This window comes from Meleagris gallopavo, chromosome 6 (genome assembly GCF_905368555.1).
Source record: "Meleagris gallopavo chromosome 6, MGAL_WU_HG_1.1, whole genome shotgun sequence".
In the NCBI taxonomy this organism is placed as follows: Eukaryota; Metazoa; Chordata; class Aves; order Galliformes; family Phasianidae; genus Meleagris; species Meleagris gallopavo.
The window spans coordinates 31,952,517-32,096,695 of record NC_139409.1 but is presented as its reverse complement, the minus strand read 5'-3'; the positions used below and the strand labels follow the sequence as shown (position 1 = coordinate 32,096,695).

The 144,179-nt window shown below is 37.3% G+C and overlaps 1 protein-coding gene across 1 annotated transcript; it reads left to right on the top strand.

Annotated features, from left to right (window-relative positions):
- Positions 1-26,411: 26,411 nt before the first annotated feature.
- Positions 26,412-143,058, top strand: SKAP2 (src kinase associated phosphoprotein 2). The gene is made up of 13 exons (XM_085226235.1): positions 26,412-26,719; positions 37,242-37,347; positions 39,553-39,581; positions 49,334-49,438; positions 99,193-99,270; positions 100,018-100,101; positions 107,602-107,726; positions 108,653-108,716; positions 109,073-109,174; positions 127,339-127,407; positions 133,255-133,367; positions 142,420-142,521; positions 142,924-143,058. Exons 1-12 carry the CDS (start codon positions 26,674-26,676, stop codon positions 142,510-142,512), a joined length of 1,014 nt encoding a protein of 337 aa, XP_085082361.1. The 5' UTR covers positions 26,412-26,673; the 3' UTR covers positions 142,513-142,521; positions 142,924-143,058.
- Positions 143,059-144,179: the final 1,121 nt, after the last annotated feature.

The following is a 144,179-nucleotide window of genomic DNA, read 5'->3' as shown; positions in this document are numbered from 1 at the left end:
TCTAATCTGAGAGATTTTTGTCTACAAAAAAAGAGATTTTTAACTGGCTGAGAAAACCCAAAAAATCTCAGCATCATCTACAAATGAAGTCCAGAAACATGCTAAGCAAAGTTTGCCTTTAAAAAAAAAAACAAACTTCCACAGCAAGTTTGATTTTAAATTCATGTTGGGAAAATGTGTAAGAATTCTCATGCAAATGAAAAGAAATGATTCTCAGGACTGTTTTCTTTCTTTTCTTTTTCTTCTTTCTTTTTCTTCTTCTTCTTCTTTTTTTTTTTTTTTCTGAGTAAGTAGCATCTCTATAAGCTTTGAAAGGGAAATTTATCTGGAGAAAAAATTATTTTTGCCAAAATGATTAAGTATATGCGGAGATTACTGTCAAAACACAAGAACTGCAAACTTTCTTGGTTAAAATCTGTATTGATTAAGTTTCTGTGAAAATATTAATAGGACAAAGCCATAAACACATTTTCTATTCCACAATGCAATAAAAAAATAAATCAAATATATCAACATAACATTATGGGTAACTGTAAATTTCAGTCAGATCTGATGACACAATAAATTTCTTGCAGAAGAGAAAAATGAGGATATTATATTTAGCAAGCATGTACTTCCTAATGTTGCATTTTGTGTTCACTCTAAAGAATTTATTTTCTGAGGGGATTCAGAAGTATTTTGTGGAAATGTAAATTAGGCATAAAATGGTGAAACGTCTTTTTTTTTTAGGGCCTTTCTGAGCAGCTGTGTATGTGCCACAAAGCATAAGACGTGTTGCCCTCCATTAAGAGTGAAAGCAGAACAAAGCAGAGAACAAGAGATGCAAAGGGAAGGAGGTATATAAAAGATTTGTCATTGCTGCTGGTGTAAAATAACAAAGCCAGCTCTTCCATCAGATGAACAGCAGCATAAACTTCCCCTTCCCCTGCAAGTCAGGATCTTTGTGCATAGTCCAACTTCCCAACAAAACCAAATGGTGCTTTGTTCCTCCTTTTAAGAACCACCATTTAAATGAATTATCAGAATTATTACAGAATCAACGACTTCAATCAAACCTTTAGGCACCCGCTGATTTGTGTAAGAATGTGTATTTGACCCACATGAAATGCAGAGATGTGCCACTGTGTTTGTACTTCTACTCTGAATCATACAGCTTTTATCTGATTGGAATCAATGAATTGAAAATATGTTATTCATCTGAGTTACTACTTAACATGGTAGTTTGTAGCAGAATCAACAGCCTTATCACTGTTTGTACTGGTGTGTAAACATTCAGGGACTGTATCTCTTGAGCACTACTACAGAATGTGATAGTGAAGTGCCTGTTATTTAGATATCATTTTTTAATCATGTTACATGGAAAGGCTGCTCACAGCTCAGCAAGCGAGTGCCTTTTTCATTAGGAAGGTTTTGTTTGATTTGCAGCCCTTCTGAGTACAGCTTCCCAAGGCAGGTTGTGGATCACAATCACTTGTGAGATGGTTTACCCTTCTTTCATCTCAGGAAACTGCCTAACATAGTGGACAACCAATAATTTGAACATGAGAAATTAAAGTACTTGAAACATTTAGATCTTGGGGGAGATGATAAAGCTCCATGTCTCCTTCACATTTTTATCTGATTTAGAAGAGAGGAACAGTTGCGATGCTGGGAAGAGGAATATTTATTTCAATTAAGTTTCAGCTCAGCTCAGTGTAATAATGAATTCGGCACAGGATAAAGACAATTTGTCTACATATTAACAAAGGAAAGGTGCATCCACTACACCCTGGCTGCTGTAATCATATCTTATTTGTAAAGGTAGGCTGAGCAGTTTTTAGAAGAATTTAACTACTGGCATTCAAGAAACAAGGGCATTTCTCCAAAATCGTGTTCAGCTCAGACCCATTGTTCCACTGAAAAACTGCTCCTTCTCTGGGACTGAAAAAACACTGAAGACCTAAATGCCATTATAACTCTCTTTCAGTAGAGCATGTAAACATAACTGCATGGCACAGAAGGCTGTGGGCAAGAGGCTGTCTCCAGCCCTCTGTGCTCACTAGTGGCAGACAAGGACATGCACTTTGGTCCTCCCTGGGGCTGTGCCTCTCGGGGGGTGCTGGGCACAGTTCTATGTCTTGGTTTAGCCATCCGGTGAGACATCATGACAAATGGGAATCGCCAATATCTCAGACTGAAAATACGCAGAGTTAGTCAATCAGAAGAAAAAAAAGAGGTTGCATTGTTGCCCATTATTTCAGCACACGTTAACTAATATTAAATAATTCCTTTAATAGTTCCTTTCAGATAAAAAAGCAGTTTTCATAGAATCAGAGAATTGTATAACCAATAAGATTGGAAAAGATCATTAAGATGACCTAGTCCAACCATCCACCTATCACCAGTATTGCCCTTTAAATCATGTCCCTCAGTGTCACATCTACATGTTTCCTGAACACCTCTATGGACAGACCACAGTGCTCTACAACTCTTTTGGAGAACTTTTTCCTATACCCAAACTTCTTGCAGACTAAACATAACCAGCTTTTCATTAGTGTGTTGATGATTAAAAAGAAAACAAACAGCTTTCAGCACCATTGATACTCTAGAAGCAAACATTTATTGAGCTGAAATGTTCTTCACGTAGAACGTATTTACGGAAGAAACACATACTTAGTTGTTTGTGCTCAGTTCGTTGGAAACAGTGTTCAGAAACAATTTGTTCTAAAAATATTACCAAACTACATTGGCAAAAGTTACTGGAAAGCTGGATTATTTGCCTCAAGAGCTGAGGTATTCAAACTGAACTTACCAGGAGCAGTATAAATCTTAAATGCTGAGTTATTCAGAGCACTTTCGATATCTCTTCTCCAGAATTTTTCTGCCTCTGAATTGTGCTGTTTGCTTTCTGCCATCCTGAAATGTCTCTCTGGATTGTGTAGTCTGTGACTGCACAAATACACCCAACAGAAACTTGTATTTATAAAGGAGACTGCAATGTGCTCTGGGAGATGCAAAGGATGGGAGATTAAAGAATGAACTGTATTCATACTTTAATTCCTTTGAAGGAATTGGACAATTGAGAGCCCAACTGCGTTATTTTTAAAAGATAATTCTAAATTCAACAGGGAAAAAGAGATTTCCTACAGCACTGTAGGAAAAGCACTTCTAAAAGCAAAAATTAGGATTGAGGTGATATTAAGACCAAAAAAAAAAAAATTATGCAGCTGTGATTGTGGACAAATCTTGCTCTGATTCTGTCAGTACACTAGCATTTTGCTAGGTGCACCCTGATTAGGTGCTGTTGTAAGAAAATAAAAATAAAGAAATCATTAAAAATGTGTTGTATCCGTTCAAATCAAGGCCTCAGTAATCAACTTCAGATCCCCAAGGTCACTTGGTCAGCTTGTGATTACAGCAGCAACTTCAGTGCTTGGTATTGTCCTGCGGCTGTGGCAGGTCAATGGAAAAATGTTCTTTAAACACCATAAGCATCTGATTGTGCAATACCTAAATCAGTGTCATTGATTATTCACAGTGCTGGACTGCTCAAAGCTGGGGAAGTAATTAGGGCTTTTTGTGTGGATTATCCACTGAGAAAAGGTCAAATAACTACAAACAGTGCCAGAAAACAGGAGTCACCAAGGACCTCAGCCTCCGTGATCAGTTAAGAAATGCTAAAGCAGGGTTTGATAATGATGTGCTTATGCCAGATTCTACAGAATTTGATCATTCTGTCATAGAAATCCAATGAAGAATGAGTGATGGCTACTTTTTCCTTCAAAGCTTGCTTTGGGTCCCTGATGCCCGTCAAACAAGTTTGTCAGTAAAACTTGACTGAGAAGAATTTAAAAGGCAGTTTTTGTTCCAAGGGGAAATGCGTATATATATATATACACATATGTCTGTGTATGTGTGTAAGTAAATCACTGCCTACTCATTTTAGACACATAATTTTTAATTCAGATCCAAATACTTATTTTGTTCTATTTTTTATCCTTCCTGCTGAAACATCTGCCTTCACTGACGGGCCATGCTGTACTCACTCACAGATCCCTTACTGGAATATCTTCCTTCCTTCCCAAATGGAGAGTCTGTACAAAGAACAGCCTTCTCCTAATGACTTTTCCCCTATTGAAATGTGAGAAGCAATAAAAGAAGTCCTCAGTTTTGTAACAGCATCTCCAACGTTTGCTGAGTTTACAGGGATGCTGCTACTTAGCAACACCTTGTAAATTTAATTGCCAAACCACGGTGTACAAAGCATTCCAGTTCCATATGGGAGCCATTCCTTACAGACCTCCATCCCTGGGAGCTCCTCATGTTGTAAATCTCTCTCCCTCCTTCCGACTCTGAATTGCACTAACACTTCGGATGATTAGGGCTGTGGTAGTGATCAACGTTTTCTCCCAGTCATTCCTTTCCATTGATCATTTAAATGAGGGATTATTCTGTTTTCCCATTTTAGCCCAGGGATCAATTGCTGAAAACAATAGGTGGAATTTTGTTCAGAAAATTGGTGCATCACAAGGAATGCATAAAGACTGTTGTTGTCTGTGTGCAGGGGAAAATAACTTCAAGTTTCTCAGTTCAGTGGAGAAAGTCAGTGAAAGAGGACATGCAGAAAAATAAAAAGTGAAAAAAAGAAACAGTGACTGTCAACAGTCTGTAGATTTGACCATGTAAAGGCAAGGTCATATAATTCCTGCAGTGAAAACACAGGAAGGGAAAGCAGGACAGAAGTATTCAGATGGAAGTGTCAGGGCATTTCATAACCCTCTTGCTTTGCTGTGGATGAGTGTTTGAACATGCAATGAACCTTTGGAGTCTTTATTTTTAATGGAAATCTTATAGAGTTGAAAAGGGAAGACTCACAAGCCTGGGACAGGCTGAGCAGTTGGGTCACCTTGTAGGATGCGGTGGACAAAGAGAAATGAATAGTTCCCTTTGCTCTCCAAGCATCTAAGGATAGGCCTTTGGGCAGTTAGTGGGTTTTAATCCTTAGACTTATGGCTTTGGCAAAAAAAAAAAGAGAACTTGTCCTGTTACAGGCAGCATTCTTAAAGCTAGTAGAGTGGTCCATCTTCATTAAAATGTCTGCTTAAATATTGCTTTCTGGAAAATCTCCATGTCACTTTCATCTAAGGATCCCCACTGAACTCAAACATCAATGATATAGAATAAACATTTCATTGCCACGAATGAAGTTAGGCCCAGCACTGTCAGCTAGAACTGCCACTCAATTATCGCACATGTATAATAAATTTCCCAGTGCAACTCATTTGCCTTTACTGATCTTAAAATTTTTTACAGTTCTATCTTCATCACAGATCAGAGTTTGCAGGTACTCATCTGCACAGAGCTGCATGAGGACAGATGGAGGCAGGCTGGAGGGCCGAAGGCATAGCAGAGGCCCCGTCCCATGTTAATCCACACATGTGGCAGAGACCTGTGGCCCCCCAGAATGAATTTAGAATATACTTTGTTCTATAGGCAGTTCTTGCTGGCATTAGCAGCCTTTTGTCTATTTTACATGTTACACGGATAGGGAGCTTTTAGTATGGCCATTTTGTCATCCATGCACAACAAAAGGGATTATAATTCTGCAGTTGCTGTTATTTTAGTTAGTAAAATTAGAAGTATTCCTTAACACTTTCATCAGATTTTTAAATTTTATTTCTCACAATGGTTATACAGTAAAACATTATTGTAATATAGTGTCAGTTAAGATATATATCTTTCCTATCAACAGCTGCATTCTGATTAGTAGACCAGTAAGCTTTCTTGCTGTGGATTTCATGAGTTCAGTTGTGTTGAGGTGTAATATATCACCGTAACATTTTTAAATTTGGAGCAATAACGTGTTCAATTAGGTTGGAAATAAAACATCTAGTTTTTCTTACAATAAATCTTTTACTAACCCCGCTGTATCACATGTTCAGCAAGGAAATAATACATGTCATTCAGACTAAGGGTTATTGTCGACTGCTGAGGGAGACATGGAGTTCTGGAGGTTTCATCAGTCCTGTGAAATTCTGCAACAAGGTAAGTGTACAAATTAGAAAAGGATGTAATATGTAGCTAATGACACCTCTTGGGATAGTCTTTGAGCCCATATTTACTGTTATGATCAGTAGTTTCATTTAAGCTGCAGGAGTTGAAAAGTTATACTAAAGTAGAGTGAAAACACCTCTGAGTTCATTAGATGTGGTTGTAATTTAAGCTCAGAAGGCATTTCTTTTCTTCTCTGTCATTCTTCATATTACTGAAAATATAGTGCCAGAGTTCCCAATAAAAGCATTATACAATGATCACATACCTACAGTCCCTGCAAAACACGTTTACACCTCAACATCTGTAGCAGGGCCACAGTCTGAGCAGCACCCTAATTCACCCCAGATGTCTCTTTAAAGGAAATACTGTAGTAGGGCTACTGCTCGTCATACTTTCTGGGCATTGCCTTTATTACTTTGAAAGCCTTTGATTTTTCAAGTGTCACAGACATCTGCCGTCTTTCTTTTCTTTCTTTCTTTTTTTTCTTTCTCTGTGGAGAGAAAGCCTATATCATGTGTTTAAATATGAATAGAGATTTTGGTGATATTAATCTCTGGAAATGCCAATTGTTGACTATACATCAGCCCCTATCCATCAGCTGCATTGCATAACAAGGATTTCATTACAGGCAGGCTCAGTGAAGCAGAGGGCTGAGCAGCAGCACATATTCTCAAGCTGGTGTTGTACTGACTATTGCTAAGAATGCTCTCATAGAATGCCAGAGCTCTTTATCCACTTCGGCCAGAGTTTAACTCGTTCAGAAGTGTGCCAGATGACTTGCAGTGTTTGATGATGCTCACTTCACAGCCAGGACTGTGATGAATGAGACTTTTTTAGTAGATCCCCAAACATCTCTCCCTTGCCTATAGGATGGCGTGGAAAAGAGTTCAGCAGCCTTCCCAGTATTACTGGACATGGGAGATGAGCCAAACAGATCTGTAGGGATCTATAGGACTGTAAGTGGGAGAAGGGCTGAAAACAAAGCATGTTCCTTGAGAAGAGATTTCCCAGGATCAGAACTTTAAAGACATGTAGGCTTAACCAGCCATATTTACATCTACACAGATCTGACTCATTATAATTACTTTAGAGTCCTATCCCACAGTCCATAGGGACCATGGTCAACATCAGGCTACCTCAAAATCACAGAATGGTTGAAGTTGAGAGAGATCTGGAGTCTGGAGATCATCTAATCCAATCCTCTTGTTCAGAACTGGGTCAGGTGGAGTAGGTTCCTCACAGAATCACAGAATTGTAGGGGTTGGAAGGGACCTCAGGATATCACCTTGTTCAACCCCCCTGCCAAAGCAGATTCCCTGCAGCAGATTATACAGGAAATCTTCCAGGCAGGTTTTGAATATCTCCAGAGGAGACTCCACAACATCTCTGGGCAGCTTGTTCCAGTGTTCTGTCACACTCACAGTAAAGAAGTTTTTTCTATTGTTCGTATGTAACTTCCTGTGTTCCAGTTTGTATCTATTGCTCCTTGTTCTGTTGCTGGGCACCACTGAAAAGAACATGGCCCCATTCGCTTGACACTTGCCCTTTAGATATTTATAAGCAATGGTAAGATTCCACCTCAGTCTTCTTTTCTCCGGGTAGAACAGACCCAGGTCTCTCAGCCTTTCCTCGTAATGGAGATGTTCTAGGTTCCTCATAATCTCTGTGGTCCTCCGCTGGACCCTCTCCAGAAGTCCCCCATCTTTCTTGAACTGGGGAGCCCAGAAATGGACACAGTATTTCAGATGTTGGTTTACCAGGTCAGAGTAGAGGGGGAGGATCGCTTCCCTCAACCTGCTGGCCACTCTTCTTTTGATGCATCCCAGAATACCATTGGCCTTCTGAGACACAAAAGCATGCTGCTGGTTCACAGTCAACCTGTTGACCACCAGGACAAAGAAGTCCTTTTCTGCAGAACTCCTCTCCAGCAGGTCAGCCGCCAGCATGTACTGATGCATGAGGTTATTCTTCTCCAGGTGTAGGACTCCACACTTGCCCAGTCCAGGAGTGGACACACCAATCCAGGTGTGGTCTTACCAGTGTTGAGTAGAGAGGAAGGATCTCCTCACTTGTCCTGCTGGCAGTGGTCTTCCTAATGCAACCCAGGATGCTGTTGGTCCGAGTGTACATTTCTGGCTCATTTTCAGCTTGGTGTCCTCTGAGACCTGAGGTCCTTCTCAGCAAAGCTGCTTTGTGGCTGGTTGGCCCTCAGTGTGTACAGGTGTGTGGGGTTATTGGTGCAGGAATTGCACTTCCTCTGGCAGAATTGCAGGACTTTGTACTTCCCCTCCAAACGCGTCCTTCTAAGCCTAACAGTTCAGGGTTTCCAATCCACTTCATGGCTCACTTCTCTAGTCTGTACTTCATCAGTTTGTGGTTCTTGCAAACATATTTCTCTGATACTAAGGCAATATTTAAGATGTGTGTTACATAAATGCACTCATCTGTGTTCTGTGCATGCTATAGCATTTGGCCATCTCAAAGAACAACAGTAATATTTTAATTAATAGATGATATATGTGAAATATACATAGAATTAGGCACTGTGTGAATGTGAAACCTGTGACCTCTTTGGGACAAAGAACATGCAAAGCTACAATATGTATTTAAAACATGTAGATTTTTAAAAAATCTTTCCAGCCTCATTTTTAACTGTCTTCTTCCACAGAGAACAGAGAAGTAATCTATGCAAGGCATTAGCAAAAGCAGTGCATTAGGTAATTTTATGTACAATTTAAAAGTTGTATAAAATTTCACAGCATTATTCACAGTTCACTTTTTAATTTGAAAAATCACAGATGCTAAAATCAAATTTAAACTCCCATTTAGGAATACCAAACTGAAAACTGTAATAGTGGATGAAAGAATGAATGCAATGATTGTACCAAAATACCATGGAGGAACTTCTTTCTTTCCAGTGTAACACCTCTCTGTGGGGTATTTCTAAAGGCTCATGGTTTGAATTTCACGGAATACAACAAGGGAGAAGACAAGGGGAGGAAACAATCAGGGAAAGAGGCTGAGCTGACAGTGCAGTTTCTTTGCAGTGACAACCACATGTATTCATAAATATTTTACAAGTGCAGCTTTCATACTAGTAAATTCAACTGCCACATTAATGCAGCCTGCGAGTTTATAACCTGGACATTTGCATGTTGTGCGTGTCCAGTATTCTGCAGATGATGATAAGTAAAAGGTTTGTATTTTGAAGGTTTCCCTCCCGTAGAGTCCTTTCTAACTGTAAGACAGTGTTATATGGCAGCTGTTCTTCTTGTATAATACTACGAGTCATCAATTACTAATTCTGCTGAAAGATGTCATATATATACACTTGATGACATATTCCATGCTGTCCAAGAATGGGGCAGAATATTTTCATATCCAAGAACACCATAGAATCATCTCAGGAGAGCAGCAGAAAAAGCTGCATGTTTTTTACATTTGTTATGTTTTGCTATTAACACTACACAGCTTCTAAAATGAAAATGATGAAAATAAATGTCCTAATCAGAGCCAATTATGACCAATATGACTGCTGCTAACAATCAGAAATATTATCAAGATTACAAATGACACTGTTCAGCATTAAGATTGCTTTCTACAAGTCAACATTAAAATTAGTGGTCATTTGGAAAGCTCAGATATTTCAGCAATGGATCTTTCCACTTATTTGGATAAAACAGAGAAAGAATGACAAGTAGCATTCTGAAAAGAAGATAACATTGCTTAAGGGCAGACCAGAGCTGAAAAAATGTACATGATCTGGAAATACACGATGTCCATCCGACTAGACTGGACTTGGGGAGGGCAAATGCCATGATCACTCTATAGAGCAGAGGTGCTTTGTATTGAATTCCTTCATCTACCTTCTGGACTCTGACATTATAATGACAGAAATGAGGAAAAAGTCAAGGGGAAAGCAATAAAATTTCTAAGCTGCTGTGAAATCTGATTTGCCCTGTTCCTATATTGAAACTTCTTTTAATCTTTCTCATGAATTACATCTTTGGCTGCAAAACCAGCCCCATCTCACTTGCTGTCAAGTCAAGAGAGCACTAAGCCAGAGGCAGAGGATGTTGTTTGATTAAGTTTGTCTTACCAGCAGCCTCTGCTGATGGCAATTTAAAAAACTTCTGAGAAGTTCTGAGAAGTTTTCCATCTCTAACATATTCCTCAAGCAAAGTCAATGAGTACAATACAAGTCCCTATATGCACGTCTCTCTACAAGCCAAAGGGAATTTATCCTCATGGACAAATGCTTCTAAAAACCAATCTCCCAGCAAGGCTAACAGCTGGCTCCTTGACTGTTTTCTTCTAGAATCCAATCCAACAGATATGCACCAGTCTGATCAGTCCTACAGCAAGTGTTGAGGTGGTGCTTGTTAGGTGAAATCACATTTTTCAGCTAAACAAGCTACATATAACAAAATTCTTCTTTTTCACTTTTGTACACACAAACCACATTTCTCTGCAGGCAAATACAACCAAAATCACTTTGGATTTGCTCGTATAGATGACTTTCATCTGAAGAGTAAGATCCAACAAATTGCAGATCCTTCTTTCAATTGTTTCTAACAAGAGGAATAGAAGCAGTCAGGTGTTTGCTGTAAGTAAACGTAACTCAGGGAAATTGCTTCAAAACTGATTGAATCAATTTCCCTTTATCTTGTTACCTCCAACCTGAGCAATTTTAAAGAATTCTAGACAAGAAACTGCAATCCATGACTGACATTACATCCACACATTGCTCTCTTTCTTTCTGTTCCCAAAGTTTTGTAGCATGTCCTGCAGGGCTGAACCTAACAAGACGGGGATGGGACCGCAGAGAGGGCATCCCTGCATGCAGGAATGTGAATTTCAGCAGTTTCCTGTAAGAGCTCTAGTTTCATTGTCCACTTCGCACTGCATGTATCTCTGTTTAATTGCTTGTCTTCTAGGTGTAAGAACAAAAGATTGTAAAACATATTTAGTGCCTGCTATTTTACAAATGCAATTAGATACAGCTGTTAGGAGGTAGTGAGCAATCCACAGGTCTTCCATTAACACATGCTTATGTAAAATACTCTTAAGTGTGCTGATGAGTTAAAAAACAGAATAGTAAAAAAATATGTAGCATGTTCTTGATCCACCTTGTCTTCTGTGCCTACACTTTCAAAAATTGGACTTCTTAGCACACAGGACACATTCAGTAATATATTTCTGTGTTATTTAAATGACCATAAAAATATTGCATTAGTGCTCTACTGTCATTCTCCAGTTTAAAGAACGTCTCCAAATATTCCAGGAGGGGAGGAGAAGCGTTGTAACTGAATGGCCTTCCCAATCCCCCTAGAATATCCTCCCGCTCCATATTTTTTTTCTAAAACCTCTTAGAAAACCTTTCTGGATTTGATTTATTTTTCATCCCAGTCACAGATAGATACAGGCAATAAGCAATATGCCCTCTGCTTGCTCCTTTCCAATCTTGTATGCAGAGTTATTAATCTTCATAATGTTTCTCAGACAGGTCTTTGTTCCCTAATGACTCCAGGCACACCTTTGGGCATATTGGTAGGCAAAAACCCTGGTGTTTCTCAGGACAGACTTCCCATAGTTTAGTTTATGAACCAAGTTCTGAATGTTTACGTAGGCACCAATTCAAATTTGGACCTAAATGTTTAAAAGTAGCAGGCAGCCACTGCCTTCAGTGTTGCATTGTTTTAGATGTGTTTTAGGCACTTAAGATCTTAAGTTCTGCTATAATTCAATGTCACTAAAGTTGCTTAAGTCCATTTTTAAAGTTGAACTCAGTCATGCCAATCATTTATACTAAAGATGTACATGAATCTATGCTAAATCCTTTTTAAAATTGTACAGATATAAGTACAGGCCATGCTGCCAATCTCCAGGCTCTACTGATTTTGTTTTTCAGAAAAATACCTTCCAAATGTGTCATTGCATTATAAATAAGCCATATACTTTACAATAACATATGTCTCTAAGATCTAACGCATCATCGCATCAGATTGGCCATTACACAAGGTCAGCTAGTTGTTTGTATGAATTTACAAGGTTTCTGTTCCTGCTCTGAAGTACAAATATTGGTCTCTGACAAAGAAGAAGCAAAATGTGCCTGGGTAGTAAAGATGGTTCAAAATAATGTGAATAGTTCAGTGTTACCCAAGGAGCTTATGATGTCCATTTAAAGAAGATCAAATGACTGCAGAATGATTGTATATAAGCTTTGTTTCAAAACAATGATTTTGCATCTAGAAGTATAAGTTATGCTAAATGAAATGCAGACTTGGAGAAGATTTTAAAACAGATAACATTGAAACATAGGTTCTGCTTACTCTATTTAAACTGTAATTTGACATGAAGAATTATCAGCAATGCAATGTAAGAAAAAAACTTTGGTCTTTGAATTTATGAAAGGAAAAGCATAAAATTAAAATTTCACCTTCTAAGAATACTTTGAAGTTATATTGTCTATTTTCTTTCGTATTAACCAATGATCACAGAGCAAGCAGGGGAAAACAACACAGAAATGTTATTTTCATGTGGACAACTAATTACATTTAAAGACAAATTTGTAAACAACATTTTTAATGTAGTTTTTAATTTTTCTAAATTATTAATTTGTCATATCATCTCATTATGGCAATTGGAATGGAAAAACTATTTTCCTTGCCATGGGCACATTAGAACGTGGTCAGGCAGGAGCTATGACAAAAACAGGTGGCAAATTTATTAAAATTACAGATAATATGTTCAACTTCAAACATGGAACCGGAGAACAATTCCTGCAGGCAGCTACTATCCACAGCTTTCTGCAGTGGCGTCACTTCAGCAGGACCACATGACAACATGGTGTTGTTGGTGCTATGCGTTTTTATCTATGTAGGTAGACAATACTTTATAATTTGAACCTTTTTGGTTTCAACCTTACTTGAACTGAGTAAATGTTTTTCAGATACTTATATTCTTGAAGATCTCATGAAAATATGAAGACGAGTAGGGGTAGATCTTGCTGAACACAGCAAGATCTTTCATACATGCTCAGAGCTCATAGCCAACCACAAGACAAGAATCTGCTGGTTTCAGTAGTTCAAGTGCTCAAAAATTAAATATTTAGAAAGCACAGTAATAGATTCTGTAAAAGAATAGAGTATATCTAAGTAACTACGTGCCCTCCCATATCCTTTCAAGATCCACATGATGCAGAGTCCATTGCTCGGGAGCCTCTCCAGCCCAGTCAGGTCACCAGGCTGCCAGCACTTCCCATTTGCCTCTGAGCAGGTTTACTGTTTGGCAGCCAATACCCAGTCACAGAGATATTCCTTACCATGAAAGCAAATCAACATCTTTTTCCCTCAACTTTCCTCAACAGATCACCTTAAAAAAAGAGACAAGCTTGTATATACAGAATTTTTAATTTATCACTGGTTACAATTTATTGCCCTTAAAATTCTACAATGACAGTCTCTTAACACATAATAGTTGGAGATTTCCTTTCATCAAGAAAGAAAAATGACCATAAATGGTTCTGTTTCTTTAAAACTACTGTGGTATTTGACTGTTGCATTTCACAGGCATGAAGAAGCATATTTTAAACAAAAATAATAATATACTCTGATGGAATATTTCCATGTCTGTGTGTTTAAAGTCTGTGACATGAACTCAGTGATCTGCAAGACCTTGCACAGGAGATCACAGATTCACCACTACTTTACTGTTTGACACTACTGTTCTTTCTCAAATGCTAAAATGCAGCAGTCCCTGTCTGGATTATTATTTAGAGTACTTTAAGTCAAGAACTAATCCATGCAACAGAAATGTCATCACGATTTGTTTTATTTGGGATGATCATAACGCCAAAAGATAAAACTTCTACATAAGTATATATATCGCATTTTAGAAGTAGATCTTTGAGTGCATTATGAAAATGTGTGGTTGGTACCCACAGGAGAAGGAACTTAATAATTAAAAAAAAAGCTTAGCTGAAAACATGGAAATCCTTTAATTAACTTCTATGATATAACGTACCTCTTAGCTGCCTTTCAACTCTTCAGCTGGAATTAGGTGCAGAATCCCGCAGGTAACGGGCGACTCTGCCAATGTTTTAAGTCCCCTTTGTGAGGGTGATCAAAAGTAAGAAAGATTGCAATTAAGATCTCATCATGTGATCTGAAGATATGTGAGACTGTCTTTAGAACACCAATTTTGCAAAGCTGCCAGATGCCTCTGTTCCTAGGTGTTCATGATCATCTTTGTGGTTCCAGCATCACAGTAGGGTGAGTGCTGTAGATAAGATTGCAAGTACATGAGGTATTGCTAATTATATGCACACTGTGTTGTCTTATTACAGGTGCATATAACTTCTTACTAAGCCAGGGGAAAAGAAAATCCACCATTACTCCTTAGTCCTACTAATTAGTATTAGAGTATGAATTAGTTATATTTATTATATTCTGAACCTCTGCAAGAAGTGTGCTTAATATGAACATAATTAATGGGACAGTATATTAAGCAAATTAATATTTGGAGATAATTTTATAATTTTCAGTACATATTTCAAGTGAACTCTCACAGCTCTCATCTTCGTCAACAGTGTGATGTCCTTGGCTGAAGCAAAGAAACAGTTGCTCAGTTTACTTTATTTTAGAATTAATGATTAACTTTTACCTCCCTACTCTTGTTCCCAGAGGTGGAATAACACTTTCCCTAGAATTTTGCAGTGTTTATCTTATTGCTTAGGATAGTTAAAATGAAAATGCCTTTTTTTCTTGTGAGTTCAAGATCACAGTCAGCTGGCCAGGTTGGTTCAAGCCAGACTATATTTCATGCAACAAAATCTGTGGGACCAAAATCAATGTTTAAGGATTGCTGTAAATATTTAGCTATCATTCATACCTGTATTAATTACTTCTCCCTATTCATTACATTTGAAGGAAATGACCACATTTGAATATATTTCCTTGCTCCACTCTCATCTGTTTGCCATATCTCTGCAACTTTGCAGCCGTGGCAGCAGGGCGAGGACAGGAATCCTGCCAAGGATCTCTAGGATAATTAGAAGTACTGAAAGGGAGAAGGAAGGTTGCACCGTGTCCAAGTCATGCTGCTTCCTCCTTTCCATCTTCATTGCTCAATATACTTTTCTGCTTACTGGTTTGTAAAGGAGAGTATCTCCTCATGAACCAAGTTTTCATGTGGAAAGCTACACCAAGCAATTTCTTGAGATTCAGACTTCATTTCATTTATAGAAATGCCAAGATTCCTATTGCATCAATACTTCTCAGTAGTTCACTTTATTAGGCCCCACCTGCTAAATGGAAAGGAATAAGATTATTGAAGAAAGCTTGCTCTAACTTGACAGGTTTTCAAGTAACAGATCTAATTATGATGCCATAAACTGACAATTTCATGGGATAATCCTCTGATAAATACTGTGTAAAAGCCAACACATTTCTCATTATGGCAATTGGAATGGAAAAAGTACTTTCCTTGCCATGGGCACATTAGAACGTGGTCAGGCAGGAGCTATGACAAAAACAGGTGGCAAATTTATTAAAATTACAGATAATATGTTCAACTTCAAACATGGAACCGGAGAACAATTCCTGCAGGCAGCTACTATCCACAGCTTTCTGCAGCGGCGTCACTTCAGCAGGACCACATGACAACATGGTGTTGTTGGTGCTATGCGTTTTTATCTATGTAGGTAGACAATACCTTATAATTTGAACCTTTTTGGTTTCAACCTTACTTGAACTGAGTAAATGTTTTTCAGATACTTATATTCTTGAAGATCTCATGAAAATATGAAGACGAGTAGGGGTAGATCTTGCTGAACACAGCAAGATCTTTCGTACATGCTCAGAGCTCATAGCCAACCACAAGACAAGAATCTGCTGGTTTCAGTAGTTCAAGTGCTCAAAAATTAAATATTAAGAAAGCACAGTAATAGATTCTATAAAAGAATAGAGTAAATCTAAGTAACTACGTGCCCTCCCATGTCCTTTCAAGATCCACATGATGTAGAGTCCATTGCTCGGGAGCCTCTCCAGCCCAGTCAGGTCACCAGGCTGCCAGCACTTCCCATTTGCCTCTGAGCAGGTTTTCTGTTTGGCAGCCAATACCCAGTCACAGAGATATTCCTTACCATGAAAGCAAATCATCATCTTTTTCCCTCAACTTTCTTCTTTGACTTAGGAGTATCTGGAACTAAATGTCCAGCTTGTTTCCATTATTTACTGTCTTTTCTAGAAAGCTGGCAATACACATGAATTGTGTGATGAAAGCACTGTGCTTATTGGCACTCCATTCTCACCATGTATAGACAAACATGTCACAGGAATTCCCCATGATAAAAATGTGTGTATCTGGTTCTTCTCCTACAGCCTTGCTTTCAGAAAAGCCATCTACTAAAGCTTTTACTTTGTTAATGTCAAGAAATAAAAAAAACAAAAACAAAAACAAAAACAAAAAAACACATAGAGGAGACAGATATTGATAGAAAAAGGGCAATATCCTGGGTGATATAACCTAAGAACTGCAGGATGCCATAACACAGGAAACAAAAGTTTTGCCACAGACTTCCTGAATCTTCTTGAATGCTGATTCCAACACCCCCTAGTATTTGTATGATATGGAGCTTTTTAAATGAAACGTTAGCAATGTTTTAAAGGACTATGTGTGAACATGGTCTCCTCTCTCATTATTGCTGTCCAGTTGCGCTGCTTTTGTTGAAGAAGCTCAAGAAGGACCTGGCCACACAGGTTTTAACCTGAAGGTGTAGGCTGTTGAGCAGGACTGTGCTGTGAAACACTGATAAACTGTATATATTTAAAACTGTAATACTATTCTAGTTCTGAAGTATCTTTGACCCTCAGTCTGTTTACTTTTGGATACATCACTTGTGGTTTCTCTGTGAAACAATATATTTGCCTGTGAATTGATATTATTAATACGTAACTGACAATGGTATGTTAGTTTAATTATATTATTGTTGGTGAGCAAAGATTTATTGGGCAATTTGAGAAAGCATCAATACCTTTTTAACCACACAGCACTCATATAAGTCAATTTTTATATTCAGAGCCATGTCCCATCAGGACAAGAATGTGAAAATGAATTCAGATGTCATGCTGTTGGTATGGTTCAAATGAGGAGTGTTCTAACATCTCACAAAGCCAGCTGGATAACTGCAAGGTGCAGGTGTTTCCAAGAATACCTGCCATGGCTTATGAACACCGGACTATTTAGCCTCAGGCTTCCTGACCAAAATAGTCTACTAACACTATGTCAAGATGAGAAACACATCAACTCATAGAATAATTCTTAAATGTTACTATGTCAGACTGCGGCAACTTCTTGAAGAACCTACTGATAACTATAGGGGAGAAAGAAAAATACCAAGAGAAGGTTACTGTATATATGCATGTCAAGTGTCAATCTTATGTACATAAGACATTCCTTTGGATCATTTCTTTACAGCAAGTTGGCAGTGCTTCTGGACTGAGGACTGTGTTTTCCTGTTGCTAGCAGTTGCCATGAATTTACTGGAAGCACTGACTCATGCTCAATTAGTGGTGCCTCGGGTTACTTTTATACTGTTTTTTTTTATGCATTTGTAGCATATGCTGTTTTTAAGGCACATAAAATTCTTCCAAATATGTCATTGTAATACTGCATAATGATTTTTAAGATTTTGAAATTCGAAGAAAATATCTTTTCAATACCTTTTTTTGACTTAATTCCAAGCAGACAAATCTATGGATGATAAGCTTTCTTCATATAAGTCAGTTAATCAAGTAATGGATTGGCTATTATCTAATACATGGATTTGGCTCCACACCTAAATTTCTCAGAGATGATGAAATGATACCTACTAATATGACTGCACAGCTCTTTGTACTGAAAAAGAAAGCAATATTTTTTTTCCATCTGAAGGGAGAGCAGGAAAGTGTTAATGTCTTAAATCCATGACAAATCTCAGTGGAAAACATCTTTGCTTGTAGTGTTTGTTCACCACATGGTGCACGCCTCAGAGGGTGTTAAATCAGCAAAACTGCTGAATTTGAAATATAGGGAACATTTATCTGCCTCTGAATTCAGTTATGCTATGTGTAAAGATCCTGAATAGAATCTGATAGTGTAACAGCAATGTGGAATTGCATATTAAACATACCTAACCTGTCATTAAAAACCTCTAATTACAGCCATCAGATGAGTCCCTGTGCTGCTACTTGTCATGTTACTTGTATATATCATTTTAATGGAAGAAGATAGTATTTCTGCTTATGTCGCTTAATGTACAATATATGAAAGTTATGGGCCTGAACCTGTTCCCATGGAGGTCAATGACAGTTTTGCCATTGTCTTCAATTAGAGCAGGATGTGGCTTTATGACACTAGAGTTTCATTTGCATTAATTAATTTACTTAGTAGGTAATGAAAAACTTGAAAAAAACCAGCCCTCTGGCTCATGACTCTGGCATTGTGCTTAATACCTTCATTAGGAATAATTGCACTGATAAACTTTTAAGCAGAAACAGTTAAGATGGATCAGTGCATGGGGCAAAACCAAGCTTATCAGCAGTTGACTGAGCCTGCCTTCTACGTTCCATGCTCGTTTGCTTTTATTCTTCTCTGACTGGGGTGTAGAATTTTCATTGCTTAGTAGTGTAGATGAAAGTGTGATATTTTCAAACTTTAGGGATTTATATACTTTATATATCATGAAGGTATTGGCTCAGCAAATGCCATAGAACTGGCAGATGAGTTTTTGCATCTGAAAACTCACTGGAGAAGGCAAGGACAGATAGGTAATGAGGTTCAGTGGTTCTTTCACATCGTGGTTGAAGCTGAAGCTACGTATGTGGGAAAATCCATATAGATATTGCTAAATGCAAACTGCTCTTTGGAACTAAGCTCCTATAGCGTGCTTTGATTTCTAAAATTAAAAATAATACATCAGTCTCCCAAGTTTTTATTTTTTAAGCTGCTAACAGTATCTGTTATGCTAGCAGCAGGCTTATGTCTGAGAAAAATAAGAGGCTGTGAAAATGATGATGGAGCCAAACTATCAGGGATGCACTATGACAACTAGTCAGCCATAGGGGTTGTATGTTAGTTTTAAAATATGTCTGGGACTGAAGAACTAGAAGGAATCCATACGTACCACCTTGCACAGAAAGGTTAGGAATCAAATGATCTTCCAGTGAGCTAGTACTGACCAGAGGACTTCACTGTCGCTTGCTGAAGGAGTGGGATGTGGGTTTCTGTGAACTGGTTGAGTTCAGCATTCTGCCACACAATTCCTGTGTCACCTTGGCAAAATGACTTCTACTTCTGGGTACTATTTCTACAGCCTGGGGACAATGACTCTTCTTTACCTTGTAAGGTTTTTGGTTGCGTTGGTTTTGTAAGGTATTTGGCTATCCATGTGTTGAGAACCATAAAGTACCCAGATCAATTGAAAACCCATCAATCAGACTTGAAAATGCATCAGTCTCTGTATTTAGAGCTTTTTATTAAATTAAGGAAAAAAAAAAAAAGTGAGACAATATTAGCTTGAGGTCTGCTTGCCTCCTTTAGCATATTGCTGTGACTACCTTGGAATATTTTTAGCCAGGCACACTGTAGTTCATGGACATTATTGTAGAAATACTTGCTGAGAAAAGCTGTTTTATTAATTGGGTAGTCTCACTGTAAACCATGTGATATCCCAGAAGACACTTTATAAATAAAGTATATTTGCATCAGGAGTTTTTCAAGGTTCTCTATCTTACAAAATAATAATTCACAGCATAAACTAAATCCATCATGGTGAAGTTTATCAGTTGAGCACTTTAATAAAACAAGAATAAATGCAGTTTCCAGACGAGACAACAAATGCTTCTTATTTGGCATGATACTTTACATATCTACGTATCACTTTAAATAAAGTAATTGATGATGTTCCTCTTCTACAAAAAAGGAGTTTGCATGGCAGGAAATGAGCCTATACATCTGCCTAACTTTGATCAGCCCTGAAGATGATTTTCATCTATGTTTCCCAGAAACAGTGATGAATTCAGACTGCAGGAACAGCTATTTCATTTGAAATTTTATGATATTTTCCTGATTTGTTGCTGCTTGTGGCAACCCCATAAGAGTAGAAAAAAGAAAGGCAAAAAAACCCAACCAACCAAACAAACAAAAAACCACAACACCTAAGAGTGTAGCAAGGAAAAATGCTGAGTTAAGCGCACTCAGGTAAAAGTTTGTTCATGCTGTTTAAAAACCAAAGATAGAAAGCTAATGCCTATGCATATGACAAAATAATACTTGTTAGCTAGACCACAGTTTGTCAGATATTCATTTTTTTAGGCTGATGGAAGCACTCTGAGAGTATATTTAACATTTAAAAATAAAAAATAACACAGTAGCACCTTTTAAGTTTTTAAACTCAGCTGACTACCTCACCAGCATTTAGTGGAAGGCTCTCAGCTCTTCGAGTGATTTTTAACAGTGTATCTCTTCGGGAAATCCCACTTGTTTACGAAATTCTATGCCCTTGTTTCAGTTAAAAGACAGACAATTCAGAGGCTGACTGTCATAATTCTGCAGCTTCTTACAGGAATTTTATTTAGATTGTACCCTGATTTTGTTTCAGTTCAGTTTTAAACCAAAGTAACTTTTATTTCCCCTGCGATGGGAAATTTAGCATTACAGAAAGGTTTTGCAACTCTTTGGAAATTCCTTTTTTCCAGAAAATGTGTTACTGCTACTTCTACAATCTACAGATGAAGGAACTTCAAGACGGGGATTGCCCTGCTGTTCACAAAACACGTGTTATCAGCAGAGAGGAACACTTAAGCTGGCTTAAGGCTTCTGCCAATTACTGTCCATTTTACTCTGAGCCTCCAAAGGAACAAGTTTTGCTTGATTACCCAAGGGAACATATCCTGCTATTTTCTCCCTAAAATCTAATTGCTAATATCAAACAAATCTGATATAGAGATAGAGCCTTCTGATATCAAATTCTTAAAAACTTCTTGAAAAGCAGATGCTGGATGAAACACAGAGTCAAGATAATGATGCCATCAAGAGGACTGCCACATAGGCTGAGGAAGTAACTATTCAGTCTGGGCTGCAGGCTGGACAACCAGCAGAGGTGTGTTGCCAGTCCAAACAGCACAGCAATTCCTCCAAATTAACCATAGAAAATGCTGCTTCCTCCTTGTTGAAGGAATAAGAAGCCTGGAAGGAAAAAAAGAAGTAGGGGCTCAGATGTTGCTGGGCATCTCATGGCACAGGGGGCTCAACAGGTATTATTGAAGTAGGAAAGTGGTAAAGGATATTAATAAAGAAATTAAAGGAAAAGTACGTTGCATTAATATAGTTACTGATGGTATAACTTGTTTAAAGCATGAGTGGATGCATTATATCATAGTAAGAGGGCAAAAGAACTAGGAAGAACACTGAAAGTTACTATCCTGATTACCTAAATTTTCTTCCACCTAATTTTCGAAGAATGAGGGAAAAAACTGCTTTTACTTTTGGAGACTATAATAGGACATGTTTACTCACCTCTGATTTATTAAGACTCTTACTTACTCCAAAATATTCATTTGTTATCATGGTTTTAAAGGGGAAAAAGAAAGTTTATGTTAAACATTTACTATTATGTCAAACAGGATTTTTTCCTCTCCTTTCTTCTTAAAATCATGCTCAGCTGTAAAAGATCCAAGAGGCCATCTCTACACATCTTGGAGAAGAGAAATGGGGAGAGGAAGACTCTTCTTTTTTTGACATTTCTTTTTAAGACATCTAAGAACAAGGGGCTAGATACAAATAGGAACAAATGAATTTAGTAGGAGCTGAAATCTTGCAATTCTTATTCAGCTAGATATCTCTGTACTTCATTGGAGTTATTTGCACAATGAACAGTGGTGGTCTTTTTTTGTGATGCTTGGGGAGTTATCTCTGGCTCACTTTCATAGGCTTTAGCAAGAAAAAGTGTCCACTGAAATCTTATCCTTGTGCCAAAACCAACTTTCAGGATGTTCAGTTTGAACCAACTCAGATAGAAGGTCACCTCAAAACAGGATCTTAGTGAAACTCTGTACACGGTGCTATAAAAACTAAAGGGTGCTCAGGTAAAAAGAAATGCTTATGCAAAAATGTTCCCTACAACACGACATGTTTAGAAAACATCACTCGAAGATATATTTACTATCCCACAGTTTTGATTGCATAAACACCAGTCTTTCTTTCCATAGATAATTCTTAGTTAAGCAAAATTAGACACTGCTGAAATATCTCAGAGTACAAATAATGATGAATTATGCCTTCGTTAGTCCTTATTTGAAATTACTTAGACTTCAGCATTAAGAAAACCACAAACAGTAGCGAATAACCAGCAACAAAAAAACAATAGTCCTGAAGCTTGAGCACTTAGTCATAGATGTGTTCCCATCCAGGGAAATCAGTCCCATTCTTTTCCATATCAGTACCCATCTGTGATCTTCAAGCTAGGAAAATATGAAAAGGGAAGGGAACGACTTGTGTTTCTTGACATGTGCTCTAAACCTGTTGGAAAGTGCTGTCCTCATGCTGAGGTCCCAAATCATTTCAGATTTAAAGGAAGTAACACTGAGAGCAACACAGCATGAACTTGGGAAGTAACTGATCACAGTGCAGATCACATTCACATGAGAAGTACATCAGTTTTGTAACCGAACATATACAATGGTAGCACCAAGGCCTTCAAACTATGTAGAAAAAAAGGTTGTTGTAGCTATTTTCATCATAAAACCAATATATAAACAAACCTTTGGTATTCAAAACTTCTATCATTTTTTCCACAACTGAACAAAATACAGTCAATGCAACCCAACTGTGTGCATAACACTTGAAAGCTTCAAAGATTTCCTAAATAAGACGCCAGTAAAAGGACAGCAAAGTACGAAACCTTCATGAAGATGGATGGTGAGTAGAGGAGTTGTTACCCCAAGGATTAGCTCTTATTATGCCTCAAAGTTAATTTAGAAACTTATTCTTCAAACAACTGCTGGGATATCCTGAATATATCTCTGACTGTGAGTAAATCATTTTAACTGGAGCAGTAGTAGTAGTAAATCCTAACAAAACATTAATTATGTTTTGCTAGAGGGCAAAGGGTACAAAATATGTTTTTCCTCTGTTAGAGACACCACAGCTTTTCTTAAGTGCAGTGACCGCAGCCAAAATGCATAGAGTTGCCATATTTAGTGCATTGTCTTTCAATAGCATAGTTTTCTGTGTTTTTTTTTTTTTTTTTTTTTTTTTTAAAGCCAGAAGTTTCTGAGTTTCTTTGTAAGGAAAGTGCTTCTGTAAAGATAGTCTGTTCTCCTTGCATTTGACAACTAGATACCCATGCCAGAAATCTTTGCCAGACACTGCTTAATGTGATTAAATAATTAAAAAATATAAATATTCCAATTATTGACTAGCTATTTTGTTTCAAAACTGCTAAAAGAAGACTGACAAGCAACGAGGGATGAACAGATAAAAATACAGCATAGCCTCAACAAGCCTGCTGCCTGCCTTGAGATAGTGCAGGGAGCATGCACTGCAATCCAATTATTTTCTACTAAAGGACATGTATAAAACTAGCAGCAGCTGCACATAGGTTTTGTCTGCTGCTTACTCTGGAATCTAAGTTTTAAAAGCATGCCTGCAGAGAAGTGGAACCTTTTGTAGAAAAATGCTGGATTTCCCAGTACACTGAATGTGCCAAATTTCTTTATGGAGGCAAGGGGTGTTGATGTTGCTCTGGAATCAGAAACTTTATTATTTCTGCAGCTGCATTAGTACAGGCTCTCTGCAGATTCAGGTAGGCTTCTCATCACGAACTCCCTGTTTTCATAGCTCTCCCCAAAAGGAAAGACAATAAATCCATGTGCATTCCCTGCGGCTCTGCTACCCAAGCATCAAGAATCCCTGATCTATGAGCTTGATTAGGCAAGACAGTAGGTCTGGTTTAGATGAGATATAAGCTGTGGAATTCTCAGAAAACAGGCTGAAATGGCTGTGAAGCCAGACATGTTTCAATGAAGGAGTCTGTTTTGAATTATGCCTCCTATTAGCGGTAGATTTAAAAATTAGGGAACTAAGGGCAAACCTGGAACTTAGCAAGGCTTAAAATAGGCCTGAGTCACAAATCTCACCAACTGTGTGATGGGCTGGTCTTCATTGCAACAAGGGGGACTTTAAGGAAAAAAAAAAAGTAGAACCTCCCCCCTCTCCCCATAGAATAGGGAGGATGGAAAATAATAAAGATAAGTTATTCTTCTCATTTTATTTTCTGGAACCCCAGGAAAGCTCATACAAATGGTAAACATATGGAAAAAATTATCAGGAAAAGCAATCTCAAAACAAAGACTACAACAGAGTTCAGGTGAAACCTTTGACTTACTTCGGGAACAGAAATGGATGGAGCAATAAAGTCAACATAAGAAAGCAGGATTAAGATTAACCTGGAAAAGGGCAAACAAATTAAACTGGAAGCCATTTTCCTGTTCCTCATGGCAACTTCCCAAGACTGCATGTATGAAATGTGTAATTTAACATTTACATAATGTAATTTTAACATTAACAAGCCTGAGGAGCTGTTGTTGCTAACTAAAGGAAATGAATCAAACATATTCTTGAAATAGATGAGTAGTGGGTATTTATACAAACAAAAAGGCAAGATATAGATATACACATAAGAACCCAGATTCACATTCACGTTTATTTTGAAATTAGAGAAGTAACGTAGAAATAATGTGCAACATTATACAGGTCAGTTAGTTAATTGCTTCACTTTTAGTCAAGATGGCCATAAAATCAGGTAATAAAGCTGCAATGCTTTGAAAACCCAGATGTATTTGAAAAGAGTTGTGCTATATAATTAAAAGGGATGTAAGAGGTCAGGAGAACCATACAATCTAACACTAGGTCTACAGTGCAGACTTCTGTGGGCACAGCTACATTGACCAAAGAAAGGAACTGCTTAATATCAGACTGATACAGATGTACTGCCAGCTGGGATTAATATAGGTGTACTGGTGCAAAGGAGACATTTTATAAATAGTACTTTTTTTCCCATGCTTTTTTTTTTTTTTTTTTCCTCTACACTGGTAGGATATACAGATGTGCTCCAACACAAACATTTTCTTTATTAACAACACAGATATAGCCAAAACCATCAAGGTCACAGAAGCACATGCTAGGAGTTTACTCGAGCCATTACTACACTAAACACATGACATCACTGATGCATTCCAATACAGATGACTAGTGATTTGCTGGCAAAATATAGCACAGCTGTCCCTGTGAACAAAACAACCTTTCTACAAAGTTGGCTCTAATTCAAAGCTGGTCCAGCTGCGTTGCTCTATGATCACACCTCTGCCCATCACCAAGAGATCTATCCCAAGCACTTTCCATTTCTCTATGTGTGCATGTCATTTCCTCTCCTCAGGTTACCTGGCTTTACTGTGCCAGCTGCAGCTGTTGGGACACCGGCAGAGCTGAGGCAGGGTTGTGATTTGCTCTCTACAACGACCTGAAAGGAGGTTGTAGCAAGTTGAGTGTTAGCCTCTTTTTGCAGATAATAGCTTTAAGTTGGACCAGGAGAGTTTCAGGTTGGATATTAGGGAAAAAATTATTCTCTGACAGAATGGTGATGCATTGGCACAGGCTGCCCAGGGAGGTGGCAGAGTCAGTGTCCTTGGAGGTGTTCAAGAACCGTGTAGATATGGCACTGAGGAACGTGGTTAGTGGGCATGGTGGGGATGAGCTGGTGGTCAGACTATGCTCTTTTCCAATCTTAATAACTCCGTGATCTGCTATCCTTTGCCCTGATGCTGGCAGCAGGCCAGAAAGGAATTGGATAACCTGCAGTGCAGAGGTCAACACCCTCTGCCTTGTTCCCTCAGCAGTGCTATCCCACCTGCCCGCAAGCAAGCTGAAGCCTGCATTGTGCTTTAAGCGAGGATTAAAGACATTTAGAAGTAGCGGTGCCAACCTTTACCGCCCTTCACACCCACCAGCCAAGTTACTGGCATCGCTCAGCCCACTGCCGGCTCCTGCCCATTCCTGTTCGTAGAGCCGGAGGGAGCCCGCTCTCAGCTAAGGAAGCACGGGACAACAAATGGACCAATCAGAGAGCGACTTCCGGGCCTCTCGTCCAATAGTCAACCTCTTGCGTGCCGCGGGGCGGAGACGAGCGGACGATCACGGCTAAGCGCCATGCTCGGTTCTGGCAAGTGGGGAGCGTCCGCGCGGCGTCCTCACGCAACACGACTTCCGGCACAAGTCACATGGACGGCGATCCCTCGTGGCGGGGCGTTGCTACTGGGGACACCCAGCAGCGGCTGTAAACATAGGGATGGCGGAGGCGCACGCGCGATTCCGGGGGGCGGTGCGCGACGGTGCGCGGCGGGCGAGCGAAGCCCCGCTCCCCCGATACGAAGTCCCACCTCGTAGCGCGAAACCCCGCCTTTTTGCTCGAAGCCCCGCCCCGGGGGCTCTAGACCGTGCCGTTGTGGCCGCGGGGTGGGGTTGCCGCTTCCTCCCCGGCGGGGCCGAGGCCGGGGCACGGCCCAGGCGAGTCGCCCGCGGGGTGCGCCCGCCGCCCGCAGCATGCACAGCGCCGCTATTCCCGAGGACGTCCGTGGCCTCCTGGCAGGTACGGCAGGCGGAGGGAGGGCAGGAAGGAGGGGGGGAGGGCTTCCCGGGGGGCGGGCGATGGGGGGCGGGCTGTGACTGGCCGGTGCGGGCTGGGGCAGCCTCCGGCGCTTGGTAGCGCCCGTTCCGTGCTCCAAGGGCGGCTTCCTCCTTCTTCCGGGCCGTCGCGGGCGCTGCTGCCCCGCAGCCGGAGCGGTGCGGAAGGCCCGGGTGCCGCCTCGTTCCATGCCTGTCGGCGACGGCGGGAGCGGCGTCCCTCGCTCAGCCCGGTCGGTAGAAGAGCCAGTACTCGGTCGAAAAGCCCCGCAGTTCCCCGCTGGAGGCCGGCGGCGTCGTGGGGCGCCGAGCTGTTAGTCGGTGTGCCCGAGCTCAGGGCCGGGCTCGCGGCGTGGCCGTGCGGCTGCGGTGTGTCTGAGCGCCGCCAGGAGAGGAGAGGTGCTCGTCGCCCCGGCAGTGCCTTAGGAGGCGCTTCGAAGGCGTCAGAATTCCCCTGTGAGTGGGAGAATCTCTCTTTTGAGAACTTCTCCTTCTGGCACAGGAACTTGCGCAGTTCTATCAAAGCCGTTCGAGTTAGCCGTGCTTCTGAAATGCTTGTCTCTGGAAAGAGTGCTCGGCTACGAGGCGGGGCACCCGCTGGAACTTGGTGCAGCTCCTCGCCTTTGGGCACAGTTCAGTTCTTAAACGCATTGGTGGTAAGAGTTGGCGCTGAACTGCTTTGCTCTTATCTTGCATTCTTATCTTGTAAGTACCTCTGCCAGCTCTCCTGAGGGGCTCTAGTAATCACTGACCATAAGTATGTTATTTGGAGTTTATGTTCTCTCTGTAGTAAAACCAACATGAAGTGCCACTGGAAGAAAAGGAGAGCTGCTGACTTCTTATCGTGAACTGGATTCCTAATTAATAACAATGAAAAGGTTAGCCTTAGAGGCTTTTACCTGGCCCTTGTAGTTTCCATGGTGTTTGTGTATTTCCAACCTGTGGCCATGTGAAGTGTTTGTTTGTATAAGAGCTACTTTCACTTGGTGAAGTTGCTCTCAGAAACTTCTGGAGGAGTATGATATCGTGAAGATGATAATTACATGGTAACTCCAAACTGCAGCTTAAATTTTGTCACTGTGCCTCCCCTGTACACCTGGCCCTTCGCTCAGCTTCATCCAGTCTGCTGGGGAAAGTGCGATAAAGAAGTTGGTGTTTCGAAGTGGAGGTGGCAACACCTGCTTTCCCTCAAGAGAGGGTGTGCATAAACTCATTGCAATCAATGGCCCAGGTTATACATGGGTATCCCGTGGTTGTGTAATGGGTGCAGCTTTTCTGGCAAATTAAGACGATTTCATCAGTACTGTCTATAATACTGAAGTCAATAGAGTGAGATGATTTACCAGTGGTCTTTAAATCTTTTTCATTATTACAGTATCGTAAGCACTACATAGTAAGTACCTATAACTGTAACAGTATTTTTCACTTAATTTATATTCACAAGCAATTTTGTTTTGGGACTCCATGCAAAGCAGAAACCTAACAGAGTGGAGATAGTGAGGAACGAATAATGGTTTGTAACTTTAAATCCTTGCTTGCAGAATTATCAAGGGGGAACCAAATGTAAGAACAACTGTGGTTATGCAATGTAAAAATTCAATTCTGTTTTCAAAGAATAAAAGTTTACTTCATACAGTTAGTGCGTTAGCCTCTCTTGGTTTTTTTTAATGTTACAAGAAAAGTTGTGTGGTAGTTAGAAATTAGAGTAGTTCAGTCTCTACTACACTAAGGTTCTGGTAATCCTTAGTTATACAGTGCCCTGCTTCTTCTAGCCCGAACTATTAATGTACTGAAGATTTATTGTAATGGAGGGAGGAAGAGAGCTGTGTAATATCTTTATTATTCATTAAGCAACTCCTGTACAAAACAAAGTCTGCAGTGAATAGATATTCATTTCTGCATGCTTGTCTTCAAGCATGCTTCTTAATGTATTACTTTAATGGCTAACAGATATTGATTCAACGCCTCTTTGATATGAGAGAATATTGTTTTCCAGTCGCTAAAATTAGTGTAATAAACAAGATGTGATCTGAGGTCACAAAAATAATCAATGGTGGAACAAAACTGGAATTGAAATTCACCTCCTCCATGCTGCTCTGGCTTCTCTAGAAAGTAACACTGGTCAGATGTCTCTATTCAGTGGCCATTAGAAGTGCCTGGCACTTCTTCATATCTGTCGAGAACATGCAGTCAGTGCACCATCTTTTAGCCCAATGTTCACATGGCAGCAAGGCAGTTGCAGATTCAAAATCTCTTGAATATTGTACTGTTTCTCCTGTCCTCAGTCTTTTTGCCTGCTTTTTCCAACTGCAGCAGCAAGCAGAGCAGTGGTCATATGGACTTCTTTATCCCTGCTTAGCCTTGATTGATCGTTGGAGCAGGGTCCCCCCCCATGCTGAACAAGTAGGGGTCCTACTGGAAAACATGCTAAGTGCTCCTGGAGTTAAACATGGCGATAATGGGAATAAACACACCAGGGGATGAATTAGAGTTGCACAGGAAGCTTTCTGACTTGTGAGTGCTTTACTTTGAACCCAAACAATATTATATCTTTAATGCGAAAACAAATTCTGTCACACATGCTGGCAGGGTCACTGTGGCTGCATGTCAGTGGCGCTGAAATGTTCCAGGCAGAAGCACAGCTTGAACTCAGGGCTAACCACATCACTTGGAAGAGGAGGAAGCTGTTTCTGTGAAGTTGAAGGGGGAAGGTCAGTGAGGCAATGAGCTTATTGCAGAGGTTGTTGGGATTTCACAATCCCGAGCTCTCCCCTCTGGCTTGCTTAAGTACTGGGAGGGAAAAACTGGTGGCAGAATCAGGGTCCTCTGGTTGTGGGTTGAACTTTGGGTGAAGGGAGAAAGTCATTTTGCAGCTTGCTTATCTCCTGCTTCACACTGAGAGATGTGAGGTAGTGTGTGTGATCTCCTCATTTCCTTCCATGTCTCTGTACCTTCCAGATGATGCCCAAGTCTTCACGATTCAGTGAGGGAGGCCTACTGCGCCTCTTCTTTTGAAAAGGTGCTTTCACCTTCAGTTGTTTGTTCAGAGTCTTTCCGTGGGTGTTTGGCAGAGTGGGATGTTGCTAATTCTGTTTCTTTCTTGCAGCCCAATTATTATTGGTTATGTAGATTGTTGAAAGCCTGCTTGTTTTCATTTTTCCTTGCTACTTGTTGCACTCAATAAGCTTTGGCTTTCCTTAGCTGAGAGAGACTTCAGAGGCTTCTTTCTTCACCAGAAGCTTATTTTTTTTTCTTTCCGTAATGGAAATCAGACTGGTTCCTTCAGTCATCTTGATTGGGATGTTGTGGAGATTGAGTTGAAGGAGTTGAGAATATTGTTTAAAAGCTTTTGATATTGTTATGATCTTTGTATATATTTATAGCATTTACATCTTTTACATCTTTTTCTCTAACCTTTGTAACATCTGTAACTATACTACAGGTTTTTCTTTCAGTTCTCCTTTCACGTTTCACAAAGTTTCTAGTTTTAATCTTCTGTTTTCGTATACGAAAAGATTTTTTTAAACTAGGAAAATGGAACAAAACTTTCTTTAGCCCATATAGAGTTGGGATATAAGGTTCCAGATGTGTGTTTTCTTTTTCAAAAAAAACCCCCCAACAACCCAAAGCTGAACAAAAACCTCTCTTCTTGCTGTAGAGACTGTTTCCACCCAGACATCATTCAGTTTTTTTAAATACATAGTTGTATTGTCCGGATTGCCTTATTTCACTGTGATCTCTCTAAATTTGTGCTCATATTAGTATTTTTTACCTGGTTGTTTAGTTATACCCTGAAAACAGAGTGCAGAACTGAGCAAGGTGAGAAAGCTATGAGATGGTGGATCCAGCGCATAACTTGAGAAAGTTATGCTTCCCTTTCATTACTGTGCGCTACACTAGTCCTGTTTACCTCTGATGCTCAGAAGAAACTAACAGTCCTTTTTGACCTCCTAGTGAGCTGTTGCTGGACTTGCTCCTAATACTCCCATGGTAAGAACAATCACCTATGTGCACTGTAGCTCTTCTTCATTGGCTGGCTCTCTCTCTTTTTTTTTTTTTTTTAAAAAAAAAGGATGGTCTTGTTTAAAACTCATCACTTCTATGGTTTAAAGTATCCTTTTCACATTTCCTTGGCTTTCATGAATGCCTGTTCTTGCTGAAGAATCTGACTTTGCAAGATAAACCAGAGTGATTATAGTAGACATCTTCTAAGTAGACAGGTATTTACAGCTCTGGTAATATATTTGTATTCGAATAGTAATGGAGTAAGAATAGAAACAGCGAGGTGAAAAACTGCGCAGAGGCATTCCTGGTAAGAAATAACCTCCAGTGATTTGAAACATAGTTCAATTGTCTCTGCCATAAATTTGAGAGTAAGTGTCATATATGGGTGATAAAAATGGCATAGGCTATTTTTTATATACTCATTATTCACTTAGTTTGTCTTTTTCAATTAACGTGGAGTCTATCTTTCTCATCTGACTGGGTTTACGTTTCTTTCATAATCATATGTCAACAAACCACAATAGATGCAGCATAATGTAACATACAGTGTAAATCTTTGGGTTAATCCTTAACATTTTTTATTATAGTTCATTTGGAATCACTTTGTAACTTGATCATGATTTGTACTGGTGTGGTTTTTTCAGGATAAGCTTAATGTGTTACAGCTTGGTCTTTTCTCACCTCTTTAATGGAGAGAGATGATGTTCAACTACTTGGTCAATGAGATTATAGTCAATGATGATAATTTTATTTAACTTCTTTTAAGAGCTATCTTGTTTTTACTTTTATGTTTACTTCATTTGAGGAGTCTTAGCAGCTTAGGTGTACTTTTGCTTTCTGAATCACTAACAGAAATTGTTGAGTGTCAGTGTTTATCAATGTATTCAGTGTTTGTGCTTTTGGGGATCAAAGGTACAGCAGTTTCCAGAGGCATTCCTTTCCAGGACTTTGTGCTCCAATGGATCAATGTGATTATTTTTAAATATCCTGGAGTCAGTCACTTTTATTTTACGTTTGTTCCTGTACATGTTGCATGGGGCTGCTGAATCACAGCCTGAACCTCTGATTGATCACCTGAGGCAAGTGCTGAGTCAGCCACGGGAGCACAGGTGAAGGCGATTCACCTGTGCTGCAGGAAGGGGTGGAGCCTGGCTGCACCTCTCCTAGACCCATTTAAGAGCCGACTGCCAGTGGGGAAGGATCTCTTCTGGAGATCCACTCCACTGGAGTTTCCCATGCGAGCTCAGGTTACGGGTGAGTGTACCTATCACTTCTGTTTCCTGCTTTGGTGTAATAACATCGTAGCCAAGCTCTGTGTTATACCTTAACATCTGTATATTCATCAGTTATACGCTGCAATACCATATCATCGGTATATTCATTAATTGTACACTTGTATATGTATATATCTATTTATATTTATGTATAGATAGCTAATTTAGCAAGCTCAAGAGAGAGATGTTTGAATATAGAGGAGAGGGCAAAAGCAAGGTCCTCAAATGTTTCTTCTCAAGGAGCCAGATTTATGTGCAAGGGGACAGGCAGTCACAGGTATTGCTTGATAATTTATCTCTGGGCCTGCTCCATATTGATGACTTGTACAAGAAGCTTGAAATCCGATAAATTAATTGCTATCTAATGCTAGACTCTGTAAAGCTGGAAGATAAGTGGCAGTCTGTTTGATGTTGCAACTGAGAACTGTGTGTGCACAAATGTGCCTAGTTTGCAGCTACCTTTGGAAATAACTGTCCTGCCTTCCAAAATTCCCTGGCTTGTGGCCAGCTCCTGGCTCTCCCCATCCTTAACATGGAGGAGGGGGATTAGAGGAGTCTGGCTCTGTGCATTGTTCTGCTGACCCGCAGATCCCTCCTGGTGTGACTGGGAGTACATCTGCCAGGTGACCCCATACAGCTGTCCCTCATTGCATAGCACACGTATGTCCAGCCCTGAAGCATGAGGCCATGTTTGCACCAGGTCACCTGAAGGTGTGTGCACTCCCTGTCATGTGAGTGGAAGCACATCTGTCAGAGGTATGAGCTCATCAGGTGGTGAAGGGATGACTTCATTCTGGTAATGTCTCACATTCTGGTAATGTGATGGACAGTGTTTTGGTTATCTGCAGAAGCTCGGGAGAAAGGAAGATCCAGGCCATGGTCTGTGAGAGCCTGTTTGGACTACCTTGACACAAAGGTTCTGTGCTAAGGATGAGTGTTCATTAAGTACAACTGATGATCCCTGTGTTAAGAATGGTAAACAACAAAATGCTAGGATTTATGATTAGTGCTCTTAAATGCAGTGCTTGCTTTGGACTGAAAGTCCACAGTGTTCTTTTGAAGATGTCTGATTTCTGCTTTTATTAAAGGAAATAGCCCTAAAGACTTGAAATGTGAAAAACTTGCAGTGTTGTCTCTTTGTAATCATTGAAGCAAGGCGAAGCACCAAGTTGTTTAACAATGGAAATAAAAACAATCTAAAACTTTTTCCTCGTAAGAGGAATCTGCTGAAAACAAGATGAAAAAGACCTTTCAGCTTTTATTGGTTGTATGAAGAGGCCATTGAGTCTTGAACTACATGAGGCCATGTAAACTTCTAGAGAACAAAACTTTGCTGTTCTCATTCCTGTTTGCAACCTGTATTGGCAGAGCAATTTGTGAGAGGATCTTATCAATTAGATCTTTCAGTTCTGTATCTGCTGTTCATTTCTGTAGGCAAATAATTTCTCTGGGATGTGGTTCAGATGAAGTTGAAATAATGAGCTTTCTGAAACAGATTGTTAAGTACTAGATTCAGGCCATTTAACAGTTTGACACGCAGGCTTAGAAACTTTTAGAAATACTGAGCAGGTTTCAAGATGTATTTCTCTTTGAAACTCTGTTATTTTCAATGGAAACAGTTAACTGAGCAGCCTGGTCTCTGGTGGTAGGATGCCCTCTGCAATGTGTACTGTTACTAAATAACTGCTAAGTTTGGTAGAAACAGTGAATGGGGATGCATCATTTTTTTTCATTCATTGCCTGGAAAGGATGAGCAAAACTGCTTTTAAATCAGGAACCTGTTCAAAGAGGGGTGGTTTTCTTTTTTTTTTTTTTTTTTTCTTTTCTTTTTTTTTGTGTGTGTTTATCATTTAAAAAAAAATTGTCAATGAGTCTACTGGGACAGAAAGGAACTGCATTTACGCTCAGGTTCTAATGATTAGTGGCTTAAACTTTCATTTTTTTTGCACAACTTTAAACTAGTTTAGAGGGCAGAGAGAGTTTTTGATCATCCTAAAGAAGAAAGAGCAAATTAGTGACTAGAACAGCATTGAGAAATGGACACATTTTGCTACTTCTGTATGATATTGTGTCTGAAGCTCACCATATGAGACTTGCATCTATCACACTGAAGTCCGGAGTTCTGTTCTTATTCTAAGGTGAATCACTTTGAAGAATGCTGTAGGCAATAAGTGAACAGTCTTCTATGTGAAGCCAGTGATGAAGAATTCTCTGACAGCTGGAACTGTTTCTTGTATACTCAGGGAGGTCTACAGGTACAGGTGGTAAAGTAACGATCATAACTTAGATTTTCTTGTTTCTTGTCCAGAGAGGTTACGATAAGCGACTCATCTCATGTGCATCTGGCACATCAGGAATAGATTTACAATGCTAGATCAGGAGGTGGCTTGAGCAAGATGTGCATCATTCTGTGTAATTGTCAGTAGGTAGGAAAATGTGTGATATGATAATGTGGTATTTTCAAGTATATTGCTGCTTAGGCGTACTGTTACAGATATATGCATGTCAGGTCTGTCTTCATATTTTGGGGATGTGATGAATCAGGTTATATTTATGCCTTTTCTGAACACACCTAAGTGATGGCATTCCATGGTGACTATGGTGTATTCTGTCTGGGGCCATGTAAACTTCTAGAACTTGTTTTGCAGTCTCACAGGACAGGGAAGTCGTTGGCATCCCAGGGATGTCTTATCTGTAAATGCTGCTGCTGCTTCTGAGGAGCTTGTGCATGATTGCTGTCCTTCTGTTCATCTCCCTCTCCTCCAACTTACTATCTTCTTTTACTGGAATATGTGAAGATCTACTTTTGCCCTGTACCTCTGTGGCTGAAAATTCTGCAGTATTTCTGCTTTTGAAGTCTAGCTTTTCCAAAAGAAAAGAGGCGATGTGATCAATCCTCAGGATTTTTATCTCTGCAATGCATGTAAGCTAGAACTGGTAATTCTTCTTTATGACAATCAGACTTGGTTCTTTTCCGTTCCTTGCCCCTTAATTTTCTCAACATTAGTGGTTATAGGAAGCTCTGATGATCAGTCAGAACCTGAGATGGTGGAGTTCTCAGCCAGTTCTCAGTTTTGAGCTTTTCCATGAAATTGCAAAGCCCACTGAATTTCAATGGAGACTTCAGAGGCAAAGTTTGGTGATCAGTCCGTGTCTGAAGATTGCTGTGTAAGCATCGCTCCTTATGTATAAACCCAAATAATTGCTTGAAACTTTCACGTGTTGCTGAAATAGAACTTAGAAGCAGCTGTCAGATTTTTGAAATAAATATGTAAAATAGGAAGGAACCAATATTTAATGAGAATGTCCCTTCCAGAGAGAAAGGTTTGTCTGTACTGAAAAATCTTGTTGGGTTTCACTGAACAAAACCTCTTAGCAGTTTTGGTTTCTGCTCTCAATAGCAAAAGTATCAGGCCTTTTCACCTAAAGAGGGTTTTCTGGCTGGCCAGGGTTTTGTGACTGTATGGGCCTTTACTTGCTCCCTTGATCAGAAATTAGAATCCTTGGAATTTATGAAGATGTGTAGATTTTCTGTGTTAGAGCAAAATGTTTCCATGCATGCTTGGCTTATGGCATAGAGGCTGCTGAGGGATGAGTCTGGAGGATTCATTAATAGACACTCCAAATGCCTTTCCTTCTGGCCTCTTGCAGAAGCTGTGACACAGAACTGAGATTTTCTTTTGTCTTTGGATCTGCTTTGGAAAACGTGTCGGGGAAGCTTCTCTTTCTGTCGTGCAAGGAGTGGGAACGTACTGTTGTTCAGAACTCTGAAAACATTAAAAAATGAAGTTATTGCCACATCTTGTGAAGACAGTGAGTCCATCTAAGTAATAATACTGTGGTAAATTATTTATAAAGTGTGAAATCTTTGTAATGGCTATGCTAGTGTTTTCAAAAGGTAACTTGACTTTCTTGCAACTTGAAAGAAAAAGTGACTTGTTTCTGCTGAACTTCTGATCTATATAGAGAGAAAAGCAGGCGATTCAAGCTTTCAGTTAGGAAATCTGCAGTAAATATTAACTTAATGTTTTTAAAATGGGATTTGTTGAGTGTGTGAACAATTGAGTGCTTAATTGTTTTTGTATTCTCATTGTGAAACATCTCATCTGATTTGAGAAGTTACAGAACTAAAATAGAACTAGCCATATCTGCTTGTATGTACACAGACTATGCCAAAGTGCGTATGTGGGGGAAGTGTCTCGATGGAGGCGTTTGTGACATACACTTGTTTCTACTTCTTGAATGAATAGGTGTTAACCATACGGCTGAGAAGCTGAAATTAATAAGCAAGTTTTTTTGTTGTTGTTGTTGCAGTAGTAGTAGTTCTGCTTTTCAATTTCCAGGTAGCCATATCTTGATTGGTAACTACATAAGGTTATTACAGTAAATAAATGTGGGCAATGATTTTTGCTAATCAGGAAAACATACTACTGGAAGACTTAGACTCATAAGAATTCTCAGTCAGTGCACTATTTTTGTCCTGTGCAATGGGTGTTTACTATATTATGATGAGCCACAGTAACTTTAATGGGATACTTTGATTCTGCATGCCTATATAAGACATTTTCTGCATTAGAATAAAACAAATGCAGTGCAGGTTAGAGTTCTGTGATTCTGGAAGCATGCTTGAAGTTGAGCACGTATGTTTGTCTTGACTGTATTTCAGTTTGGTTATTATCATTCTTACTTAACTGGTTGCCATGTTAAAACTTTGGATATGAACCTTAGTCATGCAGGAGCTGAGAGGCAGTGAGATCATTTGGAAATACTGGAACCAAAAAGTGACCTATATTAGTGGCTGGATGGGCATTACTGCTGAAAGAGTGAATTACTCAACCGTTTTTGTAACGTGATCTTCTGAAATAACATGGCAGTAATATGTGCATAAAGGTTATTTCCATGTTTTAGCTTTATCCCCTACTTTAGGTGATGGAAAGTAATTGTTATAGCACTGCAATTTATTAGGGCTTACTTGGCGTAATTAAGTGAGCAAGAATCAAATGTCACCATAGGATTTGCTGTGCTAAGCATAAGTAGATCAGAGAACAAATTGTATCTCATTTAGAATAGAAAAAGCCTGTTAACTGTGCTGGGTGTAGGCCTGAAAATAATTTTCTTAGTTTCTTCATAGTAGTGGCTAGGCAAACTCATTACAGCACTGTGTGTCCTTACTGAGGTGTGCATCTTTTTCTTCATTTTCTGATTTAGATGTCGACACGTTTATTTCTCGGACCCTAAAAGGAGAAAATTTGTCCAAGAAAGCAAAAGAAAAAAGGGATATCCTTCTTAAGAAGATAAAAGATGTTAAGGCAAGGTAAGTAAGCTTTGTGGGTTTCATGTGTTACGAAGTAACTTACGTGTAACATAGATTTTTTTTTTTAATAACCTTTTAATAATCACTAGCAATATTATCTGTTTAGGTCTTAGTTTGTCAAATAATTTGTTTGGGTTTAAGTCTTTCTATCTTGATGAATCTGCTAGGATTCAGTAAGAATCAGGAAGGTAAGGATTCGTCACATTTGAATTGCGGTTGGGCTCAGGACGCTTCAGCGAGCTTGTTACTTAGAGCTTACCTTCACCTCTGCTTTGGTGAAGTTCATTAAAATACGGGAAATATAATGCATACAAAGTAGAAATGAGCTTCCTTTTGCCATCCTCAGCTGGTGTAAAGCAGCACTACTGGATGCTGACTTAGTGTTAATGCATAGGCTGTTGTTCAGCTCTAATAGGAAGTTGAAACAAAACTGGAAGCTGTTTGTAGGTGGTAAGTTTGTTTCAACAATGTTGAGATATTTAACTACTGTGACAGACCAAACAATGACTTCTTTGGTTTGTTTTTAAATTTAGTATGATTTCAGACTTAGTTATGTTGTAACTGGTAAAAATTGGTAAAAACAATTTGAAGAGATTTGGCTATAGTTTATGTGCTACAAAAATATCTTTGCAAGATCTTTTTCCAACTCAGATCTACTCGGAGATAATTTAGTGCTTGCTGTTCTTTTTTTGGTTGCTGTTCCCTGAGTGTTTTCCTACAAGTCACTCCTGTTGGGTGCCTACTAAGCCATACTTTGACATGCTCCTGCATCTGTGGCCGCTTGGTTACAGTTTCAAATACAGCACAACCATCTGGCAAGTGTTCTTGGTGTCGTACAAACTGTGGGAAGACATGATATGTGCCTCAGCATTTTGTAGCTGAAAATGTTTGTGCATTTGATTTGGGCTGTAAATGCTTATTGGAAGTACTTTCTCAATTTTTTTTTTTTTTAAGGAAGCAGGATTTTGTCTCTGTCTCTTTGTGCTTTCTCTTTGGATTATTGAGCTGACTGGGACTGTGCAGATGACTTGCAGATATAGCACTGCTGACTTGTTTTCTTCCATCTTATGAGTCAGTCTTTTTTTTTTTTTTATGATGATGAAGTATCAAAGGTGGGAACCTGCAGTTAGGAGCTCAGCTGCCAATGAGTTCTTTCCTACTTATTTATATGATCCTGTGATTTCACATCTAATTTATCCCTGGTCTCCTCTAATAGTGAGTACTATTAGCACACTCTTAGCAGTATTTTGCTGTTCATGCAGGATACAAAATGTGTGTGTTGTCACAGTCTCTGATTTTTACATCCCACATATTGTGCTGTGCCCAAGTACTGCTGCTACTTGCTATGCGGGATTTCTTAGATTGGGTCTTTTATTTCTGTTTGTATTCTGTCTCTTATCTGCAGACTGTTCCCTTTCTCTCCTTCTAATTCCTTGTAAGCATCATCTTTCTGACTAGCCTGATAAAAGCACTACTGCTTATTGTCCATAAAGATGGTCTTGGCAGCTGTATTTTATTTGCTGATCACTTCTGGTGAAATCTTCCACACAAGTACATGCTGCTCGAGTTGCCTTCTTACATAACTTTGCTGTGATTGTTTATCCTTATCCAAGATCATTTTTGTTTCTGAAGAAACAGTATTCCTATGGGATGATAGATACTTTCGTAGGCATTATACAGATGTCTTTGCATTTTAAAATGATATTACATTTAAGTATGCATCAGCTTTTCATTTATGGTCATTTATTAATACTTTTCTTTGGATTTGATAGAATACTGCAACTAAAACTACACTTTGTATATTTTTTTTCTTGCTGACCTAGTGTGTTATTTTTAGGATAGGCATAGTGAGTTTTACTTAGAAATTTTTGAAATAATTTCAGAAGTCTTTCCAGTGAAAGAGATGCTTTTGTTTGTTTATATGATAGGATATCTGAGTAGATGTGTATACCTAGAATAGGCTGCCTTATCAGATTTTGGCTTTGTTTGACTTCCTTAAAATGACTAAGCATTCTCTCTACTGCAAAGGTAAAAGGAGGATTAATTTTAAATATAAAAAATTTTTCCAAGAATAAAACTATGGAAAAGTTTCAGCACTGTTTCAACCACAGAAGTTGCAGAAAACTAGGAATCATTTTATAATGTTTATATTACAGTGCATTTGCTAGTATGTATTGCATTATGTCGTTTCTTCTTCTTTTGCAGTTACCCTCAAGAATTCCTCCAGGATAAAGGTAAATCTCATGCATTTCTTCCCACTGTAGTATATTTTTGCTCCATGACAGACTGACATACTGGTTATTAAACACTCAAGTTTGCGTTGCTTGGCCGAGGCTGCTAGCTCCACCTGCTGAGGGAAACAGCAAAGAGCTCCCAAGTTTTAGTTCTTGCTGAGCCATCACTGGGCTGGGTTCGTTTCCTTTCTTAAATGCATCTGAGAATGCTTAGAAAAGAGTGAAGGTTAGAAAAAATACCTCAGAATTTAATATAAATGGAGCTTGTTACATCCGATTTAATTAGAGCTTAGCATTGCATGTGACTGTGTGAAGCAGGTTTTTCCTTTTTTTTTTTTTTTTTTTTTTTTTCCCCTCCAGAGAATGCATATACAAAGTAATCTGCTTGGGAGAGAAAATGTTAACACAGATAATTTATTTCAGCTTCTTTTCTTAACAGTGATTGCAAAAGTCTTCAACTCCATAGTGGTATCTCTTTAACCTTTTAATAGGCTCAGCTAGTGGCAGTATGATATTGGCTTTCGATCCACAGTGAATGGATGTTTTCACAGTATAGCAGGATCCCAGATCTTTAGTTGGAGAGGAGACGATTTAGTGTGCTGGTAATGAAAACTGAAGTGTGGGTTATCTATTATCTTCTAGTGGAGTTAAGACAAAGCTGCAGAGCTCAGTTTAGAAAAGACTTAGGATTTTGTTGCTGCAGAGTTCTATTCTGTAACTAAACCTGGAAGGGCTCTTATTTCCATGATGCTAATTCTTGAGGTCGTGACCTATAGCCTGTGGATGCTGGTATGAGGGTCATACTGTGAGGTCAAAAAAGCCTGTGCAAAGCTCCACATCTTGCACTGGCTGGGGAACTTTCTGTTTTGGAACCGGGAGGTTCAATGTGTGGACTACTTTCTGCCTCCTGATAAAGTGAAAATACATAAAGTCATATTCAGGCAAGTCATGTTATAACAAGGCACAAGAGGTCCATACATCTCGTACTGCTTTTTAAGTCAAGTTGTAAAGGTCTGACAGTTCAACTGAAGGAGAAAATGCAACTTCCCAAAGTTTGCCAAGATTTTTTAAGTTCAATCCGTGATTCTTTAAAAAATTATGTTAATATTGTTGCTATTTTTCGTATGTTGCACCTGAGCACCCTTACAGAAGTTTCTCTCTTCCCTTTACTGCCCAGCAGAATTAAGGGTGGAAAAATGAAATGTTAATTTATGAAGAAAATGACTAACGTGAAAATAGGTGAATGGTTGTTTAATTACAATGCACTTGACTTTTTGGAAAACATTCTTTTCAGAAGTTGATAGAGAGTCACAGACTTGGATATCAATTAAAAGTAGAATTGTCTACAGAGAACAGAGTTGTTTTTTATAAGTTCAAGTAATTCCTAATATATTTACTTTCTTCATTGATAACTTGATTCAGAATTTCTTCTGCAATTCAAAAAATGATTATAGAAGATAAAGTTTTGTTATCTCCAGTAAAATGTGTGATTGAATTGATATAGTTTGTAACTGTTACTATAAAGATTGCTCTGATTTCTGTGGAAATTGTATTCAACTTATTGTTTTTATTAGACTGTATTTGCTTCTGAAAAAGGGTATAATGCTGTTTTAATTTAACTTTCATAAGGTATCTTTTAGGTTCAGATGCTGTAACTGTGTACAGATGGCGAAGCTTGTAAATGCTGACATGTTAGATTTTGTTCGGTGTTTGTTAATTAAATGAGAAGACTCTAAAGTTACACCATTGTTTTCTGCAAACAAGGATAAATTTCTTCAAATTCTTGCGCATTTGTGTGCATGAATATGAAAAATTCATGGGAAGTGTGAGCCTGCTCTTATTTGCAAAATATTTGAGAGAATGTGATTGAGTGGCATGAGTTGTCAGTGTAATCTCTGGAGATCAGGAAGTATATACTAAACTTTATTTGATAGTGTCATTCTTACTTAAGGCCTGTGCAAATTAAGCATGACTCAGGTAGGTGTAGAACAAAGCACTCATTGCACAGAGGTGAGCAATTGGATTCTGTGCCAGCTACTGAAGTAACAAAGCAGCAGCAGCTGAACGAGGTCAACTTTTGTGCACATTCCATACCTATGTGCGCACCTCTATATTAGAAAAATGGAAAATAGAAGATTTAAAACTGAGATGGCTGGTCATCTTCCCATTTCTTCCCTGCTTCCAGGGAAAGAAGAAATACTCTCAAAATATAAAGTGAAAAGGAAATGGTGGATGAAGCAGAAATGGGGTCATTGTACTGAAAGGAAATATGAAGGGGAAAAAAGCCACCAAAACGACTCACTATGATGCACAGTTAAAACTCATATTTGCTGTTCATTGTAGCAGATTACTCCATTTCTTAATGCAAATAATAGTCTTTTTTTTCCTAGCTAAAAGGAAGGGTGAGGAACGATTCATACCATGTAGTGTCATCGCTGTGTATTAGTTATCTTATTATACTGATTGTTTTCAAAAATTTTGTGAGTTGTGATCTGTCATCATTCCAGAGTCATTCAGAAGAGTTTTTTGATGGCTGAAAGAAGTGGACTAACATTTTCGGTATTCTTATATTTCCCATAAAATATTATGAAATGGAGCTCTAGTCTCTCAAACAGCAGCTCCATCAGCTTGTAAGTTGTTCCACAAACATGCTCTGTGGACATTGGCTTGTCAATCCACTTTCTTTCATTGTTACTTGTTCTCTAAGTTCCACTGGCTTTGTGCATAGTGTTTGTTCAAGGTATTTTGTGTGAGCTCTTGTTGTATAGGCTTTTGCCACTAACATACAGAATCTCACTTTCAGAAAGATAACGCAAGAATATTTAAAATAAAAATTAAAAAAGTAGAAATAGAAATAGAAGAGCCTGTGTGAGTAAGTAGAACCAGGCTTCTTAAAACTGAAATCATCCTCTTGCAAATCTTAGCCTTTCAGAAAGGGCATCTACTTCCTTACAACCAAATCAATGGAATGGAGCACTTTCTTGCATCCTATTAAAAGTAAGTTGTTTTTTTAATGTTACCGCCTGTTTGGTTATTAAGTAGACTAGCTTATCTTAATACTTAAATACATCTTCAGTACCCACATACTAAAAAAAGAGAAGCTCTTTAGGGGATGTGAATGCTTATGAAAATATAAGATGTTAAATTCATAACACAAGAAAATAGGTAACATTTCACAAAATTCAATCATATGTTGAAGTTTACAGTTAAGCAGAATGCTGATTTGCGTTTTCAGTTTCTTCGCATCACCAATTGTATGGTATCAAAAACACAAATATTTCCAAAAATCTATTTATTACGTTGTTAAGTATTTTATTCTTAAGTTAAGAAACTTAATTGAAGGTTCTTTTACTCTTACCCCAGTGTATTTTTTTTTCTTTTTGAATTTGAAGTATTTGACTCTTCATCTAAGCAGTTTAAGCTAAACCAAAAAGCTGCAGTCGCTCTTAAGATGACCTGTTCTTGATCGTAGAGGTGAGAAGGAACTTGGAAACTGAGGCAATTTTTATAGGATTTGGATTCATTCTTAATAAGACTAATATTCCACTAAGGATATGGAAATCTGGGCTTTGTCAAAGATTCTGAGTTAATACAGTTTTTGGCATTTCTCTGTTTTGAGATTAATTGTATCAATACCATGGCTGCCAAAATGTTTAGTTAAAAGAACCTTGTTTTCAGCTTACGCTAAAAATAGTGCTAATGTTGGCAGAAGCATTCTTGAGCCCTAGAAGCTGTACTTGTGTTTGAGGTTCACTTGCCATCTGTTCTTTACATTTATTTTAGTAATACATATTTTTAAAATAACTTTTCACACACAAAAAAATATTATCACTCTGTTTGAAGTGAGACACCAAAAGCACTAGCCAAATCCAGTCATAATATGGCAATTTACAGAACAAGTTCCCCCCATAAAGCTTGCAGTGCTACTCATATCTGATCTGCAACACATGACTTTGGCAGTATTTATACAGAAAAGTATGATCTGACGTTTGCTGAATTACTGCTTTTAAGTCTAATGAAGGTCCACCCTTTCATTTTCATTTTGCTTTACTTTAATGGAAATTAAACTTATGCCTCTAGAGCATCAGTGAGTTCCGCATGTGATTTTGGAGCACCTACAGGAAGCCTTTAAATGATTCAGATGCTTTTGTGGCTCCTGGCAGGACAGGGAGTGTCTGGAGGCTGAAACACCTGCTCCCGGGAGATAGGCAGGCTGAAAGAGTAGTGCTGTATACAGAGACTTTGCGTTTTCTGTTTTGTGTGGAAGTGATCATTCCATTTCTGACATTGTACTCTGTTTTTCAGGAAATAGCAGCAGAATTCTAGGAGTCATTTTGGAGTTGAGAAAGGGAAGCAGTAGCTTGTGGTGATCAGAGCAGTGGTGGATGAGAGTTCTGTATTTTAACACAGTTGAGTTTTTCAGTCAGGAGCATAAATACATCATTAGTAGCTAACCATAAATGGGAGAGAGATGGCTTAGTTGTTATGCAGTCCTTTGAGGATCATCATGATATATTTCTAGAGAGACTATCAGATGCAGTAAAAATGTGCCAAATATCCCTTTATCCTGGAAGTCTGGAGTGTCTCACAGTAGGCAGGTCACTGCGTTGTCCCTTTCAGCTACACACAGCTGTTATCTGGGAAGTGTCCATGCCAAGTGCAATTTCCAGCAGCACAAGGAACATCCACCAGTGCAGCATAGGATGGTTTTATCAGAAGGTCAGGCAGCCTCACTGGATACTCAGCAAGTAAAACTTATATTGCTTTTTTTTTTTTTGGTGCATATTTGCTTACAAACCAAAGATTGTTCCAGTATTGTTTAGCTGCTAGAAGATTCCTACTTGACCTTTACAAAACAAGCCATTAAAAACTATCTTGGTAACATCAGAATCTAGAAGACAGGAATGAGTGTCAGAGCAGATTGCATGGCAAAGAATACATTGAGTAAGTGGCTGTCACCAGTTATTTTGCAGAAATGGGTTCTTAGGGGTTGAGATGGTAGCATCCTAAAAAAAATTTTTTTTAAAATTAAAAATCTGCTTCAGTTATCAAGGGGCTGAAGCTGGCTTGTGCCCATTTGAAAGCAACTTTGTCCAGTTATTTTTGTGCAAAGCTGCGTAAGTGAGAACCTTGCATTTATTTGCTTGGTGGCTTTGTGGAGCCCTTTGCTCAGCAGGCTCTTACTGCAGCAAAGGCTGGACAGAAGGCAGTTGTTGCAGCCTGCTGTGATGTGGGAGCTCGTGAATTGGTAGGAGGCAGGATGTTTTGCCCTGCATGTCTCTTTATTTTCGTGAGTTGCTTTATTTGAGCAATTTCTATGTATCACTTTATATGAACTCTTTAGAAATAAAATGAGTTTTTAGTGATCTGAGAACCTCTAATGAGCAACAATGTCTTTCTTAGGCATTGGCTGAAGCATCCTGTTTGCCTTTTGTTAGATTTAGCAGCTTAAGTAGTATCTTTAAGGCTTATTGTAATCAGACTATTGCAGATGAAAATGAATTCCTGAGGGATTTTTTTTTAAAGCTGAATCCTTCTATAAACAATATAGTCCTGCTCATTATATTCAGCTTGTACCAACTAAACCTGTTGAAAATATTCAGAATAGGAAACGGATTAAAGTGCAGCCCTTGTTATAATTAGGAGAAGTTTTACCCAGTTCTACAGTCTTAATGTGGTATAACTTAACCTCTTGTGTACATTGTTTCCTAAATTAGTTAAGGAGCTGTAATTGAAAAGGTAGCATTTACAAGGAAAGACTTTTTTTTTCTTACAGATAGCATAAAATATTGATTCTGCTATCAAACCTGTAAGAGGTTAGTTTAAATTGCAGAATCTAGAGAAGAAGATCAGTTCACATATTTTAGTTATCTATTAAGTAACTATTTATTGTAACTATTAAGTATCTACTGTTAATTAAACTTTTTTTTTTTTCAAGTTCCAGATAAGTCATACAGTATTCTGGGGAAACAAGAAACTACTGATGGGCATCAGCTCCTTAACTATCCTTGTGACTACATAACAGGGACACATTCATGTCATTTCTTTGTGCAATAACTTTTGCAAAGAAGTATTTTTAAACTGATCATTAATTTTATGACCACAGAAATGAGATGCAAAATTTATGCTGTTGTCATTGGCACAAGTTCAAGGCACTACTGACATTATGTGTGATTGTAATGGAATGGCTGCCAACTAATGAGTCTATAGACATTTCATTTGGGCATGCTTTGCTTTTAGAAGTCTGATTAGGCAGTAATGCTTTCAATTATGCCAGCAAATTGCATTGGATACATTTACCTGATGCCCATTCTTGCTTTGTAGTTCAGTTTTCTATTACATAAATGCAAGTCGAATGCTTCTCTTTAATTTATTGGTGCTTTTGGGGTGTATTTTTAGGTACTTGGCACCTGAAGAGAGGAATAGTGGCGTGTGCTGCTCAACACTGACTCCTCTGACTGTTTAAGGAGTAGCACTGATAGTTTCAAACGCAGTTCTATCTAGCTTTCTTTGGAAGGTGAGGTATAAACTGCAGTGCAGCACCTTAATAGAGGAGAATGTGGAGAAAAGGCAGAGATTACTCTGAGTGGGAATGCAAGGGACCCCACAGAATCAGCAGGAAGCCTCTCTGTAAACTGTCAGGAGCAATATCCTCGTGTATTAATAGCATATGCTCCTAAGGTGTCTTTTAACCCTGCCAAAACCCAAAGCTGATAGCCTGTAGTCATTGTTTCGCATGAGCACAAAAGCTCTGTGAAACACTGTCTGTTAAAGCTGCAGAGCACGTTGAGTCAGCTCTCCATCAACACAAATGCAGCTCATGATAGATGAGTTAAGGCTTACATTTCAGTGCATAATATAGACTTAAAATACTTCTGTTTAATCTAAAACAAACAAACAAAAATTAAGGAAGTCTTTGGCTTAATTTAGTCCTGTGTGACTGCAGGTTACTTCTGATTCTTTTAGTGCCTGTGACCTCTTCTCCATGTTTTTGATATACAAAAAGTTGGGGTACCTAACTATATGACTGCATGACATGGGATCTGTATATTTGTCCTGATTATCTTTCATCTTTTTTCATTGTCTTCAAAGTCCTCAAGCCTTTGTTTACAATTTAACATCTAGTGAATACTTTTATGATCTTAAAATCTTTAAGGTCATTGTGTGTACTTTTTTTCTTCACAGTAGTTCTTGTGTTGTTTAAGGATTATTTTGAATTTGGATATATGGACTTGGATATTTGTCTTATAATAAATCTGCGTTTAATGTGCACCTGATTTTTGTTCTTTCAGATACAGTATATACCTGGGAATGTACACGGGGTGCTCTAGATATGTATGTTTATATAGAAAAGCTTGTATTCTTTTAGATAATCTGGGGATTATATCAATGCTAAACACAAAGGTTTACTGACTGCAAAACCCTTACTATAATTAGAAAATGCTAATTACGTAGCCTGGTGAAGGAATGGGCTAAGCGTGCACTTATGGGAGCTTGTACAAAGAAATCACAACTTCTCTGAAAGAGTGCATTGCTGGGAAGGGTAAAACCCTATGAAGATGATTCCTTTCTATGTGTACTTCCCTGTAAGTCATCCAGAATGGCTACACATTCAGATATAGTGAGGTGTACTCTTACTGTTCAATCTGTGGCTTTTGATTGCTGGAATTTGTTGTTTGTGGAAGTGTTTTAACCTAAAAACACAAAAACACAGCTTAATATTTTAAATTTATTCTGGCACCAAATGGGAATATAAGTGGTAAAAGGGCATTTTCGACTGATAAACCAGAGATTTGAAGGTGGTTGTTCATATACACTTAGATTTTTTGCATTCTAGTGCCAGTAAAAATTTAGGGCAGAAAAAGAATGGAACAACTCCTGAGAGGATATAGGCTGTGATTATAATGTCCGCTCTTTTAATACAGAGTCTATTTTGTAATTTGTGTATATTTAATATGTGTATATATGCACAGAGAGTGAGAGGCAACTGGTCTCTTGCATGTAAGGGTGAAAGATGATCAGGTTGTAAATATGGCATAATCTTGTTCTGTTTGCATGCTCTCTTCTCTGTGGCATTCTGTTTAGATGAAGGAGTGAATCCTGGAGACGGATAATTTACTTCTGATTGGTTTGACAGGTGTGATGAAATGCAAATATTTTGATCAGATTAACACGGTAGCTGGAGTACTACCGGAAGTTGACTGTGTCAAAAATAGATTGGAATCAGGTTCACATTCTAAGCAGTACTTGTGTGGCACTGGGACTTGAAAGGAAACTTTGCTCAGGAAAGTATACGAAATTAATGAAAAGAAAACCCAATTTGATGTTCAGCAATTTTGGGCTACAAAAAGTCCAGTAAAGCAAAAAATTTTTTTTTCTGAAAAGAAAACATGTTCCTTTTTCTGCTAAGAAAAGAGTATAGACTGAATTTTTATATTATTAAATAGAAAATAAAGGAAGAAAACTCTCAGCCATAGCTAGGCAGCCCAACTGGTTTCTATGGATGCAGAGAATAATTTCACTGTGGATGGGGATTTATTTGGGAGTTTATAAATTAGCTGTGTAGTACAGTGCTCCAAAAGAGAATATATGAATAGAGATGCATGTCTGGAGAGCTCTGGAAAGCTTTTGCGTGTGAATATAACAAAAGGAAGTGCTTAAGCAATTTTTTCTCTATATACTTTTTAAGAAAATAGAGGGCTGTTTGATCTGTTGGAGCATCAGAGTTACGATTTTGGTTTAGTGACAGTGTCAGCTTTAATTATTGGATATTTCTTATTTTCCAAGGCTGTTTCTTTAAAAACAAACAAACAAAAAAATCATGTGATTGAGGTTATGGTTTCTTTTTAATTTTCACTTTTTTCCTCCCTATATTTCCAGTATTTTTTTTTTTCCCCTCTGCTTCTTTACCTAGTTGCTATGAAAGCAAACAACCAAACTCAGAAAATACGCTGTATTTCGAGAGGGCCAAATTAAATTTTGTCTTATTAAACAAAAGCCTCAACTGTAGCAATTTCTCTTTATTTCCCAACATTTAATACACTCTGGTCAGCATCATGTGCTGTTCAGCTAATAATGCAACTTTTGTTTGTTTATGTTATGGTAAGGCTCTCAGTTGTTTGATAAATTCATTGCTGGAGTGCTGAATTAAGGAACCCCTTTGGACTGGTTGCTCTCAGAAGGTGATCCCGTTTCTAGCTTCGTGGGAAGGGTACAGCACACACTACATTTGCAGAGTGCCCCTAGAAAGAAGATGAAGAAAAAGGAAAGTGGGCAGAGGAGGACAAAGTGTTGCCAGAAGTAGTTGGGCGGGCCTCTGGAAGGAAGTTGCTGCCTATCTCAGATCCTCTCTACACTTAGAAATGAAAGACTTCTGGTGTTGACACTGCCCATTTCTCTTCCTGACAGCGTTTGCTCTTTCCCATCTCTTTGCTGTGTTTTCTTGCTTTCTTTTTTTTCCCCACCCCTTCAGCTAAGCAGCACTGATAGTAGGTTCATTACAGGACAGTGTTTAAGAAAACCACTGCAACAAAATGCACTTGGCCCAGTTAGCGTGTTGCTCCAGAACAGCAACACTGAAATACAAGGTGCATGAGGAATGGACGCTTTTGAGTTTGAGGTAACAGTTAATATCCTCCTTATCAGTGAGATTCAATTATTCAGTTAGAATGAAAATAGTTGCCTTTGGATTCTGTTTGCATGACAGACTATATTAGCTAGTAATGTGGGTTTTTTTTTTTTTGACTTTACAGAATTGGAAGATGAGGAAGAGTCAGAGAGCTCCTTTTCTTCACCTCCTGACAGTGCCTCAATAGCATCTGACCGCTGTGATAAAGAGGATGAAGCACATTCTGATGGTATGTGACACTGTTTATCTTAGAATGTACTAGATTTGCCAGTTTGCTACAAACTCATGTAATGGGAGCCTCATGATGAGAATGTTAGTGTTGGAAATCAGATAAACAGATAAGCATCACAGCTGGACAGTTTTCGTACCTTTAGAAGAACCTTTAAAGGAACGGAAGAGCTCTCTCTAGTGGTCCTAGAGCATAGTGAAGCTGTCACAAATCTGCATGTTTTTTTTTTTCAAACCCATGCTTTCTGATAACAAAACATCTTCTGTAGATGCGTATGTTTTTATAGAGAGATCATGGCTAAAGCAGTGTGAATATTTGTGCTAACATTGTTTGTTAATTCAACATTATCAGATTCTTGCTTAATTTTATTGTGCTACTTAATGGCTTACTGTATTATTTATTGTATAAATAATGAAACGGTTTATGTGATTGATATTTTTCTGCAAACTCCATGCAGAATAGGTTCATAAAATATTAAATTAATTATTCCTACAATGTTTCCTTGCATTGAGGTAGTCTTTTGTAGAATGTTTTTGTTGTATACATTTTAAATTTGAGTTTGCGTAAAAAGGAAAATCTAAGATCCATAGCTGTTTTCCATGTTGTTTTAGGTTGTATTCATTAAATTTAATGCTAAATGTGGCTGTTCTGAAGACATGAACGATTGAATATTTCAGTAGCTAACAAGCTTCTTTAGCATAGTATCCACATTTTTGAGGTTCATTTATTGTATAAATAATATTAAAAACCTTCTATGGATAATACAAGGCGGCAAATTAAGTATATGTACAAATAAATTAACGATGTATATTAATTTGTGGCACTGGAAGTTAGACCTGCTAGTGAATGATGTTTTCTGACATGATATGATGATCAAACTGTGCAGCTCATTCTCGAAATACAATTGCTGAATGAAAATATGCTTCCCGCAACATAGCACTCCACATTTTATGTTATCCAGATTATTCCCTTTGGAAACATAAATTGCTTTTATGAGGTATAAAATTATGTCTATTGCAGAACAGGGATAAGTCAAGTACATGCATAAGTGATAAACCTTCTAACCACTGATTCAGAATAACAGTTTTTTTTTTTTATATTCAGAACTCTGTATAAAACGTGTAGCAATAATAATCACACTTCTTTTTATATTGAGCTTGTTGCGTTTCAGCAATGTGACCTTCTAGAAAAAATAATAAAAACAAGCCTTTTTGCTTTCTTGTTGAAATGTAATTATCAGTCAAATTGAATATGGCTTTTAGAAAAGCCAAGCTAATTTTCCAAACTACAGATGAATGCAACTTTCCATTTATTTATTTTTGCTTACAAACATAATCTCAACATTATTTCTAATTGTAACTTAATAACATGGTACTGATTGCATAAAGGGTTTCTGACAAAATTGTATGACTGTTTAATCGGAGATATGATTATATATTTGTTTCAAAACAAGTTAATCAAGAAAAAAGTGATAACGTTCATAAAACTAAATGAATAGCTGAAGAATGCTGATACCAGAGTATATAAATTACTATACGATTTTGTGCAGATGAATAATTAATTTTTAGTTCACTCTGGAAGTTATAATTATGAGACTAGGTCTAGTACCCGCCTGTTGGTATCTCTGTTAATTTGTTAACATTTTGAGTGGCAACATGGTGGGTATGATTCTGTTACATTTAAGGTGATGTTACCTCATTATTCCTTCTACATTTTTGGAGAAATTCTCCTTGGTTATCTAGTGGAAGCTCAGAATGAGGGAAAGGTGGCAAATTTTGGTCTGTAAATACTTACATTTAATTAGGAATTTTCTTCCTCTTTTATGTCCAGTGTGCCATTTTGAGTGTTTTGATTTTAACATATATAGACCACCATTCAAACGTAGCCACGTAGACTATGTATGAAAATCCATGTTAAGAGAACCTTATAAGAGGTGAATTGATCCTCAGAGGTGCAATTTGTTTCATAGGCATGATTAGGTTTGTTGAAGCTTGATACTTAATTTTTATTTTTTAGCAGTCTCTTAGTGCTCAATATTTAAGCCTAGTGAAGCAGCTGAATCCATAGGGCAGACATTCGGTCTTATGCAGTTACCGGTTTAGTTCAGCAGGGCTGTGCATTGGTGTAAAACCTCATTTGTATAGAATCAAGGCTCTCAGCATTAACAGAGGGGCATAACTGTAGGTTATGAAATGGAGAAGCATTCTGTATTTGAGTGTATTTGTATTATTTTATATAAACGTTTGAAGCATGTTTGCTGTTTGAAAAACAAAAATTTATATATATGTATTTTTACCTTTATATATACTTGAATTAAAGGCTTCAAGATTTGTCTGACTTCTGAAAGCACTGCTACTTGGCTTTGCTGTGTTACTGTCAAAATATAATTTGTGAAGGCACCCGCTTGGTAACAGATAAAGAATTAGTGTATTACGTGTACATTATAGTCATTGTAAAATCCTGGAGTTTTTGTGTGACCTTTGTCTAATGGTGTATTAATTACACGAGAGATAATCCATTTAACAATAAGTATGGGATAACTAAATTAGCACAGGTCACCTAAAGGCCTTTTGTCAAATCTGATTGTTATGTTGTCCTTTTGACTTTTACCTTATGGTAGGCACTAACAAAGTATCTAAACTTTGATGGATTATAAACTCTAAACATGATATGTATTTTTCATAATGCTAATGTAATTTTCTAGGTACTGAAAAGGTCAAACCCACACGTCTCTGTGTGCATTCTAAGTCTGTCTTTCCTTTTAATATTTCTTTTTCTCTGTTCTTCTGGTTCAAAAGTTCACTCCGTTCCCAAATGGCCACCTAATTTTCCAGTTATTCCCTCAAGCCATATGTGTTTTGGTTTCTTTATGGTTTATTAGGTACTGTAGGAAAGTAGCATAAGTTATATCTTCTAATGAAATTCAAGCACACTTCAGTGATGCTTTGACTTGATTGCTGGCAGCAATTAAATCACAACGAAGGAGAATGATGCATAGGCTTACATGTCCAGACACCCTACAGAAATTGGAAGAGGGATAAAACACAACAAAACCCCAAATAAAATAACAAACTCAAACCCAAGACAGACAAAACAAAACAGCACTGCCAGGCACTCAGTTCTTAACTTGATTTTTTTTTTTATTGGCTAACAGCCTGATTGATAGCAAAATCATAACTTGCTGTATGCTAACAGGCAGAGTTCACTTGTAGGTTATTGTGAGCTGATAAAGGGTTAGATGGAGTTTTGATTTTCGCATTGGTCCTTGGTGCACCAGATTAATGGAATTTCAATGAGAGACTGGAGTAGTCACAGCTTTGTCAGAAAAACAGATGGAGATTCTATAGCTATGTCTGCTCATTAATACCAGTTGCCTGAAAGGTGTACTACTTCTCTATACAAAAGACTCAACATAATTGATTTTTGAGTGGTGTCTTTTTTCACTTATTGATGACTAGGTTTCTTGCAACTTAAACGACAGGTTTTTGTATAGTACATTGTATTACAATGTTATGCCTTGTAATTTCTTACTCCTCTTCCATCTGTATGTTAAAGAATGTAAGTAATGGAAAATACATCGCTAGATTCATTAGAAAGCAAAGCATACTGAAATACATAAAAAGTGAAAAAGGAAGACTTTATTTAAAGTTGCTCGCAAACTTATTTTTAGTTGAGGTGTTAATTAATAATGAATTTGTCATATTAATGGGGAAAACGGGAAAAAGAAAGTTACTGTCTTTAATTTAATTTTCAGGTTCCTTAGGTTGATGTGAAATCTAGGTTTAACGCCATGCTGAAACTTTCTTAGACTTTAACAGTATAACCTTCTTTTATGTTCCCCATTGTTTTGGTTTTTTTTTTTTTTGACTGTGAAACCTTTGGTTGATGGTATAGAAACTTGATTCCATGCTAGGTAATGCTATTACTATTAAGGAGTACAACTTCTGTCATTTTTGTAACTATTGTGAGTGAACTTGTGAGTTAACCTACCACTTATGAAGAAGATATGTCTGGTTAGCTCTGCAGGGAGTGTGATTTAGTAATTACTGGATTTAAAAAGATCATAGTGAATGCTATTAAAATAATATAGGTCACATTCGTTTCTATGGATAATCTAGAAATGTTGCCTTGAGCATGTGAAGATGAAGGAAGTACTAAAAATGTGTCTGAGGACTTCTATGGTCTTCAAATTATCCTATTTGACTATGGCGTATGAATAAAATATGCTTTTTTAGTAGAAAATTCTTAAATGGAGTAAGAATGTCAGGGGATTAGGTAGGCTGAGACACTTATGGACGATTCGTAAATCTGCAGCCTTCAGTGTGTTATAGGAAGGAGCGTTTTGAACCTTGTCATCCAGAATAAAATCTTTGCAGGTTGGTGGAATCACAGTGAAAAGCAACGCATACTAAAGAGCAGCCTGAAACGTGAAGAATATTTTGCAAACTCAGCTTATGATTGAAATCCACATCTCTTCTTTTAATCTCGCTTCCCAAGTTAAATGGGATACATGTGGGAACGGGCGTGTATAAATTCCCAGGTTCAAATCTGTTTATAGAAGAGAGCATTAACCTTGTTGAAATAATAGTCAGAAGATGTAAAGTTCAGCTCCTTTTTGGTTGGGAGAGACGTTATAGTCAAGCAAATACATTATCCTTACTGTACCTGAAATGATTTTCGGCAGTCACCTGTCTCATCTTTCCTGAAAATCTCTAATATTGCAACTTCACTATCTTTCCCAGGCAGTTTGTCCCAGTGCAGCACTGCACATGCTATTAGCAGATACGTGTCCTAAATGTTTCATATCACACTATTGACATTTCGCTCCCTTTTGTCCATAAAGGACACACAGTAGTTTCTTTCCTTTCTTTTCCTTTTTCACGTATATATTCAAAGATTGAAAAGAGGCTTTGTACCTCTCTAAACTTAACTGCTGCTGAAAAAGTCAAGCAACTGATCTGCTCGTTTGTTTGTTTGTTTAAAGGATCCATAGCAGTGAACATTGCAGTAATTACTTATTTTGGAAACGAAAGATGTCTTTTTTTTTTAAAAAAAAAACCATTTGAAATATGGAAAGCTAATCTGATCAATTTTGGTTTAAACAATTTGCATAAAACAGAAGGGATTAATTTCTGTAAGGAAACAGAAGTTTCAAGTGCACTTCTGGTCCTGTTAAAGTCGATGGTAAAGTTAAAAATGATACTGGGTAGGTTAACAGTGTGTACAAATTGATGATACTAAAATGGTTGAACTTCTAATTATCATGATGAAAAACTTCCTATTAAACAATAAACCCCTGTGTTCTTTTAACATTTACCTTTCTCCCATGGGAGAAATGACATGGTTTGTTGCTCATTTTATTTCATCTATGTTGCTTCAGTGACTGAGCAATAACAAAACAGCCATGTATGCTCCACCACTGGACAGGACAATATCCAAATAAAAACAATAACTTTGACCCATTCTTTTTCATATTATATCATAGTTTTGTTCAAAATATCTAACTATTGTAAAAAAGAACAGAAAGTTGAAGTGCACTAGATTTTTTTCTATTTATTTCATGTTGCTAGTTTCGCTAATGCTTTTCTAGGTCAGTTCTTTTACATCATGAGTAGTTGAAATAAAAAGAAAGAGAAGCTTTTCCTTCAGCTTCCTTTATATAGGATAGGATGTTCAATTACAGGTTTAGGACCTTATTAACTCTTTCCTTAGCTATATAAATTTCTACTTTGTGATTTCCTTTTACTTCCTCATTCTTCCTGTTAAGAAATAGTGTCAGTTATCATTCTTCTCCTTACTCCATCCCTCACAGGACTGGGCAGATGAGTTAAATGAGAGTGCTGCTTCATATTACCTCAGTGGCACCTTGAGGTGGGTGATAATTCATTAGCCAAGCAAGTCCAACAGGTTGTTGTTGCTGAGTTTGTAGGCAAGAGGCTTCTTTTTTTTTTTTATTTTTTTATTTTGTCTACCAAGTAAGTCAGGGTGATGGGTCAGCCTTCAGCATACACTACACAGTATCATTTGGTTCAGGCTTTTCTTTTCCTCAGAATTGACTGTTGGCTATTTGTGCCTGTATTTAATTCAGTGTATGCATGAAAGTGTATAACAACACTAAGTAAAAGATTTTCCCCACATTTGTTTTTGTGCTTTAACTGATGAGTGCTTTCAGTGGAGGTGCAAAGTACATTTGTAGAGCTTAAGCAAGAAGAAAAATGACCTGTAAACTCTCAAGTATCATGCAATCCAGGCATTAATGTAATGGATTTGTTTGTTTCTTTTTATGAAAGAAGGAGGTTGCAATGGTTTAATATTTATAAATTTTGAGATTAAATTTGAATGGAAAACTAAAATCTATGTCATTAAGAAGCTTATTAAAGTGCTGTGTGAAAAAGAAAAACATTGCAAATGAAATCTTTCTGATCCCATAGTGCGGACAAGTTCATTATTGCTATTCTAAGAAAATGACTTATAGACATTGTTCACTGCTTAAAAAATTGCAGCGGGAGCTATACTTCCTGCAGACGTTTGTCACTAGACAGTATTGGTTTGATAGTTTGCTCTCAAATTCTTTGTAGATATTCAGTTGAATTACTTTCAAGAGTGAGATTAAGAGTAGAGCACGAGATCAAAATATTGAATGTTGACTTCTCTCCAAACTAAAATTATTACTACTGTTTCTTAATATTATCAAGAACCTGTTCACCACTATCACAACAATGAAAGGTATTGTCACCTGGATGTTAACTCTGTCTTTGCTGCTAGTTATATCGACAAAAATACTTTGGGGACTCATTTTGTGCAAGGAGTTGTGGATGATCTTGTACTGTGAAATGGGCTAAAACCTATTCTGTTCTAAACAAGATTTTCATGGCCTCTTCCTTGAATATTCTCTCTGCCTATCTGAATGCACATTACTTATTTAATGGGAACTGCATCATAGTCTGATACTAACTTTCCAGAGGTATCCCATCTTCGTAGAACACACCTTTCTCCTTCAACAGTCAAATTTTGTATTTCTGTATAAATCGGTAATATGTAAAATATTCACAATGCATATTCAATAATGCAATTAATTTATGTGCCTCACGTATCTGCTATTGTGCCTTGCCACCTTGTATTGAAGAGGCAAGGGGAATGATAAATGTGGAATGCATGTGATTGGCCCCAGAAGGATGTTTGTAGTGTGCTATAAAATGAGGATTTGGAGACAAGTTAAGTAATGGTGGCCCAAGTCTTCCTTGATAGATAACAGGTGAATTGTTCCTTCCCAAGAACAGGTACAGAACATGGGGACATGGACCTTAATATTACAGTTGCCTGAGGAAAAAATGAATGGAAATGATGTAATTGAATTCAAATTAAAAAGCAAATCAAATGAACAAACCAATCCCTCTCCAAAATAAACAAACGGCCTCCCTCCTCCCCCCAAAAAACACCAAAACAACAAATAACTAAAAAAATACTGCTTTTTATGATTCTGTCTTTTTTGTGCTCAGCAATTTGAGTTTGTATTTCTGTGAGAGAGGCAGGATTAAAAAATTGTCTTTACATGAAATTAAGAATGGGGTGCTTTTTCTCCCTCATTGGCTTCTTCAGAAACTGACTTGAGTACTATATTTTAACAGGAAAAGAATTGGTGAGATTATGACCAAGTTTGATCAAAGATTTTTTTGGTATATTTTAGCAAAGTGGTTATTCTGTATTTGTGTTGTACACCTGTGAGTTAAGAGTTAAAAATATACAAAAGAATGTAGTCATAATGCTGACAAATACAGAGATTTCTTCTGTAACCTGTATACGCAGATTTGGGTTATAAAGCAGTAAATCAGTCCTGCAAAATAAAAACATTTTGTTTTTTATTTGGCAATATTAGGGACTATGCCATGCAGCTGGTGGAGGCATGCTTTAGTATGCACTGCTTTTTTTTGCATACAAAATGTGGCATACATTTTTCTTCTCTCTCAGATCTCTGGAATCTTCCAGTGTCCTCTTTTGTTTGAGTGATATTTAGAATTTGGTATAAAAATAATGTGAAAATGCCATAGTGAGCTGGTGATAATTGATTTAGTCCATCACACTGAAATACCCCTTGTTTCCCTCTTCCTCCTCCCTTGGGCAATAATCATGGGATCAAGCTGCCAGTCTGTAGATATAATTTTTCCAGCAGTGCCATCTGGCTACTTGGCACTAGAAGTTGTACTGGCTTCTTAGCTGTTTCCACTGATTTTTGTCAAATAGAATTCAGTTGAGGAGATGTCTTCTCCTAGTGGATGTTGATTTTTTTTCAGTTTTTTTTTTCCCTATAGTGAATATTGTTTTTTGTTGAAGTTTGTACAGAGCTGCTTATGTTTGTTTTTTTCTTTTTCTTTTTTTAGAAAAAAATATGGATTTGTGTAGAAATTGGCTTCTTTTACTTATCTTAAAAATAGAAGTAATAGCATGTTACCTCAGTTTATTGTAGAGAGCTTCAACAGTTAGATAGAATTTTCTTTTTTCATTCTTGGGAACTTTCACTTTTTAAAGAAATTATGGATGAACTATTAGAATTCTAATATAATAGATCCTATTCTAATGGGTCTGTGTGAGATAAGTGACAGGCCTTATGTTTTGGAAGACTTAACCAAGTCCCTTTGTTAAATTTTATATGTATATATTTTATTACAAAATATAAACCTCTAGAAATTGATTGCTCAGCAGAACAAACACATCTGAGTTTTTTCTATTCAAGTCTTAGAAGTGTTTCGCTGCCATACAGTATGATGAGTAAGAAGACAGTGCTTTGTAAATACTGTTTTAATGGACAAATGAAGCGGGAAGAGAATCATCTTGATTAATTTATTTTGTTATTATTATTCACTGTTTAATTTACTTTTTATTCTTTGTTCATATATGTACATATAAAACCCTAAGTACCCTGGCACAATAGGAATAATAGCATTTCAGATAACATGTTTTTATTTACTTAAAACAAACAAACAAAAAAAACAAGCTTTGAATATTTTGGGTGAAATTAAAAAAAAAAAAAAATCCAAAGAGTTCTCTGTTATGTATACTCCTGTCAGGACGAAACTGTGTTTTTAAATTCCTTCATTTCATTTGAGAATGTTTTTATTTTAGCCATGTCAAGTGCCATGTCTCAGATAAATGAATTATAGTCATCTTTGGTAGGAAATCTGATTTTTCTGTAGAATACTTTTTAAATTTTTGGAAGCTATCTTAAAATTGTTCAAGGTAACCTTGTGGACTCTCAAACAGGAACAGCTGTGTTTAGTGGCCTGTTGGAATATTTTTATATTATTAACCCTAAAAGTAGAAAATAGCAAGTGTTATCTATTTATCATAGTTGTACTATTACCCTAATGTCTGTGTTAATAAAATACAATTTGATTTTTCTTTAAATCAATATTATTGTTATTTCCCGGCACTGGAGAAATTGCCCAGTACTGGAAATGATAGGGCTAAAAATCTTAAACAGGACAAAGAAGGCCTTGGTGAGATTTTTATAGCAGTTGATTTAAATTAAATTCCAAGGATCTCTCAGTATCTCTTCACAGTTGACTTTTAACGAAAAAGAGGAAAGGCAAGGGGTCTGAGCATGGGTCTCCTTATCAGTAACCTGACTCTGATGCAAAGTGGGTATTTTTAACATATGAGTTCAGTTGAAAGAGTCTTCAGCGACAGCTATAAAGCAATGATGGCAAGTATAGCTAAATATGCATGATCTATTATAATAGCAGAAGTGTAAGTCTTTAGCTTTGGAAAATGTGTTCTCTCATGAACGATTTTAAGGGGACTGGTATATTGTGATTTTCAAAAATAGCTTCAAACCTTCTTTTTGTTCATAACTGCAAATGCAAAGATAAAATGCTGCCGCTAATCAATTGGCTGGGATGCCACCTCATTAAGATTTACACGATCATCAAAAATGCCCAGAATTGTTTGTTGGCGATATCCTAACTCAAATATATAAAAGGGATACTACAGCATTTTTCTTTAGAATCATGGGGAGTTCAGTGACCTTTTGTGGCAAATTATGTAGAAAGAAAATATTTATATTCATTTAAAATAACCTCCATGAAGAAATAGTCTCATTACGCTGTTTGATCAATTTCTTGTAGCCTGAACTGCAGCATGCTGCTATTGCCATCGGTTGATGGAATACACTGAGAAGTGGCTAATGGTGATGGTGCTCATCAGGACAGGGTTCAGCCAGCGGTCAGCAACAAATAATTCAAGACTGTTTCTAAGTTTGTGGCTGGTGGAATTTGCTTCTTGCCCCAAGCCAGCAGCATTGCTGAGCTGGGCTATTTGATTAGAAGAGGAGCATATTTGCTTCTTAGCAACTGCACATTTGCACAACACACAGACCTATACTGCCTCCAAAGGTTTTCCTTTTGTGATGGTGGAATAATACTTCCCTGTTGATTGACAGACAAAAGGAATCTTTGCAATGCAGAAGAGTTTACAACCAATTTTTCCTTTGTCTTTTGTATACTTCTTAATTTAGTGTTGCTTGATACAAATCTGTATATGCAGCAAGGCAGTCCACAATTTGAACTCCTGCATTTAAGCTATTGCTGCTATGCATATTTAAGAGACAGATGCACACTTAGGTTTAATCATTGGCATGTGCAGCTTTTTCCCCAGCATATCTACTTAGTGGAAATTATTTTCTACTGTATTTTGAAATGGCTTCTTGGAGATATATATATATATTTATTTTTTTATATTATATATATATATTTATTTTTTACCATCTCCTATGCAAGAGTGACATTCCTTTTACAGAAGGTGATGATAAGAATGAAAGCTGTTTCATTCTTGTTTTTAGTGTGTTTTTAAATATATTAACAGAAATGTAGCAGTGATTGCAATTTTCATGCTCTCTGTGTGTGTACTTCTCAATGTAACATTTCCTACAGGAAGTGAATCTACAGAAAAAATTGTCTAGTCAGGGGAAGGTGAAGGTATTTATAATACTGGTAATCCTTAAGACAATTCAGGAAAAAGAAAGCCTGAGATTTACAGTCCTAGGAGGGCAGGGCAAGAAAAAAGCAAACTTTTTTTTTTTATGGCTTTACAGCTCTTTTCGCTCCTGGCCAGTGTTTTATTGTGGAAGTTTCCGTAGTGCCATAGTGGAGCAATAAATTGCTGATGCGGTAGCTGAAATGCTGCATGAAATAGTACAGCTAATGCTAATGTGAATTTTTGATGCAAATATGTGCTTGTGTATTTTCCTAAATAAAAGATATCTTCTGCCTTCTGTAACTAAAAGCAATGAGAAGCACCATTTAAATGTGGGTTTTATAGTCTCTTAAAACTGTATCTTTTAAGGGCAAGGGAGGATTAAAGCAAGAGTACAGAGTAAAAGGACTGGGCATGGCTAACATAAGCATCTAGGAGTTCTCTTACTAATAACCTTTTTGGCGGCAATTTGAAGCTAAGAGGAAAGAAGAAAGCAATCTGATAATGGTGAGACAATAATAAACCCCAGATGTCCCTCTAGGTAAACATTAAACCTACTAAAGTCTTAAATTCTTTTTTTTTTTTTTTCCATCAGCAATTCTTTTTAGATTATTTTAAATCATTATACAAAACGTAATTTTCTCTGAGATTTTTAGGGGTGGAGAAAGAGAGATAAAAGAAAGTGAAAGAGGTAAAGGGGAACAAGTCTATGGGGTGTGCATGCAACTGAACAAGAGGTAGGAATGACTGCCAGTGTTGTTCTGGAGGCTCTGGAAGGGCTTGGTTGGCTTCTTTCTCCTTCTGCTAAATTTGATGGATGCATACATAAATTTTTTGAGGAATATTTTAACATACTGGAAAGATTAAACATAATGCAGGGAGAGGTCTAAATCTGATGTTCAGAGCTACGGCGGTGTGGTAAGGTGGCTGCTTGTTATGTGGCTGAATTGCCAAGGAGAATCTTACACCTTGAGGACCTAATTTTAATACCTTGATACTTGTTAAGGTGTTGCCTGTGTTCTACTCCAATGTTATGCTTTTTTCAGTGATATATTCATAATGAATTAGCTTTAAAATAAAATAAATACAGAGCGCTTTTATAAGCAGTAGGATTTTTGAACGAGTCACTGAAATATGTAGAAATTGCCATATAGCTATTACGAAAATGCAACTATATCTATGGCAGAATGCAGTAGCTTTTGCAATTGCACTCTAAACAATATCCAGCAATTTAAGAGCAGGATATGAGGAATATATTACCTAATTGAACTGACAAGGCTTTTTTTTTTTTTTTTTTGCATAGGTAGATGCAATTATTCAAATTGGAGGTGGGCCAGAATGCTGGGGTTAGTCCCCTCATCTTGCTAATTAGGCTTTCAGTTTCGTTAACAATCATTGAGATATTGGGTGACTGGTTTTTGTATGAATGTAGCTATAGTGTAAATAAGTAATTATAAAAAAAAAAAATCTTCTCTAGAAGCGTCTCAAGTTATGTTAAGTGTATGTATAACATTACTGTGGATCATATTTGGTTGTATAGCTCCAGACTGGCAGAAGTAAATGCATATTTTAAAATGTGCAGAACACCAAACATATGAAGACTGAAGGCAGTGTGGCTACACCACTGCCTGTATTAGAAGCATTTTATTTTCCTTTTACAAGATAATGTCTAGAAGGATTTCTACTTTTACAAATGCGTAGATTGCACAATTAAATTAATCCAGTCTCCTCCCAGGATAATTTAAACCTGGAGTAAGTTTAAATTTGAACAGTTCAGAGGAATCCACAATTCTTGTCTTTAAGACCTAATTTAGGAAATATCACTTAATGTGTATGGCATCTTTGAATTCCCTTGCCACTCTGATACACTGTCATTGGATTTTTTTTCTTTTCGTGTTAATTGCCTTTGTCCTTTGGAAGCAGCCATTATGAGGGTGTTCTGTGTGTTTTTTGTTTTCCTTTTTAGGGAATAATAACAATGTACAGTGAATCATGCCATGCAGTGTAGTTACCAAATAGCTGCTTGCTATGTTTTGAAAAGTGTTTTGAGTATCTAACTCTCAATTAAATCTTAGGCAAGTCCTTATGTTCTATGATTCTCCATTTCCACATTCTATAATTAGTGTCTTCTCCTCAGGTACTTCAGGTGGAGAATTTCTCCAGTATCTCTGCAGTTAGTTGCAAATCAGATATTAAATTAAAAATTACCTTCAGTGAAGAAAGATTATGAATAGAAAATGAGAAGGTGAAAATAGCATACAAGAAGCGAATACACTACATCAAAATGTTTAAAAATCTCAAAAGTTGTTACTGTATATATGAAACTGAAAGAGCTAAAACAATGATAATCATCTCAAAAACTGACAAATAAATTGAATAGTAGAATAGGAGTGCTTTTTTTTATTATTTCTTCATTGCCTTTTAAGAATGAAAGCAGAACAATGCTTTTTGAAGGTAAGCATTACAATAGGGAAGGATGTGGTTACAATTTAACTAGTTATTTGGGTTCTCACTGCTGTACAGATGAAGCCGTAATTTGTCCTTTTGGTTTGATGCTTACACTGATGATCCTCCTGTAATTCTTCATAAATCCTTTGAGACTGAGAGTCAGTTATCCAGCTCTTATGACTAATACACTATTATTAGAATAGAACACTAATACACTAGTGCTAGAATAGTCTTACAGATGAAGAAGCTAACTTTGTTCAGAAACCAAGTTAACTTTGTATTTCCCTTCCACACTCGGAAATGACTTCTTCAGCCAGTATGCGTTATTGGGTAATACACAGACGATTAAATAAAATGCTTCTCAAGAACTACAAACAAATAGCAGAGTGATTAGTCATTTTATTGTTTTCTTTATATGCTTCTAATCTTACACACAATAAAGAACTTTGGTAGTTATACAAAGACACATTGGCATAGCTAATGCATGAAGAAGTTGATCCTTGAGTTTTGTCCTTTAGGACTTCCATGTCTCTGAGCGGCATCCACGTAATGCTCTCTAACACAGTTCTGCCAGATGTTCAAGAATTTGTTGTCAGAGTATGTTGTTCTTAGAGAACTGCTGCAAAGAAATCTGACAGTCTGTTAGCATAGCTATTGTAGATGCAAATACAGGAACCAGTCTTTAGGATGATCAGATTTTTATTCTCATACAGTACTGTTAGTTGTTGCAGATCCATTGACTACTTATGAGAATTCAATTTACATACAATCTGAAATTGAGATTTAGCTGTAGGTATTTTCATTGGATCAAAGCAGCTTTAGAATCCTAGACTCAATGTATGTGTACTAAATTTGAATTAGTCCCTGCCTCAGAGAACCCAATCTGGGTAAAAGAAAGAAGTGAGAGAAAAAGTTTCTAAGCAGATACGCAAATATACTACTGCAGGACATAGGTTCTACAGGAGATGTGTAGCAGACATTGAAATTAAATCTGTCAAGGCAATTGACAGTTGTCCTCTAGAATAAGAAGTATAACTGTCAACTCAGATAAAGTCCAGGTGGTTAGGAATGTGATGGTATTATTCTTTGCAAAATGGTTTACTTGTTACTATTTCCATGTTACTATATCTAGGCTTTAATATTCAGTATAGTTCTTGATTATTGGACCCAACCAACTGTAAGAGCTTTCTTAACGGTGTCCTACAGTAAACATACGCTGTGTACATTAACCTGTAGGATAAGATTTTGAAATGCAGAGATGGAAAATAGATTCTGGAGATTTCCAGATTCTGGGGCTCTTTTCTAACGTGTTAAGTGTTGCAGTGTTCTGCAAAGATCAGAACATGCATAGACTTCATAATTCATTATTCATGGCAATAAATTAAAAAGCAAACAGATAAAAAAAAAAAAAAACAACAACACAAACCAAGAGTGTGAATTTAGGAAGGGAAAACAGGAAATAGTCCTTCAAAGAATTATTTACTGTAGCTCTGGTATGAATTTATATATAGGGAATGAATCTTACTCTTTTTGAGTTGGTAAAAATTGTTTATGCTCAATTACTTGTTTTCTTTTGTCATCACCATCTCCAAGCTCCTAATGTAAGGAGAGATGTAGAGTGACAAAAGCTTGATTATGTAAATAAGTTCTTAAATTAAACCTACTTCCTATAGTTGTTCTGGAGAGAAAGTGAGAACTCAAAAAGTGCATGTGCATGTTCAAATGAGGAAAAACTTTGGTTTGACGTATGTCCTTACCTACCACAGTTTAGAATGCGCTATATGTACGTGTTGGATAACACCATTTACACCTAACAGGATTTTATATTAAAAAAAAAAGGAGAAGGAGGAGAAGAGAAGGAAGCAGTGCTATTAGGGATAAAAATTTTCTTGGAAAATAATTTGATTTAGGTAATAAGAATAATCTTTTTACAGTAAGAATCTTCTGTTGTGATGTTTTCCTCAGCTGTTTTCCTGTCAAGCTGCTATGTACTATGGCTACCACAAAGTAGAAAGTATGCAGTTTTCTGTGAAATGCATACATATGCGATATCCCAGTTTATGTGCTGTAACCTTCCTCCTGGCTCTTCTCTCTCCCTCAAAATGCTTATGTTATTTTGGGAGTGTGATGGTGGTGGGGGTCTGCAAAAGAGGAGGGAGGAATCAGCAGACTAAAGCAAAAAAAAAAAAAAAAAGCTTCTCCTAGTTTTTTTGTGTTTGTGTGTGTGTGCAACATAATGAAACCAACAATATGTCACAGCATTTCTAGAAATAGATGAATACTGATTCTCTTTTATGATGAAGAGCAGTGGAAGCAAAGTAGTGCTGACTCGTCCAAGATTGCAAAAGGAATCTGGTTTAGGGCCAGGACTTGCTCTGTTTTCTAGCTCCTGCTTACATGGTAAGATCTCTTCATTATGTCTCATGCTTTCCAGGTTTCTGAGTTTCTGACAATTTGAAATGGATATTAAAGGGACACAGGGTAAACTTTTTTTTCCCATCCTCAGAACCACATCATTTATTAACAGATGTCATGCAAACACATATACAACTTCCATGGCTTTGAGTGTTATGGTAAATGGCAAAGAGGCTCTCTTGGGTTGGGTTTAAGCTGGTGCATTCTTCTGAAATACTGGAGATGTTTGAAGTTTTGTATAACACCTTAATTTTGGTATTATTTTTATAAGGAAACATTGGTATTCCTTTAACTGTCTAGAAACAAACATAAAACAAAAGCAAAGCCAACAAAATTCTGCTCAGGTTTTCAGAATCAGAAAAATTATGTAGTTAGTACAAGTTGTAGCATCACCCTCCCAAAACTTCCTAAGAGCTATGGCAGTGAATTATACTACTGATACAGTTAATAAAACTGAGTTTTCCCTTACTGGTTAATTTGAGGGAGGCCTTTCTTCCCCTCCCCTTTTTCTCCCCCAGAGTAAAAAAAAAAAAAAAAAAAAAAAAAAAAAAAAATTGCAATTTAAAGGTGGATATCCAGACCATACCAAAGGTAAAGTGTGTTTTGGAGGTGGTATGCTTTCTATCTGGATGATCACAGCTAACTTTAATAAACTGCTGGAAAAGTTTATGAAAGTTGCTCTTCAACTTCCAAATGATAGAATTGATTTGGCTTCACTTTAAAAACAGCAGCCTAAAACTGAACTGCCTGAGTGTTATCATTACTCCAAAGCAGCATAATTACCATTAGGAGAGAATTGGTTCCTTTAAAGGAAAAAATAATGAACGGAAAACTTCTTAAAATGAGTTTTATTACATTTTTCTTATAAAATTAGTCTTTCATTTTGTTGATTAATGTTTGAGTTTAAGATTTTGATGTAGGCATTTCACCATTATAATTCTGAAATATGGGAAGTCCTTGAAAACATTCCCGGATTGCCTTCTGTCTGTCTGCCTTGTAAAAGATCCTTTCAGTTAAATGGACCATCCTCCTTAAATGATGTCATTAGCTTGGATTGAAAAGACATTGCCTGCAGGGAAATCATTTAATTGTCTTAAAGTGCTCTACTTCTGTAGATCTTGAAGCAGCACCCTCACTTCCATCTTTGTATCAGATAATTCATCTAAAATCCTGTTTTTAATCTCTGACGAAATATTGAGATGTAATTTCCAGTTTTATTGGAGAAACTTGAGACCTTTTATAGTCTTGTCTCTGTCAAATAGATAGAAAAGTTTCACTTGTTGAAATGCAAATGGGTAATGTCTTTTTTTTTAACTTAAAGAATTAATTTAACTTGCATTCGTGCAGTGCATTATAAATATTAATGTATTGAACTCTTACATTTCACTGATACCAAGATACACATATCTTTTTCTAAAATCAAATATATTTGCTTGTTTGAACAGAAGGTTTGGTTTTGGGGATGAATGTGAACTTCATTTTGGATGAAGGTGATGCATTACATTTAAGAAAACAGGCACAATGACCATCTGCCATCTTTCACTGGATTTACCAGTATCTCAGTCAGTCATGTAGAAGTCAGTTTTCAGAGATGCTGGGACTTTTTAATTGACTGGGCATTTGGAACAACGAAAAAGGAAAAATCCACATGTATTGTTCAGCTACTAATTTAATTAAAAATGTAATGTTTGAAAGTATCTTCAACATTTTTTTTCTATAGTTTATTGTACTTCAGTTCTTAAACTCATAGGCATTTAATTTGAAATAATTAAAAGCAGAAGTAAAGTATTTCAGAACTTAAAATTTTATTTATGCCGTTTTTGAATTGAGGAAATATACAAGAATGCTACAAAGAGTCTGGTTTTGCCTTTAAAATTGAAAAAGTGATGAAATTATTAAGAAATGAATGTCTTTACATTCTCATCTATTATGCTATTAAAGCTATTTATGAATTAGCTTAAAGCTAATTCAAGTTTCAAGATTGCCACTGGATCTGTTGGGTTCTAATCATTCATCTTAGCATGATCATTGTTACTGTGGCTGTTACTTAATTTTTTCTTTTGTGCTGCTCTACACATAAAAGCACTGTAGATCCTGTTTTTAGTTTTGCTACTTTTTTTGCTCACATATCTCTTGGTTAGTATCTTTTAAGGAAAACATTTTGGTAGCATGCATAAAACGTGTAACTGCAGTTTTAGTGTTTGTTTTTCTTCCACCACTGCCTACCAATCTCCAAGAGAGACAGGCTTGTTTATTCTTGTGGTATTTTAATTGCAGCTTGTGTAAGTCGAACTATGCTAGAAATTCCATGTGAACTTTTTATCAGAATAAATATTTAGTGTCTGTGCCTGCTCCTCTTGTATCTAGTGTCAGTTTTCCACAGAGTTACCAGACTGGGAGCACCTCTCTGTTTTTGCTACTCTAAAATTTTTGGAGTTGTTGAAATCTTCAGAAATGGGTAGTTGTAAACAGAGCACTGAGGAACCTCCAGCAATGAAGTTGCTTCCTAGGCCGTACCAGTGAACTGTTTATGGTTTGAATCAAAAACTTTTATATCCCTTTCCCTCTTTTATACTCTTTTTTTCTTAATTCTGTCTCCTATTAACTATTACAGTTAAGCCATAACTCTTTTATTTTTTTTCAATCTTCCTAAGCCTGTAAGTTGTGTGTATTGATTGCTTTTTAAATTGTCCCTCCCTTCTGCTTACCAGTATCAGAATTGTTACTGTCAGTGTTTCTGAATGTCTCCTTGTTCTATGCAAATAATGTTCAGCACTCCTGATCACTATTACTAGCTTCGCTGGGATCTGACTGAATATCTGAGTATCAAAATATCAATATTTGAAGGAAAAAAATATACACCTAGGATTGTAAAATAAAATTGCATGCTTTCCCTTAAATTAGTAAATATATTTTCCTTTAGGGTTGTTTTTAGATGCCTGGTGTTCAGTGGTGAATCTAATTCCAGTTCATCTACTTGCTTATTTACTATCTCAGTAATAAAGAAAGGACTGGGGCAAGGATGGGATGACAAATTCCCTAGCCCTTCATTACTTACTGAAACTCATGGTGATTTTTCATATACCGTAATGAGGGGACCAGAGTTTTGCAAATGAAGAGAATATAAATATATAACGTGCATATGGCAGTTGTTTGTCAGCTTTTTTGGAGTTAAGAGGGTTCTTTGGATTTGGACTTAAATTTGTCAAATTTCTTGGAATTTGTGTGTGCTTGGGTAATGGTAATGCTAGAAACAAAGGAAAATTCTAGTAAGTACACAGTGAAACTTAAATGAAAAATCTTCTGTATTGGCTAGGAAATAGTAGTAGCAAAAGGTCCTCTGTGTAAAAGAAAGAGTAGACTATCTATAGCTATTCAGTTAAGAAAAGCTTACCATGTTCTGCAATGAAATGTACTTGGTTTCCTAGGGAAAGTAACAAAAAAATGTATTTCATGCTATCGCAAGTCTGAGGGTGTAAATCCAGACTCGAGACTTTTAAGGCCAGCCTAATGATTTTGACAGTCTTGATATTATTTAGTTCTTACTACAAATTGATATGAACCCGCGCCAAGATCAGGCACAACAGTATCCAATTTTCTCCTAGTCACAGGTTCACTGCTGGGTCAGCAAACTCTTACTGAGGAGAGAACGAAAGGGCATGCAGGTTTAGAGCAGGTAATAGGCAGCTTTTTGTATCCAGGTGAGAAGGTTCCTACCTTCCAGACCTATGTAATTAGGGGGTAAGAATCCTCAGATAATTCAGCCAATAAAGGTGTTTAATGATAGTATGAACAGTTAGGGGTGATGATTAATTGGCCTGGGCATTTTGGGCTGGCTAGTGTGCATGCTGTACTACATACTGGCCATCAGCTGGTAGGCATGCCGTCTTGTAAAGGGCTTTCTGCTCTGACACTGGTCATATATCATTGCAGCTGTGCCCTTTGATTACTGGGAGGGCTTGCAGAGTGATTAATAGCCAGGATCAATGTTTCTGCCCAGCACATGACATTTGGTCACAGAGCAACCATATACTTATTCCCCTTTGGCACAACGCTTAGGAGAAATGAAGGATGAGACCTGCCAATTTATAGCTGAGGAGCTTCCAGTTTATAAAATGAGTCAACTTTGACTGTACAAAATTATTCCCCATTGAAATAATTAGTGCAGCATTAAACACAATTAGAACTAAAACTACGGGAGTATGCTTGCTGAATCTAAGCCAGTTGACAGATGGTTAAGGCCTGATATTTGGCTGCCTACAAGGTCCAAGGGTTATTATTTTGCTGAGAAAATGAAGAAGCTTTGAAATGAAGTAGATGCTTAAAGAAAAGAGTAATAATTATAATGCGAATCCCTTTCCTATTTTTAAAAATGAAATTTCCATTTAAAATTGGATAGAACTATGTAGGCATAGGGAATTTATTATGAAAATATTTTTTTTCCCCGGTATGTCTGTGCTTTTTTTTTCTTTTTATAATCTTTCCTGTATCTGTAAAGGTCTATCAACTTCTTGGTTCAAGGTTATTTACCTTGAAAGTAGGCAGTTGATTAACGTTTATTCAAATTCGTTAAGTTGAATTCAACTCATGTGGAAACCCAGCTTTGAGGCAGAGATCTGTTTTTAACTCCTCTTTTCTTATACTTTCAATTACTCCTCAAAAGTGTTTGTTTTTAAAAATACCAATTTAACTTTCATGCTTGATTGGAAAATTAGAGGTGCTAGTCTCTAACAGTTAACAATTCTTAAACCAATCAAAATATTGACATGAGTTGTAGCTTTGTGAATGTAGAGAAGTAAGACCTCTGTAATAATCTTTGTACACATGCTCTTGTCATTAATCTGCATCACGGGTGACCCTTAATTTTCAGATTTTGATGTGAAAAGTAATCAGCATTTCAATACTGGTGTGTACACGTTCTGTCTTGAGTTCTTACTTCATTCTTTAATTTTGCATTCTGCTTCACAGCTGTTAGTGGAAATAACATTTTACACTAAGGTGGAAGGTTCTGCAGTTGCTTTAAAGAAGCATTTGTGAATGGCTGCAGTAATTTAAATTAAGTATATTTTGTGTGCTAGACTACTCAGCTGCAGTATGTTAAATTTTCAGTTAAAAAAAAAAAACAAGACACACATACAAAAAACCCACCCAGAAAACAGAGGAATCTATGTAAAAGTTAAGGGAAGGAGTTGATTAAGACTTTTTTTCTGCATAGAATTCTGAAGTGTTTCCCGTTTCAGAATCTCCTGCCCTATGAATGTCAGCAAAGTTTCTTTGTGTTCTGCTTCTTCCAATCAGTTGTCAGTCTTTGAAAGAATAGTGAGTTTGGTTGAGGTTGCTGAAACAAGAACTCCTGCAACTTCAAAGAGAATTGGTGGTTAAGCTCTATTTCCCTCCTAGAGCTCCGCTCTGTGTTTGGTTACTGTTGTTCAGTATAGATAATTAGGGCCGTGGAGTTGATGATTGGTTAAAAAGTGGGAATAATTATAGGTTCCAGAAATGGCATCCTTGTGAGTCCATTATAGTTGGGAAACAAACACTAGAAATGTCTAATAAGGAAAGCAGTTCAGGGAGTATGGCAATTCCAACACATGACTGAATGTGGAAAGGCACAGTGTTGAAGCCACATCTTGTTGCCATGTGGTGTCTTTTGGTGGAGGAGGGAGTAGGAAGCATAAAACTGTCCCAGTCAGAGAATGGTGTAGGCTTAAGAAAAATTTTTTGCCCTTGTCCAGTTTTAACATCTGTTTATCCTAATGGAAGTTGTTCTCTTGCTGCTGAGGTGATACTGAAGTATTAATTGAAGATTAATCTCTAAATTTGTAGTTGCCTGCTTTTAAATTACTGATGTATTTGTCTTTCATCTCTGCCAGGCGTGCTGGTACATTCCACAAATAAATATGCATTATCCCAGGTCCTCCTTGAACAGCATCACAGAATCCCAGCATAATTTATGTGATTAACACATCAGGCTAGAAGTTGAGTTCATTGCCAAAACTGTATGGTGCAGCTGCTTGAAATGGCCTCTCTCTCAACATATTGGAGCTTGGGATGTTTGGAACTGCTGGGAAGATGCTCAGGAATTGGCAGACTGGGTCCACCTTTTGACGAATGATGATGTTAACCTCTGTATTTCTACAAGCACAAGTTTCATTGTGCTAAGTATGACTGACAAGTCATCTATGTCTTTATATTAAACTGATTTGCCTTTTCAGAACTAAAACTATAATTCAGCCACTTCTCCGCTGAAAGCTGCACACAGGTGTTTGGTGCACTTAAGCACCAAAATAATTTATGTCTATTAGCCTCGCCCTTCTCGACGTTAAAACAGAAATATTTTTGTTGTTTTCTTCAAAAAGCTTTCAATATGATGAATCTCCAATAAAACCAAATGTAGCTTCTGATGATTTAAACTGATCTTTTCAAAGATAAATCAGATTCCATGGTTAGCACTGTAATCATCTTGTCATGCTTAGTGTGATTATTCACCTTTTAAAAGTAATGGTGAAGTTTTTCAGGTTCTGCAATCTGTAGCTTCTTGTAATGAAAGAACAGTATACATATCAATTAAAATTAACTGCTAGATGGAGCTTTACATTTATGATCCCCCATCCTGTAGGAAATCATCTACTGACCTCACATTTAACTCAAGTGTAAAGCTAACAGGCATTTCAAGACTGAAGTGAACTGAGTTAAAGTTTCATTCAAAAATAACATTTTGCTAAGCAAATATTTGTCTATCATTATCTGCCACCTTAGTGCTAAACAGTAGCTATGTGCATTTGAGATCTGCAACTGTAGAAGTCTGCCCTTTATTTTGAGGTTGAAGCATATGTCTTAGTCTGTGTTGACCTGAATTTACCACCAAATATTCAATAAAGAAGGTGTTGGTTTTTTTTTTTAAAGTTTCTTTGGAATTAATAACTATGTGGATTGTCCTTATCTTAGGAGACAATAGAATGAGGAAAGATTTTTCATAATTCCTGTGCATTGAACTAGAATCTGGATTGAGTGCTAGTACGAGTACATTCAGATTAAATGAACTATTTTTTTTAACTTTCTCCTTTAGTTTGGACAGCACTGATTAACAGGGATTTCTTTAGAACTGGATACGTTTATTGTGTTGACAGAGCACAGGCAACAGCTGTAGTTAACATGTTATGAAATACAGTGCTAATAAAGGCAATTAACATTATTTTAATGGACATTTTTATGTTGTAGTGATCTGTGTAAGCTTTCATAGTGAAGTACAGTTAGTACATACAGTGCATCTACAGTACTAATTACATTTATTACAATGGCTTTTGCTCTGTATTTCAGCCATATTCTGTGCGGTGGACTGTTTCACAGAAGCATGCTAATAAAACACATGCTATGAATGCAGCAGTTGATATTAGAATAAATAAATGTTGAAGTTCGTTATAGCTGTCTGAAGGCCTCTTAGTAATGAAATACTTTCATATCCATATTGGTCCCAAGGGTTTTGAGGATAACTGTGGCAAGAGAATATATGTTCTAAGGAGAATATGTTCTGTACAGAGCTTTCCAAATCTAGTGATGCGAGCTCTCTGTCACGTATGTTGTTTCTTATTTTTTACTGTTGTCATTGCTCTAACTCATAAGGGTTGCAAACAAAAATAGGAATCTGATGTGGTAGGTGCTCTGCAAATAAAAAATATAGGGGTGTACAACTCAAATTTGATGCCTGAATGACTCAGGTTACTCACTGCTTATAATATTAGTCTTTGAATGAGAAATACTGGAACACTGTCATTACAGCAGTGCCCTGGGCTAAAGAGCCATTCTGAGAAGCGGGACCAATTAGCACTGGCATGGCAACTGCACTGCTTTAGAGTTGTTGCACTGAGTGTTTGTGTGCATTTTGCATTGGGTGCTGGTGCAGGTATATCTGAGTTTTGATTTAGAATCACAGGAGGGCAGCTGGGAGGGGATACCTTGCCCTACACATCAGTTTATTGCATCATGAATGGCACAGATACCTGTGCAGAGACAGCTATTAAACGTGTGCCAGATATTTATATGAAGTACGTCTAGCCCTGATTTGGGAGTAAGAGCAGGTATGTGAGGTAACAGACTTCTGAGGGCTCTCCCACGTCTGGTTTCCTGATGTCTCCCTCCTCCATTTCCCAGTTAATTGGATGGAATGCTCTTACTCTGGCTCCTGCTGAGGGTAGAACTGATTCCTTTTTTTATTGCTAATACATTTTGAGACCCAAAGCATTTCTTAAATTTTAATGCTAGCAGACTGTACTTGTAGTATAGTGTGATACTAAAGGCTGGGGCCGCAAGACTGAAAAGGGGATTAAAAGCAGGAAGGTAGCAAGATACTTTCTGTTGGATTTCTAATGACATGTTCGAAGTTGATAATAGGGAGCATTGATAGGAGAGGGTAAAGCCAACAAATGTATTCATGTTTACTTCATTCTCTAGACTGTCATAACCTATGGGACAGGCAGACAGGCAGCTCCTGATTGATGGGTTGAGTGTGAATCTCCCTGAAACAGCTGACCTGTCTTGCAGCTCATTCCCAGACACCTGTGCAACCCTATGCTTTAGCTCTCCTGGGCAGAGGGTTTGTAAAGTCTATTTCTGTGTGTCTAGCTGGCAACAGGACTTCTGCCCAGTGAAGGTAGGCATGCTGACCTACTTACAAGCTCTGTGACAGGAGAAGGGGAATATTTATGAGTTTATGAAGAGCACACTTGGCTAAGAATCTCCCTGATGTGCAGAAGTGCTAGGGAGCAGAGTGGGTGCATAACCTGATGTGGGTAATGCAGAGGGGTGAGTTGTTAATAAATGGAGGAGGAAATTAAACAGTAGGAACTCGGGGATCTGGGACCAAAAATATAAAGAAGGAGCTGAAGAAGCAGAAATGATGGAAGTTGAAAAGGAGGAAGCAGCTTGAAAAATGACAGTACTGGACACAAGAAAGTCTTTGCAGGAATAAGACTTTAAGACATAGTGCAGAAGAAAGGCTGTTTCCAGAGATTGGTGCTGTTATAGAAAAGGCAGCAGCTGGAGTAGAAAAAAAGTGGGATTGGAAAGTGCAGTTTGGGATAACAAAATGGGTAAGTTAGTTCTTAACAAGAATGTCTTAGACGTGGTGGCTTTGAGGCTGTTTAAAAAGGAAATACCTTCTGGCTTGAAGACTACACATCAATTATTTGGATTTTAAATTGGAAGATATAGTTTTCTGGGATTTTTTTTATATACATGGCAAAAATTGGTTTTATGTCCTTAATACATAGTGGTGCCTCAAACTGTACCTTTTGTATGACACTTTCATACCTTCTGTAGTTGATATATATTGTTTTGCAACGCTGCCAGGCCTAGTTCCTAGTTTTAGCCTTGAGTCCAGTTTTGTGTGCCTCTTGCATCTTTTCACAACCTGCTTTTGCAGGTTATTGCTGTTTCCAACCTTGAAGGTTAGAACAGGGACAAGAAATGAAGGGAAATGGGCACTGGAAGTCAGACGGGCTAAGGGGACCCCCACAAATTCCTGGCCTTTCTCCTTCCAGCTCTGGCATCAGAAATTCTCTAGTATCTCAGAAGGGAAGAGAAAAGGAGTTGCCTTTTACACCTCGTTTCCTTGGAGTCTCTTCACTGTACTTCCACATTTTGTTCCCAGGGCAGTGAAAACTTTGGATTAGCTGTCTAAGGAAGTTAGCCATGCAAATGTTATTAAAAGTGTACAAAGCTAGGAGAATCCATGGCAGAAGTGTGTGAGAATACGCTTATTTTCACATGCTTTTGCTTGTTTTCTGCTGTCTGCTGTTCTCTAAAACTTCATTAGGGAAGGAAATCTGCTTTTTGTGTTGTAGTTTTTAGTGCCTCAGGAATCTGGTCAGTGTCTGTTGGGATACTTGATCATGAAAGCAGACCTTCAGAGGCTGACAAGATCCTGTACTCAGTTTACAAGTATGACACAGCATTGAAAATACCCTTATTGTATGTGTGGTTTAGACTTTATGCAAGTGTAGTAGCCATTGGACTGGGAGCTTAGGATGTTTGGCAGCGTAACCTACTATATGAGCAGAAGTCCTAGCTTTGCACAGAATGCAGGAAGCTGACAATGATTGCTAGGACTGTAGTGCCTTGCCCAAACCAGCAGACCCACCAGCTGTACTAAAGATCAGTGCAAATGTGAAGCTTAATGCTAGTGAAAAACAACTATTTTTTTTTATGATTGTTTTGTTGAATAAGCGTCTTATGGAAGTAATGCAGAAGATTCTGAATTCAGTCTTGTGTTGCTCACAAACTTCTTCAATGACAGGCTTGTTCTCTGTCAAAGACATTTAAGGAGAGCAGATGAATTCATGTTTAGATTGTTGATGGTTTAGATTTAACTGTCTTTTTTTTTAATGTATGTAATGTTCGGTTTGTAAAACATATCAGTAAGAGCATGGGAACAAAAATAATGCATTGTGTGGCAGTTTATGATGCTGAGTTATGCAGGTTAAACCCTGAGATCAATTTAGTTTAGTTTTTATTTTTTAAAAAAAGGGCAGCAATTGTGGTGGCCCTAAGTGCACAGCAATTAGGTGAGATGGATATGTGAAACTCAACATTGTTGCAGAACATGCATTGCCAAAGGATGTTCTTTATGAGACTGTGAATTCAATTATTATTAAAAAAAATAAATAAAAAAATAAAAAAGTTGGGGTTATAGTGGTAGTTTTTTAACAGTAAGGGGACATAGGTAATGATCAATATAGAGAATTGAGCAGTTCAGTCTGTGGCTTGTACATTTTTGGTTTGATAAATTAGTTCTTGTTGTCTCTGCACTTGCTGGTGAGAAGCATGATTTGTACTAAAGCAGCAAATTCCGGTCATAGACTTTGAAAGATTTTAGTGTTGCTTGTCACTTAACAAACAAGCAGATGCGAAATGTTTCTTCTTTTTGAGCATTTCTTCTTCCTAGTCAAACACTGATGTAACTGCTCTCTCCAGTATTGAATAAACGGTCCCCTGTTAGAAAAACTGACATCTGGAAGACTCTTTACAGTACTTCACATAGCAATGTTCTGACTCAGCCATTAGTTGTCAGAGCTCAAATTGGGGTCATCCCAAGAAATCTGTAATGCCTTTTACTTCTAGCAAGAGCTTGCCTGAAAATCTGCTTAATGTTGTCATTCAAAATTTACATGGTTTCATTAGACTTATCAAAAGCAATGAAAAATGCAGAAGTACGTAACACTGATAAAGCCCTTTCACCTTGCTATTTCAAATCACGTTTATGGACAATGAATTTAGCTTCCTAGTAGCCCTGGGCAGAGGTATTATCTCCATTTTATGGAGAAGAAAACTGAGTTAGATTCAATGACTTGTCCAAGGTCATACATAAGACTTACAGTATTGGAAGGAAAAATGTCCAGGCTTGTCTTAATTACATGGTAATTTTTTTGAAAAAACTGACTGTCTTAGAAGAAATACATTTGTGTTTTTTGTCTTTGGGCTTTAAATATATATATATTTTCAGTGTGAATTAAAAAAAAAAAAAAGGGGGGGGGGGGGGGAAGTATTTTCCTCAGATGAGTGATTCTCACAACTGAGAATATTCATAAGAATTTTTTCCCCCCAGACTTCAGTTGACTGCTTCCTACAAAAACTTTGTTGTGGTCCACTCTGGCTCTGTTGTTCTCTGTCTTTATTTCACAAAGCTGCCCTCATTATTTCACATTCATACATTTGCATATGTACAAGAGGGAACAGCTGCTTTCTGCAGGGATTTTGTGTACTCATTCATATTCCCACAGTGGTGGCCTTGTTCTGAAGCACACTGCTACCCTGTGGAAAAGCAGAAGAATACACGGGCAATTTAGAAATCAGTCTGTTATTAAACATTTACAAAGTACAGCAGTAAAGGAAAAGAGTAACCACAGAGTTCCATTTTAAAATCTGAAGTAAGAGCCTTATGATGAAGATGTATAAAAGTCTCTTCCTCTTCCTGGAGAATAATGGGAAAAAAATCTGTTCAAAAGAAATTTTGGGGAACTCTTAACTTTAAAAACAAACAACTCCTTCCAAACAAAACCAAACTAATTCAATATTATTATTAAGAATGCTTTGTGGTTTTGTTTTTTATTTAAAAAACAAAAACAAACAACAAAAAAAAACAACGCAAAAACTAGTGCTTGTTTTTCATTTGAAGATTATTTTGGCCTAGATAACAAATATCTGTTCCCATATCCATGAACAGAAAATTATGCCACCATGTTGCAAAACATTTGAGGTTTCCAGAGAATAGTTTTTTGTTCCTGAAGGTTTGTGAATAGCTGTCCAGTCATGTGAGTTTGGCCCTTCCTTTTTTTTCTTTTTTTTTTCTTCTTTTTTTACACTTTAACTATATATTTACTTAATGCCTGTTAGATTTTAAGATTATTAAAAAAACAAACAAACAAAAAAAACCTACATGACAAAAAATAAATTATCCCCATAAATTAAAAAACATAAAAGCTCTAATCTGAATGAGAGATGAAGAAAACTAAGACTCTGGCTAGAGATGTGGAAACACATTAAGGAATGTAATTTGTGCACTTTTAGTTTTGGGAACTTTACTTTAGAAGACAACAAACAAATTCTTTTTTTGTTTGCCTTTAAAATTTTGAAGCATCACATAATGACTTTGGGGAGGAACTTTGAGTCCAAGTGTACACAGTTGTCTTCCAAAGCATTAAGATATGTATATACATGAAGAGGTTGAAAACTTGTGCAGTTGAAATGGAATGTGCTGAATATGATAGTTGCGACTGGATCAACCATTTAAAATAACTTAGTGCATTGCAAATATAATTCTGTAATATTTGCTTCCTCACTGGATATTTTTTCCTGCTATTTTGAAATCTTATACTGTTGGAGTTCTTGTTTTCATGATAGTAGATAGTAAAATATTTTGAAGAAAGAGGAGAGAATTATAAATATTCTGCTTATGGATAACTGGGGGGGAAAAAAAAGAAAGGTCATAGTCTGACCTACAGACCTTGGCAGTGTCCTTTAAACAATCATTAATCATATGTAGTGCATCAAATCATCATGTGCAAGATAACATTGGTGACCTCTCCAACTGAGAATAACAAATGACTTAATTTTCCTTTCTATACATGACAGTAGCGTTGACAACCTCTATGTATTTTTTTTTTTTGCCCTGTACCTAATCAACTGATCATTCTCAACACAAAATTTCCTTGGAGTACTTTTTTTCACTCCTATTTCTGCATTATATGAACCTTTGCAATGAATGTCTAATGGATTAGTCATGATGTTTATTTCTGTTGCGGTGTCTGAAAGCAAAGAAGTTCCAGCATCTTTTATGCTGATGAAATGGCAAACTGAACAAGGGAAATTGGATCATGTTGACTACTTACATTATTTAAATTTTGTAAAGCTGTGTTTCAAAATGTTGTTAAATGCACACCGTGCCTAAGTATTCTTGGGGAATGTGTTTATCTTTCATAACATTTTTGGGGAACGCCTTTAGTCATATAGATCTTAAATAATCCATACAGCGTCTACATTGCCTATATAAAAATTGCTTAAAATTCCGAAAAGTGGCATTACTGGTTATAATTGGATGGGGGTATGCTTAGTGATAGGTCTTGATATACAGTTGGAGAATCAGAGTAAATATTTTAGAGCTAAACTGAAGACTTAATTGCCTGTCACCAGCTGAAAAGGTCTTGTAAAACCAATTATAACCCTAAGGTGTCTTTTTGTCTATTCTGTAATGCCCAGCGTTGCAGCAAGGAGTATAGGATTCCGCAGGACCAGTGTGCACCAAAGAGTTAACACACACCTTAGGCAACACTTCATGACTGTTGCTGCCTTCTCAGAAACTGCCTGAGGATTTCAGCGTTCTGGCCTGTCAGTCTTGCCACTGCCCCACCGCCTGCAGTCTGATGACTCCAGCTGTTTTTCTCTCATTTCTTTAGCCTGACTTAAGCAGGAGCAGTGCTAGCACCTGCATGGCTAAGCAGAGACTTGCAACTTATTGGCTTGCACTGATACTCATTTAGTCCTTCACTACAGATTTGGAGGCAAAAGTACCATTCTGCTGACACCTAGGGGTGCTGCAAATCAGCATCCTGGCCTTATTTTGTCTTTTTCTGGTGGAGTCAACTGTTGACCTGGCTCCCCAGACATCTTCCTGAGCAAATTTCACTGAAAGGCAGCAGGACAGTGTGTATCCAAGTGCAATATATTTTAAGATTTTGCTGCAGCTGCTGACTTTCTTGGTGGCATGAATTTACTTATTTGTTGTTTCTGGCACTCTTGGGCTGTTTAGAGACCAAATGAGCAGTTGTTACTGCTACTAATGGCTTGCAGAAGAATGCTTACGAGTAGAGAAAATCTCATTCAGCACTCTAAAATACCATAATACCATGTAATTTTTTTTTTTTCTCCTTCTGAAATCGTAATTAGTGGCTGAGTAAACTCTAGGTTTTAGCCACATGGCTGGGCCATTGGAAACTTTCAACACAACCCTCAGAGTGGAGATTTCACTCCATCCACTGGTAACAGGTTCCAGACCTACTCAGGGAGATTCAATTTATGCACATCTGTGTAAGAGAAAGATTAATAAATGATTAATAAATCTGAGACAGTATATGATTTATAATCCTCCGCGTATCTACAAAATGCCTTTTTCCCTAACAGGCTAAAATCCTAGTGTGCCTATTAACAAATACGATTCAGGTTTTATCTTTTTTTTTTTTTTTCCCAGTTTAATGACTTGCCTTAAGGGAAGATGTAGAATTAAGTTAAAAAAAATTATTTCTTCTCTAACTTTGGCCAAAACTCCTCCCAGAATATGCTGTGGTGTAGGATAATAACTGTGCCTTGCATCTCTTGTATTTTTACTCAACCTGAAAAGGACAGCATAGATGTAGGCAGACACAACATTCTCTATTTGCCCCCAAGTCACCACTTCTACCTTCAGTTGATGCATCCGATCACTCATTTTTAAAAAGCTATTTCCTTCTTAAGGTGGAGTAGAGACAACATGTTGACCTGTCTTGTGTTGCAGCTCACCTATTGCATCGTTCAGATGATATTATTCTACAGTGACACCTTTGTGTTTAATAACCAAATGATAAACTTTAGGTTGCTTAATGTAGTAGCATCTCTTCACTTGTATTTTTTGGTTTAAAGATTGACAGAATCTCAACAGTGAAACACACAGAACAAATCTGTGTGCTGACTTTTGAGTTGTCTTAACATGATTCTGTCGTTGCAGAATCTAATCCCTCTTGCTCTTTGCTTTAATGACCCTCAGTGCTGAAGTCCATTATTGCCCCTTACAAGCTAGTGCTCCAGCCTTACTTTTTTTTTTCCCCCATGAATCTATTTCAAATTATAAATCAAGTGCATCAAGTTTTTGATGTGTGCAGTGACTGCTTGGTAAATAGGTAAGTGTTCCTTGCTCTGCCAGCTGTGTTTAAGTCCATTCCTGAATCTAAATTGTATTTCTAGAGCCAGATAGATAAATTAGGTTCTCTAGTCCAGTAATTAATGTATCAGCCAAACCAGCTTTTTTCAGTACTGGTTTATCTGATTTTTCTCTTAAGACTCACCTTTCTTTTTTCTTTTTTTTGGAGGGGGGTGGGGGGTGGAGGAGTTCATTTCAGGGAACCACATAAAAAAACAAACAACCCCCCATAGCCTGGGTGAGCTTACCATATGTGTTTTTTCAACTGTCTTTCTGAGAATCAATAATTGCTGTTATGAAAACTTAGCATGTAAGTGGCTATACTGTTCTAACACTGAGATTTAGTTTCGTATGAACATTAAAGTCGTGTCCTGTGCAGATAATACAGAATTGTGCTTCTCTGAAAAAAGTTACCATAAGAATTGTGGCATGATTAATCATGCAAATTAACTTCTTAAGAGTTTCTACTTTATTTAAACCAAAACATTAGTTCTTAGATTAAAATATTTCAAAATATTTTAGGACTTTTTTTCCTTTAAATTGTCCATAACATAACTGAAGTATGTAATGGCAAATTAAGTGTAAATAGCTTCACAGAGGTGATGGATTAATATGAGCGTGAGGTGAAACTAGGAATATTATCTACATTAATTCTTTTCTCTTATTTTAGAAAATTATGCTTTTCATTCCTCTCTTGTAGAAGCCGTAAAATAGAGAAAAATCTTGAAGGACTAACCTATGGAAATTCAGCTCAAATCTATAGATGTGTATGTAGATGTAACTAAATATTTTTGTCTCTATTCCAACTAATTAGTATTATAGTCTGAGAAGAAAAAACAAGAGACTTCACAGTGACCTTTTTGGGTTTTTTGATCTTAATTCAGTGATGCTGCTTCAACTCATTTCTTTATATAAAGGATACTAATTTATTTGTATTTGCACAGATGGCCATGTCATTTTTTTCCCACTTGATATGCTGCAATATATTCCTTTTTTTTTTTTCTTATTACTATAGAAATTTCTTGCTCTAAAATTTCTTTGAGGTAGCTCTATTATAATGTGAGGAATCAAAAGTTCAGGAGATTATCTTTTGGGGCTAGAAAATATGACAGTAGATGCTGCGTCTAAGAAGGAATTAAATGGAAGTGTGATAATATGTGTGAGGGGAAGTTGCTGAGACTATTTGTAAACTTTTGATTTCTAAATGTAGCCTTTAGGCTTGTGTCATGGTTTCATGATTTTTCATTATCGGTATTCCACATCATAACATCATGCAATGCACTGGGGGTTTGACTGCTGATGCTCAAGTTCCGGGTGCCTGTCCAGAGGAGAAGAGCAGCTACGTTTCCCCAGGGGGCTTTGCGGTCAACGAGGAGATATAACTCCCGGCAAGGTCACCTGATGCTCTTCTTCTTTGCCTGCGCTGCTTCGCTTGCGCTTCTCTGCCTGCGCTGCTTCGCTTGCGCTTCTCTGCCTGCGCTTCTCGCCTGCGCTTCTCTGCCTGCGCTTCTCATCTCAGCGTTGTGGTAAGGCCGATCCACTATCAATTTCACATTCTCTCTCCTTATAAAATTCTGTTGATACCATATTTAGTAAATTACTTTGTTTTACCTCAGATTGTTGCCACTGTTTTCAATTATTTCGGGGTCCCTTATTTTCTTTTTTTTCCACGGGGGCGCGGATCCGCGGATCCCTCCGCCCTTCTAGTCACGGAACCGGGCCGAACCAGCCCGTAAACCGTTGACATTCTTGGTGGAGAATGCGGGCAACAGTTGCTTTTTAGCTTTTTGAACAAATCTCTCTCTCCGCTCTCAGACAGCTTCATTGGGAAAGTTTATCTGTTTCACCAGTACTGTCTGAAAGCGTGACCTTGAAAAGTCCAGGCGGACGGCCAATACTCTAGGATATTTGTAAACTTTGAGCCTTGCTATCTTGTTTCTGTAAAAGAAAAAAAAAAAGAGAAAAAATGCTTTCTCTACTGAAACTGCCTTTTAAGGGGCTGCATGCCACTGTCTCCTCTTTCTTAATGCTAAAAACATACTGGGCCTTAATTAAGTTCACCACTTTGCTCTATGGAGCAATAGGTATATATAGCCAATTGAAAACATGGATGGAAATAACTATGTGGCATCTGCATATTATGTGGCATACCATTCCAGAGGGAGCTGCTAATTTTACAGGGTTGGGGATTCTTAAGCAGGTTTCCAGCCTCTCCTTTGAATTCTTTATGCGGATTTTCAATGCTCACCTGATCACGTTATTAATCTCCATGAATGTACTGCTCACCATTTCACTTATTATTAGTATTTATTATATTTTGAGGAAGTCTGCCCCAAAACCAGTAAATACTGAGTGGCAGGGAATGTGGAGAGGCCTGGGTGAGACTTTAGAGAGATGGAAATCTTCGGTGTCATGGAACTTTACTCCAGAACACCTGAAAGACCCTGAAAATTTAAACAGATATTTGAGACAGGAATGTCGTGGCTCAGGAAGATCTGAGGAGGCCCAAATTGTTTGGGGCCTGGCTAATGCTTACCGGGCCTTATTCAATACTATCCTGGAGAGGGAGAGAGTTTGTGAAATTGAAAAGGAGAGTCTCAGGGAAACAGTGCAAAATGAGCGAGAGAGTCTCCTGGTCGAGAGAAACAGCCTCCAATCTGAGAGAGATGCCCTCCGAATTGAGAGAGACTCCCTGCAATCCAAACTCAACAGTCTTCAATCTCAACAAGACACCCTCCAATCTGAGCTAGATACTCTCATAATCGAACGAGACAGGCTCCGAGCTGAACTGGAGGATGAGAGCATTGGAACTGACCAACCTGATCAACTACAGGAAGCACCACAATTGATGTCACTTGCCCCTGTAAGAGGACGGAAAATGAAACGAATCTCGACTCAGTTAGAAGAGAAGAAAGAAGAGGAGAGAGGTCCAGAGGAGTGGCTCCAAGATCCACAAGAAGCACCCCTAAGTCCAGGGGAGGGGCCCTCAGTAAGACCACGGTCACCGGCGCCAATGAGGGCAACAAGAAGTCCCGAAAGAGTAAGAGGTGAGCAAGATATTGTTACCATTGTTGATCGATCTCTGAAAATGAATGAAATTCGAAGTCTGAGAAAAGACTTTTCACGTCACCCAAATGAGCCTATTGCCACTTGGTTACTTCGATGTTGGGACAATGGGGCCAACAGTGTGTGGCTGGATAGTAGAGAAGCTCGCCAACTGGGTGGCGTTGCTAGGGACTCAGCCATTGACAGAGGTATTAGTACATGCCAGAACCAGGCCTTTACCCTCTGGAAGCGGATGTTGTTAGCTGTAAAAGAAAGATACCCCTTCAAAGATGATCTGATGCCTGAGAAAAAGAAATGGGCTGATATGGAAGAAGGCATCTGTTATTTAAGAGAATATGCTGTGGTGGAAATGCTACATAGCCCCGATTTCATTCCTGACGAGCCAGACCAAGAGCATGATCCCGAGAGAGTCAGGTGTACACCAAACATGTGGCGTACATTCACAAAGACCGCACCAGAAAGGTACGCCAGCACATTTGCAGCAATGTATGGCAGAGGGGAAAGAAGACCCCTTATAAGTGAATTGGTTAATAAACTTCAAGACTTTGAGTTACATTTAAGCCCTCTGCGAGCTTGTGTTTCAGCCATTACAAAGGTAGCTGAAAAGCTGGACAGAATGGAAAACAAACAAGAAGATATAATAGACAAACTATCAACCGTGCCTGAAGCTGATAAATCCATGGAGGTAACGGATACATCAAATGGGGACCAGAATCCCCAAAACAGCCTATTGGAGGGGCTGATCAACTTGATTTCCTCCCAGCCGGTGGCATCTAATGTCTCAGCTATCAAAAGAAGACGTTCTCCTGCTCGAGCAAGTGACAACAGTAAGACCACATCACGTTTTGCCTTGTGGCATTACCTACGTGACCATGGAGAAGATATGAAGGAGTGGCATAAACAACCTACTCCTGTACTTCAAGCACGGGTAAGAGAGTTACAAGACAAATCAACCACCAAGGTGAACTTCTCTAAAAAGGTGATTGCTCCAGTTGCTGCAGACAGTGAAGGTAACAAATAGAGGGGCCCTGCCCCCAGCCAGGGGGGGGAAAGGGATAATAGAGTTTATTGGACTGTGTGGATTAGATGGCCTGGCACATCAGAATCACGAAAATATAAGGCCCTGGTGGATACTGGTGCACAGTGCACTCTAATGCCCTCGAGTCACCAAGGGACAAAATCAGTTTATATTCATGGGGTGACTGGAGGTTCCCAAGAGCTGACTATGTTGGAGGCCGAAATCAGCCTCACTGGTAAAGACTGGCAAAAACACCCTATTGTGACTGGCCCAGGGGCTCCATGCATACTTGGTATTGATTACCTCAGAAGGGGATATTTTAAGGATCCCAAAGGGTATCGATGGGCCTTTGGAATAGCTGCTGTAGACACAGAAGGTGTTAAGCAGTTGTCTATTTTGCCTGGCCTGTCAGAAGATCCATCTGCCGTGGGGTTGCTACGAGTGAAAGAGCAACAAGTACCGATTGCTACAAAAACGGTGCACAGACGGCAGTACCGCACCAACAGGGATTCCTTGCTCCCCATTCAGAAGCTGATTCACCAACTAGAGAATCAGGGAGTGATTAGCAAGACTCACTCACCTTTTAATAGCCCCATATGGCCAGTGCGTAAAGCCAGTGGAGAATGGAGGCTGACGGTGGACTACCGTGGCCTGAATGAAGTCACACCCCCATTGAGTGCTGCTGTGCCAGATATGTTAGAACTCCAATATGAATTGGAGTCAAAGGCAGCCAAATGGTACGCCACCATTGATATTGCTAACGCCTTTTTCTCCATTCCTTTGACCAAAGAATCTAGGCCACAGTTTGCTTTCACCTGGAGGGGCATTCAGTATACCTGGAATCGTTTGCCCCAGGGGTGGAAACATAGCCCAACCATTTGCCATGGGTTGATCCAAGCTGCACTGGAACAGGGAGGTGCTCCTGAGCACTTACAGTATATTGATGACATCATCGTGTGGGGCAACACAGCAAAGGAAGTTTTTGAGAAAGGAGAGCAAATAATCCAGATCCTTCTGCGTGCTGGTTTCGCTATTAAGCGAAGCAAAGTGAAAGGGCCTGCCCAGGAAATTCAGTTCCTAGGTATAAAGTGGCAAGATGGCCGTCGTCACATCCCAACAGATGTGATCAACAAAATCAGTGCCATGTCTCCACCCACTAATAAGAAAGAGACACAATCGTTCCTGGGTGTAGTGGGTTTTTGGAGAATGCATGTTCCAAACTACAGCCTCATTGTAAGCCCCCTTTATCAGGTGACACGGAAGAAGAATGATTTTATGTGGGGTCCTGAGCAGCAGCAGGCTTTTGAGCAGATTAAACAAGAGATAGCCCGTGCCGTGGCCCTGGGGCCAGTACGGATGGAACAGGATGCGAAGAACATCCTCTACACTGCTGCTGGAGAGAAAGGTCCCACTTGGAGTTTGTGGCAAAGAGCCTCAGGAGAGACCCGAGGCCGACCCCTGGGATTCTGGAGTCGGGCGTACAGAGGGTCTGAAGAGTGCTACACTCCAACTGAGAAGGAGATCTTAGCCGCGTATGAGGGGGTTCGGGCTGCTTCCGAAGTAATCGGTACAGAAACACAGCTCCTTCTGGCACCTCGACTGCCAGTGCTGAACTGGATGTTCAAGGGAAAGGGTCCCTCCACCCATCATGCTACTGATGCCACTTGGAGTAAGTGGATTGCGCTGATTACGCAGCGAGCGCGGATGGGGAATCTCAACCGTCCAGGAATCCTAGAGGTGATCATGGACTGGCCTGAAGGCAAAAAGTTTGGAACACCGCCAGCAGAAGAGATATCACGTGCTAAAGAGGCCCCACCATATAATGAACTACCCGAAAATGAGAAGACATATGCCCTATTCACAGATGGATCGTGTTGTATTGTGGGGAAACACCGCAGATGGAAAGCCGCTGTGTGGAGCCCCACACGACAAGTTGCAGAGGCCACTGAAGGAAAAGGAGAATCGAGCCAATTTGCAGAGGTAAAGGCTGTCCAACTGGCCTTGGATGTTGCTGAACGGGAGAGGTGGCCAATGCTTTATGTTTACACTGACTCGTGGATGGTGGCAAATGCTCTATGGGGGTGGTTACAGCAGTGGGAGCAAAACAACTGGCAAAGAAAGGGTAAACCTATTTGGGCTGCTGACCTGTGGAAAGATATTGCTGCCCGAATAAAGAATATGGTTATAAAGGTGCGTCACGTAGATGCCCATGTGCCCAAGAATAGGGCTACTGAAGAGCAGCAAAATAACCATCAGGTAGACAGAGCTGCCAGAATTGAGGTGGCCCAAACAGATCTGGACTGGCAGAACAAGGGTGAATTATTTCTAGCCCGATGGGCCCATGAGACCTCAGGCCATCAAGGGAGAGATGCGACATATAAGTGGGCTAGAGACCGAGGGGTGGATTTAACTATGGATGCTATTGCGCAAATCATTCACGACTGTGACACGTGTGCCACAATTAAACAAGCCAAGAGAATGAAACCTCTCTGGGAGGAAGGGCGATGGCAAAAGTACAAATATGGGGAGGCATGGCAGGTTGATTATATCACCTTGCCACGATCTCGTAATGGTAAGCGTTATGTGCTCACCATGGTGGAGGCAACAACTGGGTGGCTTGAAACCTATGCAGTACCCCACGCTACCGCCCGAAATACCATACTAGGTCTTGAGACACAAGTCCTGTGGCGACATGGTACCCCAGAAAGAATTGAGTCAGATAATGGGACTCATTTTAAAAATTCTCTTGTAGGTACCTGGGCTAAAGGTCATGGTATTGAGTGGATTTACCATATTCCCTACCATGCACCGGCCTCAGGTAAGATTGAACGATACAATGGGTTGTTAAAAACTATGCTGAAAGCAATGGGAGGCGGTACATTTAAGCACTGGGAGAAGCATTTGGCAGAAGCCACCTGGTTAGTCAATACCAGAGGATCTATCAATCGTGGTGGTCCAACCCAGTCCAGCTCCCTACATACCGTAGAGGGAGATAAAGTCCCTGTTGTACATGTAAAGAATATGTTGGGAAAGGCAGTTTGGGTTATTCCAGCCTCTGAGAAGGACAAACCTCTTCGTGGAACTGTTTTTGCCCAGGGACCTGGGTCCACTTGGTGGGTGATGCAGGAAAACGGGGATGTTCAATGTGTACCGCAAGGGAACTTGATGTTGAGGGAGTGCAGTCAGTAATTCCTAGTGCGTGTGTTTATATTTTGTTTGTATATATTAAGCATGATGTAGTGATGTGGAATAAGGGGTGGAATGTCATGGTTTCATGATTTTTCATTATCGGTATTCCACATCATAACATCATGCAATGCACTGGGGGTTTGACTGCTGATGCTCAAGTTCCGGGTGCCTGTCCAGAGGAGAAGAGCAGCTACGTTTCCCCAGGGGGCTTTGCGGTCAACGAGGAGATATAACTCCCGGCAAGGTCACCTGATGCTCTTCTTCTTTGCCTGCGCTGCTTCGCTTGCGCTTCTCTGCCTGCGCTGCTTCGCTTGCGCTTCTCTGCCTGCGCTTCTCGCCTGCGCTTCTCTGCCTGCGCTTCTCATCTCAGCGTTGTGGTAAGGCCGATCCACTATCAATTTCACATTCTCTCTCCTTATAAAATTCTGTTGATACCATATTTAGTAAATTACTTTGTTTTACCTCAGATTGTTGCCACTGTTTTCAATTATTTCGGGGTCCCTTATTTTCTTTTTTTTCCACGGGGGCGCGGATCCGCGGATCCCTCCGCCCTTCTAGTCACGGAACCGGGCCGAACCAGCCCGTAAACCGTTGACAGCTTGGTAAGAAAAGCTTAATGTTTGTAAAGATTATCCTGACAGCAATACGCTGGGTCAATTGTCAATACATGCTTAGCATGAAGCTATGTATTAATCTGCTACAGCCACCACTGTAAGTGGTTGGAATAAATAGAGGGCTCAAGCAGATGAAGAGGGATTAACTGTGTAAATTGAGCAAACTCTTCAATCACTAAACCAGTGATTTTACAAAGGATTAGTCTGCTTTTACAAATATTGATTACTGATTTGTTACTCTGAATGAAGATGATATAACTTCTGCAGTTGCTATGTAGTACGCTGTGTGAAGTGTGCATCATTCATATTAATGGGACTGTCATAGACATTATGGAAACTGACAGATTTATTATAGTAGCGCTGTTAGCATTGTCATAGTTAAGGTTGTGTCAGCATCTCCATTGAAAGTCCCATTTTCATTTTTGATGTTCATAGATCAGCTTTAAAATGCGCTCAGATGAAATTTTGGCAGTACCTGCTTATAGCTTTGACACAATTATTATTTTTGTGTGCCCTTAAAGAGAAGTGAAGCAACAATTTTTAAATTGGAAGAAAATATTGTATATGTGTTCTAAAATATATATATATATATATATATATATTTTTTTTTTTTCCTTGTTTTTAGCTCAGCTTTTGAATAATACTATTCTCAGTAATTTCATTAGGCCGTGTTTGTATATTTGTTAACCACTTGAAATGAAGTTGGGAATGAGTGGAGATTAAAAGGGAATTTTTGCATAGGTGAGCTCTTTTGCCTGCCTAAAGGCTCGTCCAGTTCTTTTCAGTGGTACTAGTTATATGAAGAAGATTATTACTTTTCCTACAAACCTAGTCCCAGATCATAGTACTCATCACTAAATATTATCCATTGACCAAGCAAGAGCACTTAGTACATTCAGCTAATTCAGACACCTTTAATGTTACAACTGGCATGAGTTTCAAAAGCAGTACATTGACCGGCTGGGTTGGCTTTCGAATTCTTAGCTTAGGTTGAGATGGGCTTAAGAAAAACACAAACGTGCTATGAGAATCAAGGGGTACAGATTGGAATTGCAGTTTGAAGAGTCCCATTGATACTCATTCACCTATTTCCTCATTGTAGAAGTCTTTAGTTTTAAAAAATGCCTGTCTCTCGCAGTGTGTTCTCCTTCCAGTCTTGTGGACAGGTCACGAAAGAATCCAGTTACAGCTATTAACTCAGTTCTCTCTTCCCAAGTTGTAACCTCCACACTGCTGAATATGATGGTAATTCTGGTTTGTGAACTTCCAGTACCTTACCTCTTCGGAATTTCATATTGCAGATGCTGAAGAGACAGAAATCTGGATGTTTTTACCGTGGGAAAAGACAAACAGGCATTAAGGAAGTCAATAGGAGTGACTTCTTCACTTTTAAATTTCAATACCATAGATGGTTTCCAAAGATTATAATCTGGTTACTGCCTTAAGAGATTCAGATATTTTCAAAACAGTTTTTCCAGATAATAAATGATAATAAATTTGATGTGCGTTTTGTATTCAGTGGTGGGTAAACTTGAAGGTCTTGTGTGAGATTTCCTTTTGTTTTTATTTTGAAAAGTCTTGTCTTTATGTGCAGATGGCACTGGAAAGTTATATCTCCATCTGAATCCACATTGGCTTTTGGATGCAAAGGAGCTTTCATCATTCACAGCTTCACTGATCACAGCTTTTTACGTAAATTATTAGTAGTAGAAGAAATGGATGAAAATGAAGCAATGAGGCAGAACATTCAAGCCATTTTGTGTTTGCAGTAATACACAAAATGTGGAAAATGAAAATTGTAGCTTTCTTGGACCCTCTTGCATTGAACTCAACAAGAGCTACTTTTCAAGATTTGGTTCTGTTTTTAGCTGACTGTAGGAATTCTAAGCCCTTCCTCCATACAGATGAAAGATTTCCAGCGCCAACCAGTAATGTTAAATTTTGTTTTGATCAGGGATATGAGCTGTTGGAGCGTTTAAAATATTCTAAGTGTTGTATGCATGTTTCCTTTCAGAAGCTTAGCAGACTAGGACTTTGGCTAGGAGTCAGAACAGTTGGAACTTTGCAGCCTGCAGAACTAAGCCAAGAGGCTGCCACTTGGCATAAGTGACTTCCATGTATAAAACATTGTACAGTTTATGCTGGGGTTTTTCGTTGGAGTTTTATGATAGTCTGAGAATTTCCTTCTTTCCCTGGATTTCTTTGGTGTTTGCTGATTGTATATCTAGCCTGTTATGCTTCTGGTGAGAGCAGCAGTGAAAATATCCCCCTGACGAAATGTCCCTATCACAGATTGAAATTCACAGTGGATGATTTTTTTTCTTTAATAAGAAGCCTTAAACTAGCTTTTGAAACTGGAAAAACTACAAACTGAACAATTCAGGAAAGGAGTTTTAAACAAAAGTTCTTCCTTAGGAGAAGATGCAGTGCAAAAAAATACTGAGAAAAGCTAAACTAAGTGGGAAAAAAATTCCACGCTTTTTGAAGAATATAGCTTGGCTAATATTACCAAAATCTGGATAGAAGTCCCAGAAAAGTCCCCAAACTTAAATTTGTTTAGATCTTGAGAGCTGAGTAATAAACACTTGGGTTAATAGGATACTGAAATTAAAGAACACAAGCTACTTATTTTAAAATACCGTTTTGAAAGTTCATTGTTTAGCTTTGCAAAAAGTGATATTTGGCAGGTTTTCTGCTAAAAAGTCGAGTTAAATAGTTGTTGTTTACTGTCAGTTTAAGCTCATTTACTGAACAAAACATGCCAGTCATCCAAAGAGAAAATTTTAGACTTTTTAAAACTAAAAAGAGCTAGGGCAAAATTTAAGAAGTAATAGAAAATTTCTTGTTTCCATTACCATAACTTTTTCTTAGGACACTGTGATACGTGGTTATTTCCAAGGGTTTTGCTTATGTTTACTAGGTGGTTACTTAAAAATTGTAAACTGTGGTGTACTGTAGTATTACCTTTTCCAGATGTTTTAGATGTTAAGCTGAAAATTTTTTTTTTTTTTCACCTGGACTTTAAATGCTAGCTTTTAACTTGCTGTTTGATAAAAGTATAGGACTTTTTTCCTATTAGTCATCTGGGAATACAGGAATCAAGATGTGGTTAAAGATGCTATCCATATGCATTTTGACATCATGCTGGTCATACTCCAGCTGTATACTCTTTATTCCTGACCTTGTAATTTTCTCTGATTAGCTAACAGCACCTTCTGCAGTTCAACTATTGTGTAGATATTCTGGATCTTTAGTTAGGGTTTCTAATCAAAATTGGATGTGTGTGCTTGTCTGTGAGATGATTCTGGGAAATTTCAACTTGCCTATGTCATTTCATGAGACTTTCCAGTGCCTCTAATTGAACCATGATGGTCTTTTGACTTCCTTCTGTCCGCAGTGCAAAGGCATTTCTTTTATCTGTGTGTTTTCCTGTGTATTTCTGAAAATCAAGTAAGAAGCTGACTTTCTTGTTAAATAGGCAGAATTTGTATTTTCACTCTTTCCAACTGCTACACTTTTCTGTTAGCAGCAGTATGTGCCTCTGCATGATGGAAACCTCTCTGTCTAGAATGACTGATTAACAGTAATGATGCTTGGAAGAACTTAAGCGTAACTTTTAAGTTTCCATGCCCTATATTACAGTGGCATAAAAGTATGAGAGAACTTTGTGCAAGATAACTTTTCTTTGATGTTATATCTCCTTTCTGTTGTCATGCCTCAGTCTTTCTAAAACAACTGAAGAGTAGAAAACATTGCATCTTTGCTTCACTTTTAAATATTATTATTGTTATTATTAAAAATATTAAAATTATTATTAATTAATTATCCATGCTGAAAATCAAATCTGGATCAAGGGGCAAAAGCCATTAATTCCTTTCCACAATAAAGTGCTATAGAAAATGTGACTTGAGGGTGTTTTAGTACAATTTGAAAGGCAACAAAAGAATGTAGAAGACCAGGGCGATATTAGTTTATGAAGACATTGTAAATATAAAGTTTAGATGAGGAGTGTGTGATCCAGGATGATTCCATTAGGCGGTGGATCTTGGTGAATGGAGACTGACTGGCTGACTCCAGTAGTTCATTAAAAAAAAAAAAAAGTCTTCATCAGATGAAATGCGTTACAGCTATTAAGGAAGCTTTGCACAGAAAACAGATGAGGGTTGAGATGCCATAGACATAAGTTTTTTAAAATTTAAAAATCTAAATACACATTTATTTAATTAGGGGATAAATGAAAATGACTAAAAGATTTCAAGCATATAAAATGTTTAAAAGAGCTCAGAGTTTCTGTAAAGAATATATCACAGTGGTTTTTAGGCTGCCTGGCCCACTACCTTCTCCTCAACTAGCAGGAAGGAAGGGAGGAGAAGTCCTCATACCTCTCTCCTTACAAGGAGGAGTAGGGAAGAAATAGTCAACGTTTAGGCCTCCAAGGGTGTAATATTAGTGCTTGTAGCCCAAACTTCAGATCCCAGATTAGAAGGAACTAACTGGAAACAGATGCTGCTTTAAGTATACTTTAATAAAATACACTGCTGGCTCTTCTTAGAGAAGTATATTAAAGCAAGTTATTCTGAGGAGGTTATTATAAATGATTTTAAAACACAATGGTGAGTGCTGGGCATGGCTCAGGAGCAAAGCTCCTACACTTTCTTGGAAACAGACACTTTGAAGACCAAAATGCTAACTTTTCTTGAACAAATGTTTCAAAACTAATTGCTATATTTATTGCTCCAAATGAATTATGTTTTTTTTAAGCTTTATCTTTTGTTTCTTGCATGTTTGACTGATTCACCACTACTAGGCTAGTACATTTGCAAAGTACTGAAGTAATCTTTGAGAAGGTGTTTGTGGCAGTTAATGAAGCTAATAAGATCTTATAATTTTCCCACTGATAGGTTTTCTTTAACCAGAAGACTCTGGAAAATGGGAGGTTTTTTAAGTTCAACATACATTAATTTTCACTTAAACAAAAAAGCAGGGAGAAGGCATGCATACGAGAGTAAAACTAATCTTCTTTAGCCTAGATTCACAGTGGTTGTGAAACAGATGTGACCCCACTGTATTGCTGTGTATGGATTCAAAGATAATTGAATCCCTCTGCAGTAGCTGATAAAAACAGTAAATGCTATATTTCCAGATGAAAATAAACGGAGATTTACGAAGAATTTTGGGTAGAATGAAAAGAAAGAGGAGGAAAACACTTTGCATGTAGCTAGAAACATTATTCCTCCTTCGCTCAGACTTTAACAAAAACATCAGAAAAAGTTTGTCAGTTTTCCTGAGATATCCAAAAAGCCCTCATCTTGAGAGAAAAAGAAAAATCTTAATTGTAACATTTTAACGTGCTTTAATACTTCTGAGCAACTCTTTGTTTTTGGAGAAATACCCAGTTGTATACCAGCTTATAAGTTTCCCTTTTATATTGCCAGGATTTTTCTCTGTTAGAAAACAGAGTTTTTACTAGCAAAAATTCAAAGAGGGATAGATTTCAGTTTCTCATTTGGTGTAATTGGGTCCTCAATATGATAAAAAAGAAGCTGGAAAAATAAAATTAAAAAAGTCATTACTTTCAAAAATTACATGAATATAATGACACAGAATTCGCTGTTTTTGTTTTTGATAGAGTCAAATTAATATATTTTGGCTTGAGTTTTCTTTTACAAGAACTGAAGAATGGTGGATGATTCTTATTTGAGCAAGAAAACTTTACCATTATAATATTTAGACCAATGGGCCTGTACTAGGAAAGCAAGGTGTAATTAACCACTTAGCAGCACTGAGTTACACTTATCTCCACTTAGCCTGTTTAACTTCCCATAAGCATGCTAAGCACCTCTTTAGAATGCACTGACCTCTAATTATTTCTTGTTTTATGTATCCCTTAGCCCACATTGAAGAAATGAAAAATATTCCTATTGGTATGCAGTGCAGAATAATTCAACCTAGTTTTATTTTATTTGTTCTGTGTGCAGAATGAAATTTCAACATCACTATGTTCCCCAAAACTCAAAATGCAGTGCATAACGATTAAATTTCATGCTTTATCATGTAAAGTGATACCGATTAAATTGTTTTTAAGTAGTGGGCTAAATTCTCTATTGCACTAGGGGGCAAAATTGCATTACCCAGGCTTTTGACTGTCACATTACGAAGTTGTGAAAATTATAGCAGTGCCATGAGCTTTATTTTGACATCTTTCTGAAGTCATAAGATGCACTGGATTTGTGGGATTTTTACAGTGGAACCCTTGCATTAATACATCTATCTTAATAGCATTTGTGGCTTTCTGAAGTCACAGCATGTCTGGTAGCAATTCTGGCTTTCTGAAGTCACAGCATGTCTGGTAGCAATTCTGGCTTTACTGGAGGAAGTTTTAGCCTGGCAGTAGTAGCATTATGATAACTATCTTGGCACAAGAGCACCCAGAACCAAGAGGAAGAACCTAGTATGTTATATGTGTGATTTACTTTTCTCTAAGATTTGAAGGTTTATGCCTCATAAATATTTTTATCTGGTTTTTGTATGCATCAGTCTGGGAATATGCAAGTGAAGCCTAACCTGCAGATTTCAGTTTGGAATACATTGCGGTAATTCCCACCAGGATAAGAAGAGAAATTATTCCAGAATTCACCTGTGAGTGGGAAGTTAAGAAAGAAGGAAAACCTTTAATATTAAGCAGATGGACCTCCCTCCTTTAATATTGGACATTTGGGATGCAAGATAATCATCTCCCCAGATATTGGAAAGTATAGACATGAATTTTCATATCGAAAGAATAAAGTTCAAGACCTAATTTCTGAAGTAGAAACTTAGGAATGGAAAGGAGACATTTTTGTATTCTCTACTCTACTTCCCATCACAGGCCAGGCTGCAGGAACTGCATCTTAGAGGGTTTACAGAAGCAAATGTGAACTACAGAGATACAAGCCACAGACCACTTCTTGGAACAGTGCTACTTTAGTCTGATATTTACATCCAGTTTCAAAACCTACAGTCTACCAAAGGAGAGAACAGGAAAGGCCATGGGCTCTGCTAATGTCTTAATTCCTAAATTCTTGAGACATATTTGGAAACAGAACATACAAGAGCAAAACAGGCAGCAAGAGCTACTGGTGTCCTCTTTTTGGGCTGGTTCTAGGAAATTTTGCTCTGATCAACTGAAACTTAAATCCAGCCCATTTCGCCTGCATCAGTGAGGAAAGGGAAAAACATTCCTGTCCTCAAGAAGTCCTGGAGCATGCATGAGAATATACTATGGAATATAGTATGGTATTTGGGAATTCAGAGCTTTTGAACTGTAAAGGAATATGTGATTTGAAGTAAGTTGTTTAATTTGCTTTCTAAATCTTTTTTAAAAAAATAGTAATACCTTCTTTCTTGGCAGCCTTTCTCTTTAAAATAGATTTTCTGGAGTAAGAGCTGTCTTATTCAAAGTTCTGTGTAGAGATCATCTGATGAGTCTCTGATCTCAGCTGCTAGTGTAATGTAAACACATGCTGCTTTACTATAACAAAGTGTTGCTCTAGTTTTTTTTTTTTTTTTTTAAAATGTTTTGTGCCAAGCCTGTTCTATCTCAAATGAATGAAGAAGCAGCATTTTGATGAAAGCGATAGCAGAAAACCAACGTATTCTACAAATCCCAAACTTCTGATTGGGAGTTTCTACGTCTAAGGGTTGCAGTTCCCTCCAGATCAAGTTTGAGACATGGACAAGATTAGAAGAAAAGGTAGAGAGATGACACAGTTTAGGGGTCTTTGCTGGCTCTAGATGGTGTCTGGAAGGAAGTTGGCATTCTCTTTTCCTTCTTCTCCTCCTTGTTTTTATTACAATATGGGGCTAAGAGTTGATCTGCATTTGTGCCTTCTTCCTGCCACATATGCACAACATCTGCGGTTAATAAGAATCTGAGAGGAGGTGGTTCTTTCTTTCTTTTATCCTTTAGATAATACTTATTTTCCCTCCCCTTCCTTCTGGACATACAGGAGAACGAGGGAGGGAATCTAGGCTGATTTATGCTTTTGCTTTCATGTACAGATGTATGTGTCTCAGAATATTACAATTAGATCCCTCTCTCCTGACCTTTCACTAAAGATCCCTTGTATTTTGTGGTTCCCAGGCTTCTCAGACAGAAGTAGAATAATAGGCCTGTGATCTATTTCTGCTTTAGCGACTTGCAGGTTTTGGCCAACAGCAATGCTGACCAGCTGCTCCTTGTTTCACGGAATTCCTGCTGCAACTTTGAGCAACAGGAAAAGAAGCTTCCTTCTGAGTGGTAGATGGTGTTTTTTTATGAGCTTTTTAGTACCAAGTGCAAAATAGATGTAGTTTCAGAAAATGCTATCATCAATTTCATCCCAACTTGCCTCAGCGGAAGCAGCGAAACTGGGAGTCTTGTAGGATATTGATTCTCTAGTTCTGTGTAATAGGTACATCAGATGAGGTTGTACCTATATGCAGAACAACATGGAGTCACCTTATTATGTTTGGGGCTATGTGTCCCGTTTCACTTGGCCATTCACTAAACGAACACTTGCTAAGCTTTCTCTTCAAGAACTAAAATGGAACAAACAACATATAACATCAAGTGCAATTAGTTGTTGAAATTCTTAAATTGATAAATGTAAGTGAACTTGTTTTGTTTGTTTACTTAGATTTTCTCGCTTCCACATCTGTGGGGGTGCTCTGTTGTAAAATATGCCCTACGTGATGAGGTAAGGCTGTAAGTGTTGCACACTGATGCCTCCCAATGACCAACTGAAAGCAGCACACTACGTGTGTTTGTAAAGCTTTTCCCCTCCTCTCTGCCATAATGTCATCATTAGATCATCTTTTAAGGAGCTATTAAACAGCCTTTAGCATCCAGCAAGTGTCTTTGTGTTAAATTCTCATTTGATGTTGTGCAGTGGTTTCATGTGGATCTAGCACAGGCCAACATCTGCATCACTTTAAGATGCTTGGACATGGAGCCAACAGCTCTTGTACTTTTAACGCAGTATTAAGCATTCTGAGGAAGTTGAAATAATATCAAGAGTAATGTCAAACTGAAAATAGAATCATTGGAAATGTCAGTAGATATAAAATTCCATTTACTAACTTGCGATACCCGACAAAATCTTAAATCTTCTGTTGTCTGAAGAGCAAGTTTTGTTGTTTAAGGAATGTATTCTCATTTGGAGGACTTTCATAGTTTTAACAATAATATTCTTCATATGCTCCTACCTCGTTTTCTTGTATTTCTCCTCACACAACTATATTTAAATATGGCCACGATAATCCAACTCATTTTTGGATGCCAATTAAAAAAATAAATCTATTTTAAGGGACTACCTAAAAACCCAGGAAGTAGGCATCACCTTCCCGAGACAGTGTTTGCAGTTCAAGGTCAGACGATTGATCTTTAACCTACCATACGTAGTTCAAAGTGGTTGGTTAGCACAGGGTTGTCTGCTAATATAGTGGTTTTTTTGTGCTTTTATTGGGGGAACTTAATGAGATTACATATATTTTGGTGAATAATTGCTACCATGTAAGCTTGCCACCTACCTACAGTGACTCTTATGAATATTTGATGATAATAAGTAGTAGGAACTTCACTGTGATCCTCATATGCACTTAAAAGGAAAAAAAAAAGGCAGCACAGGAATAGCTTTTGTTCTGCTTTTTTGCTTGCAGTAAGCAGTGTGACATTCATGTAAGTGCTATTAGACATATCTAACATGTTTCTCAATACTAGCAGTTTCATTTAAACCATAATTTTATTCATTCTGCAAGGGAAAGCTGCAGGGCGGAAGATGCAGTCTTTAACATCTAGATTTCTTTTTTAATTTGAGGTAGTTAGACTAGTTAGTCTCATGCTTGTAGCTGTGAATTTACAGTTGAGAAAATACTCATTATTTTGCAGACACAGGAATTTTCTGTAAAATCTAAAAATAATATATGTAGATCAACAATCTTCTAGATTTCCGTGGAAAGTCTTTGGTCTGTTTAGCGTTGCCTTATAAACCCTATTTACCTCAGCAGTGCTTTACTGTCATATTGTACATTTAGCAATGTCTGTCAGTAGCAAGTGCTACTTTTTATCATCCCTTCATCTGGGCTTTTTTTTTTTTGTATGCAGTATAATATATGTTCTTCGCCTTGTATGTTGTTTCAAGATGTTTTTGCATGGAGCTGTTACTGAAAGTCATATTACCTATGTAGTCGCCTTGGATTCTGATGCTTGGTTTTGCTAGCACATTTGAAAAAAAAAAAAAAAAATCACTGCTTTATTGCAGGCTTGCTGTACAGACCGCATTCAAATGACAGGCTGACATTTCTAAGTTGCTTGTTTAATTTATATATTTTTCTTTTTGTTCCAAAACTTGCAGGGGCTGCTACACAGCTCTATTTTTTCCATGCTGAAGTGGTGATGACAGCAGTGACAGTTTTGACATTCGTAGTTATTTGAGCTTTTTGTACTTCAATAATCTTGTATAGTAATTACTTTTTCCCATAGTCCTGTGCATTATGCATGTAAAAGTTTATTAATGCTACTGTAGTATTTTTCCTGAAGAACAGGAGTTCACAGAAATTGTTTTTCTTTCAGGGAATCAGTTTCCTCCTATTGCAGCTCAAGATCTTCAGTTTGTTCTGAAGGCTGGATATCTGGAAAAACGCAGAAAAGGTAAGTTTAGCTATCTTTGTGAAAATCATTTAGTGTATAAATCATGTTTGGAGGTTCTGTGTGCCAGTATTTGTAGTTGTACATGCAAATAACTTCATACAGGGTGATAAATAAAATGGAACAGCAGTTGAAATGTAGAATCATTATTGTGCAAAAGAAAGAAGAATGCATAATTGCTCCTGAATTGTTAAAAGATGATCCCATTTCTTTGTGGACTGAAAAAAAAAAATAATCATGCTGTGAAAGTCCAGTGTCAGCCATAATTCAGAGACTTTCAGATATTTCTGAAGAAAACATTAGGAATTTATGTAAAAGTACCATATGTTGACTTCATGTTTCAGTAAGCATCAAGATTTATTTTCCTTCAAGAGGGCAAATATTGATCTCAGCTTTGGTTCAGTCAATATTTACCTTGATTCAGTAAATCCTATATTGTCATCTCAATAACACTTAATGCTACAATAACTACAGGAAATATTCAGGAAGTTGTTAATAATTTCCTTATATTTAATGTTAGACATGGCTTCACTCTTCATATGATTTCAAATTCCCATTTTCTTCCACCAAATCTATTATTTCTAGCTTTTTTTTCTCAATTCCATTCATGTTGTCTTCATATCCAGATTTTGCTTTCATTACCTAGCACTTTTCCTATCTCCTTCCCTCTTCCCTCACATTTGAAAAGAAGTAACATATTCGTGTTTGTAATGCCATAAGGAAATGTAACACGAGTTATATTGATTGCAGACCACAGTTTTCTTGGCTTTGAATGGCAGAAGCGTTGGTGTGCTATCAGTAAGACGGTTTTCTACTATTATGGAAGCGACAAAGGTAATTATAAGAATAATGATAAACTATTAAAATAATATTTTGATGAACAAATGAATATGGAAGCTTCAGTTGGAGTTGGAAACTGAGAAACTAAGGTCATTCTTAGAGAGCAGATGAAACTTAAAAGATTTTTTTTGTTTGTTTTGTGCTTTGAATTTTAAAAATGTATAAATATGGATACTCTCAGGCTCTGTAACTGATTTGCCCATTTTCTAAAGCAGGAAAACTGAGGAAAAAGGTTTAAGTTATTTGTAAAGCTACTTTGCATGCCAGTAACAGCTAGCTATTAGGCTTGATAGTACTCTGGTGCTTAATTAATCTATTAGACAGCAAAGACTCTTTTTGTCTAAATGGGATTTTCATTTTAAAATACCCTACAGCAATTATACCATCTGAGTTCTTTAAAGGTGGTTCTTTCGAAGAAAATGCTAGTGCTAAAAACACATAGTGGTGTACCATGTTTATTTCTAAATTTCATTCTGGAAATGAAGTAATGTATCAAACTAAAAGCCAGTCATGGAGACTAGGGCTAGTTTCTGCAGGTGAGTTAGGATGGCCATTTTTGAAAGAATATGACAAATGTTGGAATATCACTTTGAATTTTAAAAATTGTCAGTGAAACAAAGCATCCTTTAAATTGCATGCAAAGTGTATTTTGTATTTAAGGGTAAGACCTATGATGTAGAATTATATATGTGCAGGTTTCAAAAATTCTTTTTTTTTTTCCCCAAAAAGAACTTATTTTTGGACAAACTTTCAATTTGAGCTTTTCTTTTTTTTCTTCTGCTTATGTTTGTGCTACTCCCCTTGAGACTAATGCTGATAGTCTTTTCATATGTTTTTAATTTGATACAGTTTTTAGTTTGTTCCCTTACTGAGTTTGCTGACTCATTTAAACTCATTCCCTCTTTAAAAAAGGAGAATTAACTTAAGGGTCTAATTGTTTATCATGTACTTTGGAGGTTAAGTCCAGTTTTCATCTTGCTACAGTTTCCTCTCAAATTGTTACTACAATTGTTACTACATCTGCTGTATGTTCCCTTATAAATCTTTGGCTTTTCATCTGCTAGTTCTTGGTCTTCGGGTTAAGGCAGGAAAACACCATCTCCCCCTCTTCCATGCATTTTCCTTTTGCAGTTGCTTCTGTGTTGTAATTTCCAATATCTATACTGAAAGGTAAGGCACATGGAAACATGTTCCATAGGATAAAGTTTGAGATTAATGGGTTTGCGTCATATTAGGAATTGACTGAGATACACAGAGATAGTTTTTCTTTATTGATCTACAGGCAGATGCTTTGGCTTATACATTTCCAGCTTTTGTCATCTTCAGTTGTTTGGAGAACATCCTCCTAACCATACCCTAATGTTGTGGGAGGAGTTCATGGTCCATGGAGCATCTTTTAGGAGTTGCATAGACATAGACTCTGTGGCTAGTTCACGGAGGAAGCAAACAGATCACATACATGCTGTGCCTCCATGTGACTGGTGCTGTTAGTACAGGAAAAAGAAGCACAGAATGTGGAAATGGATTTTCTTGCAGATTTGGGATGAACAACAGTCACTCTAGAATTTGTCTTTAAAGAAAATAACTTTCCCTTTGAGTGACTTGAGGTACTTGGCTCAGCCCTCTGATGCCACGGTATACATAGAAGTCTATTCCAGTGAAGAATCAAGTTGACATCAGTGTGTGGAAACTGGACGTGATTTCTTTAGATCCATCACAAACAAGTTTACTACTGAAACTGAGCTATCATGCTGGTGGTTGTGGACATGCGAACTGCTGTTTGTAATGCTCTTCAGCTGCAAATTGTCAACATGTGACAATGGGGTGTGATAAGAGAATCTCTAGGAGATCTGGTCTGCATTTCCTGAAGAACTTGATGCAATTGTCCCATTTCTACAGCCAGCAGTAGTACCCACTGTGGTAAGCTGTATTATTTGAGCTCTTCTTTTGTAGTAACCTCTGATGCTACACCAAATAACGTGGGCCTTGTGGAAAAGGAAGCTGTGTTCTTCACAGCTGTAGGTTAACAGTGAAGCATGCATTTGAATCACTAAATGCAAGACAGGAGTTAGACTCAGTGATCCTTATGGGTCCCTTCCAACTCAAGATATTCTGTGGTTCTAAAATTGCCGTCACCTCCCAAATTGTTTAGATGGCAGTTGTGTAAACGATGTTGGTCTGCCTGAGCCTGGGCAATGTCTGCAGGCATTTTATATTGACTGAGCCCTTGTTACTGATAGATTCCAGAGCTGATTCACACAACGGGAAAATTCCACTTTTGTCAACGTGAACCTGTTCTGAAGAGAGATGAGTAGAGAAGAGAGATGCATACAGTCATGCTATGTGTTTAATGAGTTATGTAAAGTTGTGCACATAATGCAGACAGGTAGCAGAGATTTCTAGTTCTTGTTTCATCTTGTGCATGTTTTTTAAATCCAGGACATGTAGACCACTAATCTGTGCAGGATAGTTTTTGTCTGGTGAAACATATATTTTGTAGGCCAAGTTTGAGATTATAAGCATCCTTATAATGGTTCTGATGTCTGCTGACTAATATGTCTTTTTCCCTTTTTCTTCCTACATTTTCTGGTACTTTTGGTGTAGCATTGGATTGTAAAGCAGTGTTACTTATCTCTGCAATATAGACAAGTTTAAGCAAATCACCTAAGTTTCTATTTCCTGATCAGTGATGGAAAAACCTTGGTTTGTGGTTTGACCTAGAAGTACATATTGCAGGAAATGCATGTGTTTTTGCACTTGGGCTGCAATATCCATTGTCAGTATGTGACCCACAGCACTGCAGAGAAGCATGCTGAAGTATCAGAGCTGACCTGGTTTTCCAGAAACTTGCCTGCTCCTTACTTTAATAGTCTTTTCTTCCATAAACATCTACAGGCCTTCTCTTCTTTGAGCTCAGGCACCTAGGTGGTATGACTAGTCCTTCAGACCTCAGAATGCATGCCCAGGAAAGTTAATCTAAATGAATGACCTAACAGCCACAATTTTATATGTCCTTCTGTCTCAGCAAACTGGAGGTACATGTTTAGGAAGGCAGTAATTGATAAACGAAAATGACGATGAAGTCTTGATTATCCCTTATCACCTGCGCTTCAGTTTGTAGTGCCAATGTAGGAGCATAGGAAGGAGAAAATAGGCTCGTTATTTCAATTTTTTCACAAAAATGTTTTTTTAACTCCTAAAATTTGATTTTCTGTGGCTACAGAATTGCAGTAGTTGTGAATAAAGGAAGATGCTGCTGTATATTTTTTTTCTCTTAGCCTACTCAGGGGTTAGCATAACTTAAAGCATTTTCAGGCTGTTAAGTTTATGGCTGTTTCTTCAATGTTTACTGATATCTTGGTGCTTCATAATACCTGCATTGCTTTGTAGGTTTATTGAGTCCTCTGGGACAACTTTCTAACTCAGTGATGTGCAAGTCTGGACTTGAATATAAACAAACTGCTGCTCAAAATAGTGTCTTTCCCTCAATTTTTTTTTTTTTTTTTTAAATTTAGATTTTTCTCATTTGAGAAATTAAAAAGTCTGCTTTTCAGGCTTGCTGCCTATAAAAAAATAATTGCTAGGTGCGCACTTGGAAAGACTTATTCTAGAAGCTGGAAACGGAATTACCATTTTGAGATACTGACAAGTGCTGTTTTTAGAAAGCGTATGGAAAAGTATGCAAAACTACATTTAGCATGAAGACATGTAAACTGTAAGATCTCACAGGCTCCTAATTTCAAGATGAAGAGAGTTAAATTATAGATTCTAATAGTATCTATGAATACTTTATAACTCTCCGAAATCTTTCTGTTTGCCTTTGTTCCTTATGCCTTTCTCTGTAACTTCTTTCCTTTCCAATCTCCAAGTCCTCTCTGTTCTACAGAGTGCACTAATTCTTTTTACATGTGCTAATAATATGGTCACAATGCCTTAGGCCTCAAATTTACAACCCAATCATTTCAAGACCCAGTTGAAGGTTTACCCTCCTTTGTTTCAAAAGTTCCCATGGACTCAGTTACGCAAGGCTACTTCAAAACGTTTTTTGTTTGCTTCCCCTGAGACTCCCTTTCCTTAATGTAATATTGGCCCTGTTTCCATTGTTAACAATATTTCACTTTTTCCTTTTTAAGATGCATGAAATTTAGAAAACGTTTAAGGCGGCTCTCAAATTTCATTCAGATCTGTATTTGTTCTACTTTAAGCATTGCCCCATAAATTTATTTTTCTCTAAAATGTTTGTCCTAACTTTGTCTTATTTTTAGTACTTAATTCTTGACTGTCCGCTCTGTTGTACAAGGTTTTTACCATTCAAAATTTCTGAGGCAAAATGGAACACACAGACCCAGATTTATTTATTTATTGATGCATACCTGATATAGAGTGAAGGGAAGAGGATGAGAAGATAAGAGTAAAAAGCAGCTTATTCTGAAATGAGATCTGACGTAATGGCGGAAAAACTTTTGCCTTCTGATACTCGTGTTCCTTCTTGCTTTTACAAAACTGATCAAATTATATTTTTGCATTGCTGTTCTATTTTGCACTGCAACAACCTGAGGGTTTCCTTTGTTTGAATTGCAAAGCCCTATCTTGAGAAAATAAGAGGCAAGAAGAATGTTATCCTTCTTCGGAGAAGTGCATTCCATTCATATGTTTCTCCCCAATCCCTTCCTAATATGCTGTTGAATTCCTAAGGAAAAGCTTTGATACTAATTTGGAGACTCAAAGTGAAAGTGACATCTCAGTAATGTAAATAGGCTTCCTGAAGCTATGGACATTTAAAGCTCTTACCATTATAAACTAGTATATCTAATTTTTGGTCTCCAAGTAAAATCTTCAGGTCTTTAAAGTTTTTAAACATCAAAACCTGTTACACTCTCAGTGAAGTACAGTGTCCTGAAAGTATTTGTGATATAAACATTTTTTGAATGGGAAAGTTCATAGAAGTCACACCTGCTCAGCTGCAAGAATTTCCTAAGGAATGAAGTTGAGGTGGTCATCAAGCATGATAATCACAAGGATGGCCTTGCCTTCCAGCCCACAGCTGAATGCTGTGCCTGGCCAAACAGCTGCCATGTGTCACGATTTGCCCCGCAGCTGTCAAGTAATACGGTTTGTCTCCAATCTTTCCTCGAGAGGTCAATTCTACAGGAGCAACTGGGATTTGTAAGCACCCATTGCCTGTCATTGTCAGTGGATGCGGCTGGGCAATTAACTGGCATCTGTCCTCCCACCTGGTACTTGTGGTGCTACTTCTCAGGACGTACTGGGTCTTTGGTTTGTTGCTGCAGGGACTGTAAATGCACACTGAGTCTTTCTCCCAACTTTAGTGGGTTTATGATCAGGGCTGTGAAGTATCGTATGGTCTTGAAATTTCATTATGGTCAGCATCTTAAGCACTTGTGCAGAGCTACATTGGGCTTTTATCAGGGGCATCTTACTGCATAGGTAATTAGAAGCAAGAGTAGCAAAGATATGACTAGTCTGCTGCCATAATGTGCAGTGAAAGAATTTAATAGCAAAGGAAATACAATTCTTTTTGGTGTATGCAAATGATTTTCCTTGGAATGGCATATCCTGCGAGATAAGAAAAAGACAGTGTAAACAGGAAAACGAACAAATACAATGCGGATACCATGCACTGTGCTATTCTTCTACTATAAAGTATAGCACCTTTTAGTTCTAATTTTAATGCTCGTCGAAAGAACTGTACCAGTGCACAGATATCTCAGATTAACTCTTTGAAACTGTAGTCCCATAAAAGGGATCATCAGTGTCACAGGGAAGTATTTTTGGAAATATTCCAAGTAATTAAATTTGAATACTTACCTAATTTTTATCTTGACAAAATTGCCTTTTGAACTTGATGCTTGTTTATTCTGTCTGTGTTGCTCGTATATTATTGGGGTTTACTATGGGAGAGTCAGAAATTAGTGTGCTCCACTTCATCTTCTTCCTGAGGTCGCAAGTGAAGGAACAATAAAATTTCTAGGCTGAAATGAATTTCATTAAAAGGAGATCTATTTAACCTACTGCAAGTTATTTTTAATATCTGCCTTGGTGGGATTCCATGAATTTTGCATCTGTGTCCTGATTGATGTAGGGGTGGAGAAGTGAGCAAATAAAAAATATCAGTACTGAATCTTACTACTTAATGAAGAAAACTTACAGTTACAGAAAGGACTAGAAAAAGGAAATAGAACAGTGCTCTGGATTTGCTCATGTAATTTTTTAATTTGCTGTTTCCTTGCCCTGGGTGAGAATTAAGAAGGAGATGGAAGAAAGCAGAATGTAAGATTGCTAAGAAGAGTATTTGTGTAGGAACTGCCCTTACTTCCACTCATGTTTGCGTTGCTGTTTGCCACATTTTGCTCCTTCAAAAATTTTGTTTTTTCCTATTTTATCTGCTGAAAAACACAAGCAATGAATGCTTCATTTGCTTCTGTTCAGCAGTAGTCAGAGTGTTGTTGTGTCTAATGCTTTTTGTTAGTTAATGCGTTCCCCTTCTGTGTGGGGGGAAAAAAACTAAAACAATATTAAGGTGTATATAATTTTCATTTACATCTGCACTTTGTTCTGGGACGCCTGAGAAAAATGTGACTGGTGATGCCCATATTAGATTGAATGCTGTACTGTGATCAGCAGAACTTGCAAAAACAGCTTACTTCTGCTTTTTTGTTTTCTTTTTAATATCCACCAAAACATGCCTTGGTTTAAAGTGCTCAGAAGCACACAGGTGCTACTTGACCACCACGCAGAATATTTACCTCAGGCCTAAGCTAAGTGTTACCTTTATAAACCAGAACCCTTAAAATTGAAAAAGTAGAATTGTCTTTAAAGCAGCCACATGGCTCTACGTAATAAACTGTGGTAGGGCTCAGTACTTTTATTAGCTAATTAAACTATGTTGAGAAAAATGCTTTGGGAACACACACCTGAATTTATAACAGAATTCATTCTGTACTTTTACCATGTGGAAAGGAAGCGCATCTGGGAGTGAGTGGGAAGAAAGGCTTTTTCAATTGCTTAAAAAGGAGCTTGAAGTTTATTTTTTTAAGTAAAGTAGTTAGTTTAGGAGGGAGCTCAGCAAGCTCTCAGCTAGATGGGTTTTCCCATTGGTTTACTGAACCAGAAAGAGACACTGATTTATAGGAAGCATGTCTCACAAGTTCCAGTTCTTTGGCTTTCCCTAGGTACAATTGTCATAACATGCACTTCTTGCTAAATAAGACCACCATCTGCAAGCATCTCTCTGTGGAATTCTGTAGTCATGCTACAGTAAAATATACTTTTGAGTACTTCTTTTAAAGTAAAGCTTTATCTCCAGAAATACCACCTAATCATTTTGCTAAAAAAAACCAAAAAAAACAACCACCCCTGTTCTTTGTAAGACTTATGAAATGGAAAACCAAATCTGAATAAACGATAACCTGCTAAGCCACTTGCATTCACTGTTGTAAATGAAGCTCTAACTTTGTTTTTTATCTCCAACAGACAAACAACAGAAAGGTGAATTTGCCTTAGAGGGCTACACCATCAGAATGAATAATAGCCTTCGGAAGGACGCAAAGAAAGATTGCTGTTTTGAAATCTCCGCTCCTGATAAGCGCATTTATCAGGTTGGACTTTTTATGTCAACTTGAAATTAAATTGATAAAGCCGTTACAATTCCAGTTACTGAATTAACATTTCAGTGAAACAACTTCCACTGACATCTTAATAAAAAAAGGAAATCCTTGCTTGCTTATACTATATATTCATATATTAGGGAAAAAAAATCTAATTTAAAAAATATATGTATGCATTCAAATACTATCATTTTGGACAAGAACAGGGAAATCTATCATCTTTATCTATTCGTCGTTTCAATGTTAGTATTTTAATATCATATAGTATGTCTGTATTATTTCTTGGATGAATTAAGTAGCGGAAAAAAAAGTTAAACAAAATATCTATCAGTGTTAAATACGTACTGTATTGGTCATGGCTTTGCCAAGTATATCTGCTTAAAGGCACATATCAGCTGTGCAATTCAGAGATCTATCAGCTAGACATCAATATGGAATGTAAGTTTAATAAGTTTTAAATATCTGAGATTGCAGTTGAAAGCCAGTTAATTAAGCTGTCAGGTAGTGTGTTGGAGTCTGACAAGAACATTTTTAAGAAAACTGTACCCAGCAGTCTAAAGAAATTCATGGGTGTCTTCTAATTGTCAAGGGCAAATTTTGTTCATCAGTTCTGGCTTTGACATTGATGAAGAGAAGCAGCTTTTTTTCTGCACAGCTGCCAGCTGCTGATCAGAGTTTCAAATCCATCATCCTCTCCTTCAATTACGTAAATTTGTCAAAATTAGCTTTACATTATAAGAAGCATCCTTGCAAGAAAAGTACCAGAAGACATGAAAAGAATTACTAATGGTTTCTTGAGGAAGTGACGAGAATGCTACAGACCCTTTTTTTATTGCTAATGAAATTGTAGTTATGTTTTTGTCATTACTACTACTCGTTATTAATAAACATAGTTTATTAATATTTATTATTAATAGTTTACAGCTGCCACTCCCAAAGAAGCAGAGGAATGGGTACAGCAAGTGAAATTTGTAATTCAAGGTAAGCCAGCCAGAAAAGCCATATCCTTTATTATCAGTACTGCTTAGTGATGGTAGTGCTGTCCATTAATAGGTCTGTCACGTTTGTATCTCTCTTATTACTACTTATCCAAGTTTTGAATAGCAACTCCTGGTTCTCAGTCATCTTGTGGCTTTTACATGACTTTTCTCCTTATGCAATATATTTGCTTTTCCTTCCAATAATACCATATAGCTTTAAAGCTTAATTATGAGGGTTGTAAGAAAATAAGCAGAATATACTGCAAGAACCAGCTTGTAAAATGAAACAAATTATGTTTTCATTTTGAGTGAATTTATTTTAGTTATTTACGAAACGTTAACTTTGCTTTTACATAGATATGGAATCTAATACTATTCCTGAGGAAGAGGAAGAATATGATGATGTTGGACATGCAAGCAGTGAGCCAATAGATGACAGCATTTATGAAGAACTTCCAGGTATTGTTGAGATTTTTTTAACCTTATGACTTGTGATAATTTTGTCTTCTCTGCTTCTAGTTTGATAACCTGAGTGGATAAAGCAGCCTGATGCCTAAGATACATATTTAATTTTTCTATGACATTAGATATGTCTTTAACCAAATCTGAGTGAGTACAGTTCAGTTTTCTAGCAGGGGCATCAAAATAGTGCAGGAAGTGTAAAGGTGGTCTTAAAGGACTTTTGGCTCATTAACATTCTCTAATACGTAATTTTTTTTTTAATTAAAAAATTGACTTGCCTTACAGCTTTTTTTCCACCACCTTGCCCATCATTTTTTTACTTTATTCATTTTGCCATTTATATTAGGCAAAAGTTTTCTATTGCTCTGCTGCTGCCCAATATAGATTTTACAATCTCGCAAAAAAGCAATGTGTTGGCTTGAAGGGGCTCTGGAGATGGACTGACATGCTTTGTTTCATATCTTCTGGCATGACTATGGTGTGACACACAAGATTTTAGTGTGAACAGCTTTTGAATTGATTATAGGTATTTAAGTGATAGTAAGGAGGTGTTTGATCTTTTTTATATTTTAAGAAGCTATTTTAGAAGTAACTATTCGGCCACCGTTAGTTAACAAATAATAATTTAAAATGGTATGACAGTAATCACTTTGCATGACATAACATTCTGCATCCCTTGCTGTTTGAGTCAGTGCAATTATCAGCAATAACTTGAGAGAAAAATCCAGTAAGGTCACATGATGCTGACTAACTTTATTTATCTTCTAGATTGAATATTCTGTCGATGGGAGGCAAAAAAAAAATAACAACCACCCAGACATTTTTAAGTTTGTCTTGATTTTCATTTTAAGGTTGGTTCAGTGAATTGTGGGAGAAGAAAACATGAGAGACTTACTAAAAAAAATTCAAAACTACTGCATAGAATTGGGAAATTGTAGGAGAGCTTCTGCAGTGAATATAAAATCTATGTTAGGCAGCTTAATCTCACAGCAGGAGTAATGCACCCAAACACTGCAGTGCTTTTTGGATGCTCAGGCTCTTAGAGAAGATGACCCTTTATGCTTGATTATGTTTTCATTAAGGAAGCTCTACACATGTTCTGTTCATGTTCTACACATGTTATTTATCCCCTGTGATCTTGGAGTTTTTCATTTTCATGTTGTGAATTAGGGATTTACCTTCCTTATTTTGTGCCTTCTCCATCTTTTTTATTTTTAATTGTAAGCTTTTCAAGAAGTCTTACCTTCTACAGTAGAGCTCTAATTTTGGCTGTGATGTGTTGGTGTAACTAGAAAATAAAAAGAAACTTGCTATAGATTTTGAGTGACAATAAATTTTTCTCTCCCACAAATGTACTTCAAAAGTCATTTGCCTAAATGGCAGTAAAAACTAATGTTTCTGTTGCCCTAAATCAGTCTTTCACCTCTTTATCCTTAACATACTGAAGAGGATTAGATGAAGTGCTAGTTGACAAATCTCACAAGAAATAGGCCTTACTTGGTTCTTGTAATTCCGTTCACTTAAACTGATAGTAAAAGAGTATGCTCCACTTTGGTCTCAGCTGGCTTCATTAATGGTAGGCTTTTAATTCCCACTGACTGTCCTTTTTATTTTCCCAGGTAAGTGAATGTATTCTTTCTTCCTTTCATAGTCAAAAAGTGGAAGTCCATTATCCTTGCTGTTAGTTTACTTTCTAATCCAGAGCAAATAAGAATTTCTGAATTCTTGTACCTTTCAGTTCCCTTAATAATTTCTTGTAAAGCCCAAAAGCCATGCTAAACTCTGGAATGGAGAAGACACATGCTAAATCCTTGTGAGGAGGAAGAATAAATGTATTTTCACTTTGTATTGATCCTCAAAGCATCTTGATAGTAGGTCCACTAACTTTCCATGCGTCGAAACTTTAAAGTCTTGTACTTCAGGTACGCAGGTCATTGTATGTTGTCATTATTTATCAGGCTGTAATTTGCCATTTCTCAAGGAATCATTTGCATAGTCTAGTGTTTTTTTTATATATCAGCATTTCAAAGCAAATTAAACTAGTTCATAATGCAGTCAATTTTGTAATATCGGGCTTAGTATTACAATAAAGAGTGTTTGGATTAAAGAGAGGATATGTATATTTTCTCACTATTTTGAAAAACTGAGTATTTTGAAGCGTAGCAGTAATCAGAATGGGCTGGTGCAGTACTCACTAGCTACCGCATTGCTTTCCCACCCCCCATCTCTCATGTAGCAGTAGACAGTGTAGAAAAATGAATTTTCCAGACAAGAGCTCACTAGTTTCAATCCAGTAATAGTAATAGTCTATTACCTATTAAAAGCTTAGATTTCAATGGAATTCAATTTGTACTGCTTGCTAGCAGAAGAAATAGGCTGGTAGTTGCAGATGGTACAAAGACAGGTGGAAAAATTAGTCTTTATCTTTTAAATCACTTTCTTTAATAGCACATACAAATTCATATTTACTATAGAAGCATCATTTGCCTGATTCTCAGTCAGTGTGTTTTACTGTGTTTATTTATGTGGAGTTTAAAACATCAGAACTGCTAAAGCTTTTCCAACTTTTAAATCTTCCTTGTGAGATTCTTTAGGGGGATAAAGAAAAGCTTTATACTTTTTCCAACAAATTAAACCACTGTTTTATTTTAAATGAAAGTGCATATGGAAAACATAGTTGAACAGAAATAAAAATATTGTCAGTGAGGACCCATTTTGGGCTCTTAAAATTAGCTATTTATTTTCTACTTTAGTACACTGTTCATGGTTTTGACATGACAATTATGTATGGCAGTACACAGAACTGATTCTTCGTCTGTAACACAAAATAACTTCTCAAACTCTAGTGTTAAACCATGTTATATATGTGTATAGTTATATCTGGATGCATATTCTTTAGTCTAGTGGTGTTTAAGAAAAAAGTACAGAGTTGTTCTTCTCAGGAGTTAGTTGTCATTTTTCAAGACTTTGTCTTTTCTTATCACTCCTGAAGACCAAATTTTTTTTAATAACCTGAGATCTTAGTGACTTAATTTTTAAGGGCCCTCTCTCCTTCATTCTTTGGTCTTGTATCTGTGTAGGCCACATACACGAAGTTGCAGTACTAACCACTGCCTGCCACCGTGATCCTTTCTGAAAAATCAGTTGTGTTCTTTCTATAACAGTCTTGCACAATAGGAGGACAGCAGTCTTAATATAAGCTCTCATCCTTATATTAATTTTCAGTCTTGTGTTATCTTTTTCAATTCTCATTCTGCTTGCAAACTTGCGTGATAGTAGTGATTTCCAGCGCGTACAGTATAGCTTCCACCAAAATGATTCTAAAGATAGGTTTGATGATCTCTTCGGTGCTTCTTGGTAAGGTGGGAAATCCTAAGTGATGTGGTGTAATACAAATCTGAAATTTCTGGCTTTGCGTCATTTAATTTTAACCTGTCCAAAAGATAGAGACTATTTGGGTAAGAGGACAGTGAAATTCAGTGCTGTCTAGCCAGGGGAATTGATGTGGGGAACTAATCCAGCCAATACAACTTGCGTCAGTCCCTACTTGGCTGTAAATTAAATTTTGGGATTGGTTCAGTGTTTGACTGGGACAAGGATCATGGGACTGAAAAGCTTGCCTTTTTCTTTTAACTCTCATAATCACTCCTCTGCCAAACAATTTGATCAAGCCACAGTATCTGGCCAGTAATTCTGTTTTGCAGTGTAGTTGGAAGCTTAGCTAGGGAAACTCTGTAACCAAGGCAAAGCTCGGGGAAAGGTAAGAAATGTCTTAAGTTTTATGCAACAGAAAGTGTGCTATGCAAAGAAACATTTTTTATGTGGTTGCTTATTTTAAACGAAGTATTTTAAAGTAATAGCTTTAAAATTATATTGATTTTGTTTCAGAACTTATTTCTAACACTGCTTATGAAGATGGAGAATGATCAGCTTGTCTGTGACTCATGATTGTCTCTCGAAGCAGCTTTGTTGTCTTAATTTTTAACAGTTAATCTCTGCAGCTAAATAGCATAACTTAATGTTCTTCTCTTGTTACTCAGTCAGTCTTGTTACTCAGCTTTGAAGAAGGAAATTGTATATATGATGTAACCTTTTCACAGCTCGAAGGGGGGAAAAGGCAAGAATGTGATCCCTGGTTTACCTCTAGGGAAGAAAGAAGTCGTGATTGTTTAGTGAGGCTTGAGTGTAAGCTTGACCTGTCATTCACAAACACAAGATTATAGCAAATATTTCCATCCTCAAAATGTAGAGTCAGATGTATTGACTTTTTGGTTGCATAGAGGATTTCACAATGATGTGTGAATGTACCTTTTCAGTAGACCTGTGCTTGCTTCAGAGTTTTCAATATATCACTGCCAAAGTCTCTGGTGCCTGGCAGTTCCTGTTGTGGATCATAGCTGTATGACCAGTTCCCAAAAACAGTAAGCTAAAACAAAGAAACTGTTAATGGATCAGTGTGAATCAGAGCGATAGGTCCGAGTCAGCAGAGAAAAAGATGATTATGGAATCTAACTTCTTATTTGTGAAGATTGCTGTTTAGTATATTATATATCCTGGTATATTGTCCAAATTCATTCCAGCATCAGTTATTTATCAAATATTTATGGAATTCCTTACTTCTTTTCCACAAAAGTAATATATAATACTGTTGTGCTATTTAAATATACATATATTTTATTTTTTCCCACAAAAAGAATTCTAACTGTATTTTATTAGAAAATGACGTGATTTCTAAATCTAAGTAGAGTCTGGGATATTTGAAGCTGAAAAGTAGATCAGAATTTTTGAGGACTCATCTAAAGACGAGTTTAGAAAGTAATTACTGAAAATGTTTTGAATTATTTTCATTAAAACATATTTCATATCCAAGGATGGTGAGGTGGTTTTTCTTTTTCTTTTTTTCCTCCTTTTAAAGCAGTGAGGAATGGTCATTCTTCAAAACCATTTTTTTCAAAAATTGGATCTCATTGTTGTTAAGAAATTAATATTTTTCACTTGTTTAACCATTGCATTATTTTTAAATACTGGGTATGTTTGCCCACAGTATCTTACTAATAGATGCAATATCAGAATAAGAGGAGATGCTACAGGGCTTACTTCTCTGTAAATCAAAAGATATTCAAATAATATAAGATCAGTTTAAAAAAAAAAAAAGTAAACTACACATTGATTAGCGTATAGTAATGATTTTTTTTTTTCTGCCTACGTGTTGTTTTTTTTTTTCTTTTCCTTTTTTTGGGGTTTGTTTGTTATTATCACTGGGATTTCAGGTCTTCTAAGCATCTTTGATAATATGCCAAATATGGGAATCACTGGAAAACATTTTGTTGCTGCTGCATATTGCTAACTTTAAACTACTGTGATGGACTGGAGCTGTGTCTGAATTCTCTGTTGCCCTGGGTTATGAGGCAGTACTCTTGTGGAATTAAATTAAAAAGTGTCTTTCCGCTGATACTCAATGATCGTGAGACGTAAGCTATGAATGCAGCCAACTTCTTGTATTTGAAGACATCACATCCAGAAGATGGTTAGGAACCCGGTACCTGAATCTCAGCTTTTGTTCGCCATGAGAGCTTGTGCTTTATCTTCAATTAATGTAATCCTACATCTTAAGAGGAAACCTTTGTTTCTGTTGATGTTAAATGTCAGTGATGGAAGAGGTGGTAAGACAATCTGGTGTATCTGAAAATAATAAGATGTCCCTTGAGTGGAAAGTGGCGAGTCTTTGAGAGAAAAACTAAGGTTCACAGGCTATTGTGTGTTTCTTGAAAAGTGAACATATATTGTTGGTCTGTGGATAACAGGTGTCCTATAGCTGTCAGGAACTCTGCTGTGGCTGGTGCAATTCAAATGTATCATAAACATTCACAAACATCCAAGTGAGGAAGCTGGTAAAAATGGAATAATAATTGAGTATTCAAATTTAGGCTGATTTGTGTGCAAGAGGCACTTGCTGGACTTGGGGATGGAGGATTTTCTGCTGAAAAGTACTCTTAGAAAAGAGTGTTCTTTGTTTAGTAACATACTTCTGGGGCAGAAAAAATTGTTCTTCTTTGCTCTTCTAACCAAAATACATTACTTATTCTAAGCCTACATTTTCAGAATTTCGGATTGAGTTTTCTATATTCCATTGTTGCAGTTGTAGAAGGCATGGTGGCCAGCTGTGAAATTCAAAGCAGTTAATCATGGTATCTACACTAAGTGGAAAATGTGTACAATTAATTTTAGGTATTTTTCTCTTGTTGAAATGCATACGAGACTTCACAGGCTTCAGAGTTCACAAGAGGCACAAACAGTAGTATCCTTCCTGAATTGTGATCCATTGTAACAGTAAGTTGCATAAGAATTCACGTTAGAAAGGCTGTGTTTATCAAAGTCTCAGGTTCTCAAAGGCTAAATTTTCCTCAGTATTTCAGAATTAAAAAACAAAACAAAAGCAAACAGAAAAGTACCCAATCAAACAATAAGAATAATAAAATAAAAAGCACCAAAGAAATCTAGAAATGGATTGCTAAATATTCATTTTCTGATGGCATTTTGAAGCATGTTTGCTTAAAATTAGAAGGCATAACTTCGTAATATCTGAAAAGGAAGTATTTTTAATCATGAAATTCTATGTTTAAAGAAGCCTTTCAAAAACTAATTAGTACACATCTCATTGGAAGGAATTTACTTATTGAAATAAGATTATTTTATTGCAAGTACCAATCAATCATTTTTACATTGTTTTCTGTGTGCCAGTACTAAATAACTTTTGACACTATTGATCTGCAAAACCAATCTGATGTGAACAGTATGTGACAGAAGTAGTTTGTTATTGAAAGGTAGAATTCTGTTCCAGAATAGCTTGTCATCCTGGGGAGAGAAAATCACACAAAGTAATTTTACTTGTATCATAGCTTTTTTTGATGAGGACTGTGTTTCTGACAGTTGAGTTCATGTTAAATGTGAGCAAAGCTTTGTTTATGCATGCATGTCTTCAATGGGTTATGGACCTGAAGTTCTTTCTTTGGTGGCACTGGTTTTATCTAATTAAGCAGCAGTGAAATAATTCTAATACAGAGCCTTCAGAAGAAATGCCTTGGTATGTGAGATAGTTTATTAACCATAAATTTGAGGAATTGCTGTAGTTTAGCAAGTTCAAAGTAAAATGTCAATTGTATTATGTATATTTATGAAAATAGAAAATTTGGGCTTGCTCTACTGCTTGAATATAACTGTGATGAATGCTATATAGATAGATCAAGGAACCTTTACTTTTTGAATTTGTGATGAATGACTGCGTATCAGGCTATTAAAACCATTAGGCAGAGTCTTTTGAGAAACAAGAACAACCAGAGGTTATACGGTGCCTCAGGCTAGTGCTTCTCAACTTTTCTGGCTTCCACGAGGTAGCTATTAAAGAACCATAATTTATACAACTGGGTTCTAAAATAAGACCCAGCAAGGTGGGCTTTAAAGGCTGACTTAATCATTCTGTTACTGTACATACTGCTATTCTCTGATTTGAATTCTTAAGTCTTTGGAAAGCATAAATCCCTCCATATATATATATTTATAAATATATATATATATATATATATATTTATAAATATATATATATATATATATTTGTCTCAGTATACTTATCTGCTATCCACTTTCCTCAAGATGGAGAAATTAGGCAAACAAAATACTGCTAATTAACTAGAGCTTCGTGAGTGTTGCCTTTCTTGGCTGCTACTCTCTGGTTCCTTGTCTTTGAAAGGAGCAGGTTGGCTGCTTCTGGGAAAGGAACACGGTCAGCAGGGTCAACCAGGTGGGGAGGGAAAGATGCAACAGTCTTCTGTGTCCTAGTGTAGGGAGGGGGAAGCTTCAGAGGTGCAGGGTGCAGACATACAGGTGATCTTCAGCACTGAAGGAAAGATCGTTGTCTTAATAAGCCAGAAGAGGTTGGGGAGAGCTCATTGCAAATCAGTGAAATTTGGACTAGAGAGCAAATAGGAAGAAAATAAGTCTGGAACACTGTTGGCACGGGGGATGTTTTGTTTCAGTATTGTTTTGTTGTTTTTTTTTTCCCCCACAGTCTGCTTTTTCCTAGGAAATCTTAATTTTTTTTTTTTTTTTTAATGATCTAATGAAAACTAATTTAAGAGCTTGGGAACTTTTGATTTCTTTAAGCAAAAAGATCGAGTGCTTCTCCCTATGGTTTGTGGCCAGGCTGCAACAATTATTCTGTCCTTGAAAACTGAATGCAACCATGAGTAAAGCTAGGAAATAAAAGGAAGGAATCTTAGTGTCAAGACAAAGCTATTGTCTCTAGTGCAAAGCAAGAGTATCTACCCTTCAGTTATCACAAAATGTATTAATTGAATGTATTTTCATACCTTGTCTGAAATTTATTTCTGAAGGAGTAAAGTTTCCATTACTAAATATTGAGCAGTGGTTTCAGATAATTCAGTAAACAACATTTCAAGATGGATATGATTTTGTTATCATTTCCATAAGGATCATTAAGACCAGTTTCTGGATTAAATCACCTAGCTCAGGCTTTGCAAATGGCTGCTTGTACACTACAACTTGGGACTGCGCTGTGTCATTGGCATAAGGCCTGGAGAATCCAAGTACTGGCTGCAAGAGAATTCAGCTAATCTGGGACTCTAGAGGCCCTGGTTTTTCTGAGAACCAGCTGCATGCCGATCCCACAGTACAGTGGCAAGCTGCTTGGGAGCAGTTTTCATCTCCTGTTTATGAACTGTTTTCAGATCCCTGCCGTCCTCCCTTGTCTCTCAGACGTGCCTGTAGGGCTGGTGACATCAGACATCCAAAGCTGCTGATCCCACTCTGGTCCTAGTGGATGAGAGGAGGGGAATGAGACTGCATTTGTTAACATGTATAGAAAAGAACGTGGACTTGTTACTCCCAAATACTGTATGTGTAAACAGTCTGTGTAGCAGCTATATTTTTCATTTTATTTCTGATTTATTCTCATTTTTCTTTACTAGTGAATCAAAGCAAGCACGTTTCACAGTTACTTTATTTCATCGTTTAAGCTGGAGACATTAAATTTAACATAGTCACCATAACTGAATTTAGCGGCATGTGCCACGAACAGTGAAAAGAGGCAGTGGTGTGGGTTTATTACTTTTCATGAAAGAGCCCAAAGGGTGAAGGCTGGTTGGCTTTTTTTTTTTTTTTTTTGGTCAATGTGCATTTAATGATCAACACAGAGAATATAAAAATGTCTTGGTAGAACATTTTAAAGGAGTTGCTAGAGAAGCATCTGGGAGCCAGACTTTTCTTGTGGAAACATGCCAACAACTGTATTGTGTTTCCTCTCACTAAAGCAAACGAGGCTGAAATGCCTTGTCTTCTGTGCCTTTTGGAGTAAAGTCATTTCTGGAATCAGGCTATAAATTTGAATACTTTAACCCTGCAGATTATTAAAGGATATAATGTGGTTTAAATAAGATGCTTTCTTTATGATTCTGTGTATGTAAATATTATGTCAAGTCACATTTGTCACAATTAGGGGTACATAATTTTCAGAAATGACTTTTAAATTTAAATCTTGCTGCTGATCAATGAGTATGGGAAACTTTACTTGACATCTGAAGACGTCTTTCTGTGTAGCAGATAAATTTAGGCCTGAGAACTGTAACTCCTGTACGTGGTTGTCAAATAACACTATACTACAAAGTTATAATGTATAGATCAGTTAATTAAATACTCAATTGGTAGATGTATTTATATAGAGAACTATTTATGTTTTCTATGAAGATCTTAATAGCTACCACGTTTATTTTAGCAAAACCTTTATTAATAAAAGTTTATAAAATGTCACGTTGAATGCTTAAACTATTTACATAACTAAGAGCTATTATGGGTTAAGAGAACAAACCAATTTAGTTACAGTGAATTCACATAAATCTTTACAATGCTTATATATAAGAACAGAGTTATGTGCATGCACGCGTATTTAGAAAAGCAGTTTCTGGTGCAAATTCCTGCGAACCTACAACACAACTGTGAAATCATTTTCAACAACATCATTTTGTCCAATAATTGCAACTGTTTGCAATTAGAGAGGAGCGCAGGTGAGGGAGCATTTTTTTGTTAATTAGCTAAATAATGTGAAGAGCGTGTAGAAACATCAGAAGTTGAGGCTTATTAACAGAAGTATCCTAAAATATTTTATTCCTTATTTAAATGTTTAAGTATGGCTTTAGATAAGACATCTCTTGCCTGGATTTTACAGGCGAAATTTGAGGCTTTTGGAACATTTTTAGAAGTGGAGCCAGAATTGTCCTTTTGTTGGACGCTGAACTTACCTTCAGAGATCCTTCTGCTTGGGCGTGGAAGTTACCTAGGCTCTCAGTCAAAAAGTGTAGGTAACAATTTAAAAAGTGCCTACTCTAACTTAAGGACTTTAAGAGGAGCTGGATTCTGAAGTTGCTTATGAAATCTTGTTTGTTGATCCATCAATTTTTTTTGTTTTGTTTTTTTGAGTTTAACATGTTAAGACGAGTTCACTCAGCATACACGATCAGACAAGTCTAAGAGACTCTTTCTGAAAATTAATTCCTGAAATAATTAATTTTAAATGCTCATTAGCTGTGAATGTAAATGCAGGAAAAAAATATTAATGACTTTCGAAGTGGCTCTATGTAATTTCTTCTTTCTTCATTATAATTATTGTGTATATATCCACAATTGAACTTGCTTGTGGTGACCTTTATCTTTCCTCTTGAGAAGAATAACTATTATCAGGTCTTTCTTCATGAGAAAATAAAAAGGTCAGCACAAAACTCATCCCTTATTTCTATGCAGTGCACGTTGCACTTTGGCATATTTGTATTGAATTTTATTCATAATAATTAGATCATTTTATCAAGGAAATTTTAGTATTCTAGAATTAGGAATTCTAGATGGTGTGCTACATACTCCTGCTTTTCCTGCCTTCTTCCACCTGCTCTTCTCCTGTGGTTACTGTTGGTCTAGCTGAGGTTTTACAGATTTCTATTCCTCCTAATCCTGTCAGCCTAGCTAATTTTTTTTCTCCATCTTTAATCCTAAATTTACTAATGCCTAGTTCTTCCTCATCTATATCTAAGAAGACAAACAGAATGTAGAGAATGTAAATGTGTTGCTTTTTTTCCCAGTTGAGATTTTGAATTATTTGTTGTTTGGGACAGAATGACTGGGTTAATTCAGCTGTCACTCAGAATATGACTGTGAAAGTTGCTTATGTGCAAAGTGAGTTCCAAGCAGGCACTCCAGGCAGAAGCTGAGCTCATGAAATCTTAATATATTCATAATTAAAACCAGGAATCGCCTGTACCTCTGTGGATTTTTCAGTTGTCCTAATGAGTATATTCTGTTCTGTCATTCAGGTGACTGAGCATGCTTTTCCATCCATGGTGATACTTGGTTCTTAAAGCCTGAAGGGCCTTGTGAACTCCTGGAAACAACAGCTCTTACTAACCAACAACCTTTGTGTTTGGCAATGGAACAACATACGTATGAGCTCTGCAGAGGGACATAGTCTTCATGCAAATTGGTTGTGGCTGCAGGATGGGGCACAGGCAGGAAAGCAAAAGGACTGGTAGAGAGAAAGACAAAGTACTGACATATTTAGGTCTCAACAAGTAGGGGAGATAAACGAAGCAAAGTACAGTCCCATGTTTCATGAAAACTTTGTAAAAGGGCATACACTAGAATAACAACTGCTTGTGTTAAGACAAAAGTAACAATTAACACTGCACTGTGCAGCAACCATGGATGACCTTGCCAATAATGCTTGATTTTTTTTTTCCTCTTGTGTGAGAGCAACTGTTTTTCTTCAAAGTACCAAAATGTATTTTTTGATCTCCTAATTGTCTTTTTTTTTTTTTGCCCAAAAACCTTACAGTAAATACTTTCTGCTAGAAAAACCTTCTCCATTTTTTTTCCTTTTTTTCTTGCCAGTAAGATGCTGAATAGTCCAGCTTTTATAGAAATGTTTTTATTATTTGGTGCCATATTATGTTTTCGACTGATGAGTATGTATATGATAAAATAGGAGAATGCTGTGGCGTTTTCACCAATGTGTTTAGAGACTTCACCATTCCTCCTTAGATTCTCTAAATTTCTTCTCTCTCTTCTCTGCTGCACTCTGTGATTATTCTTCATAGCAATAGTTGATCCAGAGAACGTACAGAAGACAAGGGAATTGCAGCCTGAAGAGTGCTTTGTATTTGTCCCTGGTAGCATTGTTTGTTTAATTTTATTTTTTTTATTTCACTCTTTAACTTGGCAAATGTTATGCCTCCAAAATGCTTTTGCTAGAAAGAAAATGTACCAGCTTTTTGGTTTTGATTACACCAAACTTTGACATATGCTTAGATTCATTGGATGGTGTCCCAGTAAGAGAATTTTTTGCAGAAAATCTAGAAGTGACATTCTAGGACTTCAATTCTAGGGCATCAATATCATTTTCTCTCCTTCCGATCTTTTTTTTTTTTTTAAACAAAACAAAACAAGCTTTGATCCTGAGTTTATTTATTACAAAATCTGCTAATCTTTTAAGGACCATGAATTAGCCTTCTAAGATCTTCTCAATAGGGGGCAGTGCTTCACCTTTAGCTGAGTTAGCTGTTTTCAGATTGCTTACACAATTGGGAGAAAAGGTGATGTAAAAGAACACATTTTCAAGACCCAAGAAATGCAGTTGAAAAAAAAAAAATGCAAGTTTAGGAAACATTACATCTGGAGTCTTAGCAAGACCTTGATAAAATGGAGTCATGAGCTAATCCTGTTCTATGAAGTCATTAGTTTATGCTGTATCATACATGAGACATTTAACTGCTGAATGGCTTAATTATCAGAGCAGAGTACCAAAAGAAGCCAAATGTTTCTTAGAGACTTGATCTAAATTTCAGACCTGGAGCAGAATGTTAGATTAAGCAATTTACAGAAGTCCATTCTATCCCAAACTATTTCATGATTCAGCCTTCACTTTGTACAGTCGGTGGCATTTATTTAAGGCCACTGGGGGGGTCAGTACATTGTCTGCTGGTAGGACAAAAAGAGCAGTGCATATACTCCACCTTGCTAATTCTGGAATTTAGATAGTAGCTATTTTCGAAGAACAGATTATAACTTGCACAAAGAGTCAGTTGGAGCATTGTCCAAGTTAGTTATATTTGTTAGTATATTTGAATGAAACTTTTTTCTCCATGCTGGGATCAGTCTTGGATCATGGGATGGAAGGAACTGGGCCTGGGGATTGGCATTGGTTTTGTTCTCTATTGAAAGCAAAGCATCTTGGTACTCATCATATTTTTATTTAAAATATATGTTTATGTTATTCATGACATAATCAATATATTAAAAACAATATCTTTCTGTATTCTGTTTCAGTACAGTTCTGTGTTGGCTGTATCCTTTCGTATTTCTGAGCCCAGTGGTGACCATTTCCTCAGGTGCAAATTCTGCTTCTGCTCATACTTTGATGTCACCTCTACAATCCCTGTGCTTAGCCTATGTCTGTGGCCCATTTATGTTACTGTCTTTGCTGTTATGTTACTGAAATCAGCTTTCAGTCCAGCTTGGGGCTACTCTCTATGAGCCAGTGGGTAGTAACTAGCTGACCCTTAGAAGTACGATTGGAATAAGAATTGTTTCTCTTCTCTCATAAAGAAATAAGAATAAGAAATAAGATAAGAAATTATTGGATTTATAGTCTCTTCTCTAAAAAGCCATCAACTTTTTTCCCACTTATGTCACCCTCCTGGAGGCATTTGCATCCCCAAACTAAATGCCTCATTGTAGTCAGACAAAGCTTTAATCAGGTGTCTGTTTTTCCCTGTACTTGCTGCACCTAAGGACTCACAATATGGCTGGTGAGTATCACCTTCAGCAGCCTTTTCCAAGCTATTGCATTTGTTTATGGAGTGCACGAGGGATGAAGCAGGTTACTGGGGATGCAAGGTAAAATGGCAACAAGTTGTGTGTAAATCATCCAGTAATTTTCTCTGTGGTGAAAGCATCTGAACCCTGGGAATGACTTAGAGCTGTGTCAGGGGAGGGTCAGTTTGGGCTTTAGGAAAAGATTCTTTACCAGGGTGTGGTGGACGTGGAACTGGCTGCCCAGGGCGGTGGTTGTGGCACTGATCTGCTGGAGTTCAAAAAGCATTTGGGCAGTGCTCTCAGAAATACGGTTTGAATTTTGGGAATTGGACTCCATGATTCTTGTGGGTACCTTCCAACTTGGGATTGTATATGATTCTGTCACATCCATGAGGAGATAAGAAAAGGCCAGATCTGCGGCAGTATCATAGGATTACCAGAACTAGAATTTTGCAACTCAAATTTAGGAGTCTCTTGCTACAGAGTAGGTGGATGTGGAGTCTAAAAGATGCCAGAAAGGAAAGTCTGTGCTTCTATACACACCAAAGCAAATAAGCCTAGGGTCTTGCAGCCTGATGATCTCTAGTATATCAAGCTGCTTAGGCTAATGCCCACTAAGAATTTGGCTGAAGTGTACAGGCATACACAGGTGTGTATATAAAGAGAGTACTGTGGAGGCCCCTTGCTCCCGGGGCTGCACTGTGCCCTGAACTGCTCAAGTGAGGCAGTGTGCTGGCCTTACACAGAACAGGGTGTTAGCTGTTATTCCTTTGACCCCAAGTGGTTTCTAGCCCTTACTACTAATGCTAGTAGAAGATGTCAGTTTGGCCAAATTATAAAAAAGATTTAATGTACTTAAGTTTTGTGTTTATTGTTCCTTGTTCAGGATTACTTAAATGCTTTTTTGCCAGTAATCTTGTTTGTAAGAAGCCAGTTCTTGCTGTTTTTCAGATTTACATAGCTGGATTGATTTATGTTGCTTATTAGGAAAATAATCCATCTGTTATGGGGTTAGGTCAATTCATGAAATAATAAATCAGAGAGAGAAAAGGTCTCAGCTGTTTCCCATAATAAGCATTTATCCATGTTTGAAAGCTCTTGTTTACTTCTGTACAAAGTCAGTATTTGGTAAGGAAAAAGGAGTGTGGAGGGGTAATACTCTTTATGTTAATAAACTCTTTTATCTTTTTCTTACACAAAGCAGTATGGAGCCATGATGTTCCATGTCAGCAGAGTTCTTCATGTACACACCTTTGTATTTGCATGCACATGTCTGTCATCCCTGCTGAATACGATAGTAAAGGCACTGTGATTTTTAAAATTGATTATTTAATAAAACAAGTGTTTTTGTGGGGGCTTGTCTTATAAGACCTGTTTATGTGCTTATAACCTTTTGACACCACAGTGAGATTTCAAATGAAGACATATTAATGTGCATTACAAGCATATGATTGCTTTTATCATTACGAAGGAGATGAAAAATTAGTTTACTGCAGTAGTTTTTATCTTAACCGATCAAAACATCTTCCAGTGATGTTTATAACAATGTGTGATTGGAATAACAGCTTCACATGTTGTAAAGTTCCATGCTGCAGCCGAGAGGCATGTAAATACAAGCTGCTTATTTGCAAGAAGCTTCTAGATTTGCAATATGATTGCTATGGAAACCGCACAATGAAAACCTTATAACCATCTGTGTGGTTTGGAAGATACTGCTGCATAGCTGAGCTGTTTTTGTTTACTGTTATTAAAGTGTTGAATAGGATATATTAACCCACAAGCTGGAATTATCCCAGGTATAAACTAATGCTATGCATAGGCAATGTCTGTCTCAGAGATTAAAAAACAGTAGAATACCATTTAATAATGTTATAAATTAGTGTATGGTATATGAAAATGTTTAAGAGGTGTGATGGTAGAGGAAACTGTTAAGTTTATGCATATTTGTTATGGAGATTCCACATTCCATTGAAGGAATGCATTGCTTGGGCCAAGTCCTAATCCGTTTTTTACTCAAGTAGTCTGATTTTTTTTTTTCCCTTTAGGAAAAAGAAATTGGAAGAAAAATCAATGGCTTAATGTCAAAAACTCAGCTAGTGTAGTATTCACTATTCTATTTTAAAATTGTGTGAATGATAGAATCATCTATGATTGGGTATTTATTTTTCTGTTCTTTCTTCAGATTCAAATAGGTAAATTATTTTGAGCATCTTTCTGGGACTAACTGGAAATAAATAAATAAATATAGTGAATTCCTTGTTTCACTGTTAGTTCAAAAACTTTGGGGATTGTTTGCTGTTAGGGTCTCTGAGCATGAAATGTAATATATATCTCAAGGGCCAGTGCTTTGAATCTACAGCCCTGGAAGAGTTCTAGTTTGTTTAGTGTTGATTGCTCTCGTTTTGACATAGTGAGAAGATAGAGAAGAATAGTATCTTACTGTATTGGTGGCAATGGTGTGAAGAAAAATACTGTACCAGATTATTTTAAAGGTCTTCTTGACTCCTCTTACATTAGGGAGTATCCTACAAAATGCGACTGGCAATGGGATAATAATTCCTGTGGGTGGTGTAATTGTGGTATGGAAGCCATAGAATGACAATGCCTCCTAGTGCTCTGGACAGCTTATAGGGATGTATTTGTGTCATTTGTACTCCAATTCTAAGTGTTTAAAACAAACAAATGAGTGTACTTGGAAATGTGCCACAAGTGGTCTGCCAAGTGAGGGAATACATTTAAATGCAGTAAATAGTTTGGAGTGTTTTGTGTTATACTGCAGCTTTAGATTTTCCCTGTTCTATCGTGTTGGTGTTGTTTTTTTTCTTGTTTGGCTCAAATAATAGTTTATATTCATTGCAACCAGACTTTTAGCTAGCAAAGAGTCAGACAGCAAAAATTCTCAGTGGCTTAGCAGGGCAGAAGTTCAAAGCTCTTTGAATCTCATGAAGTAACTGTCATATTTGTAGACCTGCGTATGTAAGTTAGCAAACAATTATGCATACTTATTTCAACAGGTCTACTCTTGTGTTTAAACATCTGCTTTAATGTTCGCACAGACAGTCTTGTGGGTAGATTAAATTTTACAACACTAGCAATCCTTTGAACTGTTGATGTAAAATTCACTCTTTGTCAAAGTAGAAAGTCAGATTACTAAAAGTTTCACAATAAGGAGCATTTCTAAAGTTGAGTGCTGTATCTGCTGTCTGTTATTAATAAACTATCAAGATAAATTGCTGAAACATTTCTGGTATTCATGCTTCCTTTTAAGACATAAGATGTGATGAGTTGCTATATATATTAATTCGAACATTAAAAGTCCAATTCTTGTTTGAGAAGTGGATTTATTGGTATACTATTTCTTCATTCATTCAACAACTTTTGGTATATTGTAAGGGCCAAGATGAATGCGTTTCTACTTTCTTATGACCCCGAAGAAATAATACAACTTAAAAAGAACTCATGGTTTGTTCCCTATTCTGCCTCATTGACAAATTGTTGACTGCGAGTTGTGCAGAGCAGGTCTTACATCCCTATGCTGAATGGAGTGTGAATTTCCTCATGTGAGAGTGTGGGGGTGAAAGAATTCCCCTTCTGCGTAAGATGAGGATGGAGTACATCTTAAGAAATTGCTGTGGGAATTTCATAGAGTGTTCCAATCTTGCTAGCCAGGAAACATGCTTTAGTATAGATCACTGTCAGGGTTCTTCTTTTCTTGTCTCTTAAATTTGAAATAAGTTACTTGCAACCTGGTTTGCTTAAAAGCATGGTTAGTTGCAGTAGGCAGAGCACTTGAATGCCTGGCATCTTGTGGTGCCTGCATTCCCATCATGCAGGTGCCTCGCTAGTGTGTGTGTCTGTCTGATGGTGCTGAAGATGTCTTCTTCCTTCTCTGCATACTTCTGTATGGAACTGACTACTTAATATGGGCTGGGATACTTTTTCACTCCTCAGTTTCCTTCTCTTCATCCTGACAAGACATGTATATAACAGGATAGGACTCTCATTCTAATTTTCTTGGATGACATAAAAACAGCAGAGCTGGATTACTGTATTCAGAGCGGACTGAGAAGGAAAGCGTGTTCACAATTGAGATTTTGAAAGAAAATTTTTGGAGTGTTTGGATGGGTGGGGTAAACCACAGAAATAACAATGCTCCAACTGCTGTACAAATGCAAAATAATAAACAGGGCTTATGATCTGGAAATGTGGAGTGTGGCTTTCAGACTAATGTGGGCTGTAATTCCTGTCAGCTGAGGTGTCCCTTCAGTTTCATTTGCAATTGTGTTTTGCAGAAGAAAATGCTCCTCCAAAGACTGAAATGCCAAAGAAATGGAGCCAGGAGAAAGTAGATGCTGCATCAGGTAATTAAAATCTTTCTTCTTTATTTTGTGCGTGTACTTTCTTTTTATCTTTATTTTCTTTTCTCTTCCTCTGCTCTTTTAAAATAATGTTTTTATAGCTCTTCTAAGCTGTCTTTTTCACCTGGGTGTTTGATGGCAGCAAAACTGCTTAGCACCACTTAGGATGCATGAAAACCACTTGAGAAGGATTTATAAAGTAAGCCAATTTATACAAGGTATTCCTTCCTGAATTACTTTGTAATGACTCAATTAGCTTTCATTTCTGCACAAAGGAGATTTAGTTGCATAAATTAGCTTATCATCATTGAGGAAGTGTCACAGCTAAAGGACAGTTTATAGATACAACATGCAGTTGCTGTCAAACCTATAAGAATGTAATATAGACATCTGTGTATACTTTGTGCTTGAGCAGAACAGACTTCTGCCATTCAGAGACTAACAGGGGACAACAAGTTGCCCAAGGGACTGGCAATGTAGACATCTCTGAAAAGGTCAACTTGACACAGGCTCTGACAATCGACCCAAAGCTCTGTCTTCTTTGATAAAAATCAGATAAACTTAAGACCACTAATTGATCTGCAGCCTGTTTAAATGTTGGCCATGCATATCTTCATTGCATATGATTACCACAGAAAGCAAATGAATTGGGTAAGAAATGCCAGAGTCCAGTGACAGCAGCATAAAAATTGGAAAAGGACACCAATGCCTAGGAAGGCTGTGAAGGATATTCTCTCAGCTTTGGCAAACTGCCCTTGTGCTAATTATCTCTGGGACTGGAAAAATAACTGCATACACCATGTAAAGTCTCATGGCCAGACAACTTTTCTTGACAGAAATGTATTTCCAGTTATGCTTAAAAACAAGATATATATGTGCTTCAAGGGCATGGACCTTTAGATAAACTATTGGTGATTTGACACAGCAAGTAGAGAAGACTTGCTTCTTATCAGACCTTGCACCTTTTTGAGATCTGCTGCATTGTAACTGTGACCTGCATTGACATGCAATCTGGTTCACCTTCCCCCATCGTTCAAAATGCACATCATTCTTTCAGGGCTGTCAAGGAAAGGGTGGACAAAAAGAGTTCCTTTAGGAAGTAGGTCTGCAGTGCTCTTCCTGTTTCAACGTGTGGAGAGGAAACAGAGGCCTGATTTCCTGACCCATACAGGAAAGCAGGAACAGGTTGCTGTGAAGAGTTTGGGCTTGCTTTTCTTGGAAAGGAAGCAAAAGCCAAGTCATCAGATGCTGTTAACATTGTGTTCTGCTAAAAACACGTGTAAGACAACACGACTCATTACAGCTTTAGCATTTAATACTCATTTAGACGTTACTGTAATTATAAAAGTGCGTTGTCATAGTAGAGCATGGGGTCAATCCAATTACAAACTTGACAGCAGCATTTTTTCACTAATAGATCATCTTGAAGTTTTAAGTGATGATACTTTTAAGAAATAAAAACCGTAGCACATTAATTTCTTAAAAGTTTCAATGAGCCTTGTCTGTCTTGTTAGTATTTGTGCAATGTCCTGTAAAATACAGATTTTCCCAGATGTCAAATTAATTTTCTGGTCTTATTTAGTTTAACTATTAGCACTGAAATCAGTTGGACTTTTAGGGTGGAGTTGACATAAGTAAGATTGACATTACTGAAATATCTAACTATACTCAAGAGTATTTTATGTTTTTCCATACTGACAACACATACATTCTTACACTTTATTTATTGCTTATCTTTATTAAATCTGAATATCACAGAAAATCTTTTGCAAATTATCTGTGAGCTCAGCCAGGTGAGAGAAAAAGATTTTTAGTAATTTCTAGTCTGTGTTGTTTCAAGGTAAGTACCTTGATTTCAAAGTAGCTAAGGGACAGAAGAAGGGAATAGAAGGAATAGAAGAAGGAAGACGAGGAAGGTTATGCTGAACAGGTTGGACTACACAAGTGATAGAGTGAAATCAAAGCAAACCTGTGTGTTCCTTCATTCACAAGCAAGGTGAAAGTAGGTGATGTGGACCGAGTAGCTCAAAGTTATTATTTTAGTATACTTTATTAATTTGGATGCTATCACTGGTAAAAGGGAAGTGAAAGTCAGGCACAGCTGTTTTTATTCTAACGTTTTCAGTAGTGCATTTCCATGCTTAGGCTGTAATTCCAGATTTTGTATTGGTCAGTGTAGGTTTTTTTGCTAACTCTGTGCTCAGAAATGGCAAGTGCCAAAATTGGCATGAGAGAGGGCGTAGGGAAGGGTCAGCCTGCAGTTGAACTGGCTAAGGCTGCAGTGGGTCAGCACACTTAAAACCTTATGAAATATGTACCAGGTTTTGTTCTTTTTCTATCTATTGAGGCTGTTAGAATATTCATATGGTTTTGTTTTCCCTTGAGCAATCTGTTGGCATTTTTAAACAGCTTGCAACTTTCAAAGTCTGTATTTGAGAGAATTTGAGAGAGAGACTTTTCAGACTTCTACCATAACTCTTCACCTTTCTCTCTTCGAGCCTGTAATGTTAGATGCCAGTATTTTTCAGTCAGATAAGCAGTCTGAGCCTACCGTTAGGAAGGCCAGCAGCAGTTGCTTCTTGAAAATAAAATAAACTCTTAAGTGTTTTCATCACTACACTGGCCAAAAATGTCTGTTGTTCCTTTTGCTGTTACTGGCGAAAAACAGAGATGGTAGAAGAAAACTCTGAGGAGTTCTTTGTAGAAGAGTTTTGGGAACTGTTGGATAGTTGTTTGTTCAGATAACTGTCCTGGAATGAAAGAAATATTTCCTTGAGAGACAACTTATCCGAAATCCTTCTTAACCATTTCTTGTAATTGCTAATATGAAAAGCCATGAGTAGGTAAAACAAACTGCCTCATTCCCGTTAGTCTGCATTTAAAAAAAAATAATTCTTTTTTTCATATATTTTTCACATTTATAGCCTATGTGACCACGCCTTCCAACGTTAGAGACTTTTGTTTAGCAGTTAGCACAAGCCATTTTACAGTGCAAAAGAATAGGATGTAATTATAACAGGGTAATTCCAGCAAGTCAAGACTTTTTGAATTTGAACTATAATTGGTGCTTATGTTCTTGATGCTAAATTTACCAGCCGCTTTCATGTACTCCTGTGTTTATGAAAGTCTACATAATTTCATCACCATATAAACACCAAATTTTTTCACTGAAGTTCTGTGGTTTTATTTTGTTCAGTTCTTCAGATGCATTCAAACGAAATTTGGTACGATCCTCTCTAACCAAGGGAGGGATGAAACAAGAAAGATTGGACTTGTGTTTTACTGAAGTTTTTGCAGCTTTTTATTGTTGTTGTGCCTCTGAGTTTGTGAAGCACTGTGAATCATTTTATGAAGTGTTACGTCCTTTAGACATACGGACTCTGAAGTTATATTTGTTTCATGTTTATGCGTGTGTAACTTGTGCTGGTGGATGTTAGAAGTTAATTCACAACTGCAAATGCCACTTGTTTGAAGACCAGTGTAGTTTTTCACAAATTCACATTGGCACTCCCTCTCCTTTGTTTCCTTTCTGTGCTCCTGGTGTATACCAGTTGCTCCATGAGATATTTTTTCAGAGAGATGTGTATTTCTGATATTAGCAAATCTCTGTCATAATTTGATTTCGCATTGAAGCCACAGAGCTATGGTTAGTCTTTGGGCAGCATCTTCAGAGTAGCAGTAAGCTTGTTTTAAAACACATCTTTTCCAGTGTTGCCATCTTATTAGTTGAGTTTCTTTCTTGCTTTAAGGCTTCATGGAATGCTCGTGATAAATATGTAGGGAAAGGTATACCTTGCTCACTGTGACATCTATTCTGTTGCTGGTATTCTCCTCGTGATTCCCATTAGAGTGTTACCTGCAGTTACTTCAAGCACGTACAAGGTGATAAGAAGATCAGTGTGAAAAATCACGATTCATTTTAGTGCAACTTTGAATAAATACAAGTACTGATTAATGTATTTTAAACTCAGATCAGTAAGACAACTGTTGAAAGATTTGTAAGGATGGAATATACCAAAGCAGCTCTTCAGTTTTTTGTGTTTTTTCCTCACTTGGGCTTACGTTATCTTTTCTGAGGTAGAGCTAGGAACTGTGGTCAATGCTAAATTAAAGGTCTGGGGAGATATTCAGATTCAGAATTTATTCCAAATTGATTTGGTGCTGATCACTGTTACTGTTCTTAATCGTCTGATGCTAAATTGGTGAATAATAAACTGATGAATAAGAAGGGCCAAAATTTGGAGGTGCAATATTTCACAGTGATTCTGTCTGGATATTATTTTCTCTACGCATTTTACAGTAATGGAATTTCTTGTTTCTGAATAGCTGGTAGCCTTTATTATATGTATATAGTGGTGCCTTTGATGTGATGGCAGAAGTTGTGGGTTGATAGTCAGAACGCCCTCTAGTGCTATCTGGGAAATGGTAGCTACTAATCACCAGCTTGTGGAAAATTAAATGGTGTCTACCTTGCACAGCAGCTTTAAAATCAAAGTTGTGAATGTTTAGCTGTAGGACATTAAAACAAGGTATGACAGAAGACATACTGAAGTGGATAAATAGAAAACAAGCTCTTCTGGCTCATACAGAGTATTACAATTAAAATCAAAGCATATGTCAAAACGGGGAAAAACACAAATTGAATGCTCCTGTATTTTACTTAGTGTGACACTTCATCTCACTTGTTACTTGATATTTTAGAGGGATTTTATTCAGTAATAAAGTGAACCAATCATGATTAAATTGTAAACTATAAATAATGGTGTAGAGTGCTAACGACATGCAAATGTAACGGGTATATGTTGAAATAACCAGCAAGCCTGCTGTTCCAGGATCATATAACAAAACCAAGATGACAGCCTTGATCCAGCCAGTTCAGTGATATTTATGTTATCAGAATTAGAAGATAGCTTTCCAGTGATGTAAATTATTAGTACGTATACATTCTGTCTGGTTAGTGTATACATAATGTAACTGGTCATCTTAGTGGTATTGCTTACATTCTTTTTGCATTAACTCATCGCACTCGATCCTCATGGAATTAAAAACAGGAAATAGTTTGCAGCGTAACAGAAGCTCCCAGTGTATTTAACCGTGTGTAAGTGCTGTGTTTCAATAGATGTACTCTGTATTGTAAGTGTATGACAAAGCATTTATTACTGTGTTATTGCCATATTACAGAGCAAAGAGTGCTAAATAATCAATCAGTTAATGGTCTGTATGGCAGCTTGAACACAGCACATCCATTGTGCTTACACTGTTAGAAGGATGAGTTTATGACTGTAGTGTAGTTGCATGTTTAGCCAGAGCCTAATGTCCTAAACCAGAGCTGACACAAATATTTTTAAAATGCAGCTTCAGCAACAGTCTTAAAGTTCTCCAATATTTCAGAAAGAACAATCCGAGATTATCTGAAAGGTTCTCGGTGAAGTTGTTTAGTTTTGTTGGAACAGAATTGGGAGGGGGAGCGTATCACAAAATTCTTACTTTGGCTTCCTTTTGCAGATAGTTATTAATTATACCCCAGCATTTTTATCAGTTTCAAGCTGAGATAGAATAATGGCTTGCTGGAAGTGTGTGAGCAGAGGAAAACTGGCTGCTTTAAGGTGCAGCTGTGAAATGCTTTGAGAACCTGTAGCTACATGTTTCGAAGTCATACAACTGTTGCCAGTGAAGGGCTCGCACATTAAACTTGTTTTCCACTTGCTTTTCTGGTATGAAGGAGCTGTTTCTTCAAAGAGGATTAAGAAATGCGTGCTAATTAATTGCATTGTAGTATCTGAAGATTTAAAGAGCAGCGCTAGTCCCTCAATCTTTATCCGTTGTAATTAGATGTCATTTTCTTTGCAGATGGCAAAAATACCGACTATGCCAATTTCTATCAGGGTCTGTGGGACTGCACCGGAGATGTACCTGATGAGCTGACATTTAAGCGTGGTGATGTTATCTACATTCTCAGCAAGGTACAGCATGCTACTGAGGCTAAGTGGTTGTAAAAAGAGGGAAGCACAGAAGGGCACATTCCCACAGTTCTAAGGGGGGAAATTGGCACTCCCTTTCAGATCCTTTGTTTGCAATCAGATATTCACTGCAATTAATTATTTGTCAAATGAACTATAATCATATTTAAAACATAGCCATGTAACAGGAATTAACTTAAAAGCATGTTTATTTACTTGTTAAATCTTGGCTACCGTTTGTTAACTAATTTAACAGGAGACAATGTGCTCTCTGCTTGTAAAAGTTAACCTTGTAGAATTTTAAAATTATCTTGTATGCTATGCTTTTCCTTTCCTGTTTTATATCTGTGAATTTTGGGGCATCTTGCTAGAGTGTGTTTTTTGTTTTTTCTTTTAATGATGCATTCATCTTTGTACGTATATTGCAATTGTTCTGACACCTCAGATTCTGAATCTCTTTGCTCTGGCACATTTGGACAATTTTTAATTTGCTACCTCTTTAGTTGCAAGGCAAATGATGAATATAATTCTTCTCATTTGAAGCAATGATAAGCAGTATTAGCACAAAATTTTATTTCAAGTTTCTTAATTTCTTATTTTTTCCCTTAAAAAGAAAACGAAAAAGTTCTCCTAAAGTCCAACGAAGTCTACTTCTAAAAATTAATTTAAGGAAATTTCTCTTTTCCCCACTTGAAAAAAAAGCTGAAGTTTCCTAGTTTTCATTAAAAACCTGACTTTAAATACATATCTCAGATGTAATTGCCATTCAGTATAATTTAAGCCAAAGACATTGTAATATGCAAGTAGCAGCATGTAAGCTAAAGCCATCTGTTTGTTCTAGTTTCAAACTCTTCAGTTTTGTCACAGTTGTTTTAAATCTTCCACGATACTTTTAACTGCTGTGTTTTAGGGATAATAAATGTACAGCTTCTGTTTAAATAAATTTCAGATTTATAGACAGATAGTCCTGTATAAAAATATAGGAGATATATTACTAATGTAACGTGACGATGTATGTCTTCTGAGGTATTTCATTGTCACTTAAACTAATAACTGAATTACATTACTAAAGGCAGGATAACAGTCTTCAATTGGACAGGCTTTCATAGAGTTATACAGCACCAAAGAATGGTACTAATAAACAACAATACCCTGTCTGCTCCTCCCCTCTCCTTCCCACCCCTCCCCCCCCCCCCCAAAAAAAAGAAAAAAAAACAAAGAAAAAAAAAAGAAAAAATGTTTTTGCCTTTTGTGAATCGTACTTTTTATGTTACAGGGACTAATAAAATCTTAAACTTCAGCTTGTAGGTGGAAAAACTCATTTGCTGCTTCTTTCTTCCCCCTGGTATTGAGGAATTTAATTTAAAAAAATGGAACAGAATAGAAAAACAGTAGTTTAAGCTGTCGTCTGTATATCAACTGTCTTGTGGCCATGCCTTGATTAATACGTAATCAGTCCTTGAAACAGGCCTGCTGCTGCTCCAGATATATAGAGCCCTTCTGTTTGGGAATGATTTCTGCTCCAAAATAGAGCCCAGAAATTTCAGCCGTGTTTCGCTTAAAGATTGTTACAGCTTTCTCAGAAAAATGAGTGTTGGCCACTACTGTCAGCTCAGAATTTAGGGGCCTTGGAGGAGAAAATGCCAGAAAATTATCCATCTTAACCTTCCGTTTGGTTCAGTTTCAAGGACTGATCATTTACAAGGTCTTTGTCTGCTAAGTGAAAATATGACCAAAGGAGAAGTGAGCCTAACCATCCTGAAGTGGGTCGGGACTTTTCTTCAAAAAATATTTCTTAATTCCCGACGTTAATACAGGGTTTTGTGGCAGTCGGCAGGAATCCTTGGCAATTTTTTTATTTTTTCACACCATCTAGTGGTTGAAAATGAGAGATGCAGGTACTGACAGGAGGTGATGCGAATAAATCCAAAATGGTGTCATAAATTCAGCTTCAGCTTGAACCTAGCCATGGCTTTATTGCCTTTCTATCATCTGTCAGCCAGGTAGGAACATTATTCTTGGAGAAATCACATTTTGCTGATAAGGAGGTAAGTGCAGGTATAGTAGTGTTATGGTAGGAAGGGTGAAGCTTTAACAAACTATTGAGTATTTTTGTACAACACATGATAGTTCCTTATTTTACAATGAAATATAAGTGGTATATGTTCTAATGATTGTGATAAAAGAGATATATATATATTTCTTTTTCTTCCCCAGCACTATTTAGGCCAAAGCAATGTACTTTTACCTGTTTTTTCAAATAACTTAAGAGAAACCAAGGGAAAAGTGACTATTGTTTTCCAATACGAGTCATTAGTACAACTGAAATAATTATGAACCAGTTTTGCAAGTATGGACATTGATATCATTTAAATAAAGCTAGATGAACAATTTGTTACATGCAAGTTGTAACTTAGATGAATGCTTTTTAAAAGAAACAGTAAGATTTCGTTTTGGCAGTGTTTAATTACTGAAGTAGCTAAACATTATGCAAATACAAATCCCTCATAATTTACTTTAAATTGAGCATCTAAAGTCAGTGTTAATGTAATGAGCATGATTTGCATGCTTATACATGTATAATACAAATACCTATGCATTACTAATTTAATTACCGCACAAAAGTAAGTATTCAGAAGATGCATTATAATTATTTTAGCTATTATCTAAACATCTGCGGATGTTTAGACTGTGCATGGCAGCAGTCCTAGGGACTTTTGCCTACATATATATATTTTGGGTTTTTTTGTTTTTTTTTTTTACTCTGAGAGTAAAAGTTGAGTCTTTAATTTGAGCAGAATTAGCAGAACTATAGCAATAGTACTTATTAGACTTATTTAGAAAATCAAAACAAAAAAACCCCAGCCTTTTCAAATGAATAGATCAGTTTATCTGTACATTCATCACTTTAATTTATTCTTGAATATTCAAGTGACTTTTATAACTTGCACTATGAATCATGTGAGCTTTCAGAAATTTGTATACCCCTCTTTCACTATGCAGTCAAAAACATTTTATGGCTCTGCTGATTGAGGGACTCATTATAATAGGATTTCTTAGTTAACATTGACTATTAGAAATGCAATACTTGAGTGGCTTATTTTCTAAGATGATGATTGCTCTTAATTCCTGATCGTTTATGGGCCTCCCTTTGCTTTCAAGCCCACATGATAAATGGGAAAACAAATCATGATGTAACAATACTTTTTATAAATCTTCCAGAGCTCTTATTCAGGAAATCAATTTCTAGTAACACAGCCAACTCTGAGTATTGGTAGCTGTATTTTGTTTTAAAGTTTGCTGTGCACAATTCACCTGAGTGCAGCAGTTGCAGTATTTGTTTTATATGCATACTTCATGTTCAGAAACTTGATAGTTTCATCAGCCAGATGCAAGTACTAATGGAAATTTATTTAGACATTAGCAGGCACCTGCTCTGGCAGAATTACTGACATTTCTTAACTTTTAACCTTATTCATTTTCTCCTGTGTTTATATTTGCATTAAATTAACAGATAATACTTCAAAATTAGAAATTATTATCTCTAACCAGAATACTCCTTCCCTGTTGTTATTTGAGTATGTGTTAATGTGAAGTAATTCTACTCACTTTGGTGTTCATGATTCATGAACATCTCATTTATGACTTAAACTTTTCCTCTAGAATTTTCTATGACAGCAGAGCATTAGCTTGGCACCTAGTTAATCCCTGAGTCAGTCGTTGCATGCTTCCGGTGGGAGATTTTTGTTCTTTTAACACAACAAATGTTTGTTGAAAGACTCAAGTCATAAATACAAAACCTATATTTTATTCTCATTGAAAAAAAGAAAGAAATCTCCATAGGTTAGATTACTGCTTCTGAGATAAAGTAAAACTTAACAGTGCAACCACTTAATTATGAGTATGAGCATTTTGTATGTTATGTGTACAACTGTCATCAAGTATATTTATTCAGCATATTTAAAAAAAAAAAAAAGATGTTAAAGGCATGGTAAAATCCCAAGTGTTTTTGTGAGGCCGTTATCTGGCTCGCCATACAGAGAGACATATTTAATGATGACCCCATGATCATACTACCTATGTCCACATTAGCAAATAAGGTGTACTATATACATGGCTAAGAGTAGAGTGAAGGCCCTTCAGTGGAAAATGAATTAAGATAGAATAACACAAAGTGACTCAAATTCTGTTGGTCTGCATACCAATAATAAGCATTTACCTACCTGATCAGAAGAAATGTTGGCATCTTGTTGTGTGATAGAAGATAATGGCCCTTCAACCAGGGCCAGCTTTGGTTCTGAAGTCAGTCTGTTTATTCTGATTGAACACTTTCCAATGGATGTCTGTTTTGTCTCATGTCGTTTGAGGAAATAAAACCTAATAACACTACCATATAGTAAATCTGAGGCTTGTATTCTTAAAGATGACTATTTTATTGCTGCCTTAAAACAACTCTACTACCTGTGAAGAAGTCTCATTCAGTTATCTAAAACATTTATCATTTTCTGCTTTTTAGAGAAAATGCTGTTCTGTGACAAAAATGCTCCCTAGTTGATAGTGTATCATTCAGCAATTACACCAAAGGAAGTTCTGAAATTTTTTAGCTGGCTTCAATCTTCTGGATGAATTAGAGGTGTCTTAAAATATTATCTTGCTAAATTGCCCCCTAGGATATTCTTTAGAAAAAAAATAAAATCTCCCTGGTTCCCACACTTCTTTAGATCGATAGGAGAGGCTACCTAATTTAACCCCAAACAAGGCTATAAATACATTTTGCTTTTCAGCTTTATGGTTTGCAGATCTTCAGTCTGTAAGTTAATATTACTTATGATGCCCTGGGTGAAGGTGGGAGAAAAATCTTGAATTCACACGCTTCGGCTGTGTGTTTTTTTTTTTTTTTTTTTTTAAATTATAAATCCATCGTTTACTTGAAGGCATTCAAGCATAATTATGATTTTCAGTAACCCTTTAAAAAACAAAAATAGCAAAACAAACAAAAACCCCAACAACATACCGTAGATGTTGAACAATAGGGAATAACTGCGCAAGAATGAGATGTTCTCAACTTTTACTGATGTTGGTAGAAGTGAATATGATACAAAGCATCTAGAGATCCTCATTTATTCATATGATCGGTTTCTAAAGGTGAGGAGACACATGGAAATCCTCTTGCATATCAAAAATCTCTTTTGCATATCAAAATATGCTTCTGTGTAGTAAACAAACCTTAGATTTACAAGTCATACCTGAGAAACAGGTAGTATGTTTCTACTACTGCACTTTCTGCAAATATAAAAACTTCTAAGGTCAGTCAGTATCTCATGGAGTCTATGTGCACACATATCAGTGCAGTGCAGTGGGTGGAATGGGACAAGAAGTGTGTTCAGTTGGGAGCCCTTTAGGAGGAGCCTGTAAACCACGATGAGATTTTTTTTCCGAACATTGCTGTACAGAGAGTGTTTTGCCAGCAGGCTAAGTCATAACCTGTTCCTTACTGCCTTGTGAAATTACTCTGGTTAATAAATTTCTGCTGGGAAAAAAAAAAAAAAAAAATCCACTCTTTTACCGACAGTGAAAACACAGAAGTGACTTAGAAAGCATTTGGTCATTTGTTAGGGTGGTTGTTCTGCATTATGTGACATAATATATTCCACTACAGTGGTGTTTGTGTTGCAGCGGTTGTGCTGGCCTCTTCCTCCCCTCCCCTGCCAGCCCTGCCTGCTGTGGTAAATGTGCTCCAGTCACATGGCAGATCGTGGCCGCACACTTGTGCATTCTCCTCATTGCAGTGTGGCTGGATTTGGCCCTGCCCCCTTTCCTATCCCTCTGTATGCCTTGGAGCAATTCATTTTGCAGTTATTGAATTTCTTTGGAGAATTATTTTCATACAGCAAGCATCACAGCACCTCTGGATCTTGATAGCATTTCTACATAAGGAGAAAGAGGCTTTGTGTTAGTAATTACCTAACATTGTCAGGAGCTGACTGCAGGCCTCTTTCTAGTGATAACAGAATAACCACATAATGTAGCTTTATAGCACATGATTAATAGAAAATAATTACACATCCTACAAAGGGATGCAATATTTCTTATAAATTGACTACAATGGTTTCCTGTAGATTAAAGGACTCTTCATTATTTTATCAGTCCTTCTGAAGTACAGTCGCTTGCCTATGTTAGCAGTGATGTTAAGAGCCGAATGCAGTGAGGGATACCAGATGGTAGGCCTAGTGGTACCTGAAATCATAAGCTGATGCTTGCAAGAGGACTATGCTTCCCAACTCCTCAGAACTAATATAAAACTCATGTCTGTCTTCAAATCTTTCTGCGTTTTAAGCAGTGTTTCCCATACATGTGGGCTTCAGAATTATATTGTACACATCACCAGCAGTGGTAGTAGATGTACAGGCTTCACAACAGCAGTGTATTAACTAAATTACATCGTCTTGAAGGAGTTTATCATCAATGCTATTGATAGAATCAATACGTCACTTTGGATTTTATATGGGACTTCAAGAAAGGAGTTGGGGGAGTGCCTTTGTGTCTGACCGGTGAGCACTCCTTCATGATACTGAAGACAGAGAGGAGTGGCTAGGATTTAGAGAAAAATGTCTGTACTTTAATCAGTTTAAAAAGGGACTACTGTACTATTGTTCTAAAACCCGAAATTAAAGTTTTATATTCTTGGTAACCATGTATTTGTATTATCTTTTTGTTCAGACTTCCATAGTCTGCAGATGGTTTAATTGGGATTCATGTTGCTCTTGAGGCCTGTGTGAAGAATAGTAACGATGGAGTAAAAGCTTCTGTGTTGGAATATTGTCTGTATAGTATAATGGTTGCAGTGAATCTTTAAATTAGTTTACTAGTCTGTTACATCAACATTCATTTCATCTTCTCACTTAGCTTCATGCCAGCGCAGTAAGTGGTGTATTAGTAAGTAACAAAACCCAGAAAGTTTTCAAAACAGCAACATGCTCTTAATTTTCATTTGAGGTGTCTGAATTGTTTTGTTTTAAAGCAATTATTTCTGAGTTCATGTAGTTGCTAAGTGGAACATTTTCAATGGATAATATAGTCCACAAGCTCTTTGTGTGCCATTTGTCATGCAATTTAATGACCACTTAACTAAGCCACTTCCCTCATTTCATGTATTGTTTGTTTTTTTGGCTGATGTCTAGCAAAACTTGCTTAATCTCTTTTGTCAGGCTCTTCATGACTTCCGTATAACAGCTTAAAATCTTTTGTTGCTTTTTCTTGGAGAGATTTATTACTGAGATTCCAGCAGTATACGTGAGTACTGCTCCTTTCAGCAGTTTCCCACTGTAGTCTAGAGATACAGTTTGTATATTTAACCAGTGTACTGTAAGATAAAATACAAATTTTAAACAAGCTGATCTGGAACATTATAAACTTTGGTGTCAGGGTGCTACCCAGCCTTTTAAAAATTTGGAGTGCAACATGCACCCTATGGGAAAGGTTGTGAGCAGTTCTTAACTTCTGCTCAAAATAGTTTTCTCATTGCCCATCAGGTTCAGGTACTCGACTTTCAGAGCATCCCTACAAGCCCATACTGCAGTGGAAGGCAGAGGTATTTTTACAGCTAATTTGTGAGTTTACATCATAAATGAAGGTTTTCCTGCTATTTTTTTGCATGGATTTTCTTGAAGCCACGCTTACTGCTGTATTTTATGGGTGGCAGGATAGAACCCTTTAAATCACCAACTCCTGTTTGCACAGTGAAGAAAGAAAATGTTTAATTTAAGATTGGTGTTTGGCCTTCCACAGAAAGAAAATAAAGCGTGTGTGTGCCTGCCTGCCTGCCTGCCTGCGTGTTTTGGGAGAGGAAAAAAAAAAGAGCTTGGGCCAACATGAAAGTGAGCCATCAACAGGGCTTCATCGCAGTTACACACAGGGAGAGCTGAGTACATGAAGCACCTCATAGGACCCTAGAGAACTCTCTACCAGGCCAGATATGCCAGCAGCAAATCATTATAGCTCAGGCTCTAATGAAACTCCATTAACCCTTAAGCTCCACTTGACTATTAATAACCAAAAAACTTATCTGCAGTCAAAATAATAGCTTATAGTGTCATCTCAGTAGGACCATTAATTCAAAAATCCTCCAGTCTTCAGCTTTTCTGATCAGAAGAGCAGTATAGCAGGGAGCAGATGTTGCTTATCAGGGATATCTGTGTCTTTTGTATTTTCCGTGTTTGTTCCAAAGTAATTTCTATCTAACTAATCATTCAATTTTTGAATGGGATCTCTGTTTTAATAATGCTTCATTTGTAACTCAATATATGAGAGTATGCAATTTCAGCTGTTACAATTTATTGAACTGCTGTTAGGATTGATCTTAAAATATTTACCTCATAGGAAAAAAATTAAATTTGGATCCCACAATACTCTTACTTGGTATTGCTTTTGGAAGATATTATTTCTTTAAACTATTATAATTCATTTTGTTTCATATTTATCTCACTAGGCCTAAACAAATTTCAAACTAAAGTACATTAGTCATCTGTCAGACATATGAGATCTTCTGTAGAATTTTCTACAAGCCTAAAGCAATAGTAGATGTTGTCCATAGAAGGAGATTATATCTTGGACTGATAGTATTCCCTTTGCATCTGAACAAAGAGTTATTTAAAAGAAGTTGATTTTAAGTTTCTTAGAGTTTAGCCTTGTGATACTGAAAGAATCCCAACTGATCCTTTATGTCAATGTTGTGCTGTGAGATATTGGTTACAAAGACAAGGTTTTTATGTTTGTGGCGAATAAGAGATGGAGAGGACAGCTGTTTTTAGTTATAGGGAAGAGTGGCCATAATTAAGAAATTTTCCTGAGTATGTCTAACCTTTTTAAAATTTAGCTTCTCTCTTTGCCTAACTCTGTATGCGAATGCCTCTAACAAAAAGATATAATGTTTTAATTTTCAGTTGAAATGATAATAACTGTATGTAAGAGGAAAGCAACCGTAAGGAGTTGCATACAAAACTCTATTGCATTTATATCAGACTAAAGGTTAATATTGCATATTGTTTTCAATTAGGAGTACAATAGATTTGGCTGGTGGGTAGGAGAAATGAAGGGAACCATTGGCTTGGTGCCTAAAGCCTACATAATGGAGATGTATGATATTTGAGAGGCCTGGGTAAGTACATTTTAATCCAATCTTCTGTAATGGCTTGTGTGTTCCCTTGTTCTCTGTTTCTTAAGTATTTCTTTCCTGGAACCTTTGTAGGAGTCCTGTTAACGTAAAGACTATGGCAAAATATATTGAAAGTTCAATTTAAGCATTTCTTCTGGGATTCCATATGAATTATTAAGCTACAGTATACAAAACATGATGTATTTTATAACTGCATTTCTTTTCCAAATTTTGGGGGGTGAAACAATATTGGTGGCTAGTTCTGGTTAGTTTTGTTAATTTACTGATATGTATGTATTTGTGCAGAAATCTGTGGAAAGTGGAAGGTGTTTGGACTGAATTTTATATGTATTTCTGAGGTTTTGGGGTTAATAATGAACTTTCAACTTCTCTGTCCCTAATCAGGAGAAGTCTGCGCTTGAAATCAGGAGTGGTGTGCAGCTACAGTTTACAGACCTGTCCTCTGAAAGATGAAGATTCTGCCGTAGTCAGATCGTAGCCTTGTACATATTAAACATTAAAAACTGCAATTGATCACAATTCCGCGGAAATGTTCTTGGTCCCCTTTTTATAGAATTGTACTGCTAGGAAATGAAATAGAAGGTATTTAACATATGGGGCACAGGCAGTCCCATAGCGCCTGTTGCTCTTAAGTGTATTAGCAGCAGAGTATTGCTATAGGCTTGTGTTCTAACCCACGCAATTTGGCTCTGTGTTCCCATTACTCAGATTTAGAAAAATGGAGCTGAACTTTGAAAGCAGAAAACTATTGCTCAGTTCATGGATATGTTAATTACTGGAGTTGTTCACATTTTTTGCAGTTTCTATGAAAATCAAAGGAAATTTCTATGTAATATTGTAAGTCTTAAAATTGTTCTGCTTCCAAATGTGTTTTTTTGTTTGTTTGTTTTGTTTTTACATTCTTCAATTTTTTTACATTTCAGCCAATGATTTATTTTTTGTCTATATTTAGCACTGTTAATATGAACCACTTAGGATACAACAAAATGAAGACTTGGTTCTTGTGCTGATGTACGTCAGTCTATGTGGGGTAGCATTTTGATTTGCTGAATTATGAATTATATGAACATTTGGCAAAAATAATGCATTAGAACACTTTCTGGTAAGCCAACATGAGCTAAATTGCAGGTGAGAATGATTTTGTAGGTGGTGATGGTGAAATACTTTTAAAATGTGAACTTGTAAGCAGCTGCTTGCAATCTTTAATGTCACATCCAGAACTTTGTAGCTAAGAGCATCAGCTGAAGCAAACAGAAAACTCCTCTAAAATACTCTCACTTGTGGACAAGGAGTTGGCCACGTCAGAGTTAATGCTTGTTTGGGAGATTTGCGTTGCTGTTAGCATGCAGGATCTGTTCTGGATCCTCCCGCCCAGTAATGTGTGAGGGCCGGGTGGGCGGCCTGAGTGCGCTGAGGCTGGGCAGGCCCTGAGCTTCTCACATGTGTGCACTTTGGCAGCCCTGTGTGCGTGTGGTTCGGAGGTAATGCCCAGCTGAACTTAGGGCCTGCAGAGAGCTTTGGTGTCGTGAGATAATTTAGCTAATTCATGGTACTTTCTGGTACACTGGATCCTAATAGGAGTCAAACAGGGTGCGGAGTTTTTTTTGTTGTTTTGTTTTGTTTTTTAAAGCAATAGTCAT

Excerpts from the sequence above, each read along its gene's own strand:
- SKAP2 (XM_085226235.1), top strand. The coding sequence starts at position 26,674 with ATGCACAGCGCCGCTATTCCCGAGGACGTCCGTGGCCTCCTGGCAG. Across the intron at positions 39,582-49,333 it reads AGAATTCCTCCAGGATAAAG|AATTGGAAGATGAGGAAGAG; the intron begins GTAAATCTCATG and ends TTGACTTTACAG. Across the intron at positions 100,102-107,601 it reads CTATTATGGAAGCGACAAAG|ACAAACAACAGAAAGGTGAA; the intron begins GTAATTATAAGA and ends TATCTCCAACAG.